This window comes from Poeciliopsis prolifica, unplaced genomic scaffold, assembly GCF_027474105.1.
Source record: "Poeciliopsis prolifica strain line A6 unplaced genomic scaffold, Auburn_PproV2 SCAFFOLD024, whole genome shotgun sequence".
NCBI classification, from domain to species: Eukaryota; Metazoa; Chordata; class Actinopteri; order Cyprinodontiformes; family Poeciliidae; genus Poeciliopsis; species Poeciliopsis prolifica.
The window spans coordinates 7,036,835-7,180,532 of record NW_026562399.1 but is presented as its reverse complement, the minus strand read 5'-3'; the positions used below and the strand labels follow the sequence as shown (position 1 = coordinate 7,180,532).

At 42.3% G+C, this 143,698-nt stretch overlaps 6 protein-coding genes across 18 annotated transcripts in view; 3 read left to right on the top strand and 3 right to left on the bottom strand.

Moving 5' to 3' along the window:
* The window catches only part of wscd1b (WSC domain containing 1b), a 29,108-nt gene extending 11,779 nt beyond the window's left edge, over positions 1–17,329 (bottom strand). For 4 of the 10 annotated variants that reach the window (XM_055046482.1, XM_055046486.1, XM_055046488.1 and 1 more), the window contains exons 1-5: positions 17,016–17,320; positions 14,843–15,439; positions 4,052–4,166; positions 2,649–2,833; positions 1–83 (exon numbers count right to left, since the gene is read on the bottom strand). The exon at positions 1–83 is cut by the window's left edge and continues 39 nt beyond it. In XM_055046482.1, coding sequence (XP_054902457.1) covers positions 1–83; positions 2,649–2,833; positions 4,052–4,166; positions 14,843–15,233 — 774 coding nt within the window. In that variant the 5' untranslated portion in view covers positions 15,234–15,439; positions 17,016–17,320. The other 6 variants (XM_055046484.1, XM_055046489.1, XM_055046485.1 and 3 more) reach the window with 6 other exon arrangements.
* Positions 17,330–66,026: 48,697 nt separating this feature from the next.
* On the bottom strand, positions 66,027–67,411 carry bhlha9 (basic helix-loop-helix family, member a9). Its single transcript, XM_055046748.1, has one exon. It carries the CDS (start codon positions 67,242–67,244, stop codon positions 66,441–66,443), a length of 804 nt encoding a protein of 267 aa, XP_054902723.1. The 5' UTR covers positions 67,245–67,411; the 3' UTR covers positions 66,027–66,440.
* A 15,311-nt stretch (positions 67,412–82,722) lies between these two features.
* Positions 82,723–110,371, top strand: sptbn4a (spectrin, beta, non-erythrocytic 4a). Of its 3 annotated transcripts, none has more exons than XM_055046533.1 (20): positions 82,723–82,930; positions 83,051–83,807; positions 93,920–94,180; positions 96,610–96,843; positions 97,378–97,467; positions 97,554–97,832; positions 97,909–98,039; positions 98,927–99,131; positions 100,415–100,660; positions 100,789–100,923; positions 101,034–101,275; positions 102,260–102,398; positions 102,495–102,579; positions 102,826–103,037; positions 104,835–106,288; positions 106,381–106,441; positions 106,538–106,806; positions 107,554–107,724; positions 107,882–107,924; positions 109,493–110,371. In XM_055046533.1, the coding sequence occupies exons 2-20, from the start codon at positions 83,685–83,687 to the stop codon at positions 109,775–109,777; spliced, it is 4,665 nt and encodes a 1,554-aa protein (XP_054902508.1). In that variant the 5' UTR covers positions 82,723–82,930; positions 83,051–83,684; the 3' UTR covers positions 109,778–110,371. The 3 variants fall into 3 exon arrangements, with proteins under 3 accessions (XP_054902508.1, XP_054902509.1, XP_054902510.1); XM_055046534.1 differs by having other exon boundaries at positions 82,723–83,435; positions 83,653–83,807; XM_055046535.1 differs by lacking the exon at positions 82,723–82,930 and having other exon boundaries at positions 83,479–83,519; positions 83,653–83,807.
* A 4,430-nt stretch (positions 110,372–114,801) lies between these two features.
* On the top strand, positions 114,802–120,620 carry micu2 (mitochondrial calcium uptake 2). Its single transcript, XM_055046537.1, has 12 exons — positions 114,802–115,068; positions 115,440–115,569; positions 116,283–116,314; positions 116,401–116,476; positions 116,593–116,640; positions 117,333–117,415; positions 118,371–118,424; positions 118,507–118,604; positions 118,963–119,134; positions 119,203–119,311; positions 119,406–119,563; positions 119,881–120,620. The coding sequence occupies exons 1-12, from the start codon at positions 114,868–114,870 to the stop codon at positions 119,980–119,982; spliced, it is 1,263 nt and encodes a 420-aa protein (XP_054902512.1). The 5' UTR covers positions 114,802–114,867; the 3' UTR covers positions 119,983–120,620.
* Positions 120,621–120,667: 47 nt separating this feature from the next.
* LOC129370498 (interferon regulatory factor 2-binding protein 1-like) lies at positions 120,668–126,465 on the bottom strand. Its single transcript, XM_055046536.1, has 2 exons — positions 124,438–126,465; positions 120,668–121,529 (listed from the first exon to the last, which is right to left on the bottom strand). Exon 1 carries the CDS (start codon positions 126,242–126,244, stop codon positions 124,475–124,477), a length of 1,770 nt encoding a protein of 589 aa, XP_054902511.1. The 5' UTR covers positions 126,245–126,465; the 3' UTR covers positions 120,668–121,529; positions 124,438–124,474.
* A 4,069-nt stretch (positions 126,466–130,534) lies between these two features.
* On the top strand, positions 130,535–143,279 carry hnrnpl (heterogeneous nuclear ribonucleoprotein L). Of its 2 annotated transcripts, XM_055046621.1 has the most exons (14): positions 130,535–131,357; positions 132,976–133,094; positions 133,289–133,526; positions 134,350–134,435; positions 134,565–134,661; positions 135,168–135,240; positions 140,021–140,056; positions 140,351–140,419; positions 140,517–140,767; positions 141,555–141,676; positions 141,805–142,006; positions 142,093–142,150; positions 142,759–142,854; positions 142,945–143,279. In XM_055046621.1, exons 1-14 carry the CDS (start codon positions 131,274–131,276, stop codon positions 143,001–143,003), a joined length of 1,590 nt encoding a protein of 529 aa, XP_054902596.1. In that variant the 5' UTR covers positions 130,535–131,273; the 3' UTR covers positions 143,004–143,279. The 2 variants fall into 2 exon arrangements, with proteins under 2 accessions (XP_054902596.1, XP_054902597.1); XM_055046622.1 differs by lacking the exon at positions 140,021–140,056 and having other exon boundaries at positions 130,536–131,357.
* Positions 143,280–143,698: the final 419 nt, after the last annotated feature.

The window sequence follows — 143,698 nt, the reverse complement described above, 5'->3', positions numbered from 1 at the left end:
GTTGGGCTGAACGGAGTGGATGGGGAAGGCGCCGACGGTGCCGTTCGTCAGCTTGAAGCAGCCGCGGTGGTGAACGTTTCTGACTGGAGGGAAGCAGAAACACACGACAAGGAGGGGGAAGGAGGAATAAATAGCTGTGTGTACAAGTTGCTGAATGACAACAAGCTGAAATAGAAATTTTTATTCACAGGGTAATTTGTTTTTGGGTTGGGGTTTTTTTCGCTATGACGAGATTCCATGAGCAGACTTTCAGAAACAAGAAGTGGAGACTCTAATCTGTCGGCTGAATCTCTGCAGACTGTGTAACACATTCACAGCTCGGCTGCTGATCTCCGGAGAGAATGAAGCTTCCGATCGGGAATGCTAACGCTGTTTATGATTATGATTATTTACAGCAGTTGCCCTTGCCCGGGTCAGGAAGGAAGTGCATGTATTTATATTGCAAGATTAAATCATTAGGCATGAAGTAGCACACACCTCAAAGACTCTTCCCTATTTTGTTTCAATAAACCAACACAAGCCTTCATGTTTTCACCACAATTCTATCTGCATTTTGATAAAAGATTTATATTGGATGTTTTATTCTATGTCCTTTATGCTTTTTTCATACGTGAAAAGGATACAGTACCAAACAATTATGAAGAGGAAGAAAAACTACACACTCTTTAAAATGTTAAAGAAAGGCTCGATATTGATGTTTTCAGCCTTCACAGAAGAAAACCTGTTCCACGAAAATGAAAAATAAATAAATAAATCATGCACCATTCTGGTGTAAACAAAAAATGGCAGAGATGCTCCTGAGCAAATCGTCTCTACCATGAAAAATGGTGGCAGCAGCATCATGCTGTGGTGAACAGGCTAGCTCCTCAAAGATGGTGGCAGGATGGATGCTCTGCAGAAATAAAAAAACAAAAGAAAAAACAAAATCTTGCGAATTTTTTAGTTTTATTTGGTCTGGTTTCTAGTTCAAATATAGTTGGATAAAGAGAATGTCGGTTCAAAAACTTGAACCTCTGACTATTTCTGATCTTGTCCTCAGGTTGCGCCACACACACACACAGATGTCTCACTTTCAGGTTGTCGGCGTTTCTTGAACGTCGCCGTGAAACAGCAGTCTGCATTTACAATGACTGCGCTTGCAAACGTGGCTCAGAAAGAGACGGCAGCAGCTTGATGCTTTCTGCATTTGTAGCCGCAGCTGAGATGACAGCTCCCAGACGGCCGTCTCACTAATACGGAGAGCTTTCTGGAGCGTGGCTCTCCCAGGTGTGCATCAGACACATATAATGACGGTCAGAGCACTGATGGAGGGTCCTGTCACCCATCCGCCGTGGTAAAAAATAAAAAAAATGCAGGCATTTTCAGCCTCAGCGTAGGCTGGGATGTTAAGAGAAACTGATTCAAAATGTATACGTTTTCAAAGATTATGATTTTGAGCTGCAGAAGGCAGGTATGTTTTGAGCGTCCCGGCTCTTCTGCACTTGGCTCATGCAGACAGCTTTTGACCGTCCTTATCGGCTCACAGTAGCTGGAATCATCACTTGTTTTTTAAGATATTTCCCTTTTGTTACATTTCCTGCCTTCAAACTGTGGCTGACGTTATAAAATTGCTAATTATAAATAGGTACATTTACTTATGCAGATGACGGCATATAGTGAGTTAAGCCTCCACACTCTAAGACTTTTTAACACGTGTTTAAATGCCAGGTCAGATTATCGGTCTTTATGCTTGGCTGCCTGTGCAACAGTGACATAACTCAGGGAAATTAAATCAGATTTAATCCCGACAAACAAAATCATCATGACGTCAAAACCCTGTATCATGGTGCCAGCTCTGCATCAAAAACACACACATTAAAAAAAACACACACACACAGATCAATTTCTTGGCCCCACTGGTAAAGATGTCAGAAAGCCGTAAAATAAAGTCCTCCTTTACTGCAGCAGCAGCATAATGTCACACCGAGAAATAAAAACAAACATCCAACAATTAATGTAGGTACATTTACTTAGTGATGAAAAATGTAACATGTTGCTTAAAAGAATACATAACAGCATCACTGGTGGTGTGACAACTGGTAAATTTAAATGTTTAAAAGTTTAGTTCCAGGATCTACTCATCTATTTTAGCATCTTCTACTAGGACTGGAACTGTCTGCTCAGGCCCACTATGGAGCATGGTGGAGAACCTGTGATACTGTGGGTTTGATGCTCCTTCAAATGCAAGAACTGCTGAAGAACTGGAAATTGGTAATCACGGAGTAGAACAACAGAAAAAAATATGGCCAAATCAGAAAAGGTTTGCAGATTCAGTTCTGGTTTGTGTGAATTATGGGCTCAGGAGGAAATCATTTCTCAAACATGCATGAAAAATATATATTTTAAACTAAGCCATTTGAAATATGAGGATTGCAGTATGTAAATAAGACTCAATAGACATAAATAAAGCAATAAAACCAAATTTTGTCCTGTGCATGTCTGAGGAATTTCTAGCCAACAGAATTTCTCAGACCAGATGTGCTACGTTTGTTTTCATGTCAGCAGCTTGCATCCCTTCCAATAGCTTCAGAATGGAGCTGGTCCTGTCATTGCTCCTCTCAACCATCTTAAGAGCAGAGCGCTGTGCTCCCTGAGGGGAGCTGACTCACATTTTCTGTGACCTGGCAGCTGCTCCTCCACCTTGTAAATGGAGAGTCGGCCCACGCCGCCACAGGGAGACCCCCTCTCGCCCCGGCACACCAAACTGCAGTCCTCCTCCGGAGCCTGCGGGCTGCTGATCCGGTTCCCACAGTGACATTCAGCACCGTATTCCAGGCCTGCAAACTGGTATCCACTAACCACACACACAGACATGGAAGCACAGTTATTTCCCTAGCCGAAGGCATTTCAGAATCTCAGACTTTTCCCCTCAGGCTAAGTCATCCCGCAGGAGAACATTAGGTAAGATTTCACACTTATCATTTAATTCAGACGTCCCTGTGATAAATATATCATGTCCCCTGAGATGGTCATCTGTGTTTCTGCTCATGTTCTCGTCTGACTGCGTAATGTCCTCTTCTGCATGAGCTGCAGTCACCTCTGATCTGCGGCCCGTGACTCATCCTCCTTGGTCTACTTGGTCTACTTTTGTCCTTCCTCTTTGTGAAAGCACAGCCCTCATGAAAACTGACCTTTTCATCTGCTTTCTTTAAAGCTTCCTCATAAATTGCCTTGCCATTTTTCTTTTTACTTTAGTTCATCTCTCTAATTGGCCCGCTCAGGTACAGACAGCCTGACCGCTCCCTTCGCGAACTCCGGGTTGGTTGGCCAGGAACGTGACCACCGATTTTAAGGGAGTTTTGACACCTGATAATCGGGTAAGACTGATTACATTTGTTCAGCTGGTGCAGTTTACAACCAGGGCCTCAGAAATAACCTGCTCGCCTCCTCACATGTGGTGGCGCTGCACCCAGAGCCACTGAAGTAAACGACACAAAACCCTCTGAAGAAGACACCGAGCGCAGCTTCCTTTTTCAAATGCAAACAAAAATGGCGGCGGCTGTTAGCGGCTCTTGTGTCTTTGGTCAAATGTCATAAGCCACTTCTCCCAAAAGCGCCAGACTCTTGTTTTTGTTTTGGTTGTATTTACCCAGAATGCCCTGCTCTATAGTCCGCTTTCCTGCTTTTTGCTGTGATTTAGAAAAATAATGCTAATTCAGAAAGGTCATTCCTCGACTTTACCCTTGAAGGTGGCTCCAGGTTTGTTAGGTCATGAGGCGCCAAGCGCGCTAAACCCTTTTTCCCGCGGCTCATTTTCAAAGTAGCATAGCTTCAGAAAATCCACTTCTCAAGACCAATATGTTCTCTCTAACCGCAGCGTTCGGCTCATCAGGCTTCCCACAGTAACAGACCGAGCCACCGGCCCAACATCCCGAACCCCTCTCGTTTTTTTCTTTATTTTAATTCCCCCAGACACCTGGCTGGAGACACAGGGGCCATTCATGGTGGAGACAGGGATCTTAAAGCTTTCCTCACACAACGGGCCCTCTGTGGGCCCCTTCACAGGGATTACCTTTCCGAGCAGGTGTCCTGACACAGGGAGCTGGTCATTTTGCGCAAGTCATAAAGCATGGTTCCGCCCAGGGCTCGATCGCTGGCGTTATGCAGGAAGCAGCCCATGTAGGTTCCTGCGTGGGTCAAAAATAAAAGCAAACAAAGCTCAGTCAGTCTATTATAATCAGAAGGAATATACTCTGACTATAAGTCAGAGTATATTGTTTTTTTTGTTCTTGTTTTTTTTACTTCATTTTTATCTGGTTCTCTGCACATCCTCACAACTAAAGCCTGAATTCAACATGCGATGGAATCTAATAGCCGCTATGAAGTACAGAAATGCTCCTGCAACAACTGGCAGAGCTGAACTGAGTTGAGTTGAAATAAGCTAAAGTAATTTGTAGATTTGTTCCCAGATGTTCTGGTTCTCAAACCATAAAATGACCGCAGAGCTGACCCGTGAATCCAAATGACGGTTGATGACACAAGCAATTATTTCAGCTCAGTTACATGAAAAGTGTAAAATGTTAATACAGAAATTATCAGCACTGTAAACACAGGATAAAATGATTAGAAATGCATTCAAAACTTTTCTATATATAATTCAATTATAATCCATCATATTTACTTTAATTTAAAAAAATTACTTTCAAATCCAAGTGTGTTCAAAGACTCGGTGGATGTTGATGCTGTGGAAAGAAGGATCTCCACTAGCAGTCAGTCTTACAACGAATCTGAAGACACCTCTGACTCTTGCAGAGGCCACAAAGATGTCATGACAGCTTTGTGACTGCCATGACATGCTAAGAGCAGAGATGATATTTCACAGGAGCACATCCTGCATGACATCATCAGTTGTAGCTAGAGACCCATTTGTTTTTGCTGCTCCTCTTTGTATCGCTCTCTTCTTCCTTTGCTTTGCTCACATTCAAGATATGGTGATTTTTTTTTTCCTGCTCCAATTGGTCCACCATCTCTCTCTGTAGCCTCTGGTAACTGTGAAGTCAACCGGAGTCAGCATTCAGTTCATGTTTATGTCTTTTCATTTGAGGGTAATCTTATTCCATTTAACGGAAGACGGATGAGAACCTGAGAAGACTTAATGGTGAAAACGAGTGAGACTTCACCTTTTCATTTCTTTTTTCCAGCTGTGTTGGAAAGTGGTTTAACTCTCAATGCTTTGACTGCTCAGCAATGCCCCCTGCTGATCAAAAGCCAAAGGCAGCAGGTTGCTCAATAAATGGGTTAGTGGTACTCTCTTGCTGCATGTGTTGCTTAGCGAGGAGCTGAAATAACACACACACACCTGAGGATTTCAGTGTATTTTAAGCGTGTGTGTGACTGAAGGGAGACATGGACTGAAGGAGCATTGATTAGGAAGCATCTCTCCTCTGCTTTCACTCATTACAGGATTTATCTTTAGATCAAATGTGCTGTACCATGAGCTCAAAACCTTTACTTAAATGATGTGTATGTTTTTTTCCACTAGCTTGCTAAAATAAGGCAACGTCGCTTTAAAGTTAAACATATTTTCATGAGCAATCATGTACATGATGGCTTCTGTGCATTTTCAGGGCTGTTGCTGGAAACTAATAATGCAGAAGTTTAGAAACACGGAAAATTGTTTAGTTTGCTCATTACTGAGACTCTACTAGAGCAAACTGACACAGAGCCAGTGCAATTTAACAAGCTTAATATGGGCATGCTGAGTAAATAGAACCTAAATATAATGTGTGTAAACCCAGATGAACCAGTACTGAGTTTCTATTTGAAGCAATAATAGTTACATTATTTCTCATTTTAAAATGATCTCTTTGCTCTTGTTCAGAGCTTCAGCTCAAGTCTTCCACCACCAATGTAATATTCACTGTTACCTTGATGCACATCAGAATCTTCCAGAATGTTTTCAGAGAGAGCGGTATCCTGGACTTGATCCATTGGCAACCCAATCATTCAAGGATGGATGGCTGTGTTGGAGTTCATCCATGTTTGTCTCTGTGCGCCACCCATATCCATTAACCATGTTTATGTGTGACTGCCGCCAGTCATTCGTTAACAAACTGAACCTGATTAAGCTGCCCTTTAGCTAAACTCGCGCTGCAATCTTTGCCTCCCTTGGTTGCATCCATAAGGTGACTGTAACTGTATCTCTTCCATACATGTATGACTTGTAACATTAGATCATTTTTGGCATTAAAGCCTGTTTTTACATTACCAAATCTCATCATTTCTCAGGGTAAGAACACTCAGGGGTTCTGGTCGGGTCCTCAAACTGGTTAAATTACATTTTTCCTCCACCAGCCACAGTGGCTGGGAGAGAAATATTTTTACCAGCCACTGATTGTTTCTTTTGATTACAAACCCCACCTGTACAAGCAAATTACATAAAATATACTATTTACTCTTAACTCTTTGAAAACCGATTTACTGACAATAAGTTTACCTTACAAATATGCCGACTAATTTAACATAATAAAGCAGGAACACCTTAACAGAGGTGTAAAGCAATGAGTTCATTTGAAGTAATGACTAACAGCATATTTAACTACACAGCCCTAAAATTATTGCAGCCATTTTTTTGTTGAACATTTAGGCTACATTCTCCCAGATAGTATCAAGATGTGTCTAGTAATTTATTAAACATTTTTAAATGGTTTCAATTGCTGTTTTCTAACTATTTGTTATCCCTTACTTATTACGTTTTCTATAGACATTCACAATTCTTATTTTTACTCAAAACATCTTAGAAGGTGTTCAATATTAATTACAAGGCCGTCATTATTTCCGTGTTGTCCCAGTGTTTCTGCCTGCTAGCTTAGCGTTAGCTTTCCCCACTCACCCACACCTGCCCTCCTGCCACTTCGTGAACATTTTCACTCCTTCTCTGCTCCAGCGGTCAAACATTGTGTGGTAAACTTATCAGTTAGTTTGACTATTTTTTTCCGAATTGACTTATGCGCTTTTTTTAGCTTTTGTTATTGTAGTTTTTGTTTGCTCGGACTCCGGTTAGCAGCAGCCGTTAGCTGAAATAACGCCATTTATAACCTTAGAGGAGAGGGGCGGGCCAAGGAGAACTGAGAATTTCATTGGATAAGCCCACTGTCCGTCAATAACATCAACCAATGGCCTGTCGCGGTCGATAAAAATTGTATATCATGTACTTTTTTTAAAAATTATGACAGCATAGGGCCGCCCCATGTACTGTATATGCTGGTCTACATCCCAGACTGTCAGCCCTCCTCTGGGCAGAAGTTCAAACTGGAACTTTTTTTGTCAACCCGCCACAGTAGCGCTACTTCATACTTTTACCCGCATTTGGCCAGTGGCGGCTGCTAATTCCACCCCTGGTTACATCAGCTGCAGCACGTGATGTAAGCAGATAAAAAAAGGATAAAAGAGATAAGAGGAAAACACAGACTGGCTGGATGAGGAGCCTTGTTGCCACATCACATGAGCACAGCATGTGACTATGGCTCTGGTCTCTGCTCTTGCTGAAGGCGGAGTTTCAGAAAGAGCAGTAGCTTCTTAAAGAGAGGCCCAATTTCAAGGCGTCTTGATATACAGCTCTGGAAGAAATGAAGAGCCCACGGCACTGAACCCCAGCAAATATTGATTTTTGAATTCTTCCTGAGTTAAAAACATTAGTATTGTTGTTTCTAAATGAACATTAACTTGTTTTTTCTTTGCTTTATTTTAGGTCTGGAAGGATTGCTCCTATTTTTTATTTTGACCATTTCTCAGTTCCTGTAAATAAATACTAAATGTTTGCTTGGAATTTCATTGACATGTCGGTTGTTCACAGCATAAAAGAACAATGTTCATTTTACTCAAACATAAACATTTAAAAAGTAAAATAAGAAAAACTGATAACTTTCAGTGGTTTGTTATTTTGTTTGCCAGAGTTACACATACATTTTTGTACCAACTGAAGGCAACAGAGTTTGTTGACTGCGCTATAAAATGTTTCAATCCTAGACCCCTGAGTTAAGAGTCGAGCCCCTATGTCTGACACACACCCTGAAATACACAGTTAGCTGCACTGCAGAGCTGCGAGGCCGAAGCAGCCTTTGTGTTTCCACTCAATCATAATAACTGCCCAGCATGTACTGTCAGCCCCAATACTGGCATTATCTGTGTCTTGTATGACTGACAAGAGGTAATCATCCTCCCAGTATTCCAGTTATTCTTAATTCTAATTATTTCGACGCTGCACACTTTTCCTGGCTGCCCATGCGGAAAGAAAGAAGCAACAAATAATGTTCTTTGTCAGGCTAATACGATGCGCTGACAAGATTAAGGCAACGTATAAAACGTCGCCTGAATTTGGTCTTTGATGTTATCTTTGCTGCATCATCCGCCACTTGCCTGACACATAAAAGCACTCTTTGGAAAAAAGAAAAATCAGCTCCTGTCACCAGAGCAGCATATGCATTGCTTTTGTCTTCAGACTTCAATTACATTTTTCCCCTAGGACTACAACTGGTATATTTTTAAGTTCTGTGCTAAAAGTTATTTCACAAACCTGATATTCTGAAGGGATTTGTATTGAGTTTCTGTTGCGTAGAGTGCATGGAGACATACCCTCCAGGTGAGTTCTTTGCTTTAAATTACAATTTCTGGATGTAGCTTGCAGAGAACAACAGCTTGCAGGTTTCAGTGGAACTGAGACTTCCTGATGACGTTTTCTTCCAGTACAGACCAGAATGTCACTGAATGCTTGAAGGTGGATTTAAAGGGCAAAATTTGATAAAAATTGTCTTTTTTCAACTTTGTATCATGTTATAATGTTATTCTCTCAAAGCAACATACTTGGATCTTCGCCTTGATTCTGTCATGAATGACTGAGAAATCCTTTAATCGTCTGTGGCAACCATTCAGCTGTGGAAAACACCTGGATGGACCAAGCACTGCCTTCGACTCCCCCACTCAACTCCTTCAGACTGGCCAGAAGCAATTAGCAAACACTTGCTACTTCTCAGTTGCTACGTTGTTAAAGGGTAAATAGAGAAGCGATGTTATGATGACTTCCTGAAGGCGGAGATTCAGAAAGAGACAAAGGCCCAATTTCAAGGCGTTAAATTACAAAATCAAATTTCTTTTAAGTCACATTTGATATATACAGCATTTTTATAACAACTGAACGCAACACAGTTGGCTGATAGTGCTGTGAAATGTCACTATATGCCAGGAAAATGCATAACAGCGCTCCTTTAGAACGCGGTGGAAATGCACTACATGCAGCAGGGTTTGCAGACAAGATGGGAGGAAGCTATGGGCCGTGAAATCTCTGGCTGTCAACCGTCGGCGCATCGAATAAGTGATTCAATCAGGGCCCGACATTCTTTAAAGCCCATCCTGCCGGGGGGCTGCTGGAGCAAAGCTGAATCACTGGCCGCCTGCGGGCCCTGGAGAGTACCAGTGGAGACCGTCAGGAAGCGCTGTGTGACGACATTAAACGGAAGGAGCTACCAGAATCAGTGTTTTGAGGCATTGCCCAAGGTGAGACCCCCCCTCCTCTCCCCGTCAGCCGCCCAGAAGGGAAGGCTAGTTCTTTAATCAAAGTGAGGGAGAAGCCCCACGTGTAGCGGGCTCAGGGCTAATGAAAGGAAGCAGCCTGAATTTATGGACATGACAGAAATGACTGCATGGAGGACTGACATTGCTCGGCCTTTTTGAACACTCAGACAGATGGCTATGCTGAGTCGGCCCCTGCAGGACTGGATGGAGGGAGCTAATGATGGGAGGACAGAGGAAAAAGACACATGCCTCTGCCAACTGTGAGAGGTCATCAAATCGAATGAGACAGGAGCCGATTGTTAAGTAGCTGCTATGTCACCCAAGAACTAAACAATTTGAGGTAGCTTTGCTAAGATGCGATCATACTGATGCACGTGTACGCTTAGCTGCATTAAAACTCGTAGCCGTTATATGTTTATTTTTATTTTATTTGCATTTTATTTTTAGAAAATGCCATTTTGAAAACGAATGTTTTACTGCTTCTAAAAATCATGCATGATCAACATAATTTGACTTCTTTGAAAAAGGAATTACAGAAAAAAGAAAAACTTTAATGAGACTTACAATTAAAGCTGCACAGAAATTGTTTGAAGACGACAAGGTGAATGCTTTGGAGAGGTCCAGTCAAAGCCCGGACCTCAAACACAGAGAGAATTTGCCGCAGGACCTGAAAAGAACTGTTCTAAGCTGATCCCCATAAAACCTCGGCCACAGTTCTCTCCCAAAAGAGACTTTTAATCTCAATATGTTGAAAAGATAGAAAACTTTCTCATCATTCCATCTAGTAGGTATGATGAACAGGAGTAAGTAAAACAGGCAGTGTTTGGCTAGTACTTTTAGGTTAAATGTCATTGTCATGGAGTCAAATCAAGCTTTTGGACAACTTGGTCCAACTGGATTTTTGTTTTAAAGCGCCTGAAAAATCTATGCAGCTCAAACATTTGGGCTTTTGTCCAGAGTCCCAAGATGTGAGATTTGGAAAACAAGATTTGTGGATGAGGGCTGTTAAGTGACAGCTAAGGCTTGGCTGGGTGCCTCATAAACCTCCTGGTTTTGCATCTAATTATCTCTGAGAATTATGAGCACTACGTGAGGAAAAGCTTAATTACACAACTTTGATGCTGCAACACAAACACAAACGTAACACTGGAAGTCATTCTTGTCATTTTGTGTTTTAGATCGAGCGAGTCGTCCTTAACGTCAAATATTAGCTGTCAAAGCCCAAAGCTACATATCTTAACATTTAACAAACTGGGAGGAGGTTTTCGTTTTTGCTTGTGGTTTTGCCTGATTGGCATTTGAAACACTGAGAACTAATGGAAAATCTGCAGTGTTCACATAGCAATGCCTCCATTTTACCTAGACTGTACATAAGATTTTTAATCACTACATTTTCAGACACTTTTTGACTTCAAGATTAAATATTTGGGGAAAAAAAAGTTTTCTCAGAAACATTTTAATCTATTTTGAATAATTAATATTGTCCCGTTTGATGACTGGGATCAACTGGAATATATGTATGATAGAATTATTTTTTTTCGTAAACTGCCTCTGAGGCAACACTTTTGCGACTTGGCGCTATACAAATAAACTGAACTGAATTAAATTGTTCAAGCGCTCAGACTGTTTTAGTCTCCTTCAAAACAACCCAAAAAATAATAATAATCATCATTTCGCAAAACTACAGTATGTTGCTATTTCGCGTCGAACAGAAAAGGGTCTGCAAGCCTCAGGGCAGAGCTCACTTGGTAGAGACAAGTTACAATTTAATCTGCAGCATGTGGGAGACGGTCTGCAGTTTTTAAGTTTATGTCGGTTTGCAAATGACTTGTGAATCGGTTTCTCGTGATCTACCCTGGCGGATTCAAATGCAGCGGGACAGATTTATGAACCGCTGCTCACACCTGCTCATAAGAGTTGTCCCAAACAATCTTATCTCACGTATTCACCTCACTGCGTGTCCTTACAGCATGTCCCACAGCCTTTTAGGGAGCCGTAGGTGAGATTGTGCTAACATTGTGTACAAGGTTTAATCATGAAGATGAGCAAAGCCAGCTTCCATTTGTTAGGTGATCTGGAATTGCGCCGCTCGTCATGGCAGTATGTTGCAGCAGTTGCCATGTTGCCCGCTTTGGTGGAGACATTGCTTGTCGCTGTATGAAAAGAAACGTGGAAGTAAAGCAAAGGCTGTAATGGCAGAAAGTAAAAATTGACTTCTATCATGAGTGGAAAGAAGTGACAAAAATATCCCGTAGAGTAGCTTTACATGTTGAACAGCAAAGCATAAACACTACTTCATGTGTTTAATATAAGCTATAATATATCATCAATTATTAGCTGAGATTGTGGACTTATGAAGCTACACAGCAGCTACACTATCTGCAGCATGATGAATAGGCAACTTTACCCTCTTTTAATTAAGCTAGCCAAAGAAAATCAGACCCTCAATATAAAACAAGAGCAGAGCTGCACCATTTTCATCCATTAAGCACAAATAACCTGACAAAGAGGGAGATGCTCCTGCCAAACAACACATAGAGCAGCTTTGTTCTTCGCCAGCAATGAAGGCGAGGTCCAATTATTTAATCTGCTAAATTTTCTAAAGAATGAAAGGAGCTGATTGGGGAAAAGAAACGGTTCTTCCCTATTTAAGGCTAACAGTACTAAGCTTTATTCTGTTAGCTCTGAGAACGTAGCAAACGATCAAAGCGGGTACAGTGAACATAACAGATATATATGCAAAACGTTGTTTATTTTGATCAGAGACTGTTGAAACTGCAGGTAACCGAGGAGGATTGATGTCATTTCATCGTATAAAATGGATGTGAGTGCATGTGCCGTATTGAGAAAGGGCACACAAAAGTTATGCTAACAAACAACACCTCGACTGTCAGGTTTGCTGACTCACTGATCCACAGTTCATGTGCATGAACTGTACTTGCTGTGTTTCATTCTCACTGAGGCTTCCAGACGTTGTCCGGCATGTGAAGGTCCGTTGTTTCTGAAACCTTACAGGGCCGCTGGCATCACAGACCGTCATTATCTCCTCCTCTGCTCACCAGAGGCGTGCGATACTGCAGATATTGATTGCTTGCAAGTTTTATGGGATGTATTTGTTGCTGCCTCTTAGCGAGGACTCCCTTGAAAAGAAATGGGTGTTTATGCTGGTAAAATAAACGTTAAATAACAAAATAAAATTTGTCTGACACCAGCTGTAAAGTGGGCCAGTATCGTCGATACCAATACCAATACCAATACTTTTTATTATTGAAGTTTGATCAGAATTCTAACCTTCAGGTGGTTTTCCCTTTGAATTGTTTAATTAAAACCCAGGACAGAATTTGAACAAAATTGCTAGATGTCTTAAAAAAAAAAAATACTTTGATTACATATCAGCGAGATAAACAATAGAAAATCATAATCAGTTAGTGTGTTTTGCATTTTTTCCGTAATAAACCAAATCAAAACATCTTGTAGAAATATTAGAGAAACTGCAATACAATTATAAAATATATTTCCAAAGGGAATCTGAAACTTAAGCATCAATTTCACCACACTAATATTGATTTGATTCTGGTACCGACTCGGGATCGATATTATCGACATTTTGTATCGACTCACCCACATCTACTGTTGTCTATGCTTTCAAAACCGGGCCTGTGCCAGACAGCCGCTCTTGAAACTGATACAACTCCCGCCTGCGACATTTTTCCATCAGTATTAACTCGCTGAGCGATCGAGCAATCACATTCGGTTTCCGTTTTAAGAAAGGATTAAGTGCGCCTCTTTGAAAGAACGAGACAGAAAGGCAATGTTGAACAAAATGGTACAAGCAGTGATAAGCACTGTAATGGGTTGGAGGAAATCTGAAAGAGCATGCCAAAATATTCTAAGTCTACTTAGCAAAGAGCACATGCTTGGATTCTATTGCTTTAATCCATTTTTTTTTTTTTTTTCTGTGTACTGCTTTGGCTCGCCGAGGCTTTTCCTCCTCTGGTTCTGAGAGGGCCGTTGAGCTCTTTCTGTCGTCTACGAGATCTGGGGCAGCACACGTAAAATGTCACATGAATCTATAATGAGGCTCTTCTGACTGTTCTGGGGTCACGCTCATCTCTTTCATACATGTTGAATGAAATCTGCTGCGAGTGCTCTGTGAGCATTGTACTGAGTATAATTCCTCGGCTCCTGGCTATCTGAGATAAGAAGGTACATTACCGAATATATAAAACACTTGTTTGTGTCCCTTCAGTCGTACATAATTCACCGGCGGAAACACCGACCCGGATCGTCGGCCTTCTGCAGCTGCGTGCCAGGCAGCAGACGTGCTGCGCTTTCTGTCTGTGTGATTTTAAACGGAAAAACAAAAACAAAAAGAAAGAAAGAAACGCGCTTGACTTGACTCACACAAAAGGTACTGAAAGCCACACAGACAACGGGGCAGGATTTAAGAACAGAGGAGGATCAGAAAATAACTGAATTGGCAAAATATATTTACATTCTGATCTAGAACTGACCAGATTAGTTTTTTTTTTTCTTCATTCACTTTCCTCTGCATTCGTGTGAAGCTGGTCAGTCAGTTAAGCGCTTTGGAGACAGTATGTTATTTCCCCCCCCCCCCCGTTGAACGCTTGATGTCTGCTTCTGTTGCAAAATTGGGTCAGCTCTTCACTCATTTTGCTCTAAACACATAGTGTGTAGAGAGGGGCGGGGTCTCATTCATGCCTTCAAGAGACGGGAATGCGCCTGAGAAATGAACCGGTGACCAGAATGAGACGAAACGAAACCGTTCTCTAAGTGTCTCAAATTGCCCGTGGCTTCAAGTTTGCATGTGTGTGCGCGTGTGTAAGTAGTTGTTTGTCATGTGGGTCTCTGTGTTGTCCTATCAATCAATCAATCAATCAAATTTTATTTGTATAGCACATTTCAGCAGCAAGGCATTTCAAAGTGCTTTACTTCATAAACACAAAAACACAAAGTCATGCAACATAGAATAAACAATATATTGTTACATATTACGTTTTAAAAACATTTCTAAACAGGTCTGTTTTTAGTTGAGATTTAAAGGAAGTCAGGGTTTCTGCTGTTTTACAGTTTCCTGGAAGTTTGTTCCAAATTTTTGGTGCATAGATGCTGAAAGCTGCTTCTCCTCTCTTGGTTCTGGTTCTGGGGATGCAGAGCAGAACCAGAACCAGAAGACAGAAGACAGTGACATTTAATCACACACCAGAAAAAAATACGTAAAGGACAGTTTTTATACGGAGACGTGTCGTTTTCAGGCATAACTCCCTCTTACCTTTGTGTCTGCTGCTCCTGTGCTGAGACACTTTCTGTTCCGGACTCTCTGGCAGCAGACTGTGGAACCAGCGGCGGTGCAAGTGTTGGATCCCCAGGCCGCGGGAGCCGGGCCAGCTTCGCGAGGCCTTGACTCCCCCGCCGGACACGGCCTGAACGGCGGCCCATCTGGAGCGCGCCCTCATGCCCACGCCGGCCGTCCCGAGGGCGGCGGGAGGCGCGACGAGAGACAGCAGGGGCGGAAGGCTGGGGGCGTTAGGCTGAGCCGCCCGGATGGTGGAGCGCTGCAGGAGGAGGATGCTGCCTGCCATCAGGTAGGCGATGCCCAGGCAGAGCAGCAGCATCTGCGCTCTCTTCAAGAGGCAGTGCAGCTTGCCGAGGGGCACCGCCATACCGGCTCAGTTCACTGCCTCCCACTTCAGTTAAAGGCCATTGAATGGTTGACCGAGAAGATCTGGAGGAGGACTCCAAAATTTTGCAGAGCGTTGGCGCTTGTGTGTCTATGTTGGTCCATGTTGTTGCCAACAGAGGCAGCAGCAGTGGGAGAATGGATGTGTTGAAATAACAAAAAGGTGTGATTTATGAATCCAGAAAGATCCTGAAAATGATGGGGAGAAAGACACAAATTAGGCTGACAGACTGAAAATGGGGAAAACACAAGTGAAGGATGACATTCTGAACATTTCAGGTGATGCGACTATCTCTTCAGTGAGGCACGTAAGAGCAGGAAGTCAATGTTATGATAGAAGCACAAAGCTTAGCAAGTAGAGGGATTTGCAGCAGCCAAACTGCGATGATTCGACTGCTGGGTTTCCAAAGCTGCAGCTCTTTCTGGGGTTTCTTGTCTGCACTGGTCAGCATCACGGCAGATTCACATGAACATGAAATACTCCTAAAATATATTTTTTAATATAAACATTTATGGCATGTTTGAGACTATAGAATTGGTTTAAAATGGTAGGGCTCCACTTCGGTCTCGGAGCACATCGACATAAACAAGCAAGCGACTCTTTCCAAAAGGTCGCGCGACATCCTAAATGGAGTCGATGCAGCTGGACTGAGGGCAGGAACGGTCATCTACTGTCATCTACTGTCATCTATGCAGGTAACGGTAGTTCTAACAGAACCTCGGCTCAGTTTCAGCGAAGCGTCCCTTCAAAGGATGCTACAAATATTGGTACCCGACACCACAGTGCACCGTCAGGGGTCACAGAGCTACGCCTGACCCCGGTATATCAGTGTTGTCGACACATTTGCCAACATCCAGATGATTTAGATTTCTCCATTTGTTCTTGAAACAGAAAAGAAGAAGAAGAAAATGAAATCAATCTGTGCTGCATGACTATTCGGCTTCAAATATGCGTTTCTGCAGTGAGAGATGTCACTTTCCTACCCTGGCTGCAAGAATATATGCGTGATGTTCCCCGCAACAACAAAAATAAAAAATAAAAAAAACACAACATCAGGACCCCTGCAGTGATGAAAGCTGCGGGCATTACGGACGCTTATGAGAGGGGGGGGGATTATCATAGCAGCGCGCAGATCAACTCTCATCCTGACAGCGATAAATATAAATGCGATGAGCGACACACACACACACACACAAAGAAAAAAAAACCCACACACACATGGAGACGCGGCGCCGAGGCTGGATCAGAACCGGTGCATCCTAACGCTGTGAGGAGGGGAGCGGTGAGGTGACGCCCCCCCGCTGGTTGGGCTGGTGGCCGTCACACGTCGTCATGTCCTTCACATCCACTTTTCCTAAACCGGGGTCTCCCAACTCCCAGAGAGGGGGGAGGAGGAGGAGGAGGCGGCACAGGGAGGTGCGGCGGTGCGCCCCAGAATAACAGCCCCTATCAGAAGCAACAGTTTGCACGACGATCGAGTCCGGATGTCCAAGTTGTGCTCAACTCTTGTTTGTATTCGCTGATAAAAACGGGCCCAACTCATGCAGGAAAAAATAAATAAATGAACAAATAAATTTAAAAAAATGAGAGAGAGAATTAGATTAAGGTTTGATGGCACATGGCGCAGGAGGACAGACGGATCAGTCGAGGGAGTGAGAGCACGCATCAGTCGTTGAAGAAGCCAAGGTCTTCCATCTTAAGCCTCTCTCTCTCTCTCTCTCTCTCTCTCTCTCTTTCTCCCTCCACCATTAAGGCTCTGCTTACCTTCCGATCGCTCCACCGCTTTGTTGTCCGGCATGTGAAGGTCCGCCGGGCTGTTTAGTATTTCCCACAGCTGCTGTTATGTAAGGTCTCCATCTCTCTCTCTCTCTCTCTCTCTCTCTCTCTCTCTCTCTCTCTCTCTCTCTCACGCACATAAACACACAGGGACTCTGAGAGCGGACGAGCCAGCGCTGCTCTCTGTCACCCTGAAAAGGCTGCCGCGGCAGGCAGAATGCGAGGGGGAGAGAGAGAGAGAAAGAGAGAGAGAGAGAGAGAGAGAGAGTGTGTGTGTGTGTGTGTGTGTGTGTGTGTGTGTGTGTGTGTGTGTGTGTGTGTGTGTGTGTGTGTGTGTGTGTTTGCCGTGGAGGAGGAGGAACAGGAGGGGTGGGTGAGGGAGGGAGGTTGGAGCTCAGGCTCATTTACATTGGTGATGTAAACGCGTCGCAGCTCCTCCACCGTGCAGACAGGAGAACCGAGTCCTGCAGCCTGCAACCTGCTGAGCCTCCTTATTCCTGCAAATAAAGTTTTTTTGTTGTTGTTGTTGTTTGTTTGTTTTGTTGGTCGCCTGATTTATGGTCTATGATCACATATGGTCGTCTTCACTAAATTGCGCTTCATACATTTATTATTATTATTATTATTATTATTATTATTATTATTATTATTATTACTATGCGTGACGTCCGGGTTGCGTTGGAAGCGCGTTTCAGCACCAAGAACAGCGCCAACATGACAGGACTCCTTACCGGGACACGCACAGGCGTCTGCGCCACGCTGATGAAGAACAGAGATGTTCCACCGAGTCACCGGGAACCTGCTTTCATTTGGTGCACTGCACCTTTAAGGATCATTGGCGCCGCTGGAACTTTTCGCATTTGTGTCGCATGTGCAGAGGAGCAAACACGTGGCTATGATGAGTTGGAAAAATGTGCGCGACGCAGGTTTTTCAGCTTTTGACTGGTCCATCAAGCCCGAGTCAAATGATGGTTGAGCTGCGGGTGCAGCTTCTATGAGAGAGCACACTCAACAGCACATAATGCAAAGTGGAGGGCAGTGGAAGAAGAGTGGGGTCAGGTAGCCATCTCTGTAGCCTGTAGAGATAACTGCAGAGATACTGTAGCACATAGCTACAGAGATAGCCTATGGCTGCAGAGGTAGCTCAGAAAGAGGCATGAGAGAAGAGAGGCTGACTGCAAATAGATGGGTTAGGGTTAGGGTTGTTTGCCCCGTTGGTCAACGCTGTGGAGCTGCAACCTTTTCTAACGCGACCTCTTTGCACGAACAGCTGCAAGAGGAGCTTATCTGCCAGAGTTCATTGTAATAGGATGAAGCAAAAAATCCCCAACAGTTTGCCTAGTTCTTTTTTTTTTCTTCTTCTTCCCCCTATTATATTTTCCTCATGCGTCTCTCCTCTCTACCCCATGCAGGCTTCTCCAGAGGACAGGGCCATCTGTCCCCTGGGTGGGAATCAATTTAACCCCATTCAGCCCTTGAGATCGGCCGGCGCTCAGACCCTTTTTGCTCAGACAGGAGGCCTGAACTGTCAGTCTGCAGTCTAGACAATAGAGCTCCAGCCTTCTCTGTTTCTCTCTCTGTTTCTCTCTCTCTCAGCCTTTCCGTGCCAGCTCACAGACATTGATCACCTCTGACAAGACAGAAACACTTGCTGTTGCCTGTCTGCAGCGCAGCCACCTCACCGACTCCTCCGCCCTGTCTTCCTTCTCCTCTGCTCTGCCTCCAGAAACGGTGAGTTGTCCTTTGAAGAGGAAGCTCAGTGGACTTGGAGAGCCACGCTGTGTTCATTTCAAGCCGAGCGTGTGCAGATTTTTGCAAAACAACAGAAATCTATTTGTTGTTGTTGTTGTGTTGCGTCACGCTGCAACTTAAAGCTTCACAGGTCTTTTTCTTTAAATTTTTTTAGGCAATATACAAAAAACAAAGAGATGGACAAGTGTGAAGTGAAAGGAAGATTTTTTTTTTGTTTTGTTTTGTTTTTATAAGTAAAAACCCCCCAAAAGTGTGGAGTGCACACTCAGCCTCGTTATGGTTCACGCTGATTTTCAAACCTGAGAGATTCGCACACGTCAGCAAAAAACAAAACAAATCTTAGTCATAACAGTCAAACAGACTGAGTTCACTCATCAACATTCACACTGCAGACAGAAAATCTCAAATAACCTGAGTTGATGGCCGACTGGGGAACAAATGTCACGTTCATGTTTCCACCAGTTTTGCACATCTAAAGACGGACAGACGCCCGTCTTTGCTAAATACCTCCAAGTCCATCAGACAGAATAGCAGGCATCAGTTTGAACATCAGCTTTCAACATTCTCAATTTTGCTCAGCCTTGGACTTTGACTGGGCCATTCTGACGCATGAACAAGGCGAGATTTGTTTTGCCACAACCAGAACAGTCCACTGTCTTTGGAGTTAAATATGATAAACTTTTTTACTTTTACAGCAGATGAATATGAAGCTACTTTTTCGGTTTCATAAATGACACCAGCATCACAAAAGGTTTCATAATGATCAGAGTTTATGTGTCTTGGTTGGGCATTATGCAGCTGCTTGTTTCGCTTCTCCTTACTTTACCCAGGTGTACATTTAAAGAGCCATAATCCTCACTTAGACCGAGAAGTTATCGTTTCCTCCTTTTTTATGCTAACGTTTCGATTTGTCTCCATTTCTCCATCTTCTCTTAATGAGACATTATAGATCCATAACAGATTCCGCTTATTGCTCTAGTATTTCTCCATAACCTGCGGAAATATTATGTATGAGCTTTGCTCTGTTTTTCTTTTGATATTTTCTATTACTGTAGGATTTCCGTGCTAAAGCTCTGCAAAATGTGTGCAACCCACCCTGCTGCTGCTGACAGATAGTGTTTAGGGAGAAAACGCAATCCTCAGCTGAAAACTCAAGACACACACACACCACACACACACACACACACACACACACACACACACACACACACACGCATCTGAAATCAATTTGCTTTTGAAAAACGTACATTCTCTCCCTTTTTCCAAAGCTATAATAAACCTTAGACATAAGGTCAGTGCTTTGCAAATGCATTCACATCCTTTGAACCTTTTTTTTTTTTACTTTACAATCAAAAACTTCAATGTGTTTTATAGAGCCTTTATGTGACCAACACAAAGCAGTGCTCAGGCGTGAAGCGGAACCGAAATACGGAAATAAAAGGAAAAGAAAATTAAACATGAGTTTTTTTCACCAGTTTTTTTTCTTTTTTTACACAAAAAGGAAACAATTATGTGCAGGATGCTGTCCAGACGTTCAGTTTTATTATTTTTTTTACGCCTTTGAAAACAATGCACTTTTCCCCTTTGGCTTCAGAGCTATGCACGTCTGTGTGCATGAAACCCCAATGAAATACGTCAGGGTTTCTGTAACGTCATGTGAAAATGAATACAAGAGTGAACGCATTTTCAGCGATCAGAGGTGATGGAACACCAAAAAGAAGTCTCACCTCTATGAAAACAACTGCCTGTTAGTGAGCAACGTTTCCAGCGACGGCCTCATCTCAATCTGAGGCTCCCGTCACCGAAGACTCCCCATGACACACGTCCTCACCGAAACACGGTCCTGTACTCACTGGGATCTCTGCTGTCGTTGCCCCGGGCTGCAGTGCCACCGCTGCTTCTCTTTTCCTCGGCTCTGCTGTCACATGAGTGCACCGTTTGTTGGCGCTGGCGGCGTGAAACTCGCCTCCCCTGGACTCACTCTGCCTCTGCTGACAGATTCCTTTTCTTCCCGTTTCTTCTTTTGGAGAGAGTTCCCATTGAAACTCCTCCTCTGGCTTTGTGCTGACACACGGCTGAACTCGGAGTCTCTCCCGGCTCCGTTCCGAGCTGCAGCCGCTGTGGTGGTACGTCTCTCTCCCGGTCGGGCTCTGACCCACCTTTCCTGCGTGATCTTCCAGGCTCCGAGTGCAGCCTGAACTCTCATTTCTCACTTGCTTTGGAGCTCTTCATACGGTATTCATAGCCTCCGCTCTGTCGCCAGTCGTACAATGACCTCTGACCCCCTCCCGACAGACTGCACACCTGCACCATGTCTCCAGTGTGAAACGTGAAAATTCTGCCCAGCTGAGACATTTTCTGCCCTCTTTCCCGTCCTCCATCCCTGCACACTTTGACCTTCCTTAAGTGATACATGGAGGGAAAATTTAATTTTCCTCACGTTTCCAAACAAACTTATTGTGAGGCAATGGGGATATGTTGAGAGAAGAGGATTCTACGTGAGAGTCTCATGGCTATCATGACGCACTGACAGCTCAGCTTCCAGGCAGCAGAAAAGATGTGCCATGCTAACGTCAGTTAGCATGTTGCTGATTCACCTCGTTTGCTTTTGCCACTCCTCTCTCAGTCTCTGTGTGGCTGGAGAACAGCTCCAGCCATCATCAGACTGAATTACAAACAGATGGGCTCTGTTTAACTTCGATTGGTTTGGACTGGGTTTCAATGTCAAAGTAAAAGTGGTGGAAGCCATCTCTCCCGTCTTCCTTCCCCCTTTTCCACTTTACTTTCACGAGCCACTCGTATAAAACACGATAAAGTTTGCGGTTGTGTCGTGGAAAAAGGCTGTAAAATCCCATCAAAGACCCTTTTTTTCTTTTTTTTTTTTTTAATCAATCCCATATCGGACAGTTTCCACCAACGTCGACGTTCACCCCGATGAGGCCAATGGGGATGCGGCCGCCATTGGTGACATGTTACTGGGCGCTGCCGCGCCATCGGTTATCGCCGGCGCCGTTGTGCCTCGTGATCCGAAGGGAGATTGAAGATTCATCTCGTCTGATCCTAATTTTCTGTTCTCCGTTTTTAAATGATGAGCTCAGCAGGAGCATCCGGATACATGAAACACGGCGCCGGATGCAGTTTAAGCTGCCCGGCTCCCCCGCCGCTGGAAGCCGAATCAATTATTGACTTGCCAATGGATTCAGCGCACTCTACCCTGCAGAAGAGCTGCCACCGCCGAGGCGGATCGTGGCCTAAAGCGAGACGAGGTATGCGAAGAAGGAGCAAAAGAAGTCAAACTCGACGCGACTGCAGGAGTCAATGTTTTAACGCACAAATCATCACATCAAACTCTCCCACATAAGGAACTGATACAAAGCTTTCGCACAGAAAAGCTGCAGTATTTTTAGACACATTATAAGGAGTGTGCACATTAGGTATGCATCTGGGGCACTAATAGATACAGTGCTGCACGCAGGTAGGTAAAGTGAGTGCTTCAGCTCAAACAAGTAGCACCGAAGACAGCTGCTTCCTTTTTTTTCTTTAACCCATCGAGGTTCCTGCTGTTCTCTGTGTTTTTTTTTTCCTTCTTCTTCTTGCTTTCCTTTTTCTATTTTCTTCCTGTTTACCAAACATCGGGTCAGAAACTGCAACTCACTTTGCCGGTCAGAGAACAGACCAGAAGTCAATTATTTGAATTTCTTTCTTAGACAGGAAGAAACTCCTGTCTAAGAAAGACAGGATATAATAATAATCCTCCATTATTATTATTATTATTATGATTATTATGATTATTATTATCATCATCGTCACAGTTCTGATTACAGACACTCTCAGTGAGTGCCGGTTGGACCTGTTCAGGACCTACCGTCCCTTTCACCGACCGCTGAAGCAAATTGGCTCTGGATTTATTTCTTTTTCATCTCAAATATCGCTTTGAGATCCGGGTTACGGGATTTTATCCACAGCCCGCTCTTTGTTGACCTTCGCATTAGACATCAGTCGTGTTGGTGTCACGTCGGGGAGGGAAAACCAAATCCAGCATGCTGGGTTTGACCCATAACCCAATTCTGTCTGGGTAAAACTTTGGCAAAGATCAGTCCAACAGTCCAAATCAGATGACCCGATCACGAACACAAAGGATTTACTATTTTACTCTAAAGCAAGAAAAATAACTGTTCAGTATAAAGTTAGAGTGCAAATTTAAGTAGCGCCACCATAACTGATGCTGTTTTTGAAACCTTTGCTGTTGTCCATGAAATGTTATCAATGAGATTTAGTTGCACGGATGTGCAGTTAGCATCAGTTATCGGACCTTAGCCGTAGTCAAGGTTCTGCCTGTTTCAAGTCCTTCCAGGTTTTTCGAGAAACGAACTAACGCATCTAAAATGACGGGGCTACCGGATCCAGTCAGAGCAGAGGCTGCAAGGCGCCTCGTTTCTGCAAGCCTGGCTCGTTTCAAGACAAATAAACCTTTCTTCCTAGAGTTTGAATTTTTGAGGCTGAAAGTTCGAAACGCTTGATGAGCTGACAGCCTGTTTGAGCTGAAACACAGTTTTCAATAATTTACCTCCTGGTTATTTTGATTCTCGCTCATGCTTCTTCTTCTTTTTTTCATTTTTTTTATTTGGCATTTAGAAGCTCAAGTAACTGCCTTGTGAAAACATAGACTATGAATGCCTGTAATTTCTTTCCTGATCCCAAGACGTCGTTCCGAGGTGTACCTGACGGCAGGATCAAACTAAAAGCCCAAAGCACTGCTTGTGATGTTTCTTCTGCTTTGCGTCGTGAGCTCTACCCAACCTGAGAGACTGTCGTTGCCTCATTGTCTGCCGTCTGTACGAAAGGACGGATATTCCCTCACACAATGTAATTTTCTCGGAAGAACTTTGAACTCGTCTTTGAAGGAACAATCCCGCGCCTATAATGTGCAGCGAGACAGCATCGGCCTTTCGTCGTGCCTACGTGTTACCTTGCTTTGCGTCATTCACACTGCCGCAGGTGGTATTGCTGTGCTGCAGCGAAATGAGATTCATTTAATTGGCAGCAAGATTAGACATTCTCAACATTGTGTGTCCAACGTGTCCAGTATCCCTTCTTTATACTTGTCCAAACTATCTCAGCCTATCGTCTCTATCTTTGTGACTTTGTAACTTTCCAATCTTACTCGTTACAGTCGCTCCAGCTAAATAACGTCTTCTGTCCATCTTTAAACTGCACATCATGTCGGTTCTCACATTCACCTTCCACTCCTGCAGCTACACTTCTCTTACAAATCCCCCCCTTCTACACCCAGCTCTCTCTGGTCTGTGGTGCTCTGCCAGGAGATCGCGGGTCCTTGAACTCGTTCAAAAGTATGATTCTCATATCTGCTGTAACTCTGCCCACTTTGGGCCAAAAACCCGTGAAGCACACGGTTGAAGGTTCGACCCTGAAAGTGCTCACAAGGAAAACATGTCAACCCCAGAAGTGGACGTCATGAAATCAAACAGAGGAACAGAGAAACGGCTCGGATCTAAACTCAGGACTCGGAGAAAGGTTTGCAAACTGCCCCAGCGTTAGCCCAATAGTCCAAAGGTTTATAATGTTTGAAAGATTGTTTTTATTTTTGTATGTGCTTTGTTTTTTATTTCAGAGTGTGTGGAAAGTGTCTGGAAAGAGTACAGATTTAAAAAACAAACAATAATAACAATAAAAATCCCTCTAAGTTATTTCGACCCATTTCCTTTGCTCTGAGCTGCTTATGGCTGAAAATGTGAGACAGTGGTTTAGATTCGGAGGGGATTGCAACGTCCCAAGTCAAAGCACCATTATCCAACACCCATGACTTAATCTCTGCCCAGTACTTGACCTCTGCTTTCAGAAGCCTGGGTCACAGTCTCAGCTAACTCCATTACACTTAAACCAAGAGGTGGGAGCAGAAATCTTTTTACGGATGGAGAAGAACGGGGTTGTGCTAAGTATGTTCAGTTCTTTAACCAGAGACTGTTGCAGATAGTAGATTCCCTGTCTCGTTTTATGTCAATGATATCACTCAGTTTGGTGTTATTTACGATTCCACACCAAGAAAAGTTTTTAAAAATTATAATTTTGTCATGCCTAAGGAGAAAACGACAAGCTTGCAAAGTCAGTACGTCAGTATGTCTTGATAAGGAATAAATCTGAAGTGAAGATAACTTTAAGGCCAAGTCAATGGTCAGACTTTGTTCAATCCCGTTTGACACAATTCTGTAAAACAGCAATAAGAACTAAGATTGTCATTTATTCAGTGAGTTACAAATGTATTTCAGTAAATTTGTTTTTGGTTTCATAAATGTGATAATTGTAAGAAAACACAAAGCAGTGCAGAATCGTTGTCACATTTAGGTCTGGATTGTCAACTGGGCCTTTCAAGCACATGACCCAAACGGCATGATGTCATTCCCATGCTTCAGCACTGGGCGCTTTGTTTTGGGTCATATTCAGTATTGGTCTTCTAACGTAAACTGTTTTTATTTAGCACGTGGGCCAAAGAGTCAAATCTTCACCTCGTCTGATACTAAAACCTTCTGCCTCTTGTTTGCTGTGTCTTCTACATGTGGAATCTGAACCCTGCATGGCTTCTTTCAAATCGCTGCTTTCATCTGACCATTTTTCCACAATAACGGATGCTCTCTTTGGCAAGCCGGTCAGTGCAGGTGGGCGGCCACGTCTTTGTAGGTCTGCAGTTGCTCCGTCCTCTTTCCACGGCGATCGGCGCTCTGTGGGACGTTCAAAGCCGTGGATGTTGTTTCCTAAGCTGGCGCCGTTAAAACTTTCTCCCTCACCCGTCTGCTGTGTTTATTTTTGTCTCTGTGACGCTGTTTGTTCTCTCAGATTCTCCCGCAGACCTCTGAGGCTTTCACAGCACAGCTGCATTCATGCTGAGATGAAACTATGCAGGCATGTACACTAATTATGTGACTTCTGGGAACGTTCATTGAGCTGGTGGAACGTGCTGCGTTGAAGTGTCATGTTGGATCCCACCGAAATACACGCGGTGGTAAGTTAAAAGGTTCAGAAGACACAGAGATGTTTTCAAGCAGCGAGAGATTGGTTTCTTGTTTTCTCGCGGCTCAGTTTACCTCGCACGATAATCTGACTCCAATTATTTGCTCTGAGGATTCAGTGGCTATAAAAAGTATTCTCCCCTTTGAAACTCAAACAGGCTGTCAGCTCGTCATTACATTGGTCAAAATATGGCTTTCTTTTTGTTTTGTTGTACTCAAAACCCTTTCATGACAAAATGACAATGATCTCGACAAAAACGATGACAAATATGACTGGATTCCTGGCGGCGGTGACATCATACCGTGAGTCACGCAAAGCGCTGCTCCTCCGACACAACGAGCCACTTTGCTCTCGTTGTTCTGTCCATCCTTTCCGTCCGCCCAGGATTTAATCTGAGATAAGCTGCAATATCTGTTGAAGGCACCTGATTATTATTGGCCTTTATGAAAGATCCCAGTCAGCGGTGAGCAGAAATGAGCCTCTGGGCTGAAAACGAAGCTCATCGTTAGTTTTTTTGAAAACTCTGGGACTGGTATTTATAGATTTTATTAGTTCGTGTGCTTCAAACGACATAAGATGTGAATTTATATCTCAAAAAAGTACATAATTACTCTGTGTGCTCAGGCAGATCGTCATCTTGGAAGAAATATTCTCATGTCACATCGTAAAACGTTTAGATATCAGATGAACCCGTTCTTTGTTGTGAGAAAATCAGAAGCAAGTACATTGCGGGGCCTTTTCAGTTTCTGTGGGAATTAAATATTGGTAATATCAAATACAATTTGACCACAATATTTATGTTAAAGCATATTGACAGCAGATTCGGTCATGAAAAAAAATTGAATTTTAAACAGTAATAATAAGACGCGCAATAATTATTCATACTTGGATAACATTTAGCAGTTTGACTAACACGCGGTAGTTTGGACATTTTCAGTTATGCGGGTAAGCCAAGGCATTTTTAGATCTTTGAACATATTGCATCAGACTGTATTTACAGAGGACTGAATGTTAAGGCATACTTCCAGTCCTCATGCCCAACTTGGGAGACAAGCCTGATAAAAGGGGGGGAGGAAAAAGAGAAGAAGAAACTTATCAAGTTCCTTCCTGTGGAACCAAATCCCATTTTGTGTCTGTGAGCCAGACGTCCTGTTGGATCTCAGCCCCGCCACACAATCCTGACCAAAGTAAAGATTGGAATCAGCGTGTCCTCCAAGAGCTTCTTCCTCCAGCGATGAAATCACCGTTCGGTAATGAGCTGTAACATTTTTTTTTTTTGCATGAATGAGCAAAAAAAAAAAAAAAAAAAAAAAAAACAAGCCAGGAGCTTTTGTATTGAGAACCTGCGGGTAGTTTTCAAAAAGCAAACGGAGAAACGAAAGCCAACGAGCCGGGATGGACGCCAAACACAGAGGAGACTCCATGAGTTGAGATGAGGTGGAACATCATGTCGGAGAGTTTTGAGAAGCAGGCATAAACACTGGAGACATTAACTCATAATTTGGACGTATTTCTTAAGATTTTAAAGACATATCCTCGACGTCCCACCTACTGAGCTGGACGGGATCTTCTGCCACTAACAAATCAACGTTTTCCTCCTGCAGTATATAGACTCATCTGTCTTTCCGTGTTTAACCCTAAACTAAAGATGCTTTTCCTGCCAATTACTGGTTTCTGGATTCTACTGCTGGCCCAGAGTTTACATGGGTTTGTGGACCTGGGCCTTCGATGGAGGTTTGCTGATTCAATCAACCACTGTGACATTACAATTAAACAAGCCATCGAGCATTACTATCACCCAACATAACACTTCCTGGCATGACAGAGGTCCTGCTCCGGCCGGACATCAGCTTCAGTGTGCAGCATTCGGGTTAGTGAGATCTTGATCTCACTCTGCTGTCTGCAAATAAAGACGTAAATAAAGAAGACTGCCAGCAGGCTTTCTACTGGAGGTTTCCCTCTGATATTCTTTTAATAAATATAATCATCATTATGCAGCAGCAGGATGTTTATGAGGCATGCAGAGAGAGGGAGGGAGGTGAGGGCGTGAGGTGCGCAGCACTGTTTATTCACAACAAGGCTGCTGATAATTAATCTTGAGGGGCGTTTCGCCTATTGCGAGCAAATCCTATTGCTATTAAAACAAGAAGGCAATCCCAAACTTCTCCAACATTCGCTCCCAAATCCATCTTCCTGTCTTTACACAGAAAGACTTTGTTGACTCTGTCAGAGAGCTGATCTCTTTGTTTCATTTCAAGGCCTCAAGTCGCCCCTGTCCTGCCGTGTTCCTGACATGTTTTCATGCGTTTGCTGGCAGAGATCCTCTTCTTGACTGTAGCAGTGGATGTAGAAGTAGTCATGACCAGAGATGGAGCTCATCTCTGGCTTCTGCAAATGTTCTCAAACCTGGAAGAGATAAAATGCAAGTTGGCAAACCTTCTGTTACCCCAAACACCAGGGTGATGACCCCTCCACTGCATAACCCTGAGAGGCACAAAGCCAGTGGTATGGCTCGTAGTCACTGGACAAAGGTACACCGACAGAGACCAGCTTCTCTTTAAGTTGCTCAGTTCTTTACTGACAGTCAGTTAGAGGTTTTGGATTAATATAATTTTAATAGCAGACAAATATAATGTGAGTGAAGACAAGAAACTGTTTTCAAATAGAAAACTATCCATCCATCCATTTTCTGTACACCCCTGTCCCTAGACAGGTTGGTAAGTAGAGAACTACAAAAAAACCCAAAAAACTTTGCTCTGGATCACAGCAACGCAAAACCAGTATGGAAACAGTGACAAAACCACTTCTGAGGCTTCAAAAGAGTCAAGAAAACCAGATGAAGAAAACCAACGGAGGAAACATGGACAGTGGCAAACTCTCGCAAATCTCTTCAACAGCTGAGTGGACTCGCTCAGAAGGTTAGAAAGAAACAAGGATGATATAAGGATAATATGTTCAATACCAACAAAGACTCTTTGGAAAAATGGCAGAGGTCCAAAACCGTTGCTGAGCTGATTTGTGGTGCTGGCCTTCATGTTGGAATTGACAGAACCCGGAGTTCTGCTCGCTACTGTAAAATCTGGAAGGACGGTGATCTGAAGCACAAGAGCATGTAAACTAAATAAACTAAATGAAGGTTTTGACAACAGCCTTGTCAAAGTCCGAACATGCTGTCCTGCTGTGAAAACTCTCCAGTATCGACTGAATGAAAAACAGTTTTGTAAGAAGAAGGGCCTGAGAGTCTCGGTGAACGTAAAACATTCATTTCCACACATTGCAAATGCTTGTCTAAATTGGTTAAGAGTTCAGGTGATTTCTTATTTAAAGGACATAATCACTGTAATGCTGATGCTAAAATGTGTTTTGTGATCTGAAACATTTCAGGGAGTTTTGGTGGAACCACGAAGACGCCGGCGATATGTTTCCACCAGGCTGTATCTGAACGTGCAGGTTTTCCTGAAAAGTGTCAAACTGTCAAAGTGGACTCCTTAAAATCAGTCAATGGGTTCTGGTGAAGCAGTGAGAGCAGAACAGGAAGTGGCACAGCTTAGACCGTGGCAAGGAGATAAAAGTTTGCGACGCTTGGATTGTTAACAGAATCAAAATGATGCTTCACTAATGACTAATTGGACCGTTACTGTCCTCAGCAGAACCGCAGCATGCAAAATACATGCAGTCAGATGAAGTACAAAAAAAATTCAAGAAAAGATTTCAGGACGCCAAATGGTGCAGAGTTTGAGGCAGAAACTCTTGGCATCGCCGCTGGTTTTATGTTCCTACCTTTTTGTTTTCGCCGGTGCCAGCAGCTCACTGTGAGCCTTCCTGACCCGTCTCGGATTGACGTTCCAGTTTGTGGGCAGAGTTAAAACCGTCACTGGCAAGATCGCCCCGCAGATGGCTGCTCTATCTCTCCGCTGTTCAGCGAGTCAATAACTGCCAAGAACCGTCCTTTCTTTAGACCAAAAAGCACATGAAGGACGAGCAAAATGGTTTCGATCTGTGCTTCCACAGTCGCCACATTTTCTTCCCACTGTTTCAGCGTCCTGATTTCAGTTCTGGGTTTTACTCCCTCATCCTAAATTAAAGCTTCTGAAGCGTTTTTCACTCTTTTTCCATTTGGTGGCAGTTTTCTTTTAACTATGTGAGATTTAATTCATCCTCTGTCTATCTTCTTGAAACGGAGTTGCATTAGTTTGAAAAATTTTCACATACAATATTTGCAACATTAGAAATATAAGCAGGCCTTTAAGCTTCGGGAAAAATCATTTTAAAACAAATACAATTAATAAAACCTGTTTATGCTGAATTTCCGAATGAATCAATTGCGCGTTTTGACTCAGTTTTCGTATCGTTCACTTATTCATTACATACTCTTAAAAATGTGTCTCGTAAAATAACCACAGCTTGGTGTTGCTGATGCGAGGAGCGGCCATATTGAAAGGCAAAGTCGACCTTATTTCTCCTTTCATATGGGCAACATGATGAACAGACGAACTGGACCCATTAACATTCATAATCCCTCTAAATCACTGGCTAATAATAAAACGTTGTGATTGAATTGTCACAAAACACAAAAAGTGGGGTGTAAATACTTCCTGGTTTGTCAGCCAGCTACAGCACTGTTGAAATACTTTATCTGCTAATATAATCTCCTCACACCATCACGCCCTGCTGCCTTGTTAACATGGTTTCCACTCACCAGCTCTAAACTCCCGTGGTCCTGACAGGGCTGAGCTCGTCTTAATAAGCTTTACTCTAATTGGCCTTAAACTCTCGCTGACAGTGAAATCAATACTCCACCTTTGGGCGGCATCTGAACTGTTTTCTGCATGCAAAAGTAACGATTTACTTTTTGTCTTTTGATTCCTTCCTGAGCTCTGGAGCGCCAAGAGGTCTAGAGCATGGAGGAAATCTCTCAGTTTTTCCTCTGTATTCAGAAGATTAAAAAAAAAAAAGTAAATAAAACGTGAGGTTTCATCAGGAGCAGTTGTCGCCTCCTCCTGAAGTCGCAGCCTTGTAAATGCGCTCAGCGATCATGTTTGCCCTTTATTGTGGTTATTCTAATTTCGCTTTTGTCACCCGAAGTTTGACCACACTTTTCCAATTCAAACTGTGCAACGAGATGAAAACCAAACAGGTCAGAATATTTTGAACACCCGGTGATTCTGTTTCATCCAACTTTGTCACGTTTACATTATGTGGGGAGGTAGAGGTGGCGCTCCAGTCAGGTAAGACAAAACTGCACTAAGTGGACATGGAGGATGAAAGAAAAAACACCCATCTCCCTGAGCAGACCATCGAATCTGTAAAATACGCTGGTGGCAGCTATATGCCGCAGGGATGCTTTACAGCAGGAACAGGGAGGCTGATTGGGGTTGATGGAAAGGTAAATACAAGGCAATCCGGAGCGAATTCCCGCTAGAGGAAGCTAAAGATCGATCAGAAGTTCATCTTACGAAAAAGATCAAAGGACCCCAACAAGGCAGAGCTCAGATCAAAGCTTCCTCGTTGGATTGACCTTCCCTAAAAAGCCCCAGCCCCGGATGTTGCTCATGTTCTGTAGTTAAAACCTGAACGCTGACAGCAGCTACTCTGCAAATAGATAGACATGTTTCAGCCTCCAGCTGGTCAAAGACAGTAACGCTACTCCCGAAACTTTCAGCTGCAAATGAAGACAGAAGGTTTTGATTTGGCGTGCCAGATTTGCGAATCACGTTTAAATCATGCATCCTTTGAATTGAGTTACATGTTGCTTGTTGTTTGTCTGTCACTGGAATTCAGGATGAAATCCACTGGAATTCAGGATGAAATCCAACGAAGTGAAATGTTTCAAGGGTGTAAATAAACACACTATTTAACGTATAATCTAAAACGGGTCAAGTGGAACAATCTAATGTGATCAGAATAGATGTTGAATAGAAAAGAATAAAGAATGTATTTTTTCTTTGTTGTTTAGTGTATAAATTAAGCTATAAAATAATCTCGCTATGCCCAAAAGCTATTAATTGTTACCATAAATTGATCAAATAAAAATAAAAAAATGGACTGCATTTTCTTTTGGACATGTTTTGCTGACAATTAACCATATCACCAAAAACGCCTGAAAAAGTGTAGCCAAATTAACTAATAATAAACAAAAATAATCTAAAAATGAGATCTTTCTGCTACTTTGGATCTCTAATCCCCCGGGTCTTTTCCGCCTTCAGCTGCCCAGGCTTGTGCTCAGTGATGCAATCAGAAGGTTTTACTTTTAATGAGGTTTTTTATTTATTTTTTTTAGGTGTCCGTCTTGTCGATGTAGCTCCGTAGCAGGATAGCCAGTGTAACCCAGGCAATCTCATTATTTGCCAGCTCAAGGTCACTGAACAATCAAGAGATTGACGATGAGCAGGCTCGCTGTTTTTGCCTCAAAGGGATAAACTGGATTAAAGTATTGGGGAGAGCTGGACTGTTAAGGCTTTAGAGATTGCAAACTCAATCAGCATGTCTCTACATGCCACCCGTCTTTCAATCTTCCACATGGCAGGATAGGTGCAGCCTTTACTTATATATACCCTAACCCCCTAACCCTAATGCTTTTATACACCTGTATAAAAGTATTCAATCAGTTTTTACATTTTGATGTGTAAATGTTTCAGATCATCAAACAAATTTAATATCAGAGTAAGAGTAACGAAGTCTTCCAACCGTGATTTAATTCATTCAATGAAAAAAGCCAGTCGAAATCAACTGGCCTTATGTGAGAAAGTTGTCGTCCCATAAACCTATTTTCTGAGCAAGCGTTTGTAATTGTCGGCAATAAGTTTGTTTGTACATCTCTGCGGAGAAATGTTGCTTTGTTGGAGAATTGTTTTAACTAGGCCACATTGGAGGGTTTTTGAGCACGAGCGCCATGTTTAAGGTCCCGCAGCAGCATCCCAGTACGCAGGTGGACTTGTTCATTACCTTGCAACGTAACCCGAGTGAACTTGAGCTTGAATTGACGGCCCAACATTCCTCTACGAGATTTTCTTCAAGAAAGCAATCCATAGTTTCATCCACTACCTCTTCTGCTAGTCATCTGAGCCCTGGAGCAGCTGGAGCAGTTACATTCCATGTAATGTTGATCTACTTTGGGAATCCATTGTCGTTTTTAAAACAATCAGCGTTTCATTTCTATTTTGGATTTAAAATGAATAAGGAACATAAAACTTGTATGTAAAACAAAGAGTGCATGGGGTTTTGTCTTTGGGATGTAGATACATGTCGAAAAGAAAGTTAAAAGAAAAGCATATGCATTTCAACTCAATTACAAGAAAAATAGATAAATAAAAATAGACTATTCGTATTTCTGTTACGATTCTGTTGAGGAGATTCATTATAATTCTTCAGCTAAATGATCAACTGTACCTCTGTAATGATATTTACATTAAAAAACTCTAGTTAGTTCGTCAGCATTTTTAGCCATTTAGCACTTTGTTTTCCAGAAACCTGCAGAAACCTCTGCCTGATGAAGGTCGGTGAGCGTATTCGGGTCGTTTTTACTTTACGTCGACGTTTTCTTCATTTCTATGTTCCTTTGTAACTGCGCCAGCACCGCGGGATCAGAGAGACAACAATCTCCTCTTTCCAACCAGCTTCACTTATTCAGCTCCTCTCAGTGTCATTACTTTGTGCTCCATCCTGTGTCCCTAAGCGCAAGTGTTTGCATCTTTGCCCGCCAACTCATCAAACGAGCAGAGGCATGCTCGTGCAAACAGCAGACACTCCCGTGGCTCATTCATCCATCTTCGTGTGTGCTAAGAGCTTTTTTATTATTATTATTTATTGTACCGTTGAGCTGTACCACTGTACCTCTCTGTTGCTCTCGAATCTCTGGGCATTTCAACCATGTTTCAGACTCAAGGTCATGTGCGGCGTCAATGCATCGGCACTCTGAAGGTCAATGCGACGGCTGCTAGAGGCAGACTGGAGTACGAATGAGAACTGACGCCACGATGTGTTTATGCAAAACTCATTTTTAACCATGAAAACTCTCACAAGTGGAGTGACGAGGCACATCAGCCCCCACTGGGGACAAGGCTGTTAGAAAATGGATGGATGGATGGATGGATGGATGGATGGATGGATGGATGGATGGATGGATGGATGGATGGATGGATGGATGGATGGATGGATGGATGGATGGATGGATGGATGGATGGATGGATGGATGGATGGATGGATGGATGGATGGATGGATGGATGGATGGATGGATGGATGGATGGATGGATGGATGGATGGATGGATGGATGGATGGATGGATGGATGGATACAATTCACACAAAATCACCAGATCCCCACATTTTTCTGATTTTATTGAAATTTCTTTCTTCTTTATTTCTCCATTCATCCCAAACTGTCATGTGCAGGACGGCTCTGAGACGCCGCCTGATTTGTTCGATCCCCGAAACGGGCTATTACTTTTATTCAGAAAGAATAAAAAACGGACAAAAGTTGAACGCGAACCTCGTGACACCAATATGTTCTAATATTCATATGAAAATATTGAAGACTTTGTGGTTTGAAACGGTTTGGTGATTTGGTGTCTCATAAAGTTTGGCCCAACTAGTAGATTTTGATTGGCTTCCTCAAGTCCATGAAGTTAGCGACTGATTAGAAATGGTCTCCCAAAACATTAGCATGCACTGCAAGGCATATGAATTTGAATAACATATATATCCAAACCCCTCTTAGAGAAAGGAAACATTTACGTTTATGAGATTCTTATCATTTCTGACCAGCGATTTGTGTTTCTGCTGCCATGTCTGACCGTTTGTCTTCTGCTGCATTTATGAGATTTATAATTAAGATCCATGTTTCTCATTCATGTTCTCTTCTTGGTTCCAGATCTGCGCTGCTCATGGCGGCAGCGTCCTGGAGTAACTGAGTTTCGTCAGTTTTGACTAACACGTGCTGGCGATCCTCTAAAGGGGCAGTATGATGTAAAATCGACTTTTTCTAGCTTTAGAATGTTATTCCCTCATCATAAACATACCTGGAATGTTGCCTTGACTCTTTCCACTCAGCTATGCAAAACTCCTGGGTGGATCTAGCGTCGCCTTTCAGACGATTCCAAGCGTCTACCTCACAGATCACCCCTCTGCCGTGACTTCTCCACTCAGTTCCTTCAGACTAGCCAGCAGCAATTAGCAGACACCTGGTGAACGCTGGTGAAAATGCTGCTAAAAGGTGGATTTATGTCAGAAAATGGCGCCATGTGCCTGGAAGTAGTAATAAGAGGCTGCGATTACTTCAGATGTTTGTTCACGTTAAACGATCTGCTGCGTTTCCTTAGACGGAAAAACGGTTTTGACCGATTTGAATAACAAACCGGACTTGACTGAACTGTTTGACATCTAAGTTCAGTCAGAATGCATGAATGACTGGACTGCGATAACGTTTTGTAAACCTCCATTAGATGATGCGTGTTGTGAACTGACGCCTCAGCAATCCTTTCAGAAAACACATAAACATGGGAGACAAAACGCTTCCCCTCAGTTATTTTGTCAAAGAAGCTGAGGCCTGACGAGAGAAAAGAAATCCAACTTAAAAGTAGTCTTTAAACTAAAAAGAGATGACTATCTTACTTAAATATCTGAAACCCTGTTTCAGACCGCGCTGCCCAGGCGTTGCAGCTCTGCTTCTCCCCTCTGTCAGATTGATTTCACTGCGTCATCCTTCGACAGACTGTGTTCTGTCTCACCCGCCTCCTGCGGAGGACGCTTCAGACAATTTATGAGGAGTGCATTTAGAAAATTATCCGCCACAAGGATCATTAAGAGGATCCATTTTTCAGATCAACAATTCATTACGTAGATTCCAATCTAATCTCACACGGCGGCATCTTTGTATGCTAACCGGATCTGTATCACGCCTCTGAGAGATTTCATCTGACTTGGCCTTCCTTTCGAAGAGAGGGCAGCCAGAACTCGGTTCGTTCATGTTTACGGTGCGCTTTCACGCCGTAAACATGGAGTCCACGGTGGAAAACTCCACATTTCCCACCTTAAAACATGGTTTTTCACCGTGTTTTATGGTTTTCCATCATAAAAAAAAAACGTGTTTTACAGTAAAACTCCACCGAAAAACATGGCATCCGTTTTCTTAAACGTAGAAGTGTGTGTGTTTTGAGTCAGTTTTGCTGGTGTTTTTGTAGAATTAAAGTGGCAGGAAAATGTTTTAGCAAAGAAACTCTTTGTCTTTCTGTATCTAAGATAAACGTCAAGGTTGTTCAGAGAAAAATCATCTCATTAGAATTTGTACTTATCCAACAAAACACAGAGAGGCAATTATGGAACATGGCATCAGAATCTGGAGCTAATTTCAACAGATACGCCACATTTATGCAATTCTCAGGATGACAAAAAGGCAAGATAATAGTTATCAATCTTTTTTGGGGGGATGTGAGGATGCAGATCTGCACAATCTGACATATTTGTTTACCAGAAACACGCTGTGATTAATTGCGGACCGCCTTGCAAAGAGTTTAATGAGTCCTCCGATGGGAAAAAAATTACCAATGCTCCGCAGGAGACATCAGTCTTTTAACTCCCATGTGTTACCAAAAAAATGTATTTAATTATCGTAATAATCGATTTCAAATGGTTTAACGTTTCCGAATCAGATGCTGTTCGTATTCGTTACAGACGGGGAGGGACGGCCGGGAAGACGAAGCACCGAGAGGGAAATCACCCGGGTCAAATCTCCGCCATCCAGCGGCTCCGTCTGCCTCCTTCCAACCTGTCACTCGCGGAGGCTTGAGAGTAACTCTCGCTGCTCTCGTAGGAAAATACCAGGCACAATACAAGGCCGTCACTATAGTGAAGGAGCACAGCTCTGGGTTTTCACCAGCCATGTCAGCTAAAGAGACACTCACAAAGCAATTAGTCTTCCGTTTCTCAGCGCTCCCCAGCACATTGTTACTCTGCTCCTAATGGCATCATAACCTCCATTAAATAGACTGTGGAGGTGTGAAAAGATGCAAGCGTTTTAAAGCTGGGTATGACATCAGCGAGGTCATGAGTCTATAACTGGATCATTTTAACACCAGAAGAGAGGGAAAAGTATTTGCAAAGATCAATCCGCCACACATTAAGAGGGAGCCTCAAGAAAACGTGAAAAACATAAAAAACTAAAACTGCAGCAGAGCTGGACCAAACACTCACCACTGGCTGTGGACTAAGAATCGAAAACTCCGTGGTCCTGTCAAAGCCCGGGCAACGAACATTAAGTACTGATTTGCTTTGCTTTGAAAAGCATTGATTCAGAAAAGTGTTTCTTCTGACTCAATGCTGCCTTGTGTTTTTGTTATGAATTTGGGTTGCTTTTTTTTTCCATATTAGTCCTTGAAATACAAACATTTACTTCTAATTTGATATTTTCTGTCTGTCAGACTGCATCATTTTCAAATATCGAATGAGACGTAACGATCCGTTTCTCACTTCTCAACCAGCCTTTTTCACCAGATACTTTGTTTTTAAACCCTTCCTTCTGCAGCGTCTCGGCTTCTTCTTACTTTCACTCGGGTGAAAACATGTTGTAGTTGTTTTTTTGAGTTTTCCTCAAAAGGTAAAACCGGGTTTCATTCATGCTGTTTCAGTGCAATGTTGTCACTTTTGTCCAGGATTCAACTTCCAGTATGTTAATTCGTCTTAGTGGAGGAATGAAAGTTTTTTGCGGTGTCCTATGTTTTTTTCCCCCACATGACTGTATTGTTTACAACTCAAAACTAGATTTACTTGTGCCGTTCCAGAAGCAGCAGCAGCAGCAGTGAGTTGCGTTTGATGAAGCTTTAGAACCAAAAGCTGAGCCCATCAGTTGCGGGGAGGAATATTTGTTCCAGCGTCTCATTTCCTGAGCATTTTCAGATAAACCCACCGCCCGGCAAGATCTGCTTCTCTCAGTCTGGTGACGGCCTCGGACGATTCTGCCGAGAAATAAAACAAGTCCAAAATTTCCCCAGACGTCCCACAGAAGCAGAGCTTGGAACGCGTTTCATTTTCCTCTCGCTTTCATCACTGCTTTCCCATTATGTGGCCACACACAAGCCGCTTCCCGTGTGTGTGTGTGTGTGGGTGTGTGTGTGTGGCTCTGGCGTCGGATCAAAGATTTATTGTTTTTGTGCCTGCAGGTTGCCTGATGGGGCGGCTGCAGAAGACAAACCTGGACGGAGACGCAGCCGGAGGTCGCCGGGGTCGCCTGGCTCAGCGCCTTCATTCGTGGTCAGAAGCGCGCAGAGAGCAACATGCAGATTCAGCCGATCGAAAACAGGAGGTTCGTTTTTCAGCCTCCTGAAAACAAATGAGCTTCAAGTTCATCTGTGTCCGGTTCTGATCTAAACGGATGTGATCATAAAAAAAACCCGGCAGCAAAAAGAGAAGCTGCAAAAATACCTGCTTTTCATTTATGTTATTCACATTAAAGGGTCAGATGAGTGTATTTTTTGTTGGTTTATTTCAAATCTAAATTTGCAAGTTTCAGATTATGAAGCTGATTTTTCGTTGTTTTTTTTTAACCAGCTAATTACTGATAAAGTAAAATATCAGCCAAATCTGGTCTCCAGCACATTTCTGATTAAATCCATATCTTCCTGAAAGACAAACTGTAATCCACTGATATTCAGAAATGCAGTGAAGTTACTGAATGCTCACAGATTGCCCCAACCGACACAGGCCTGGATGTGGAATCACATTTGCCCCCAAAGCTAATACATGGTTTTCCCTCAGCTCTTCTTGGTTTGTTTGTTTTTTTCTCTCTTTGTCATTGTTCATCATGAACTCTGACCTTAAATGAGGCGACTGAGGCCTGCAACAAGTAATTTTGGTGCATCTGCCAGTCCTGCTCCACGTTTTCTTCATTTTCTGGACAATGGCTCTCTGTGCTTCACTGGAGTCCCAAGAAATTCTCATTTTACTTCATAATCTTTTATTGCTGGTTTGTTTTTTTTTTTTTTTTTTTTTTTTGGCCTACTTCAGCTGCCATTTTATCTTGTCAGTGAACAGAATATTTTTCCCAGAAGCTGGAAACCCGAGTTTGGCCTTCCTGCTTTCTTTCTCCCGCTGTGTTCTTCCAGAGTTCCTTACGGCTCCCGTTTAAGAAACGTGTTGATTTTACGAGACACACAGTAATCTGCTTTAGGTGTGACCAGTGAAACTGCTATTAATCACATTTGTTTTGAGGATCAGTAAAAGAAGGCAGTTACGATATATTTTTCCAAAAGGCCAACTTGGTTTGAATAGATTTTTTTTTTGTTCCCCACTGAAAAAGTGTCTTTCTTTTATTTTGTTCTAATGTGACAAAAAAATCAAAAATCAAAGGAGCTCCACATCCATCAGAAACGATATTTTTATTGACTACAGTAAAACAGTGAGAGATTCAATCAGAGACGCTCAGAGATTTTGGCCGGCGGCCGAGTCTTTCCTCGTGATTAGACTAGATTCTGTCAAAGCTGATTCAATCATGTTTCGTATACATGCTTGTATTTATGAAAAATAGTCTTCCTGTTCCCTTAAAGAAAGACCCGGCTTACTGTGACATGTGCTGTACGATTTCGCCGTATCTGTTTCTCTAGTTGTGGTAAATGATTTGTAGATTTTTTTAGTTTTACTGAGAAACATCCTTTGCCTCATTACACCTTCAACTAAGGATAAATACAATTTATACCTTGAATTGGTGATGAGATCAATTGTTTTTGTATTTATTAGTTAATAAATGCCAAGAGGCATATTTGCTTTACATGTTGGATGTTACCAGATTTCTTGTCTATTTTCAAGTCATTGTATCGTTTTCATTTTGGAACGGTTCTGTATCTTTTCAAGGTATTAGTTGTTTTTTGCTAGAGAGCCACGCCTGTAAGATACAGCGATTTATTTATTTTTTCTCTCGTGGGCATTTGCAGGGCTGATCAAAGCAATACTTCTGATTGGTCGTAAATGATGGAACCGGTGATTTACGAGCGACGGATTTACTGTTTGGATTAAAGTGATGCCTGCGAGGCGTCTTGATAGCCGAGCTTCACGTCTGAGTCGAAAATCTTCACCTGTAAATGGATTTACACCAAAACAAACAAAAGGTGCTTTAAACCTTTTTTGTTCTGGCTTCATTTCAACAGGAAATGTGGCCCGAAAAGTTGTGACTTCTATATGCGTTCCAGGTCTAAGTAGGAGTAATGAATGCCTCCTACCTAAAAAGGCAGTGGTCCTTTAATCTAGCAAGAAAACTGCCTGAAGGACAAACTCCTTCCCTATCCACTGAAGGATCGTTATTTTATGTAATCATAAAAAGAGAAAGGCTGCAGAGAGGTCAGGTAGGACTGAAGGACCAATCAGATGCAGACCTGTGGAACTACGAGCATGAGTCATAACTTTGACTTTTCATTTTGATTTTATTTATTTTATTTCTATTAACATTTCTGTCAAAACGCCTGAATCAGCCCGAGGGCTCTTTTTTTCCTTGACAGATAATAAAAGTCACCGTGTCCCACAGTCTTCAGGTTTGTGTGCTTTACGCCAGATAATTCCCCTTTGCGGATTCACGCGTCACGGCTATTAAAGAATTAATTGAAAGATCCCTGGTGTACTTAATTTGCAAACATTTGTGGATAGCCGCTTCCTTCCTTCGTCACACGGTGTAAACAGAAATGGAGTGGCATCAGATCCTCAGCTAGATCTGCGCGGAGTCGGATCCGTGTGCTGGGTGGCGGCGAGGCCAGCGATGGCGATTGGTTTCGAGACAATAACAAGGAGAGAGGAGGAAGAGCCGGAGACGCCTCGGCAAACAAACTGCGATCCCTAGATGAAAGGTTTTGTTCTGGACTTTCATAATATGGTCTGAATTTGATCAGACCTTGCAATCTTAAACCACGGCAGTTTTCCACCTCCATGGGCATTTCAATTAATCCGTCAGGCTCCAGAGCACAGACAGCCCAACAAATACAAAGGAAAGAGGCTTTCTATTACACTTTCCTTTTTTTCTCAGGAGGTGAGGAAAAAAAGAGAGATGGACGTGTTTGTGAAGGTTTGCTCTCCGAAAGTGGCGGCTGATAGGTTCCATTTCCAATACCATCTCTTGTTGGGCCTCAAGAAGGAGACTCGCTGTCCTTTCATCTTTTGATGGAATGCTTTCTGTCTTCTGCCTTGGGTTGAAGCCGTCCTTGCACGCTCAGTGGATTAGTCGTCATTCACCAGCATAATGCCTCACCATCCTCTGCTCCTCCATCGAAGGTCGTCCCTTTGACAGCGTCGCCCTCAAGCCGCAGAATACAAAGGCCGTGGAGAAATACGGCATGGCCGCTTCTCACAGGTGCCTTTAAAGAGATATGGTAATTTTTTTGTCATTTGCCGCACGTGCTCGAGAAAAGCGTCGTGTCTCGCTCAAGGACGCGTTTGAGGATCCCATTTCACTCCGAGTGTGAGCAGACGGCAGCTGAAGTTCATCTTCGCAGTCAGTCCAGCGGGATGGAAACGTGCTTGTCGGTCCAGTGAAAGATGCCACATCACTGGGCGTGAAAGCTGTTAAACAGGACCGACGGCTGATCAGGCTGATGGGAGGGCAGCTGTTGCGTTCAAGCTTTTATTTTGAAAAGCACACAAAAGCAGTTCATTTCCATTTGGCCATTTTTTTTTTTTTGCTTCTGTATGGCCATTGATGAAGAATGTTGCTCTAACTCAAGTTGAGTCTCGACACACACAATGAAATATTTATGATTTTATTGACATTTTCTGCTGCATGGATTTGTGAGATATTGCAGATATGGGAAGCATGCGTCTAAGATAATTATTTAGATCTAAATGTTTTTCAGAAAGCTGTCCCTTCAGTGGCAATTAATGATGGTAAATTTAAGCAGATCTTTGCCGTTTCAATGTGAGGGAAGGAAGCAACCAGGCGCTGCTTGATTAATTGGTCATCAGTGGCGGTCAACAAAGAAATCAGCAGTTTGATTTAATCAGCGGTGACCTCAAAGCCTTGAACTCTGTGCGAATTATCGTTCTGGAGTGCAAAACCTTTGAGATGCTAACCCCAGAAAAAAAAAAGACTCAAATTCAGACATTGTAAAGCACTGAAAAATAAGCACTCCATCCCTGACACAATCCTCAATGCATGTTTGATGTAAAGTTTGTAAATTTGCAGTTGGAAAACAACTGACAGAATCTGACTTGTTTTGCTGGATTGGACGCAAGAAGGGGGCCGACGTCTCGTCTCATAAAAGATTACTGCAGCGTGGGGGGAGGCGTGTAAAGTTTCCTCTCAGTGAACTCCAGGACTTTGTTTGATTGTTAGGCTTTGTAGGGTTATGGCTGGAATATCTTTAATAAAATAATATCTCCCAGGTCTACATAAAGGCAATAGGATGGCAGGGAAACCAGTGAGAAATGATTTTTTTAAAAACAAACAGAGCGATGTCCACGGACGATTGAACATAGGTGGGGACTTGGGAGAGGACTTAATAGGCCAAAGTTCACCAAAATTTGACTTCTCAGCCTCCCAGATGGCTAATCTTCTCACAAATCCCCTCATCATCACACCTTTTGGTAACTTTTGAGCAAGGTGGTGGAAACATGATGCTGTGGGCTTCCTCTGCAACCTCAGGACCTGAACACTTTGCTGTCACTCAGTCGGCCATGATTCACCGACAGCAAGGTCAAAAAGTGTATATAATAGCATATATTTGAATAAAATCACACGTTTTTGGAAATAAACGGTGGCGTCAACAAGGCATAGCACTTTGTGAAATCTCAAACTTATTTCTACGGCGATTCGGTTTGCCTTCAGTGAGCCGACGTTCCGCCTGTGAGGTTCAACGGCGGGTTGCTTGTCCCAGAGAAACTCTTCTGGAAACACGCTGCTATCTGCTTGGCTGCTTTCACTCCCAAATCCCACAATTAGCTCATTTCTCCCTCTGTCTCTCTGTCTCTCTCTGCCGTCTGTGCTCTACTAGGAGACAGCCAAAGGAGTCTGTGTTGTATTTCTTTGTACTCTCACATGAGAAACACAAACATTTTTCTCATTTGGACGAGCTTAGGTTCAGTCCGTTCTCTTCGTTTTCCCCCTTTTCGAACATTTTGTCTGATTCCGGCATCAATCACTCGCTGGTTGTCGAGTTTGGTCATTGGCTCCGGATTGATCACTTTTCAGGGGCTCAACGAAATGACAGGAGGCCAAGCTCATTTGCGAGGTGATAAATGGCGAGCGAAGTGACGGCAATCTACCGGGAGGCAAATAACCGCGGCGACGTTCAGCGAGTTAAGTCCGACAGTCAAGTACACGAGAAGACAAATTTAGCTGTTGTGCAAACGTTTGAAGGTAGAGCAGAATCAAAAGCGCAAATTTATGGCTTCAGGGCTCAACTTGCAATGACAGTGATCTGAACCCAAGCGAAACGACGTCACAGGAACTACTTTTGTGGTATAAAACAAGTGAAAGGTGCAAGGTGAAAATTTAATACAACTTAACAGCAGATATAAGGAGGTCATTTTCACAAAATATAGAAATATGGGTGAGAGTTGGCGTAATGCGTGTGAGTAAATTGAGGATAATGCATACAAGAGTGGATGTATGGATGCACATATTTAGACATGTGAACCCAGATAACATAAAAAATTAATTAACCTATGTTTTTTTTTTATTTAGTTATGGGGTAGGAGTTCATAAGTTTCTTACTTCTTCCCGCTCCTTTTCAATCGTGTTGAGACCATAGTGGTACGACAATGTGTGTTTGTTGCGTTCCTTGTTCATGTGTGTGATTTTACAGCTGTCGTGTTCGAAATGCATGAATGAAACATAAACTGTCGTAGTGCATGAAGGCGACTTCTTGCTGCAGCAACTTGAAACGATCAATGAAGACGAATAAAATATCGTCTATTAAATGGTTTCCGCCATGTTAGCATATAAATACAGAGGTGATGAGGCAGAAAGTAAAACACAACTGTTCCAGTTGCGTATTTTTTGTTTGTTTGTTTTTTTCATATGTTTCGTCCAAAATGCATCAATTTCACTGTTTTCAAAAGTGTATGTAAGCGGGTTCTGCTTCACTCCACTGTTATGTAGTATGTGTTGCTAAGACTTTTCCACCGTGTGCTGAAGAACGCACCTCAGACTGGCACTGAGTGCAGCCTGTGGCCAGCCACACAGAGAGGGGGCGCTACATCCCCATTGCAGTGATACATATAAAGCAAGTGGGATTCTACAACCTAAACACTGTTACATTTATCCGTCCACGTGAATCGAAACCTGGCTAGAAGGCAGCAAAAGCAGCTTTGCACCTTTCAGAAAGGAAAACGCTTTTCAAGAGGGAACATCTCAGACAACTCTCTCCACAGCCGACCTTCAGGGAACAGTTCCGGATCCCTGAAGTGAGGCCGCGTTCAAAGATCACATAATAACGTCTACCTGCAGTCAGTGGCTCCATGCTGATATTGAGCCGTTTTCCACACAGGAATTGGCGTTTATTTCTGCAGGAAATGGATGCAAGAACGTGGCAGCGGAACAGAACGCGGAAACTGTTTGAGGTGTAACAGTTGCATTCATGTTTAGAAAGCCGTAGGACATTTGCACAGAAATGTTACTTCACACCAATTCGCTTACAGTTGCGTCTTTGTGACACGTGGACGTGAAATATCTGGCTCGAATAAAAGAGATATTTATGGAAAGTATTCGTTGACGATGCACAACAGGCCCGTGGAAGAGTAAGTGGGCTTGGAGACAAATGAAATAGATTAGAGATGAGTTTCCTCCCCAGGATGCCTCCGACCTGCTTCTCCTCCACGATAAGAATCTGGTAGATAGCATAACAAAAGAGAGCCGGCTTTCAATTTCAAAACCTATCTTCTAATGAGGGTTCTTGTTGGAACCGAGCTTACATTCTGCTAATGGATATGCTTTCAGGCCGTCTCATCTGTTGACCCGCAGCCATGGCGGCCTCTCGGTCTCGTCAAGCCCACGGAAGAAGAAAACTCGGTTCTGTTTGTCGTTTTCTCTTGGACAAATGTAATGGATCCGAGGCCGGGCTTCAGTGACACGCGTCTCGTTTTCCTGGGAACTAAAATTTATTAAAGGCCTGGAGTCGAGACAAAAAGTTGTGGCCGCAGAATGTTTATTGCGAACTTTGTTTCACTTGACAAAATTATGTACATGTCTTCTTAATTTCTCTTCACAGCCATTAAGGACGACATGCAGGGATGGTGCTGTTACGTATCATCTCTGCATTGTTCTGAATGTGAGCCTCGATGTCCTTGCATTCAAAAACGTGTATTAAACCAGACGTGGTTAAAAAAAACTTATTTTTGACATAGGGCCTATCTACTTCTAAACTTTATTAATTAACCTTTAAATTGTGCCTCATACCAGAAGGATCACCCCCCCACACACACACACACACACACAATCTTTTTTTTTCTTCTCTTTCTTTTTTCGAGCACATTGCAACTTCTGAAACTAAAAATGACTAACTCCACGTAACACTAATTTCCACAACAAATTAACTTGGCGGGAGCACAGAAACGGGGAAATTATCATTGGCTTTACATAAATAAAACGCAATAATTGCAAGCTTCCACAGCGAACCGGAATTCATTCTTGTGCAATTCCTCTCTCATAATTGCATCCAAAAGCTCAGAAGAAAAGGGAAATCTTGGGTGATTAAATCCTAAATGGTGATAGACTTTCCCATTAGTGTGTAAAGAGAGGCAGAACCAGTGCAGAACACTCCAGTCAATCGTTCTTCATTACAGCACGCAGAAATGTGATATTAGTGTGAGGGCTCACACTGCATATTAACGTGAAAACATTATCCGATCAGGGATGGTTTTTTCGGGGAGGAGGGTTTTTGTTTGCCTCATGAATCCAATTAATGCTTTTAATGAAAGAGTGCTTGTTTCTTTGTCTCGGCTGCTGAGTCCTGGAACATTTCAATCTAATAACGTTCGCTAAAATTCCTGAGCGAAAGCGAAAAGCTTTCCCGCAGACAAAGCAACGACGAGAAACGCAGCATGCGACTCAAAAGAGCTCAAACGAAACGCCCTCCTTCGAAAACACCTCGACGATATCGGATCGCCGAACGCGAGCCGTTTTGTACCGTGGCGAGTGCTCGGCTTTTCGTCAAACCTACTTTTCTGCTGCTCGGTACGGCCGAGCCCGTGAAAGATGAGTGCGGTTTCCGTGGCTACACACACGACTGACGGAAAATTTAGCAGTTGAATGACGACGCAACTTAAACACAACCTGTCTGACGGCCTGAAGTCAGATAAAAGCAAGTCACTGAAAGAAATTCAAGACCAGATGACCTAAAATATTGAATATCACCAGTTTGGATAACTTTTAATCCTCTCCAGGCAGATGTTGCAGATTTGCAACAGCTAAATGCTACTTAGCTAGTCTTTGCAAGTAATTTGAGCCTGAGAGGGTTAATGGGTCCATATGGAATTTATGGTTAGTCCCTAGTTTTATCTTTCACAAGACATTTAAGCTACTTTTAATCAGTTGTAATCTGTTTTCTTTTCTTTTTTTATTCATGGAGTGGATCATTTGGCCTCATACATAAAGAATGAAGGCCATTATAGTCCATCTTCCTCTGCTCTTTAATGTGCAATATTTTATAATAGATGGTGCAATTATTAAGCAATCTTAAAATTTAATGATGGCAAACACAAAAGTTTGGGCTACATCATAAACCTCCGCTCTCTTAGGACAACAACAGACGATTCATTTCACATTCTTGTAATACTTCTTTTTTTTTTTCTTTCTTTTTTTTGGACAAAAACTCTCGATTGCTCATAAATTTATGCAAGTTGCTTGCAGCGTCTACAGCAAACAGAAAAGCTCCAGGAGCCTCGCAGGATCGACCAACTCCCCAAACGGCCCCCGGTTTTTATTGGTTTCCAGACCGTCGTCTGAAATGCGTTCGAGTGGCGTGTCTGGAGGACATCCGTCAGACATTCGCGCCGTCCCTCAAGGGACAGAGAAACTTTCCCGAAACTTAATGTCAGGCTGTGATGCTAAAAGGTACAGTTCGTCCAAAAAGGTTCGTTCAGAGTTCTGCACTCGAAGTCTGAATCTTGTCGTGCTGCGACAGACACATCCGCCTGATGTTTAATATGAAACGACACGTGGATTTTATGTAACCTTTTTCTTCTTGCGTTGATTCGAAATGTCACTCGGACATGTTACAAAAATAACCAGGTTAAGGGGGGACGCTCCTTTCTGCAGCAAGACGTAATTTCGGGGGTTCCTCAGGAATCTCTTTCGGGTTAATTGGAAAATGTTTTGCATTTGTTGCATTTCATGTAATGGTTCATCTGCCGGCACTGGTGTACTTAAGCTAAGACAGAAATGTCAAAATCTCAGGGACATTCAATAGAGAGAGAGGATTATTGACTTCTTCATGAACATGCATGTGATTCTTGGCAGTTCCCTTAAAGTTGGACAAACTAATAAAAATAAATAAATAAATCACTGATCCTTGTGTCATTGTCAACGCTGTGAAATGATATTTATATTTAAGCTGCAATGTCCGTTGGCAAGCTGAGTCGCATTTCCTGTGTTTGGACTGGAACAGCTGAGACCAGAGAAAAGGTCCAAACAGCCAAAACCACATCCGGGTCCATCCTGGCCTTTTTTGGATTTCATTTCTGAACTAAATGTAACATTTTATTTCTTAAACCCCGGCCACATTAGAGTGCCTACAAAAAGCATTCATGCCTCTTGGATGTGTTGCCTTTTTTTCTCACTGCTTTCACAAATCCATCATGAACATCGAAATTATTTCAACAAAAATCCCAGCAAAACAAAAAAAAAACTTCAATTCAAACATAAAAACTGATTCTTCAAAAAGAATATTTTTTATTAGATAAAAATTTAACAATGAGACATAAAATATGACTGCATATCCATTCTTCCGTAACACACCCACTATTCTAATGTGAAGGGACACACACACATATTGACTCAATTATTTAGATTATTGAAAAATTCAATTATTTCAGCAGCTTAACTTGATAACTTGAAACACATTACATAAATTAGTCACTAATAGTGTCTTCAAAAGGTACTTTTAATCTGACAAAAGAGCGTCACTGGATTGCATTTTCTAACTTATTTGCAAAGACAAATGTCGTGATAAGTCATCCCAGTTTATAGTATCTTAAAGATTTTCATTGTAATGTGAGAATCTTTGAGGCAAACATAATTAGCATATGCTAATTTATCAAATATGACCAAACTTCAGAGTGTGGCAGGAGTGTTTGGTGAAATTTGCTTCCATTCTTCTGTCTCAGTGCAATGCATGTTCCTCCACATGTTAACATGATGTCTTGAGATAGCAGCAGCTTTAAAATACCACCTTATTTATGCAACTTTTCTTTCTCTCTTTTTTTGTTTTTTGGTTTAAACCTCAGCTTGTTACAATCCAGCGACAAAAAAGGACGCTAAACCCCCAAAAAAAACAAGCACAAAACACTTGTAATGGTTTCTCTGTGGCTTTTAATCAGAAGCGCCCAGTAGGCAAACTTTTGGCAGGCGTGTCACCCCGCAGGTTTTCTGTCTTCATTTCAGGCAGCAGTCGGTGGAGTTTGGATGAACAACAGTCCTTTTAGACGTCACCTGCTGTGTTTTGGGGTTTTCTTTGTCCCTGCTGCTATTCTGGAGCAGCCCCTCTAAGATCCGCGGATCGGCTGTCACCAGGCTGCCGCGGCCCGCTGCGGGGAGCCGATGGAGGCCGGCGTCTCCCTCTGGCAGCCCTCGTCCGCCAGATGGCTGAATCTTAGCTGCCCAAAATGACAACAGCTTCTTTTTTCCTCCTCTGGAGGATTTATCCGTCGAATGGAGCCTGAATAGTAAACGTGACCTCTCTGAAACCGCTGCATTGTGAGAGGCGTTCATAGTTTGAAGGTAAAACTGCAGCTCTAATGCATACAAGCAGAAACGCTTTCATGTGTCAAACCAGAGGACACTCTTCCATTCGAGAACGATATTTAATTATTTATTCATAACGCTTTAGCTGATTGTAAACTAAAGGGAGGAAAATAAAAAGAGAAACTACATCTAATTGTTAAATTACAGTGCCCTGCTTCCACTTCACCTTGAGCTTTGTGCTGAGAATAAACAGAAATTGTTTTCAAATTTGCAGTTCCCACACGCAGAACTCGTGTGCTCGTTTCACCTGGAAGAAAACGTCTGAAAAATGAGACTCGCCTTGTAGAGGAAACAGATGCAGGGAATGTCCAGTACGCATTTGATGTGTAGAGTCTGGAAAACCGTTAAAAACTCCTCAGGGTCTCTCTGTTATCGAGTGAGCGTTTCAGATCTGCAGGGCGGATAAATCACACGCCTAACTTGATCTTGATCTCTCCCTGATTAAACGTCCAATATCGCTGCATTCACAGGACGTTAGGAAAGGGAATTAAAAGCCTCCATCTTGCTTTCTGCTGTGCAGTTGGCAACAAATCGTTAAGCCCTTTAGTGCGACAGCATGAAGAGTCCAAAAGAGGAACATTTACATGTTGTTATTTTTGGCACACCTGTTAATACAAATGTTTAATCATCCAATCACATTATGTATGTTCCACACATTCATTTTGCTTCCAACTTGCAAACCTCAAAAAACTTTTGCAAGGTTTGATTTTATAGACATACACTTTTATATCACTTTTATAACGCTGAGGAGACATTTTGTTTGGCGACTTCTTTTAGTTTTTTAAGGTCTGCGCTCAGGGCGACTTTGCTTTGGCTGCGCATGTCGGTTGATGTTTTTTAACGTTCTCTTGCGGGATTTCAAACTCTTGAGAGTCACTTTTTTTTTTCTTTTGAGAGTCTTCTTGGTACAAGCCTCGCTCGGCTTTCTGAATCTCACCGTGACGTTCACTCTCACTTCTTCGGGTCAGTGGGGTCACTGTTGTTGGAGGGCTTCCACCCGTCACACGCCGGCGCCGCTTTGCGTTTATCTGCTTTCTTGTTGGTCTGCAACATAAAATTCCAGTAAAAATGCTAAGTGAGGAAAATGTGGAAGAGTTCATGGGTTCAAACACGCAGTTCTAAGCACAACATGGCATAGCAAGACAAGATGGAGGACGAGAGATGAAGAGTCTCGACATTCTCTCACAGGCGCATTTAACTCCTGTGAGCGTTTGCATAGAAATGGCCTCTAATGCACGCTGAAATATTCATTGTCGTCTCATATCAATTCTGAGCTCCCTCGACGCCGGCTGAACCCATTTGGCTAAACAAAATAATTTCCTGTATGATCTCGGTCACACTCCACAACCCTCCAACCCCCAACGAATCATTTAAGAGCCTGTCTCGTTCCAGATCATCGGCCTGTTCGCAGCCGAATCCCGACGTCGTTCCTTTCTTCTTCTTCTTCCTTTTTTTCCAAACTCCGGTAATTTGACAGGCTTTTTGATAAATACCTCAGGCTGTCAGGTGACCTTCCCCACACCATCCTGTCTCGGTGCGTTTTCGCTCGCCCGTCTAAGAAATGTATCAAAGCGCTTTACTTGGCTGACATGAGTTAATGTGCTATTTTAAGCTTGCTGTGGCTGATAACGCGGTAAATTGTCCTTGTCTTAATGAGCCAGTTTTGCACTATATTGTCACGGATAATCTATTATCTGCAGAGGCTGCAGCATCCTCATTAGTGCCTTGTGCTTTGCTTAGTATAATTCGCCAAGAAAAGGAATTTGCCGGGGGTGATCTTGGCGTTAAATAGGCAACTGTAATCAATTAAAGGAGCAACACCGGTGAAAAGCTCTCTTGATTTTCTATTGCATTTCAACTTAACTTTTTAAATTGTGTTCATATTGTTTAAAACACTAAAAGGACGCCCAATAAGAATCTGTCTATGGCATTTTTCTCTGTTAGAAACAGATTGTTGCTCTGCTTTCTAATACTTTCATTACTGTTTCCATCATTGCCTCGATTGATGGAGCTATTGTTCTAATTATGTATGTCAGTTCTGGCAGTCGGGTTCCAGAACAGCATTTGAGGAGTGAAAGATTGAGCTGATCCCACTTTTTTCAGATTTTCTCTAAAATCACGTGAGACAGGGTTTGCTCCAGACAAAGCAGTACGTGTTTCTCGACTAATTTATTGTAAACTGAAACGGACAGTCAATATAAAATCTACTCCGACCAAACAAGCTGAAACATGCACATAATTCTGCCCAGGGGTGCCGCCAGGAATCTCGGCCCCCTGGCCCGAGATTCCTGTTGATCCAAAACACCAAGGGACCAAAAACTGGTGTAGAAATAATAGCAGAGATCCCACAGTCAGCTGTTGAGCAAACAGAGACCAAACCTTGCCAAGTTTCAGGAGACATAACAGGTAAGGCTCCTGTGGTTTCCACACAAGGGGAGAGTAATCTAATGGAAAACAGAGAACATCCCCTCCACAGATAAAGGTTTCATTCAACAAAGATCATCCAAACAACACCTCAGGAACCAGAAACTCCAGCAGCTGAAGAGTTTCAGCAGAACAATGTCTCTGAACAGGAAGAGAGCCCCAAGAAAAAGATCTCACTGTGGAAGCGCTTCTGAAAGGCTTTATCTCCATCATGCCTGTTCAGAGACAGATGTAGAGTCCATCCAGCGTAGACATCAATTTATGTCTCCAGTATGTTAGATTTGAAAGGGGAATGGGGCCACGTGTGTGTTGATTGGCGGTAATTGAAAAAAGATCTATTGGTGTTGTTCATTGGACATTTGAATATTAAAAAGCAAGACTGCACGGTGGGAAATGTCTCCCCGTGTAGGTGTGGGTTCACTCCGGGTGCTCCGGCGTCCCCCATGTTCAACAACATCAGTACTCAAGTTCATCCATTGTAAGATTTTCATTTCTAATTCTAAACACAAAATAAGAACCACATTTATTAATTATAGGGAGATAAAGAAAATGTAAACAATGTGGGAGAAAAACAGCCTTTTGGAAGACAATACCTAAACAAATTAGAAAAAATTTTTGAAAACTATTTAACTTTCTGGCCAAAATATAAATATCTAAATTTATCAATAGATATAATTATCTATCTATCTATCTATCTATCTATCTATCTATCTATCTATCTATCTATCTATCTATCTATCTATCTATCTATCTATCTATCTATCTATCTATCTATCTATCTATCTATCTATCTATCTATCTATCTATCTATCTATCTATCTATCTATCTATCTATCTATCTATCTATCTATCTATCTATCTATCTATCTATCTATCTATCTATCTATCTATCTATCTATCTATCTACCTACCTACCTACCTATCTATCTATCTATCTATCTATCTATCTATCTATCTATCTATCTATCTATCTATCTATCTATCTATCTATCTATCTATCTATCTATCTATCTATCTATCTATCTATCTATCTATCTATCTATCTATCTATCTATCTATCTATCTATCTATCTATCTAGCTATATCTATCAAAATATCGGTATCAATCTCTATATTTTACCTCTCTATATGTCTACTTCTCTCATATATATTTCATTTATATGTGTCCTAAGTGATGATTAAAGTTTGATGTAAACTCCAGTGTTTCTCACAATGAACGCTGCAGAATTGTAAACTTTGCTTGTCACCACATGCTTTCTTCCAGATCAAATCAAAATCACATCAAATTTTATTTGTATAGCACATTTCAGCAGCAAGGCATTTCAAAGTGCTTTACATCATAAACACAAAAACGCAAAGTCATGCATCATGGAATAAACAATACATTGTTACATATTACATGTCAAATACAATTCTGAACAGATGTGTTTTTAGTTGAGATGTTGTTTTACGAATCTACAACGTTACGTCTGAGAAATTAAACAACTGTTTAGCGTCCTTTTAAGTTCTGGCTGGTACTTATCTAATGTTTTCCATCTTTATGGGTATATTTGTTTCTGTTATCATGACACATTTTTAACCAGCAACCAAAAAAAAAAAAAAATACAAACGTCAGAAATAACTTCAAAATGTTAATAACCTCCTCCACACAAAAAAAGGTTGGTGGGTGCAGCTCTAAGATCAGCATTGACACTCCCAGATCGTGTTCAGCCCCCTGCCTTACATCTGTGTCCTCGCCAACCCGAACATCAACCAGGGAAAACAAAACATATTGACGCACATCAAGAGGATACCAAGCAGTCACTGGGTGTTCAGGTCAAGGGTGATCAGACGTGGCCCGTCGAGAGCACAGACACGACAGAGAAGCTGGAGTGAAGCCTCTGCTTTCCATCGCTCTTCGGGAAGCAGCGGCCATCCGAGAAGCTGCTCCCGGCTGGTAAGCAGCCGCGGTGTGGAGGGTGTTTTCACACACTGCGAGTGTGTTTAATTTGAGCGCCAGCTTCACCGGTGCAGAGAAAAAGGCACTCGAGGGGGTTATCGCCACTGCCCGGAAAATTATTGGCTGCCCCCCTTCCCAACCTGGTTGAACTCCATCGCTCCTGCTGTCGCAGTAAAGCAACAAAACGGCTTAATGAAAGACTGATGCGTGGTCTGCCTCAGCCTCAGCTGCAGAAGAATGGAAACAAGAACAAACAGGTTTAAATGCAGTTCATACCCAAAGGCAGTTTGTGCACCGAGGAAGCGGCACAAACGACTGTCTGCAGAACTTGTGCAACAAGCAAAAACTGTACTTTAGATTTTTGCTTCACTGGAAGTGATATTTCCGTAACTTGTCTGTATTTAGATGAAGTTTTGTTTTGCAGAGTGCCCTTCCATTTGCACTGTTACTAAAATGACAGTGATAATAAAGTGCTGTTTCGTATTGCACTGCATCTTCAAGCTGTTCTCCGTGACTCCAGGACAGAAAAGGCAAACTGGACAGAATCAGAATCGGAATCGTTATAGTGCTGATGTGTTATTGTCGCTCAGCACAGATCTGACCGAATACAGGGGAAAAGTTTGCGCAGGCATTCGGCTCAGACCTGCAATCAGTCTGCACCACAGCGGGGTGCCGAGGACAGCTGCTCATGTCTGTAAAAGCAGCATCCCGGTGACTATAAATCCAGCGGTAGACTCTTTGAATGTGGAACATTAACCAGCACAGATCCACCAAGGTAAGAAACTTCACTGAGGCTCGATCCAAAAATAACGGTTCTTGCATGATTGCATCGTAAGACTCATATTCCCTGTTGTCAGTCAGGGTTAGGTATGTTGATCTGCCATTAAAATTAAGAACTTAAATTTTAGTGCTTTATATATATGATGCTTGTATCCACTGAGCAGAATAACATAATTGATTGGATTATTATTGTTTTGTGGTTGTTTTTTTCAGGCCAGATGTATCCATGGTAGCTTGATCTGTTCCAGAGGGATGCTTTGAAATTTTTGCTGAAATTGTGATGTTTCCTGTTTCAAAATTTGCCACAAGTATTTTGTTTGTTTTTTTTGTTTGTTTGTTTGTTTGTTTGTTTTTTTTTTCATATCATTTTCCAAAGCTCGTTTCAGGACTGACTCTTGGGGATTCGTGATGTCATCAACCCCAAGTACGATAAAAACCCGAGTCACAATCCGAGTCAACGTGAAACATGGAAAAAAAAAACCCCAACTCAGATTGCTAGGCAAAATCCAGATGGACAGAATGCGTGTGTGAACGGCACGCCGTGCGCAGCAGGCACTGATTTTTTTGCAGTTGCAGATCTCAGCGGCAGACAGCAGGAGCTGTTGGTGAAGTTGATACTTATGGATAGACGGTGAGATTACTAATCAAAGGGCCTCATTCATGAGGGATTGCAGTCAGTCGTCCACGTTCCAAAGCCTGCGTGTCGGATTGGACTGGGTAGGAGGATAGCGGGATGGATGGATGTTTTGTTTTAAACGTCTTTTAGGCGTGAAGTCCATACGCATCTTCCACTTTCTTATCTTACGTTTATGCAGGCCTCGAGAGTTTTCAATTGTCTCTCAATTGTTTCTTAATGAAGCTGAAAACATATCAAAACATTTAACATCCTGGAAGGGGTGCTTGCTGGGTAATAGTTTCTGACAAGGGGTTTCACTTTTCCTCACAAAGAATTGTGCTTCAGCGCACAACGCCCGCGGCTACTCTTTTAATCAGCAATTCTTTAGAATCGTCTTTCGGGATCATTGACCGGCACGCTCCGTCCAATAAAAATGTTTGACGTTTCAATAGATTCGGCCGAGCAAAGCGCATCAGTTCTGCGGCCTTCCTGCTTTCAGACGCAATTACTGAGCAACGGGGGTGGGAAGTAAATTGACAGGGCAGGAAATCACTCATTTGAAAGGTTAAGTGTAGCATGTACAGTGTAGCTGGAGCCTGTCTGAAGCGCGTCGGCTAAAAGCTCCTGGAGAGTTTCCACGTCGGCCGGCTGTTCTCTGTTCTAAAAGTGAGCAATCGAAAACAAAACTACATCTCTCCGGGATAGGTTGCAATTTATAACGTCATCGTCAGCCCTGTTGTATTCATTTAGTTATTTGTTTTTATTTTTTTTTCCCAGCGAACCGTGAACGGCACAAGCTGAAAGGAAGCCGGCCATTATCTACATTAGGACGCTGCTTTATTTAATTAGGCAAGATGTTCGCTGGGAAGGAAGTGCCTGAGCAGACTTTCACGATGCGGCTCTGAGAAATAATTAACTTAATCTGGGTCAGAGACAACACATTATCATCAGCTTTTGGGTTTTTTTGTTTGTTTGGTTGGTTTTTTTTGTCCAAAGTGCAACACCATTAATTTTCCCCACTTGTTCACAGACAGCAGAACAGAGCCTGAAACATTTGGAAACCCCAATGTTCATGAAAAATGAACATTGCAGTGTTCATGTTTCATGAACCCTAACCCTAACCCACAACTTCAGACCCCTTTATTTACTCTCCAGCGAATCCACAAAATTGACAGGAGAGGTTTTAATAAAACTATTTAGCATTTTTGTTGTCCACAAATGTTATCAAACTGTCCTTGATTAAGAATGCAAATATCCCTGAGGGCGTATAATGTATGTAGTTATTCATCTTTGCGAATAGAAATGCAGCTAAAGACGTGTGGGAATATTGCAGTCGTGTAGCTACTGTCAATTTTTTTTGTCACAACAGGAAAAAAAAAAAAAAAAACACAAAATATAAGGAAACGATATTCTCGATCAGAAGATATTGACCAACATTACCAGAAAGTCTTGGACTGAGCATCCACTTAATTGGAAGAAACATATCAAAAATAATTGAAGATGTTCTCTAATCATGTGTTTTACTCAACTGCTTGCTTCTGAAAGTTGAACTTTTGATTCCTGGGGATCGTTTTCTTGAAGCACAGAGTAAATAAAACAAACCTGTCAAACTTACCAAAGCAAAGCAAACCAATCTATCTTCTTTTGACACTCGGGGTCAAAGTCTTTACCCTTATTATATTTTCTCCTCCAGTAATTGTCTTTTCTTCCTATTTCTCAGGCTCTGTAAAGGGAATTGATTAAATTGTGAGTCTCGGTGGCCCTGCAGGAAAAGAAGAAAGGGCTGAACCTCAGTCAAGGAAAACTAGAGTAAAGCCCCAGGGGCCAAGTAAGTCTGGCATATAATGCATCTTTATCCATGACTAATAACACCATGTCTGTCGCACTCACATTGCAGCTCAGCCCTGTTGCTAGGTGTTGCTGAGCACTAAAGTAAATCAATGCAGCCTCAAATCAGCTGATGTGTTTCTCGCATGATGCGAAGATGCCAGGCTTTAATTTCCAACCCCAATTTTCCCCTCTAGCTATTGGCTTTAATTGAATGCCAGGAGAAATTTCCCCAACGTGGATTTCAACACATTTTCTACCCTCAACAAATCTTTGCTCCCTCTCCGTCTGCACAATTATTTTCTGCCTTCTGCTCCTACAAAAGTTTTTCGACCAATTCCCTTTTAAGAGAAATCAATCAGTCAGAGTTGGATTCCTAGAGGAGAAGAAAATTAAATAATGTAAGTGGGAGCTGAAGGGATGAGCCTGTCCAATCGCTTAACAAGGTGTCGTTTTATATTCCTGTGAGGTGGCTGTGTGTCAGGGTACAGATAACCTTTTCAAATACCAATTTACTTTTCCCAATTACTTAGACACACTCAATTAGCTGAATTACCAACTTTACGTCACCCAGTTTCTCCGACACGCAGCGCGTCAATGATCCCACTAAGATGTAGCAGAGACTTTGGAAAAATACCAGGGGCCTTGTGTAAAAAAGTGTGCACAAACAGCTGGTGTTTATTTTTAATTTTTTTAGTTCAGATGCATCAATAACCTCAGAGATTAACTGAGTCCCAACCTCAACGCTTAGCGTGTGGGAAATGGTTGATGTGCGAGAACATCTGCTGTTCTAGCAACATTTCAGGAGGACCTTGGCAGAAATTTGTCTGAAGGGATTCTCGTCTCTGTAGACGGGTTCCTCTCACAGATATGTCATTTTTAGATTTGCCAGTGGTGACCCAGTGAATCAGGGAGAGAACCACTGGGAGAGATCGTCATCTCCGATTCGGCTCAGGACTAGAGCCTGGAGTTCAACGCGTCAATTAAACGCCAGAAAAGACTGTTGTTGTGTTCGAGTTGTGCTAACAGAAGTTAGCCTATCACCAAAGCCGGTCAGGCCTCGAATAGCGTCTCAGTGCTAAACACGCTGCAGCAGCGCAGACGCCCGCAACGCTGATGTCGGCGTCCACAGTTCACATGTCTCAAGAGGTGTTGTTTTCAAAGAAGCTAGATGAGTGATCAGACTGAAACACTGACAGGCTGAATGCCCTTCTTTGACTTTTTTAAGCACTATTGATTTTAGTCAGCTTTGTATTACGCCTTCAAACGATTCGAGTTGTGACGCCTCCTCTGACCTCCAGCTCATGTCTTTTACAGAAAACGTGTTTCTCCAAGGAACGTAATCCAAGAACATTGAATGTGTTTTTAAACCCTTCTTCTTCCTAATCCTCACGCTTGAAACAGACATTGTCAGAGGATTTTCTCATCAGAACAGGCAGCTGTTGCGTCATGTAATCATCTCAGATCCACTTAAACCGCGGTCCAGACTGGGAGGTGATTCTTTTACCCGGTTCTCTATTACATCTGATACTCATTCACACCGCGTGCACAGCTATTATGCAAGTCTTATTTCAGAGGATTATTGTTATTAATCACCAGGTCTAATGCTCTTGTTTAATCCAAAATGTTAATGAATGTTTAAGGAGGCAGTACTTTATATTACGTCATGTTATTCCTTCATCAAAAACGTAGCTGGACTGTTGTCTTGAGAAATTCCTAAATCTCCCATGGCAAATGTTCAACTGTGCTAAACGCCTAGATGGATGGAGCATAGTCTTGGAGATGCAGGCTCCCACCGCTGCAGTTTCTTTTGCCTTCCAATCAGCTCCTTCAGACTAGCCAGCAGCAATTGGCAAACACCTGTTGGAACTGCGCATCTGCCGAGTTCATTGGACGAGCCACTTCTCAGTGAAACGCTGGCGAAAAATGAAAAAAAGAAAGTTGTTAAAGGATTAATAGATGTCATGATATTGAGTGTGAAGTGCTGGAAAGAGCAGGACTTTCTTAAAGAGACAGAGGCCCAACTTTAACCCAGACAGATCACCAGTCCATCCGACGGATGGAAACGTAAAGTTTTTCTTCTGTTTATTCAGGCATGAAAAGCCAGTTTTTTTTCATTAAGCTTCCATGGTCAGGATATTACGGTTTCAGTTTACTGTCACGCTCTCGTTTCTTATTAATCCTGTTGATTCAGACTAACACAGTTTCGTTATCGTGCTCTACATGCAGAGGCTGCTTTTTGCTGACAGGGCTCAGCAGTCAGATCTAAGCAGCAGAGCCTTTGAAAGATGACCCAGTTGTTTTTCTTTCTTTTGTCAGATTTTCTTTATGCATTTTTGATGCAGGTTTAATAAAATGAAACAAAAAAAAAAAAAACAAGCTGTCAAAGCTGAACGTGTAACAGAGTTACTGAAGTAAGCAAACAGTGAAACGGGGGCAGCGGATGACGATGCAAAAAAAAAACTTTCTTTTTTATTTTGTGAAAAAATAAATAAATAAATAAAACAGCGCGCAATGTATAAATAGAGTATATACGGCGCAGCAGCTCTGTGTAAGTGTGAGCGTGAGTGTTACATTCGGAATGAATAAAGTACATGCAGCCATTTTCTGCTCCACATCAACTGAAAGCTGAACAGGTTCCTTCTTCCTCACAGAAGATAAGGAACTCGTACAGCCCAGGCGAAGGCAGACGGGTTTTAATGAAAAGCCAAAGACGAGGGTCATGGGCCCGGAACTCCAATAACAAGGTGGCTTCGTATTTCATATTCATAAAGCTGGAGCTTTTAAAGCCGGGTGCTGAATACCGGCTGCCCTCCTGCCGAGCCTCTGTTCTCAGATTATCCCAGTGTCTCTGTAACCCGGGCGTCAGCCAAGCAATTTATCCATGGAGGATTGTGAGATGTGTCGCCTTGTCAGAATGTCACCTCTCTCTCTTTTTTTTTTTTTTTCGCTCTCGTGGCTCAGTCTGCGAAGCTCGACTTCACACTCCCCACAACTCTCTGTTCATGCATTTCGAGTGCTTTTATTTTCCTCTTATTCACATTGTCCTCCCTTTTCACGGCTCTGAGATCAGACGATCCTCGTTTGCTCCTGTGACTCCTTGGCGTGTTCTTCACTTTCAGTGCATACCAATAATATTTTCTTCCTTTCTTGTTTTTTTTTTCTTTCCCGTCCTAAGAAGTTTATCTCACTCAAAGGCGTCAGTCGTCCTCATCCTCTGAGAGTCTGCTCCGAGCTCAGAGAGAGTTACTCAGACCCAACCTTCCACCGACTGCAGCTTTTCCTCCTTTGACACATATTGTTGGAACTGAAACCCACTTCTTTTGTCAGGAAGATCTGAATCTCTTTTTCTGCCACCCACCCATGATTTTTTAATGAATCTGTCTCCTAATGGTAGCTGATGTGGGCGTTGGAGATTTTGATGTATTTTGCCCAAACTGAGACTGACAGATTTCGCAACTTTGAAAGTTTTAAAGTTTGGCGCTCAAGTTTTTGGCTAAGTTCCAAATTGCAATGTAAGACATTTAACGTAGTGGGCAATTTGAAAGTGTTGTCATCTGCCAATCAATATCGTCAACAGTAATTTTGTAAAGATGTTGTCTGCATACATTTTCTGTCCTTTTGCCCCGCAGTCTTCTTGGCAGATCTGGATGGACGGCCGTTTTTAGGTCTGTGCAGAGACACTGGATCAGACTTATGTCCAGGGGGCTGGTGCATTTAAAACTGTTCCTGAAGCCACTCGTTTGTTATCCTACCTTTGTACTTGAAGGAGATCATGTCTGCCAGCAGGGACAGTGTTGATCAGGTCATCTTGACCAGTGTTCAGAGCAAATTATGAAATGTCACGTTTTGATTTCACCCGTCCAGAGAAAGCCCTCGGGATCTCTAATGTCTGGTTCGCACAGCAAGATTGCAAGGAGATCTCAAATCAACGCAGCAAATCCTCATCCAAGCTCACTGCAATTTACAGCACAAGGCCTTCTACCGGGGTCCGAGCGCCAAGAACTTTAATTCATCTTCTAGTCTATAAAACCTTTCAGTCGATGAGTCTCTCCAGATTTAATTCATATTATATGGTTGGTTTTTTTTCCCTTTTTGTTTTGTTTTGTTGTTTTTTTCTTTTTCAAATAGTGTTAAAGAGTTTTGTGTCTCTCTTATAGAGTCGGATTACACACCTCATCCCACCTAGCCTTATTTTTTATTTTTTTTAGATGAACTGCACAGACCCATTCAATGAATTCCAGTACAGCTTTATTGAAAAGTCCATTCACCACAAAGTGAAACACACTAAATGGATTAATTACACAGAGACCTAGCTGCATGGTTTTATTTGTGTGAATTGTAATGGCTTTCCATTTCCAGCTAATAAAAATGTGATACTTAAAATTGGACCAATAAAAAAAAACACACAAAAAAACATTTTCAATACACAAATGTGGGCTTGATGAAAGAATGCCTGACACCAGCTTTTAAGATGCTGTTTTCAAAAGACGCCTCATCAGAGCGTCTATTCTAATTTATTGAATACGACGGCATGGCTTTGCTGAGTAGCATTAAAATTTCACAGTGCTTCTTTCATTTGATCCCGTTCGTTTGTGTTTGCGCTTTTGGGGGGAGAAACAGGTGAGAGAAGGTGTTTCAAAATGAATTGCAGAAGCAAGCGAATACAAGCCCACGGTCATTTGTTTTCAATTTTTTCCCCTCACATAAGAAGACATTCAAACTGTGCAAAACTCCTGGTGAGACGCGGAGTCTCAGGAAGCTCCATTTTCAGCTGAACCACCATTGTTTGCAAAGACACCATTGTCTGCTTCACATTTGAAACCGTGCACACGCATTATGTAATGTCTCAGCGGTGGAGGAGGTGAAAGATGAGAAGAATTAAGAACCAAGAACACACTTTCCTGACCTTCAGTCTTTTTTTTTGTTGTTGTTATTTCAGTTTTGCTCTTTTTCCACTATAGACTCTATGAACTGGATTTGGACTCCTGCATATTAGTTTTATTTATTTATTTAATCTGTTTTGCCTCAAGATCACAAGCCACTGGAGAAAACATCAGAAACAAAGTTGATAACAAATATAGATTTTTCTCTGACCCTGCTCCCGTTTTGTGAAGGACTAAAGTCAATTTGGGACAACAAGCTCTTCATCGCCTGCTTTTGCTTTTTTGTCTTTTCTTTTCTTTTTTTTTTATAAATGCCTTTTGTTTCACAGCAAACCAACTGTTCTTTGGCATCACATCGGTGTTTGTTGAGTTTTAAAAGCCCGCTGTATCCTGTTGGGCTGTGCGTGTGGCTGAAGGCCTGCTTCACCTGCTGCAGACTAAACGCAGCCCTTTCAGGTTGCAGCAAAAGCTAGTCAGTCATCAATAGAGGAGACGAGTGAAATGATGCCGCGTAGCACAGCGTTCTCAAAAGGTTCAGTCCTAATGGAGAGATGAAAATGTCAACAGCCCTTACGTCGCCCGTTCAAGCATGAAACAGCCAACTGCCTGTGCAGATGTTTTAAATTACACGTTTATACTTCAGTCTGAGCCAGACCTTTTTTATACGTGATTAAAAGTGGACTTGATGGGACATTTTCATCATTATTTTGTTATTCTCCCTGAGAGTTATTTCCAGCCCTTCAACCCGTCTATGAAATGTGGTGCCCTGTGTGTTCGCCAGAAAACAGGAGGACGGTGGACAAGTGAAGGACAAAACAAGAGGTGTCGCACTATCCATAGCAAAAACACACATATGTATATCTAAAAGGAGTGCCTTTTGAAAACACTGGACTTGAGGACCAAATTATTCTTCCATTTCTCATCTAATAAATGTAAGGTTTTCAGCAGCCCTCATTTTTAAAGACAGGGAATCTCTTGTCTTTAAAGAGACATTTCATGTGCAATGTTTCAGCAAGCAGACGTTTATGGCGATGTGACAATTCTTTACTATTACCTTTATACTTACACGGAAATCTTTGCATTTGATTGCGAAATAAACAGGTGATCATTAGATTAATGTTTACTGCAGCAAGCTGTTGACTTCTGAATATGTGCAGAAGGCTTCCATCTAGTGGTGAAACTCTGTAGATACAAAAAGAAAGGAAGGGGAAAAAATAAATAAATCTCTGAATCTACTGTCTATACAATTAGCTAGGATTCAGCGTTTCTGAATCCTGGCCCTCAGGATCCACTGTTTTGTACGATTTAGGTGCTTTACTTCCTGCGCATGCCTGACTTAGACAAAGCGGGATCATCAGGCCTCTGGTGCATTCGATGGCATCCTGAGGGTCACTGTGTCACCTGACCAGAACTCACTTACCAAGCAGCTGGCTTATCGCTTTCATAACAAACTGTCAAATAAAAACCGCATGCTGTCCTCATAGTATTTCCTCTACATTGGTTTGACAATCAGTCAAAGCCCTTCTTGACATCAGAGATGACTCCTCTACCAGTTTGTTGACGTTGCAATGAAGGCGAAATTGAAATAAAGTGCAATTACTCAGCTTGCCTCAAGGAAACACAGTAAAAGGGGAATGAATCACTTTTTATTGACGACGCGTGAACTTATTTTATTCATTTATTTTTTTTGTACCGTCTTTTAAATGCTTTAAATGTACTTGTCTGTTCAGTTGTCTATCTGAAGTGGTTCAGCACATGACATATACTGACACTCTCAATTAACCAGCAGTGAGCATTTTTTCACAAAATAGCATTTCTTTAAAGGTTATCAGTAAAATGACTAAGAACATGATAAAAATCTGAATATCGTGCACATTTACTGCCTGATACATATACATATATATATAGATTTATATATATATCAGGTCGCATTGCTTGTGGTTGCAATGTGTCAAAATGTGCGCACTGCAAATGAAATGAGTACTTTGGTGAGGCTCTGCAGAGCAACCACATGACAGACAGCAGTTAGACAGTCTCAGACCTTTAAAAACAAGGACCGGTTCTGTGCGTCATCAGAACAAGATAAAAACAAAACCGCCACTTTTGGCATCCTCAAAGGAATCTCAAAGTTTGGAGAAATCTCGTCATAGTGTGTGTGTTTGTACTGCAGCTGTCCGCGAGAAGAACATGAAGCAGCAGGCGCTCGGCTATATATGTGTAAAAAAACAACAACAAAAAATCACTCTGAAGACTGACTCATCGTCATATATCATGCAAACACATGCTGCATGTTACATCATTTCTCGTATTTCTGCTTGTTTTCTTTTCCATATGGCAGCCTGAGTGTTATAGGAGGCGGGGCAGGTTGAGAAAACGATGCATCGCTGACAGGCTCGCAAGCTGGAGAAGTGAGGTAAGGCCTCAGATGAGTCACGAGTCATCGTAAAAGAGCTGACCTGTTAAAGCACTTCTCTGCACACCAGCAGCAACACAGTCCAGGCCAGGCGCCAAATGCACACATTTTGATGAATCCGGCTCAACAAGATGGCCTGAAAGTTGAGATCTGACAACTGATTTTCGTTTCTCAGAAGTCTTTCTGGTTCACACTTATTTCTTGAATCGCAACATGTCCCAATTTTCTTTCTTTTTCTTTTTTTTTTTTAAATTAGTCAATTCCCATCATCTTCTAACTAAGCCCTTCCTCGTGTAATATAAAAATTCTGCTTTAATGAGACTGGTAACTGAACAGCACAGTGAAAAATGTGCACATCCCTTGAAGTGTTTCATATTGCGCTACACTACAAACAGTAACTTGTTTGGTTTGTAGTTGATGTGATAAACCAACACGCAGTGTAGAATGACACAACAGAGGGGAAACTATACATCTGCTTTTCAAAGGTTTTTCAAAGTAAAACTCTTCATAGTACAGTGAGCTTCTGCATTCAGATTGCTATTTTTTATTTTTTTGCAAAGTAGTTCAAGTTCCGTCGAACCGGATGAACAGTGTCTATAAATACCACTTTTTAAGTCCTGACTTCCAGATGGATTTACTAGCTTGGACTTGTAAACCACCCCGGCACATAAACCCACTTCGATCTAAACCCGTCCATCGCAGTTCTGGCCGTTTAGTGACATCATCCTGCTGGAGGTGGATCGCCGACCCAGACAAGTGCTTTCCGGGATTTCCCTGCATTCCTGTATCTTACTTGTCCGTGCTACAGAAAACCGTCCCCACATCACCATCCTGCCACCACTGTGTTTTGTTTTGAGGATTGTGTGCAGATTTTTTTTAACACAGTTCGTTGCGCTATTCGTTTGCAACAACAACAAAAAATTGTTTATTGTTTAAAGACATTGAATGTAGGAAGATGCATTATTGCAGTGGTTCCCAAAGTAGGAACCACTCCATTCTTGTAAGCTCGAATTACTAATAATAAGTCACACAATTGCTGGATACAACATTAAATTGGGTGGAATGCGGCATGAAGCTGGGACTCTGGTCAGTTATTGCATTTTGTTGCCAAATGAAAACGTCATCAGAGAAACAACAAAACAGTTTTTGTTTTCCACCACAAACTCTCGACTCTTCAGCCAAGCTCTGTTGAATAAGATAAGACCAAGACAAGCAGTTTAAAAGACTTTGGAAATAAAATATCATTCACAGAGCATTATATCAGCTCACTGTCACTCTGCACCGCTCAAGTGAGTAAATAAAACTGGCAAAGGAGTGAATGCAGATCGACCTCTGAGCCAAAGAGGGAGGAGAAAGAGACATGCCGTCACTGAGCGCTCTCAGCCATCGCTGTCTCTCACTGGTGATTCAAGCTTTCCCAGTGATTCACGTCTGCGCAGAAACTAAACAACAGGCCCAGAGTGTTGTCACTCTTCTTTTTCTCACCACCGACATCCTCCTCCTCTCCATTCATCTCTGTGTTCGTCTCCCCACTGCTTCCTGCTTGCTAATTGTGGCTGTGCCCATACCCGGTTATTTTTCCACCGAGCACGCACCGGCTCTCTCTGTCTCAAGGTCCTTGTTGTTAGACCTCCAGGATGTTCAAAAAAAGAAAAAAAGAAGAAGAAAAAAACTCCTAACACACCCAAATCCACCTGCGGGCCGGTGCAGCCCAGCAGGGGATTTCACTGCGCTGATGACGGGGCGCACTCTTCCTTCCTGAACCCACATAAATCTGTCGATGGCTTCTGTCTTGGAGTCTAACATTAAAGCTGTTTTCCATCATGCCGAACTGCAAGGAAGGGAAAGCTATTGTGAATTGGCATGGCCTGGTGTAGCTGCAAGCACTGGCCACGGCTGGGACTCACTCCTTGTTTTTACACAACCTCCATCATGACAAGGCCGATTACTGCCATTGAAGAGGCTTATTGGTAATAACCTACCCACTCGCGACGCATTCGTTCTTCTTGAAAAGCACTGTTCACACTCTTCTACTGCGCGCTGATTTATAGTTTGAACCTCTGCCACAGTTGTACTCTTGCCTCTGTTGAACTGCGTGTAAATTCCACCTTGACTTCTCTTCTCAGAGAAATGACAAGAATGGACTTGCAAGGACATTTCCACTGAGCAAAGGACCTCTGTCATCTCACAGAGTACGAGAAACTACCATCCTGAGGCTATAATCAAACACACACGCACACACACACCTCCAAGCATTCTTGCACACTTTGCAGGATTTGTGTTGGTTCAATCGTGAAACTGCAAAAAAATAAATGGAGGCAATAGTCATTTAGATTAGACATTTAATTTCAGAGTTCAAAGAAGGATGCATGAGTTATTTTGCAAAAGCAAAATACATTTTAATGTTTCTTCAACACGAAATAACAAAATAAATACATTGACAGGTGCTGCAGTTTTGAAGATGAGGTTTCTACAAAATAAAACGCTCACAAAGCAGTTCTCTTCACAGTTCTCTTCATTTTTCAAGGTCTTACATCAAGAAATGTAACAAACTTTAACAACTGCAAGGAATGACATTGATCTGACACTGTGTCATCCTTTTCGACAAGCATGCTTTCCAGTGGTTTAGATTAAACCTTTAGAAATGCTGGCTCATAATACGTTCCCCCCTGCAGTCCACAGAGTCCAGTTAGCTGGTTCTGAGTCCAGTAGTTTCATTTATGGAAGTCTGTTGCTGCTGTCCGGTTCTCTGGGCTCACAGTAGAACCTGAGCCTGTTACAGTATATCAGAGCACAGAGGGAAGCTGTGCTCCTGCATGTAGTTCACCTGCCATATGGAAGCCCCAGAGTAGGAGGTGGCTCCACTAAACTGTCCACGTATCCTTGAGGACACTGGGTCCACATTCCCGACTGATACCCCAACCCTTCACCCATTTGAGGGTATCGCAGCGGACTGGGCGGGTAATAGTCAGGGCTGTTGCAGTGTCCAGGAGAGGTGTAAAAATGCCCCTCGGTCGGATAACAAGGGTAGTGTGGTGAAGGTGGACATGATGTCACTGCGTTATCCATGTATGCATGTAGCTCCGCAGCCAGCCTGTGGAGGTGAGGCCCCTGTTGCGGCTGCAGCTGCTGAGAGATGGATGCGTGCCAGGGGACGTAGCTTTGATGCTCCAGGCGAGGAACTGCAACTCTGGTCTGCTCCAGTCGAGACCCTCCCACCACAGCTGGTCCTGCAGGTGACCTGTGGCATTCCCGGTGACTGCATGGCTTGTTGGGAGGATTTGAACTCAGGAATATCGAGAGGGCAGAGATGCGGTTGATGGCCCTCTGCAGGGTGGCGATCTTAGACAACCGTTTGCCACTCAGGTCATGATTCAGGGCAACTCGGAGAGCATTGAACGCTTGGTTGTAGTCCATAATGCGCTTTCTCTCTCGTACATTAGCAGCCATTCTCCGAGCCTTCGAACGGACCGGTCTGTTGCGCTTCTTGTTCTGGCCTTCCTCAGGGTCGCTAGGACTGCCTTGGAAAGGGGGTTTGACACCTCCATCGTCATCGCCTTGTCCCAGCGCGCTGATCTCGAGCTCTTCCTCAGAAAACTCTGAACCAGTGACACTGCTGCAGCTCATTGTGTCAGTAATGTGAACACCAGACAAGTCCGAGCAAAGTCTGAGAGCGGAATTCGTTGGCTAGAAGTTGTCTGCCTCATCAACGCGCTTCCTTGGTGTGTTCAGTGAGTGGGGCTGTCGGTGTTTGCTGCTGCCCGAGTATTCTCTCTGTCTTATTCCTCTGGTGCACCGTGGTTACCTTTACCTCAAGAAGACAGGTTGGTCTGCTTTTTAAAAGATCTTGGAGTCACATGGTACAATCATTTGAGAGGAAAGATATACTCTCTCTCCCCTTCCAAGTTTATGGGTGCCCTGCAGGCAAATGGCACTGTCACCTCCTCCTCCTGCGCTGACTCTCCCTCACATCTCTCATCGTATCATCCAGAAGAGCTGCAACTACTAGATATTTACACACGCTGCATGAAAAGAAATATAGCCTTCCTTAACTGTCTGACATTACATCAGACCAACCTTTTCCTGTTTTAGGTCAGTTAGAATTACCAAAACTATTTAAAATATTCTTATATTTAACAACTTATTGATGTGAATTATTAAACTAGCTTTTTATTACATTATATCATTACCTCTATTCATACTCTTTCCCTAAAGACTTTCAGTATAGCTGAGCAGTTTTTATGGTTCCCAAATATTGGGATTTGTTTTTCCAACTCTTTCAGTTTGAAATGAAACAATCACAGTAAATCATATTCTTTGTTTCCTGCACTAAATATTGTTTACCATACATATGCTAAACGGGAGGTCCTCAACTCCAAGTCTTGGGGGTTGGTGTTCTGAAACATTCAGATGTGTCTCTGCTCCAACAAGTCAAATAATGAGGCCATTAGCAGAACTCTGGAGGACTTGACATCATGCTGAGGAAGTAATTCAACCATTTGATTTTGCTGTGTTGGACCAGGGACACATCTAAAAGTTCTAGAACACTGGCTCTTGAAGCCTGGATTTGAAGACCCCTGTCCAACTCAAGAGTTGGGGTTTAGATGCGTTCCTGCTTCAACGCACCTTATTCAAATGCTTCAGCTACCTCTTCTACATGCCAAAGATCTGCAGAGGGTCGCCAATGAGGCATCATTTGATTCCATGGAAAGCACTGAAAGTTAACGGATACCAGCCTTGAGGACTGGCTTCGGACATCACTGTCCTATACGATTGAACATTTATCAAAGTGACCTAATCTGGTGTATGTTTCCTTTCCAATCGAGTCTAGGTGAAGCAGAACCTTCTTTTCTCCAGCAGGTAGGCTTCATCCTGCCAATTAGCTGTCTCTACAGTGGCGATTCTCGCTCTCCCTGTCTCTCTGTTTGCTCAGCTTTAAGGGCCGTGTAATTTAAAGTGGCTGCCCTGAAACCCATTCCCATAAATCAGGTCTGGGCAGCACCTGAGGACCAAAGACCAAAGTGAGGCCTCCACTTCAAAGAGAGAGAAAACCAAGGGTAAATATTTCACAATTAGAACCTGTGATTGCTACTGGCCTCAACAATCGATCTTTCATCGTCTTTTGCTTGTGAGGAAAGGGTGCCACTTTGGTGGAAGTGGAGCATTCGCACAGTTTCATATATTGTAGTTTGTGTAGATAATTGCTTGTGACTTTTCAGAAGGAATGTTGGGTTAAGGCAGACAACAATCACAATAATGCACCATGTGATCTGCTTCTGACAATACATGAAGACTGGCTTATTTTGATTGTTACTGTGTCTTTAAATGAATCCTTTGACCTTTACCACAGTGTATGGTCAACGATGGGTAGATTAAAAGGAGCCTCTCAGGCACTGAACTGGGGGTCATTGAGAAACATTGCTTCCTTCCTGCTCTCTCTTTTTATTATGTGTCCAACTCTTTGAGACACCAGCCCAGTTTCAGTCCAGACCTTCACCTCTGGAAGTCCAACTTTTGAATACCAAATATTTCTCCAGTCTTTTCACTAGTATGGATAATCCAGCCAGTCATTGCTGAAGTCCTGTGTGGTCTGACCCAGCTGGTTGTATTTATCTAAACCACTAAGTGTAGCTGATTTTACACCTCTACAAGCATACAGGGCACCTTCTGAATGTCATTCTGACCTACAGGTTTTTAAACTGCTGAACACCCTCAGAGAACCCAACATGCAAACTCTATTTAGATAATCCTCGAACCCAAGACCTTCTTGGTGCATGGTGCTTCATCTTCCCCAGTGAGTTATTGCTATTGATCCATTCTTATATTTATCATTACATAATTATGTAACACCTGCATTGTGTGTAAGATAAAGTCAAACATCCATTTCTATACAATACAACCGTGAAGATAGTTGACACTTCACCAGATATTATCCTAAAATTGTGCAAGAAGTCAACTGAACAACATTCAGTCTAAGCATTTCAATATTTTTTTTGTTTATGATGTTCCATGCCTGGAAGGTTGTAAAACCCCTCTGCACCACACCTTTCTCTTTCTGATATCCCAAATATCTTCATAGCCAAAACAGTTTAAAATGTTCTGCACATGTCACTCAGCCGCAAGTGGAGCAAAGGCTTTATCGCCTGGAGTGATTTATGGCTTTACAAACATGTCAGATTTACTGCTCTGCTAGAACAGAGCATGGGGAGAATATTGCCTCGGACTCTCCCTGTCCATTCATTTCTGACAGGTGACAAGACACCAGTAATTATCAGCCGCCGGGAATAAATCAGGCAGATTTTATCACGCTGCTCGCTGTGCCCTTGATGGAATAACCATTTTCAAGCAAGGGGGAACCAGTCCAATGCCACCGAACCTAGGATTTGTAAATCTCCTGCTCAAGCCCCCATAATGACTGGTTGTTAGCCGTTTGTTATTAGAGGTCTGTGTGCCAAAAGTTATAGATGTGTATTTCCAAAGGGGTACTTACAGGTAATAAGTGAGTAAGTCCGGGTTTTCTAACCTAACCTTTGCAGAGGTATGTTAATGCATGTTATTGCTGTCTGCTATGGAATTTCTCACCTCAATAAAATCTGACCTGATAAATACAAATAGTTTCAAAAAGTTGCATTAATTGAACAATCCATAGTTGTGAGCTTTCCTAAAGCACACTTTGATTTTTGTTACCAAACGCTTTCTCTTTTTCAAAGAAAGCTTCTTATTCACATAAATAGCTAGTGTCTCGTCTTCATCATCTTATTGCGCCATTGTACTTGAGTTTCAGTCTGAATTCCTTGAAAGTCACTTTCTAGATGCCAACCATATCTATACCTTATGTGTTTTCCGTCTTTCAGAATAATACGACACACATGAAGTTATTATGCACATACGATTACATGAAGCAGCCTAGATTTGAGGTGAAATAGGAAAAAGGCACACATTTAAAGGTCAGAGGTCAAATGGTGAAGCCGAATAGTCAGGCTGAACAGTTCAAAAAAGTTCAAAGTCAGTCTCAGCCCCCTAAAAAAAGCATTAATGTGCCTTTACTTTGAAATGTCAATTTTGGGGAGTGTTCTGATGTATCATAACCTGCAAGCCAGTCAGATATCCCAAACCAGGAAAAGTCCACACAGTGAATATTGACTGGCTTAGACAGAAAACCTCTCTCCAAGGTTTTCTATCCTTAGATGGAGAAGCTTTTAAACTAATTACAATAATAAACTGAGCTAAATCCACCGTTTCATAACCAGGATCGATTGGACTTCATGGGTAATTAAATTGGGATTACGTTTTTCAGTGAAATGGTGCAATATAAATAAACTGAATTGAATTGAAGAAAAAGTCTTATTCTTATAGTGAAAAGTTCTTATAACCTGTCGACCGGAACCTTGACAGTTGTAGTTTTTACCTGGATTCCTAGAGACTTTTCTCCTTGCAGGAAGAAAAGTCCTGCAAGGTCCGTTTTGTTTGTGTACAAACAAAACAGACACAAACGTCACTACTTCTACTTCTCTTGCTGAGAATGTGTACATATATTTAATCGGTTGAATCAGTGACTTCTTTTTTGTGTTTCCATTGTGTTCTTATCAATACTTGAATGTATTCATCTGCCAACAAAGACCTGGAGTAAAACTGCCATGACTTTACAGTATAAATGTGTGAATTAATGAACGATTCAATGTATGAAAACTGCAATAATCCTCAAGTGGGTAGTTAAATACACTGTGGCGACTAATTATCTCCCTCCCATTTAGGATAATCGATAAATTATTAATGCAAAAATCTGCAAAGGGCACTGAAAGAAACTGAAACAGGCACATTTAGTTTAATCCCATGTCTCCACCAATTTGCTATTGTTAATATTTTTTATAGCCGGCGAGAACTGATCAGTCCCAAGGAGAACGCACTGAGCGGCACACTGAAAGTACCCAGGTAAAATCCAGTCAGGATTTGAACCGCAGACCTTCTTGCTGCATCACTTTTCCCACACTCCATTGAATACTCAGGACATACGGCGAAGTCGCACTTGAAAAGAAAACACACGTCTGTGTCTGGTTTGCAGAGTTTTTCAAGGACACAACAAACAAACTGTGACGACACCGCGTGAACTGACACAACGGTTATGAATCACTCTGTCTGAGATTTACCGGCAGTTGGGTGCAGTTGGCTGCTGAACTCCCTTTTGACGGCGCATGGCAGCTATAAAATCCCTGCTGTCGGGTTGAAACAATGGCCTGCATATTTAAGCAGTCTTATTCACAACATAGACTGTCATGCATCCATCAGCTATTAATCATAGAGGTGTGTTAAAGATTATTCTGGAACATTACAGAGGTTTCCAGTTGATTTGTCCGTGAGCTCAAAAGTGTTTTGATTCTAGTTGTTAAAAAAAAGAGAGAAAACTTTAATATAGAAGTTTGCGGCTTTGAAGAAAAGTTGCTCTTAAGATTTGTTGAGATTTGGACTTTTAGATTCAGTTATTTTCTTTTTTTTATTGTTTTCCTAATAGTTGCTAATTTTATCCTGTCATTTTGGTTTATTCCTTGTGTTAGTTCAATTATTCTCGTTTTTTTTTTTTTTGTCTTTTGATTTGTTTCGTTGGATTAATATTTATTTCCACCTATTGTTCAAGTTTTTTTCTCCTTTCATTCTCTTTGTTAGTTTTCACCTCACCCACCATTCTGCTCCCCATCCCAGCTGTTAATTATTTTCTCGTTTGCCTGTACCTGCGCTCCCTTGGCCAGCTGCATCCACTCTCCTGTAATTAGCTTTTCCAGTCCCTTTTGTCATTTCCGCCTTTCCCTCAGTGTTTAATTTCCTTTCTCTCTCCTTCCACACTTGTTGGATCCTTCCTTTGCTTTGGTCTCCTGTCATTTTTCATCAATTTGTGTATTTTATTATTTTTTTTTTTTTACCAATTATCTTTGTATGTTGTCTCTTCAGTTTCATTGTCAGATATTTATTTTCATCAGACCTCCGGCGTGAACAGTTTGGCACAAAAGTACCTCCTATGACTCAGCTGCTTCAAACCACAGCAGCTTGAAGTAGTCACTTTCTCTCAGACTGTATAAATCTTTCTCATAGTTCTGGAGACATAGTGAGCCAATCTTATTTACAACATTACTTAAATCCATTAAAGCTCACAGGTCTCTGACTTTGTGCGACTCTCAACGCAACACAGCATCTCAATCAGCTTCCGTTGTGAACTTTGACTGAGCCATTGCAGCAGCTTGAGTCTGTCCTTTTTATCAAATAGTTTCGCCCAAGCTTCCTTATACACATAACTTCATTATGAACTCAGTGGCTGCAAGGTGCCTAAGTGCATTGGTTCCGAAACAAACCCAATTCGTAAGGCCTACGCAATGCATCAAAGCTGGTCTGGAGTGAAATAAATAAATGTATGATATCAATGTCTATGCCCAACATACTGTTCATGGTTTGATTTCATTTCTTTAATTGACATTATTCCAGAGGTTCATTCAGATGCAGTTTTGCATTCATGATTATGTCATATATGTGGAGAGGTTTTCTGCTGGCAACATTTCCTGACTTGTTAGATATGATCATGCTGACCGAGTCCAGTGAAGTCTAAGATGGAGCTCTTTGGTTTTGTTTCATTTTTCTCTGAGCATGTCACTCTCTGACCTAAGGGTGGATTTCCATCTCTATTTGGCAGATTGGCAGAAACCACAAATGTTTTCTATTTACAATGATCAAAATTGTTTCATTTTTGTAGAAAATGGCCTTGTAACCCTTTCACAATTGATGGGCAGCGATATTGGCTTATATTAGATCATTTCTGATTTCTTTCCTTGTTGTATCCAGAACAGATGGGTGTTAAAAGATCACTTAATGCATTTTGTTGAGTTTATTTCTACTCTTAGGCCCATAAGCAACAACAAATTTAGTTTTCTGACACAACTTTTCTTTTCTTGTTGGCTTCATTTTTGCTGAAGAAATAATTATGTGGAATCTGTTTGATGTTTGTCTAGACTATAGTCTCTTCAGCTTTGCGTGAGGAAAAAAAAAAATCAGATAATTCAGATGGGATTTGCTTGCAAGGTTTCCAGGCTAAATATCTGATAACTTTGTTATAGCTTCTGTTATTGAACTGTGTTAATTCTGATGAAAGAAGCTGCCATAAGTTCAAGTTCAAAGAGTGGACACCTGATTATTGGGGTATTTTTTTACAAGGTCAGGTCATGAAGGCAGGCCAGTTGCCAGGCAGACAGAAACAGCACACTTTTGTTTTGGGCCACTAAAAATTCTGCAGTCTCTAATTTAGCCATAAGCAGAACATTACTATAACCCATGCTCTCAGTGATTTATATTGTGCGGCACAACCATGCAAATCTGTCAGCACTGATGTCATGACATGTCTAACAGTTTCCTCCCCAGAGGAATGTCAGTACATTTCCTCCCCTGTCTTAAATACTTGAATCATGATATGAATCACTCATTTTTATTTGGCTGCCATGTGCAAAGAGATCACAGCAGAAAAGTCATGCGTTGCAGTAAGTAAAGAACATTTGTTGAAGAAAGGAAAAGTGCAGGAGACTCAGCTGTTCATTTCACTCCAATTTGAGTTGATTCAGCGTTGGGCCATGCAGCTTTTCGCATTGAACAAAAATGCGCAGAAAAGGCGAGCGCTGTGTTTTCCACGGAGCATTCTTTCCGAAGAAGACAGTCATTACACCAGGTTATCATTAAAGGGCCCGTTTGGTGTGCTGGAACATGTGGTCAAGGTTAACTGTCAGGGGCCAGTTCCCACACAACCACAAGCAGTTAAAATGATGCCTTCTGACCACTTAAGATGTTACAAAGCATCACAGCAACCCTGTGGTTAAATGGGTCGAAAAGGTTTACAACGGCCTATTTAAAGGATCTGTGCGTGAAGTGTTAAGTCAAGGAAACAGTACATGTTTGACGTGCGTTAAAAGTGTTGATGAAGCGAGGGGTCACATTGTAGCTCAAGTCTGCAAAAGAAATTGTGTGCAGATTGAGGTAAATGTCCACAAAATTGTTTGTTTAAGAGTGAGGAAAGTTATTTTTGTTATTACATGGCTGCCGATAATTGCAGCTTTGTTCTTCAGGTCAGCGGGTCATAACCCTGTTTTCCCTCTGGCCAGTAGCAGCTGAAAGGGAAGAGCATCGATGCACAACATTTTCTAAGATCTAAAAAATGGAAAAGTTTTCCAGTGCTAGGCATATCTAACCAAAAAGTTAAGTTCACTAACCACTAATGTGCTAAGCAAGAATCTTAGCTCCGCTAACGTTGAACAACTAAACACATTAAAATTTGTGGAAGCTAATGCTAAATTACAAGACACATTTACAAAACTAGCACAAGCTAACACCAGACTCCTATTCTCCCAACCCAGAAAAGGATTTCGACCAGAGGATACTTACTTACTTGTCTACCAACCCTGAATAGGAGCATCTAGTTTATTTACTTTGGATCAACATTATTAGCTTTTTCTTCTTTTACTCTTTCCTTTGGTTTGGTTCATAACTCTAAAAAATAACTGTCAACATTTTAACACTACAGTTAACTATTTAACTTGCTTTGATGTGTTCTTGTGGCATTTAGCCAGTACACATTTCTGTATGTTCATGTTTGCAAAATATCTCAAGCTTAGTCAAATAGGATGCACAACATACATTTTTAAGTCATCTTGGGGATTCTCGATCCACATAGTCAGAGCCCGTTTTAGGTCAATATCCCAGAAGGTGAATCTCCACTCCAATCTCAAGTCTCTAACATACAGGATTCTCCTGAATGTTTCATCTACTCTCACCAGCTTCTGTGTTCTTTCAAGAGAAGTGTTTTTTTCCCCCTTGTTTCCATGTTTGTATCTTAATTTTTTTTTATTTTCATTTTATTTCTAGAAATGGTGCCCTCTAGTGGAAAACAGACAGCACACCACGCTTGACATATAAAACGGCAAGAAACTAATGAAAAATTACAATAACAGTGAAACATTCTTATTTGACGTCCTCTTTAAACCTTTTTGATTGTTTTTCCTGTTATATGATGCTCCTTAAAGTATTTTTTTATGTAAACATCTCTAAACATGAATTCAGTGACTCTTAAAATATAAGAAATGAAAATATGTCTGCTGACATATAATTTTTGCCCTGTCTACTTAGTGCATGTAGTCTTCATATTGGCTTACTCTGTAAGGTCCACACCTCACAAAGATCAGAATCGTTCAAGGTTAGGCTCTGAGGTAATAGGCCCTCTCTTGGTCATTCTTACGAGCATTTTAATTTTGTTTATGTTTTGTCTCATCAACATACAAAAATGATAAAGGGGAGATAAGAATGAACCCCAGGCTTGCTAAGACCATGATGTGTTCTTAAATAAACAGACATAAGTACGATTTGACAAGAATGTTTCTGATCTGAACAGGGCAAGAATTTGCTGTTGTTTTCCATAATTTGCTAGAAATATGGATACATTTAAATAATGTTGAATAACATAAATTATTGTCAAAAGTCTAAACTATTGAATTATATATATATTTTTTCCCGTAGTTAAGTGGTAAAAGGCAGGTCACATCCAACAAAATTCATTCCTGTCAAAAGTTTAAAAAAAATTTTTTACATGAAAATGTATGGTAACCATATTCAACCTTTTTGAAGCTCATGACATTGAAACATCATATATGATACCTGATATACAGAGGGGTTTAAAGTGAATATATAAGTGAGAGAGAAAATACTCACTTCCCCCTGTAGATGGTGTAAGCAGGTTGTGTTGGGTTTGGGTAACATAAAAGATGGACCTGCTCTATATTATGTTTGGGATGGGTTTTTTTTGTGTGTCATTTTGTTTGCACAAAATTAAAGTTGTCAAAAAAGAAACTACATTCAAGACAATACTGATATGATTGTATTTAATAAACACAGTTATTTAAAGACACTTTATTCCCCCAGCAAAATAAATTTTTGGATTTTGCCAAAAAGTTATTGTGTGATATTGCAATAAAATAACTTATTTGAAGGCTTTTTGCACTTGTTTAAAAGAATTTCAAACAAATGCATCTCCATCTGCATGTCTGTTAAATAAATGATACATAAACAAAAAACCAGAAAGCCTGGCCACTTCTTTGCTCCTCTACAATATGGTGTGACATGTATACTATATTGTGAGATATATATATATATATATATATATATATATATATATATATATATATATATATATATATATAGAGAGAGAGAGAGAGAGAGAGAGAGAGAGAGAGAGAGAGAGAGAGAGAGAGAGAGAGTCATAGGCTATATATATATATATATATATATATATATATATATATATATATATATATATATATATATATATATAGCGCCTATGACTCAATGCCGCATACTTGGATCATTGAATGCCTAGAGATGTATAACATCAACAAGATTCTGAGAGCCTTCATGGCAAACTCGATGAAGCTGTGGAAAACCACCCTTGAAGCCAACTGCAAACCACTTGCACAAGTGTCCATCAAATGTGGCATATACCAAGGAGATGCTCTGTCCCCGCTACTGTTCTGCATAGACCTGAACCCCCTCAGCCAAATTATCAACAAGACTGGCTACGGATACCGATTCAAAAATGGGGCCAACATCAGTCACCTCCTCTACATGGATGACATCAAGCTGTATGCCAAGAGTGAGCGAGACATCGACTCACTGATCCACACCACCAGGATCTACAGCACTGACATTGGGATGTCATTCGGACTAGAGAAGTGTGGTCGGCTGATCACAAAGAGGGGGAAGGTGATCCGCACAGAAGGAGTCTCACTCCCACAAGGAACAATAGCAGACATAGAGGACAGTTACAAATACCTAGGTATACCACAAGCAAATGGCAACCTCGATGAGGCCACAAGGAAAGGAGCCACAGCTAAATACCTTCAACGAATAAGGCAAGTCCTGAGAAGCCAGCTCAATGGCAAGAACAAAATCCGTGCGATAAACAGCTACGCCCTGCCAGTAATCAGATACCCTGCTGGAATAATCAGCTGGCCAAAGGAGGAGATAAAAGCCACAGATATTAAGACTAGAAAGCTACTAACCATGCATGGAGGGTTCCATCCCAAATCCAGCACCCTGAGACTGTACACGAGCCGCAAGGACGGAGGCAGAGGACTAGTGAGTGTGAGAACCACTGTCCAGGACGAAACATCTAAGATCCATAGATACATCAGGGACAAAGCCTCAACAGACAATGTGCTCAGTGAATGTCTCAGAGAACAGGGAACGGAGGTTGAGGTGCCAGAGATACCATCATGGGAGGACAAGCCCCTACATGGGATGTACCACCAGCAAATAACCCAAGTGGCTGATATCAGTAAATCCTACCAATGGCTGGAAAAAGCTGGACTCAAGGACAGCACAAAGGCCCTCATCCTGGCCGCCCAGGAACAGGCCCTAAACACCAGAGCAATAGAGGCCCAGATCTACCACACCAGACAAGACCCAAGGTGTAGGTTGTGCAAGGAGGCCCCTGAGACAGTCCAGCACATCACAGCAGGGTGCAAGATACTGGCAGGGAAAGCGTACATGTCTGTCTGCCATTACCAGACAGACAAAATGGTAATGGCGAACCAACCAGACATTGTCGTAGTGGATAAACATCAGAGGAAAGCCGTTGTGGTAGATGTAGCAATACCAAGTGATTGCAACATCAGGAAAAAGGAGCACGAGAAACTGGAGAAATACCAGGGCCTCAGGGAAGAACTGGAGAGGGCCTGGAAGGTGAAGACCACAGTGGTGCCTGTGGTCATCGGGGCCCTCGGGGCAGTAACCCCCAAACTGGAGCAGTGGCTACAACAGATCCCAGGAACAACATCAGACATCTCAGTCCAGAAATGTGCAGTCCTTGGCACAGCCAAGATACTGCAGAACCCTCAAGCTCCTAGGCCTCTGGTAGAGGACCCGAGCTCAGAGGATAAGAACCACCCGCGGTGGGTGAGAAGGGATTTTTTTTTATTTTTTTTTTTATCAGATAACATCTCATTCACACACACTCACACAACAAGTTCTCATGGGAACGATGCCAACAAGAATCAGATAGGATTTATTTTCTAAGATGGAAAAAAAAGCTACTGTTTCAGTTTTGGTAATTATTTGCATGTGTTTGCTAATGTACATGGTATGTTAAGTTATACCTTACCCGGTAGAGCCTGCAGCTGTACCCTCGAGATGTTCTTTTAAGTAAAAGAAATATGTATATATTTGATTTTTTTTTAATATCCAACCCTCTTTGCTATTAACAAAATTGTGGAGAGAGAAAATGTTAGCTAAACATCTTGTATCTGTGCGAGTCTGTGTTGGCGCACGCGCGTCCGGCCCAAACAAATGCTATTGGTCGGTTTACTTTTTGTTCATTTGGCGGCTTGGCACGTTTATTGTAAGCTAAAAATGAAAAGTTTGAACCCTTCCGTAGCTCTAAAATGGGTCGGGTGAACCCCGCCTGAGCTTTGTACCGTGTGCACGGTTCTGGCAGGTTCGCCAAGTTGAACAGCTGTTTTTGTGTGTGTGGTTTGGCTAACGGTTCACCCGGTTGTTCGAACGTGACCTCTGCTGGAGGGCTAACGGTTAATTCCAGCTGAAACTTCGCCGAGAGAGTAGAAATCGACCAAACACTGTGGCTTCGCCTCCTTCTCGTCCGGAAGTCTCAGACACGTGACCTGAACCTTGGGATCTCCATCACATGGGTAGGCTTTTCTTTCCTGTTTTTATTACTTAGTACAATTTGTGTATTTAAAAAAGTGTTTGTATTTGTGTGGTTCAGGTTTGCCCTTGTTTTTTGCGCATGATAAGCTGTTAATGTGATTGTGCTCTTGTGGGTCAAATGCAGTGATAGCATAATAATATCGTGCACCTGTACAGTACGAGTCAGTGCACTAAAATCTACCTTAAAAGTTTTTTGGAGAGATTGCAAATTTTTAACGGATTTACCTTTATTTATTTTTACATAAGTTATTGCTAGTTAGTAAGACACTAAATTCGATGTTGATAAATTGTCTTTCCCCAGAAAAAGCTTAATCCAACAATATTCTTGTACCACTGCTTGTCTATGATGCGCCCAGAAAACCAGTGGAGACAATGGATGATTAGTTGATACCTTTCAGAATGGCTCGGTTTGCCTAATAGACTCTGCGGTGAAGATCTGTATAATGAGACGAAAAACCAGCAACATTTTAACAGCATTGCAAAGGAGTACACGGTTACCAATATCGGAGAATGTTTCTGCAGCTGGCATCAACCAACTTCCCAAAGTTGGAAGCAGACCATAGGAAGATCCTGGTTGGGCATTTCTAACAATACCACAAGACTATAGGAAGACTGAATGTAAAGAGAGACCAGAGGAGGAAGGTGGTCATACTATGTGTCTCGGAGACCAGGTGGAGAAATAGTAGGAATTGAATCTTAGGAGAATAATTCAAGTTGTTCTATAATGGTGTAAATGTAAAGAAAAACGGAGAATGAGTTATACTGAAGGTAATCTGGTATAAACCAACCTACCCTTTGCTTCGCACAAAGGCTCTCAGCTATTAATGATTGCTTGGTGGAAACAGACTCTTGATGCTCAGGAGGTCCCAGGTGATTGAACAGCAACATCTAATGCAATGAAGGAGACAGGTCAGCGGGTACTTGATGTGCCATCACAAAGGAGGTTCACTCACACACACTCACACACCCTTAAGAAGGTTCTGGGTGGCGTTCCCCAGGTGGTATAGTGTAAACTAGCTCACTCAGTGAAAGGTTTATGGATAGGTGGTGTACTCTCAACAGAGTCCCTTTCCATATGAGGGAGAACCGATAGAGGTATCTATTGTGTACGTCAGTGTGTCTTAGTTTACAAGGAAACATACTAAGTGTTGAGGGTCCATCTAGTGTACATTTGGGAGGCATAATGTATTCAGATTTACCCATTGAAGGTTACTTGTACTCTTTTTAGTCTCTCCAGTGACACGTTGTCTGTGGAAGGGACACCAAAGCCAGGAGTTGTGTTTGCATGTCAGAATTCTTAGCAAACTTTTCAGTCTAACTTCCCAACAAAGCACGTGGAGACTTTAAAGTAACAGTATCCACCAAGCACCTACAGAGGAATGCGTGCATCAACTTTTTGTCCTATGTGGGACCTCATCTCTCCTTGAAGCCCAGGCTGCATGTTGATAGTAGCTCCTGTTGTGGCAGTTTGAACCTCTGTAGGCAATCAGGGTTCCTAGTAGGAAGATTGTAAGGGCCAAGACTACGTGATATTTGATCATTGCAGGACCATTGCCTTGCCATTGCAGCATGCTGTGTGATGGGTAGTGGAATGCTGCAGGGGGTGCTTGGAGTGTGGGCTGTGCTGTGTGCAGAGCTTGCGGAAGTGGCCTCATTGGCTGTTTAGGGTTAAAGCTCTCCTAGGGGTGGGAGGTTTGTGGCGTCTGTGCCTGGGGGCACGTGTTCAGTGTTTTTGTGCTGGTTGGACATGACCCAGTGTCTGAGCTTTTGTGTGGGTGAGGGAAAGGGAGCTGTATGCACTTCTCCCCCCCAGAAAGAAGGAAACCATCTCCTCGGACCAGGAACTGGTTGCCCCTCGGGGGATGATGATACCTGGAACTGGGAGTGTAGAGTGTGTGCTCGTGGCTCTGGTCTTTTTCGTGTCATCCTCATGTCCTGGAGGGTGAGTCTGTGGGTTCCAACACCCACTATATAGAGTTTTTTCATGGACAAATCTTAGAGACACAAGCACACTCACGCACACCCATTCACCTGAGCTTCTTATACGCTGACTAGAAGAAGTCAGTCAGCATAGAAGCCAAGACTAGCTAACCAGACTGATTAGCTAGTCTTGTTTCTTTCATACTTCCACTTCTCTGCCAGTAGTTTAGCTTTTTGGTTAATGTCATACATAACAAACTCCTCATTAATATCTTTGATCCTGCTGTATCTCCATTATTCTTGATGATTTACCCTGCTGTTGCCTGCCTGCTTCAGTTTTTATAAGTTTTTCAGTTATTGTTAATAAATTCTCTGCAGTTTTTTTTTTTCAACCTTTAAACCGCAGAACATGACAAACTTGGAATGATCCAATTGTAATTCCATAAATAATTATGTGCTAAATTTAACCTGGCCACATCTTTCAAGACACCTGCAGCACTTTTTATGTTTAATAGGCATTTCATTGGTGAAGTCATGTAATTTGTCACGGTTTTTTTGTATGTATTGTTTGTTTTCCACTTCAAAAACTTTTATGTTCATCTTGTGCTTAATTGAAACGCCGTGTTGTGAATTGCAAAGTGAGATTATTTTGGAGATCTTATCAATCTCCAAAAGAAAAGAACACAGATAAAGCCAGACTGAGCAGCAAAACTCGGTGCTTCAGGATGGTGCTCCACTTTAACCTCATAAAACTTTAATCCCTAGTTTGCTATAGTGATTTGTCTTTATTCTATAACTGGTATTTAAAAAAAAAAGGTATGTAGAAATGCTTCAAATGCTTCAACATTAGTGCAGCCCTAAACTAAAGTCACGTTTTAATTCTTAGTTTTGTTGACAACATGTGAGTGTCCTATTGAGTAGAAAAGATTGCAGAGGAAGCTGTATTAGCCTCAGAGCAGAGTATAACACGTGCCCCTTCTGTTCCAAGCAACATGCTGACAGCAGAAGAAACGCATGCGGGGTTTCTTAAAGCAGGCGAGTGATTAGTGATCCGAATCAGCCAGCTATATCTTGGACCACGGACGCACTTGTTCTCCTTCCCTTTCATTCAGCTGTTTCAGAATCGACACCTCCCCCTCTTTCTTTCCCAATTCTCATCCAGCTCCGAGTGCAGTCATTTCTAGTGCAGAGAAATGTCCCCAGTGACAGTAAGGGATGACGCAGGCTCTCTATCTGTTTCACTAACCCTCACCATCCCACCCTCCATCTCCTTGTAGCTCCAACACCATGTTTTCCCTTTTCTGACTTGCTCTCCCCTTCTTTTTTTCCTGCTTTGGTACTACCCTTTTCTCCATTTCCTCGCCCAGTCTCCCCGTCCCCCTCTCCTCTCACTGCCTCCCCCTCTCTCCCCTCCTTCTCACTCTGCTCCGGCACTGCAGTGCTGATTGTGATTGAACACACACACACGCACGCACGCACACACACACGCAGGCTAGCACACCCGATCACACGCACACAGGAGTGTAGCTGAGTAGCAAGTACTGCAGCAGCGTGCAGCATCTGCGGCTCAGCCATTTAGGGAATGAAGGAAGCAGATCGCAGGAGGGGAAATAGTTTGCTACCTTCGACCAGCCTGCTTGTGCACCTTAGCAGAGGTGAGGATAATGCATTTCAAGAGCGGATGGCTTATGCTATTCTGTCTCTTCTGCACTGCCTCTGCATCCCGCTCACCCTGCTCCTCCCACTCCAACTCTTTCTCCTCCTCCTCTCTACAGCATCATTAGACAGGACTACAGATTGACCGGGACTGGCAAGCGGTGGATGGTCAGGGTTTTTTTTTTTTTTTACCCCCCAGCTGAAGGATTCTTCTGTGGCTATGCTACATCTGCACCTGGCTGGATTGTAACTGACTTCCGGAGCTTGAAAATAGCACCGAAGCGTACGAGGAATCTTGGATGTGTGTGTGGCATTCTATACCAGTGTTGTCACTGGTGCATTTCCTTTTTTTTTTTTCCCCTGCTGGTTGTTTTTGCCTTCTCAGAGACTGGCTAGCAGGCACTGCAGCATCAGGACCGCAAGATCCATGAAGGGGTAGGGCATGAGGACCCAGGGGCAACCCTAAGGAAGGGCTTGAGTACTTCCATTGGTACCACTGCTGAGGTGCTCATCTTGATTTTTTTATGATTTTTTTTTCCCCAGAAAGGGGTGTCTGGTGGGGGGTTGGTGTAGGTGGTGACAGCACAGGTAACTAGGCCCCTACAGAGCAGAGCGGGTGGCTCTTGCGTAGAGGAGCCAGGCAGGACGTCCTGTGGGAAGGGGGAAGAAGGGCTGACTGGAACGTTGGACTCCTGATGGTGGCTATTTTTGTCTCCCCTAGCTGAGCGTTTGGGACAGCAGGTGGAAGAGAAGATGCTTATGGCCCGAGACTCGGCCCGGGATGAGGCTCAAAAGCTACACAGGAAGTGGCTGAAGCACCAGGCCTTTATGGCAGAGCTGGCCCGCAATAAGGAATGGCTGGCCAAGATAGAACAGGTGAGTGGAGGGGACCAGTAGGGGGAGAGCAGAAAGGCAGAACACGCTAAAGGGGAGCACACGAGTTCGCGGTGGGTGTGGTGAAAGTTGGAAGTGAAAAGGTGAAGCTGAGTGAGGTGTCATCACTCGGCTGTTCTATCTTGACCATGCTCAGGAACGTCCTGTTACCTTCTCAAGGTTACATAGAAAGAACAGTGGTGTCATTTTTGCTTTCACGTTTAGTCGGCTCTTCATGCCTCTTTTAGGCCTTTTTCCACTAATCAGACTTGGACTTGCAGGCTGAAGAGAATCAAAATGAGAAAGCTCTAACTTTACAGCAGAAACACAATGTGTGCTACAGAGTCTGATATCAGTCAGTGTGAAGCATTTATTGCTCTCTCTTGTTTGGTTTTTGGTCCTGCATTGGGTACAACCCATCAATGCCCATCACTGGGCATTGATGGGTTCTCCCCAATTCACTGGGGAGAGCCCCAGTGAATTGAATCCCACATGGGCCTCTAAAGAGATCTGTTGCCATCAATTTAGTTTCCTTAGACTACAAGTTGAGCTTGTTGGGTAGAAATATATCACAGTTTCTGAACATGGTACAACATCTTCAACTCAGGACCAGCACTGATCTTCATTTAAAGCAGAACAAGACATCAATCTTCCAGCTGCAGCTGAAATAAAAGCACATACTGGTCATAGTGGTCACCGGAGCTATAATGGCACAAAAATATAGACTCAACACCAACTCGGTGGTTGTTTCAGTCACTTATTCAACTGAATGTTTTTTGACGTTCTCCTCTTTGCAGAGAAACTTCAAGCTTAACAAGTTGAGATTTTCTGGTTATGTGGTCGTCTCTGCTCACACCATGAATGTCTGGATTTCTTTTTGTAATAAATATTTCAAATTTATTCTATTTGTCCATCTTGGAAGCCATCTATCAGTCAGCTTAGCATCAGTGTGCAGCGAAATCTGTGTTGCTCTTTGCTCCCCACAGCTGGAGAAAATTTCAATCACTCCTGCACAACCAGAGAGCTTTATGGTGGATGCTGTTAGATTTAAACCACAGCCCTTTTGAACCCTAGTAGAACTTGATGCTGGTAATCAGGGCCCACGTATTGAAAAGTTATCGTACTAAGTCGACAATAGACTTACTACGATATCCACAAGAAACCTTTTCTTTCTTGAAAACGCAGAAAACTTTTGTAGACTTTGACCAACATGGTATGTATTTACATCCATTATAATATCAGAAGAGTGTTTGTTGATATTTCCATGTGTCTTAATTATTTATTTCCTTTGAATATATTAAAAAATTGATTAGACTTCATAGATTTTTGCACATCATTGTGGTAGTAAGCTGTGTGATAAAATATTCATTAGATACCAGGGAAACTAATTATAACCACAGCCTTGGAATCAACACTACTAAAGTTTGTCTCATGAGGAAAAGCTTTGGTGGTCCATGTGTGAAGTGTGCTCTTCTTAGTTTTGGGACAAGAAAAGACTTGAATTTGCTTTGTGTCTTTAGTTCTTCAGTACTGTGTTAGAATACTGGCAGAGCTACTCATTTGGATTTTCAGAGTTTTGTGAGCTGAAGTTCAGAGATACAATCTCTCTTCAGCTGTTTGGGGTGGCCCAAACCTGAACAAAACAAATACACACTAATTGGACTTTTTTTTTTTATGAAAGTTAATTTGCTGTAGCATCTGCAACTCTGGTCTTTTCTTTTTAATAACTAAGAAAAAATTAATTTCTTTGTGATATTTTCATGAACACTTGGGGAAAATTGAGATCTTTTGCACTTGAATCGACATGGTAGGAGTTCTACCACACTCATCTTACTTTGACTGGATATTGTTGATTTATTCAGGAAAACACAGACTACATTTATTTACCAGATTTTTTATCTCAGCACTGCTTTGGCCATGCTCAATAAGTCCAAATAGCTAGTTACACTACACCATTTACACACTAACAGATTACATATTGTTCTTACTTATCAAATGAATCTTGAAGCCGAAATGTAAAATTCATGTCTAAGAACCAGCACAGGGCTGGGTTTTAACTGAGCCATTACGAAACCCTGATACTTTTCTAATTCAGCCATTGTGTGGGTTTGTTGCTGTGTTTGGAATCAAACCCTGTTCGTACTCACATATTACCCTGATACCATTCTCGTTGGCCTGTAGCGTTGTTACTGCTATACACTGTTTAGTTTTAATCGTCGTGGCTGAGTGACTTCTGCCTCAGGCCCATCTTTCCAATGGATATTGTGATTCCACCAGAAGCAACTTTAACATATTCTTTTCTCGACTCAATCTTGCGGGGCGTCAACATTTTCATTTACAGTTGTGAAGAAATCCTTTCCACAGTAGAATGATGGAATTCAGTGTTTTGGATGTGACCTTGTCAGCGTTCCAACATTGAACTACAGCAACAATTCATTTGCAAAGACGGTTAACACCCACCGGTAACCTCCAGTCAAGCAAAGTACCAAAACTCCTGCCTCTATTGAGGGAGTTCATCATCACCTGCTGATGATCAAACAATCAAGCTAGCTGCGACTTTAAAATTCTTTGTGGCGTATATGTAGCTTTTCCACACGTAGATTTTCCCTTCTTTGGGTTCAGCTTTGTTCGTAGATAATGAAACTATGGAATCTGCTGCGTACTTTTGCAGACTTGAGCCAGTATTTAAATCATTTTCAAACCAAGTGAAAACACCAATTAAAGGAATTGGTGTTTTCAAATTGTTGATGTCCAATAATTTGGATGTCCAACAAGATGGACTTTTCTTCTGAAACAGTCGATCGCGATATTGTGTTTTGAGAATCAAGGTTGACATAATTTATAATAACCGTGTTTCCATTTGCCATAAAATAGCGTAAAATAAAATTCCAAAAATAAATTGTCTTAATTTGAAAAAAAAGAAAAGAACTCAATGTCTTGCACTAATATGAGGGGTTGTTTTCAGCCAAATGAAAATAGATGTAATTCGCAAAACTGCAATAGAAACACTTTATTCACATCATACAAATTATGTGATCAGCATACTGGTGAAAACGTTGAAGAAGATGACAGGAAGTAGTAGGAGGATGATGGTTTGGAGGAGGTTTTTTGGACAATGAGCAGCCGGCTCTCAAAGCGTCGCACAGTTCATTGAAAGTTCTGTCCCATTCAAACATGTTTAATCCATAAGACTACAAATTATAATTTCCCCAAAACGCAGCATACGCTCCGCTCCCAATTATAAGGGGTCGTTCCAGTGCCTGACCAAGATGCCGACGTCTCCACTGATGGCTGATAGATGGTGAATGCTAGCAACATGACTGAATTATGAATATATCTCATCTAGTTGTTATACATCCAACACTGCCATGATTTTTAACAGCTTATTGCATGAACTAGATTATTCAAGTGTGATTTTCATTTAATTTCGTATGTAACGGAACACCTCATTAGCAAAAAAAATTTTTTTTCGACATTAGCGAAATATTGACAGAGATTTGTGCACATATTTGTACTAGAAAAAGCTATTGTTATTCCACTTTTGTACTTTTTTTTTTTTTACCTTTTAAATATTTCATCCTATTTCAGCTGCAGACATAAACAAAGTAAAGAATAATGCAATTTTATTGCTTATTTATTAGGACATCTGGATAAACTTTTTGATGCAAAATAAAAAATAAAAAAAACAGGAACATAAAGTGAGGCCTTACACTGAGTGCAGAAGATGGCTGCCTCTTAGACTGTCTCTTCAGTGTCGGCTGCCGTGAGTTTTCCTGTGTCATGTCCAAACAGACAGCTACGGAGCCCATCATGTCACTCAGGCCCTGCTAGCCTTACCTAATCCAGCCATCCGTCTCTGTCGCTACCCGAGAGACGGCGAGAGGAGGACGCCCCTTCCTGTTGTGTTCAGAGAACTCGTCGTCCTCTCGGAGCGTTCCTGTTGCGGCCTGCGCCTCTGTTCTCTCGCAGCACTTACTCAGCACATGAAGCAAGCCGCGCAGCTCCGGGCCGACGCGTGCATGTGGGTCTGTGGGTGCTTCTCTGTTACAGTGAGAAGACTCACAGTTGACCTTGTGCCAAGTCTCGGCACGAGCTCCAAGCTCAGCAATTTAACACATAAACAAGGATGGGGCTTGAGCAAATTCTGTCTGTTAGCTATAGATTAACTAATAAAATGTCATGTGAATAAAATATAACGTTCACGGGGAAGTCCCGTTTCTCTTTAAACACATCGATATCATTCATGTGCTACTAAAAACCACATTTCTGTGCCTTCTGTGTATGTACTGTAATTGTGAAATCTCACACTCACACATAAAACTTCAAAATTTGGCAACTGAGTAAATAAATACATGTACAGAAGGAGCTTCTTCAGATACTTCAACGTCTTAAAAAGAAGTTGAAGAATACAAAACGTCTTCTATTCCTTGATTTTATGTTCTTTTAAAAGATTTCCGACCTAGTGGTCTTTATCTTTGCTTCATATAGAAAATGGTCAAAAGAGAACAGGAGGAAAACCAGAGCATCAGAAAAGTGTGGCATGCATTTGTATTCACCTCTCTGAGTTAGTTCTTTGTAGAACCACCTTTCATTGTGATTCATTTATCAAGTCTTGAATTGATGTAAGTCTGGACTTGGACTGGGCCATTCTAGTACATCATTGTGGGGTCACCTAACCATTCAGCTGTTGCTATGACTTTATGCTGTATGGTCTTGGTCCTGCTGCACGGTGAACTTCAACTCTTGTGTTAAATCGTTTGCAGCTTCTATGTTTCTCTGTGGGAATGGAACATTTAGATTGATGTGAGCCACCACTACCTCCTTATGATAGCTTTAGTTTTCCATCACACACACAGCATCTTCGAAAGTCCTACAAGGACAGATGGATTTATGCTACATTTATGGTTATTATGTGACCAACTGTGGTTTAAGAGGTATTTAAGAGTTTTGCAGTAATTTTTCTATAAAATTTTTGCCACTCCTTGGAAAACCTTTCCAAAACCTTTCGTCATAAGAGTTTTGAGTTGAACTGACTGTTGAACTGTCTCTCTGAACTACTGCAGACAGCTGATTGATGCTCACAACAAAAAATGACTCACCATTTCTTCCTGACAAAAAGATTTCGTCGTTGACTTCTAAGACTTAACTACAAATTATGAAGTATCTGATGCAGTGTCTTCAATGCCTCTTTGCCATCCTCCTAATCTTCAGCTTCTTCTCTATCACAATCAAATGTAGGAACTCTGGCTGAGCTACTTCAAAATGTTTCTTCCAGTCAGAAAAAAGAAAACAAAAATACAGCCTCTTTCCGTCTTTTACATGTTACTTTTACTTGTGTTCAGATTTAGAAGATCCTAAGATTCATAGCGAAGTATCTCCTGGAAGGCATTTACGTATCATGTTATCATAAATCAGTTCAGAGCTTTTATTTCCTGCTTCAGCTATAAGACACGTCTGCTTACTGTCAGTGTTTGTCTCTAAATGGAGTGTAGCTTCTTTCTCGGGTGTTTAGTTTGCACCCCGATCTTCACCCTGTGACTCCAAAAGGCTTTGGTGTTATAACTGTATTGGATGAATTCATGTCATTTATTTAGTTTTGATGAACAAGTTTTTCCCCCCCACTTTCCTACTTATTGCTAGTTCTGTTGCATGAACTCTGACTTACTAATCCAGGAAAAGCGTAAATCCGTAGCTCAGATTCACAGATCATATTTGAACCTGTTACATATACATATTTTCACATTTTGTGTTTGTGCTTCATATAGTTTTTGACATTTTTTATGAGCTTTGATTTTTTTTTTTTTTGGTTTTGTTTTGTTTTTCTTCTGAAAATGGTCAGCAGCAAAGACAAGATGGAAATTGCCAATAAGGTAGCAAATGAGCTCAGAAACACTACAGACGTGCTACAAAGCAGACTGGTTCCTTGCAATTTTATGAATATGTATCAGAAATAGAACGTGAACAAAGTTAGAGTTTCATTTCAAGTGAATGTAAAAACTTAACTGCGTCTTTATTCTCATTCTCAGTCATTCAGGTGTAAAGTTTCTGAACCCAGAATAATTTTCCAAGCTTCACAATACAACCACATAAATCTATTGTTGTATCTTTAAAAAAAATGGCTAAGAAATGTAAATGAAACTATTGCAATCTGTATTTAATGATTATTGTAAAGGAAAATGTTACATAGACCACAAATAAATAAGCCTTTTAATCTGAGGTTTAATATCAGATGTTTTTGCTCAACAAAATCATTTATTTCACAAACAAGCCCCAACATTTGTTATATCTGTGCCATATTTAATTCCTATTTGATTCAACTAAGACGTTTCTTTTAGAAAATGAAAAGGGATCTCTATAAAAATAACAAGACAATGAAAAAAGAGCAACATTTTGAAAAAAAAACCCCAAAAACTATGTATTCCAGTATAGACATGTTGATCTGAGAGTATATTGCATTGGCAGGATACTCAGAGATGTTTTGTTGAAGGGATCCATCTAAACGTTGGTGGATAGTCGTTTTATAGAGCTGAACTTGGGCACCCTGGACTTTCATCCCCAGATTATCATTTGGAACGGAAAAGAAAGAAATAGAGATGTTGACTTCACTGCCAAAGTATTTCAGTCCATCCTGATGACGGAGCAGATTGTAATGTCTTGTCCTTAATCCCCATAAGCACACAATATGCTACAGGGTTGCATCACAGTCAGTCATGGCAGTTTCAGTGAAAGGAGCTTATTTTCATAAAGTTTACTCCTGCCTTACCCAGGTTTTTAGGTAGTGTGATTCCATCTTTATGATTTGGGACATTTCACTTCCTACCAACCGCAAACTTGCATCTGTCACTCTTTTGCTCCGAAGTCCAGACCATTGGAGGGAACTCCAACTCTCCATTACACTTAATTATAATAAACACCAAGGCATCCAGAACATGTCTAGAAGTTGGCTTGAAAGTGTCTTCTAAATTCTGCTTCTCACTGACAAGTGCAACACACTCTGACATATGGGTTGGTTATATTGTGGAAACTTATGGGATTTTCGCAGCTGATAGTCTGGTGGATTCAGTTCAATTATTGGGAAACAAATTGACACCGTTTGTTACATTTTCAGCTGTTGGGTTTTGCTTTTACACTTCACTGTGCCAAACAAGCCTTACCTCTGAAAAACCTTTTTACCTCCTCATCTTGAGGGCATGTTGCACCAAGAACCACTGGAGAAAATGACACCAAAAACGCTTAAGAAAACACTGAGCACAACTTCATCGCAAAATGCAAAACAAAAATGGAGTTGCATCAGATTTTAGCGGTTGCAGGATTTTTCATTCATCTTTTGCAAACTACCATGAGCCATGTCTCCCTCAGCTCTAGACACAGAATACTCTGCGTGATAAACCCTTTTCTGCTTTTGGAGCGGTCTCTACTCCACTTGCCGTTCACATATGTATTCACACCGCTCCAGAGGTCACTTCAACCAATACCTAGGTTTGTTGGCAGACCAGAGTTTTCATTTCATGTATTCACACCTCCCTAAATGGGCCAGGCTCTTTAGACAAACAAATTAGCGTTTGATTGATTTGGACTGCACCTCAGTCACCAAGGAAACATTTTGTACTTTGCATCAACATGGTTCACAACCAGAATTAGTTGAGGGTCCACCTCCAGTTAAGCCACAGTATCACAGTCTCTGCTTAACTTGGGTTTAAGTAACTGTGCCAAATTGTTTTTTTTTTAATTTTACTAAATCTTGCTAAAACAATTTGTAGGTAATATTTTGGGGAAAACGGAAATAAAAGTCCATTGGAAACCTTCAAGAACCCAAAGTCTGAGCAGAATTGGGATTGAATTCCTCCTAGGATGATTGCTACCCAGCTCAAAAAAAATCAAACATTGGTTAAAAAAGTGCACAGTGAAACGCACGGTAGAATATTTTAGTCCCATTCGATTTTGGAAGATATGTTTAAACACGTCGGAAGAGAGAAATTACAAAATGAAACGCTGTAAATGTGCTGATAACAGCGCAAACGAGTATATTTGGTGGGCAGTCATTGTTGTTTGTATAAAATAAGCCCTTTCATCCCACCTACTGTTCAGCTATGCTGCGTCAGCATTGCAAGAAAGCCAGCAGAATTTGGCTGCACGCTGCTGCCATGAGACCGTGATTTATGTGTGCTGGCCTTTAAAATATCCCACTATGTTTGCCATAAGCGCCTTGAAGATTCGTTTCACAAATGCCCATTGGATCACACTGCTCTCCAGGAGTGCAGCACTACAACAGCCTCATTCCTGTTCTATAAACCTTTGATTCTTTCGCCTTTCGCTCGCCTTCTTCCCCCCCTTCCTCCTCCCTCCCTCCTCTCCCCCCTCCCCCCCTCTCCTTCTCCTTCTGCCTCACCTCGTGTGTCCGTAAAGCCGAGAGACGGAGGAGAGAGGAGAGGAGAGGAGAGGAGAGGAGAGGAGAGGAGAGGAGAGGAGAGGAGAGGAGAGGAGAGGAGAGGAGAGGAGAGGAGAGGAGAGGAGAGGAGAGGAGAGGAGAGGAGAGGAGAGGAGAGGAGAGGAGAGGAGAGGGAGCCGCTTGCTTTCTGCTGGCTCTGCATTATGGGAGGGAAAGCGAGGCTGAGGACAGATAGGAGCAAGAGAGGGATGTTTGAGAGTGTGAGTGCTAGCAGCAGTTAAGCAGAGAGCCTGTGCCAAGAGAGGGAATGCAGCACTGCATTATGAAAGCCATAGGATATACCTCAGGTTCAGCTGTGCAAGAGATTACAGAGCAAAGCGGCAATCGGGGCGCGCGTTTCATCGCATGTAACTCCCGCCATCTTTTAACATAGAGAAAATGCGCCTTTTACTTGACGTTGCACTGCACACGGGGCTTCCTTCCCTCAAAAGTCAATTCCACAAGCTTCTATCATCTCATCCAAATCACATTATTCACAGAGCCTGATATTTCGGGGAGGAAAAAGGAGCGGAGAAGAACAATGGGAGGATATAACAGGAGTTTGTTAGAAATACCATGGATGATTTTTAGGTCAGCTCAAGGCCAAGTAACGCTTTTTTTTTCTACACCTACTTGTGAGCATGTAGGGGGGCCTCCTGCCTCAGGATGGAGATCTGTTATGCCCAGCTATTTTAGGCATCCACTCTGTTTCTGGCATCATCTGTTATTTGCTCAGGTCGTTCCTGGTAGGCAGAATCCTGTGATACTGTAACAAAGATCCACAGGTTTTTGCTTTGTTATGTGGTGCCTGGAAGAAATATTCATGCATCCACAAATTACTTAAAGTCATGATTATAAAGTAAATGAACTGAACTTTTGCCATTATTTTGACCATTCAAACCGGTGAGCAATTTGGGGTTAAGTGCCCTGCCCAAGGGCTTATTAACATGTGTCAGGAGGAAGCTGGAATAGAACCTACAACCTTCTGACCACAAGAACACTACAAGACAGTCCTCTACCCACAGAGCCACCGTGGAAGTGGAAGTAAATGTGTGGTTTTCAATCATTTTTGTAAGAATCAGTCAAATGTGGTATTTGAATTTAACACCCTTCACTCCGATACCCCTAAATTAAAAGTCAACTATTATTCAAAATTCACTTTTTGTGTGTTTCTGTTTTTTCATTTGGGTTTCCCTTTGTCCCAATAAAATAAGTTAAAGTTTGAGGTTGGAACCTGACAAAATGTGAAACATTTCAAGGGATGTGGATACTTTCCCTCTCAGTAGGCACTGTTGCATCCTGGGAAAGTGGGCTGAATTCCTTTGGTAGCCAAAAAGTGATCAATTCCAGTAATATAAAAATTCTATTGATGGCCTTTATTGAATGTGATTGTGAGCTGGATATACCATACAAAATGGCTGACAGTGAACATGGATTTCTAGAGTGGTACAAATTGGGGCAACAGTCTCTTCAGAGCATAAGAACCTTCCCTCGAAGCAAAGCCTGACATTAAAGACAGTCTGTGTGCAGAGTGAGGAGGAATCAGTCAGCCAAAGCAGGCTTTTCCCGCCGATAACGTTTTATAAACTCAACGCTTTGTGGCTCACAGTAGAATAATGCAGCGGCTTTTGATCAAGCTGGAACGCATTTTAATCACTGCTTGTTCATTTTGACTTTCTCCCTGCAGGAGGGTCAGGAGCTGATCCAGGAGAAGCCGGAGCTGCGTCCGGTTGTGCAGCAGAAACTAGAGGAGATCAGAGAGTGCTGGTCGGACCTGGAGACCACCACCAAGGCCAAGGCCCGCCAGCTCTTTGAGAACAACAAGCCCGAGCCAGCGGTGAAGAGCTACTCGGACCTCGACAGCCAGCTCTCCCACCTGGAGCAGCCCCCCCAGCTGGAACAGGCACACCACCTGCCCACCTTCAATGAGCAGCTCCAGAAATTCCAGGCAAGCACCAGCTTACTGGGTCGCCCTGAGGAGACATTTACAGCACCTATACGTCTGTTAATGAGCAGCAACAAAACATCAGATGATCCAAACCTTCTCCTTAGCAGCAGCGTGTCAAACAGGCAACTGTCATCCTCCATGTATTAAGTTAAATTGAGTTAATATGAAATTTAATTTTACTGTAAAATTACAACCAGTCCCATTCAATAAATTGAAATATTTTAAAAAGTCAGTTTATATTAGGAACTTTAACTCTAAACAGGGTGGGCCATAAGTTTCCATACATAGAAAAATAAATATTTTTATTTTTGTGTAATCGCTGCACGTCTTGGACCACTTCATGGTTGACCTGCAACATTTCCAGTTTTCTAAAACTGCCACAGTGTCATGTGTGATGCTCGTTCCATGATTTCTTTGCTCTTTTGTCAAACACATCTTCTTGGGTATCTGAAATATAAAAGACATTTTATATTCTCCTATGTATGGAAACTTATGGCCCATCCTGTAGATTAACTACATACAGATGGGCTGTTTATCCGCCATCATCGGTGCCCATGCTAACTAGCCTCAGCATTTGCGTCAGGCTACGTTGTGGTGAACCAGCTGAGAGCGAGGGAAGTGGGGGGATAACATAAGTAGCGTGTACAACTGGGTGATTGTCAGCACTAATACAGTCCTCCTGTCTCTGATTGGTTGCTTCTGGCTGAGTGTATTTCTGCAGTTGGAACTGGGAACAGCGTTCACATTTTATCTGTCTGATAGTGTCACAACATTATTTTAACAAAAAAAAAGATTAATAAAATTCACATGCTGCAACTTTAAAGGCTGTTATTTTGAAAAGTATTCTAATTTTGTGAATGTGACTGTGTGTCTCACTTAGACTGCTGTCTGTGCACACTGCCTTACTAAAATTTACTTGCCAGCCTTTACGCATTTCATCACATTACAGCAAGCAGCTACAAAGATCTGTGTGCTTTGTTGGAATTTTAAGCGATACGCCAACATAAAGGCGTACTTATTGTGGCATGGAGGACAAAGGATGAATGATCATTTTAATAATTTTCTTTAAAATGTTAAAATTTGAAAAGTGTGGCTCGTTAAATTCTAATGCAACCAACTGCATTCAGAAGTCACCTGTGGTAGTGAGGTTCTAAAAATATTTTCCAATTGAACATCTCACAGAGCTCTGTTTCAGTCCATCATCTGAAAATGGGAAGCGGATGAACAGACATGACCGTTCACCTAAGCTGAAAGTAGAGCATTAGTCAGAGAAGCACAAATCCTAACCCAAAATGGAACCTTTGGTCCAAAATGTAAAGCATTAGTTGTAATTGCTGAAAGAAATAACACTGGCTATTAGGGGTGCACTGATACATTTTCCTATGGCTTTCCACAATCAGTTCTGATCTTATCAATCAAGTTTGGCCTGAAAATCAGTCACTATCTCCTTTTCCCTTTTGCTCTGCTGAGAGAAAGCTGGCCGACAAACCTGCCCACCAGGTCACATCTGCACGTGCACGGTTAACAGTAGTCACACCACTGTTGCCAACTAAGCAACTTTGACCTTATATTTCAGGTCATTGCTATGGGCCAAAATCAGAATAGAGAAATCAGACAAAGACAGACTAAACAGACTAATCATAAAGATCGGCCGAGTAATCACAGCAATCAATGAACCTTTGATGGACATCAGTTTGGACAAATTGTCCTCAGTGTGTAGCATGATGGTAGCTGCATGCTTTAATCAGCCGGGACAAAGAAGTTAGTCAGAGTTTGTGGGATTAAACCCGGGACATCACAGAGAAGAAAGGAGATGTAACACTGGAGTGGTGGTTCACCTGCCAGCAGGACAACAACCCTTAACATACATCCAGTGCTATAATGGAATGCTTTGGATGGAATCATATTGATATGGTAGAATGGCCAAGTCAGTGTTTTGATCTAAATTCAATTGAGAATCTGTGGCGAAACTTGACTAAGATATTTCACGATAAAAGACACACCTTTCAGCCTTTAGATGTGCAACGCTGGTAGAAGTTGAAGTTGAAGCTGCACAAGCAGTGACAGTGGGCTCTGCAAGGTGTTTATTTTTGGGTGTCTGTATAGAAACGCAGCTCGCACTTGTCAGATTTTGAAATGGTATGCATCATTTTGTGCTACTTTACAGTTATGCGCTTGTTCAACAGGTATTCTCAAGGCACTGTACAGCTCCATCTGGAACATTTCAGTTTGCTCCGTGGTGGCATGTTCTCAAACATAATGTTCAGTGGCATTAAAAAAACAAAGCCTCATCTGCTTTTTTTATTTTTCAAGTGAGGCAAACAATTACATAACACTGATATATTCTGACAGGAAAAAAAGCTGATGTGCTCTGTCCACTTTTCATATACAGTGGCTGCAACATGACCTTCCTCTTCCCTTCTCTGCAGGCGATGGAGTCTCAGATCGGGGACTTCTACAAGGACATGGGGGAGCTGGGAGGCCTGCAGGGCCTCAGCCTTCCCCAGCGAGGCCTGGTGGCGGGCGACAAGGAGAGCGCTGAGCAGTCGGGCGAGGTGGAGACCCGCATCGTTCGCCTTATCGAGCCTCTGAAGGAGCGGCGCCGCATCCTGCTGGCTTCCAAGGAAATGCACCAGGTTGCCCAGGATCTGGAGGATGAAATTGTGAGTTTCCTCTTGCTTAATGAAACTCCATCACTCAGCCGCTGGCAGTAATACACACATGCATTATGGTTTTAGTCAGAAGCTACATCCACTCATCCTGGACCTGAATGCCATCTTGATTTGGGCTTTTAAATAATGCATTTCAACCTGGATACAATTTTACAAAGAATAAGAAACTTCAAATAATTTCTTAAACAGAAAGTAGGTGCACAGTTTTTTATTCTTTCATTTTCAAATTAAAAAAACCTTCAGATGTTTTAGTGTGTGCGAATCAGAGAAACTCCATGATAAATTCAAACTTCAGCACTGTTTGTGTTTTGAATAGTCACTGAAACTGTTTGTTGTATCCAAGTTCATCATCAAAAGCCCAAAATTAATGTGACTTGATTCTCGATTCTTACAGCGAGTCTAAAACAACATGCTACGAAAAGGTTTTAAAAAACAATTCAAAACATTCATGCTTCATACTGTGGCTGAAATTCTTGAAAAATTCTTAAAAAACAAAACTAAACGACTCGCTTATCTTTGTTTAAGATGTGGATCCAAGAAAGGCTTCCTTTAGCATCGTGTAAGGATTATGGGAATAACCTCCAGAGTGTGCAGCAGCATGTCAAAAAACACCAGGTACGTTTCATGGCTAACCTTTGACTGCGGCTTCCTGACAGGTAGACATTGTTACCCTAAGAGCTCGTTTGCGATTGGTATTGCAGACGCTTCAGAGAGAGCTGACGGGGCGGCGGGCTCGGATCGAGGAGGTCTTGGATCGGGCCGCCATCATCGCCTCACTAAGAACTCCAGAGGTTGACTTTGTCCGTGAGGGAGCGGGGCACGTGCGCCAGCTGTGGGAGGTGTTGCAGCTGGAGACGGAGAGGCGCTCGGTGATGCTGGACGCCGCCCTGCAGTCTCAGCAGTACTACAGCGAGGCCGCTAAGGTGGAGTCGTGGCTGTCGGGGCAGAAGCTCCACGTCGCCAATGAAGAGAAAGGCACGGTACGTTCGAACAAGTGGGCATCGCAGCGAACATGCTACGTCTGTTATAGCTTGACATTACGGTGACCTTTTACAGGATGAGGCGAGCACCCTGCAGCTGCTGAAGGCTCACCTGGCTCTGGAGCAAACAGTGGAAACGTATGCAGAGACCGTGGGCATGCTCTCCCAGCAATGCCAGCATTTACTGGAACTGGGACACCCAGAGAGGTGTGCTTAGGACTCATTTGGGCTGTGAAAAAGTATTTGAACTCCTTACAGATTTCTTTTGTGTGTGTGTTTTCTTATTTTTTATTTGACTAACTTAAATGTTTCAGATCATCATATACGTTTAATATCAAAAACAAGACAAAAGAAATCCAAATCACTTTTTGATGATAGCTGAAACAAAGCTACCCATATCAATTTGGCCCTACCTGAAAAGCTATTTGCCTCACTTAAAATAGAAAAATAAACAGTTATCCATTTGTTTGTTTATTTTGTTTTGTCACACTTAATTTATGTGTGACACATAATTAGAAATTGCTTTGGGTCTCAACTCCCTAGAAGTCTGCCTCTGAACCTGCAGGAAACAAAACAAAAAAACTACTGAAACAGCGTTTATATGTAATAATAGAAATGATAACGTCACTGCATTATACAAAGTGTTTTGTTTTTTCAGTTTCTCTCACCACACCCAGGCACAATTACAAGCCCAAATCTGGACAACTTTTTTTCTTAAAAACAAAAGTCAGATTCTAATTTAAACCTAATGGAGATTCTGTTGCATAATCTCAAAATGCCTGTTTATCTTTGCAAACCTTTCAATAGAAGTGGGCCAACATTTTTTAACAGGAACTTAAAACTCTGTCAGTGATGTAAGGCTCTTTGACAGTTACCTCAAATGCTCCATGGTAATTCTTGCCACATAACGTGGAATTTTGGGTCTAAATTTGTCTGAAACTGTATTTGATGATCCAAAAACATTTCAGTGTTGCACAAGAAAAGGAAAAGCAAGAATTGTGTGAGGAGGAGGCAAGTGCTTCTTTATGGCACACTCGGGTCGATTATTTGTCTGTTTGTGGCTGCGTCATTGTAGTTTTCTTTCCTTTCCACAGTGAGCACATCACTAAGCAGCAGTCCCACATCGACCGACTGTATGTGTCCCTGAAAGACATGGTGGAGCACAGGAAAACCAAACTGGAGCAGCAGTACTGGCTCTACCAGCTCAACAAGGAGGTTGAGGAGTTAGAGAAATGGATCACCGAGCGTGAGGCCGTGGCGAGTTCCACTGAGCTGGGCCACGACCTTGAGGAAGTGACGGTTAGTTCACCAGCATGGTTTCCATGTCTGCTTTACCTCAGGAAATATGTCTCAGGATAGAATATGGGCAACGATCTGAGGGCACAGAAATAGAAAAGAGGAACCAAAACAACACCTGCATTGTATTTTGACTTTGACTTGTACTTAACTGAATTTGTGAATATTCAGTTAAGCACTGAATGAGGTAAAAGTGTTTATTGTTTTTGGTCTTTGTCTTAATTTCACTCATTCACTCATGAGCATTCAGAAACAGCGAGGGTTAAAAACTGGAACGATTTCAGAAAAATGCCTCACTCTGTCCACTGGTCAGGACTCCAGTAGGAACTCCCTCATGCTCCTCAGCCATGTCTGAGGAATGTGTGCAAAGTGCGGTTTTACTTTGTCCTGTTGAAATATTTATGGAGGAGATCCGGTGTTCGCAGCAGTGGCTGCTGCATGTCTCTAGCAGTCATTCTGCCGGAGGTAGGACACGCCCTGGACAGGTCGCCTGTCCGTCACATGACAGAGCTCACAATCAAAGATAAATCACCAAAACATCAGTGGAGACATGCAAAGGCTTCTCAGCAATTACTGGAAGAGTTTGAGGCCATAGGGAATCTAATAACGACTATTAAGGAAGGCATAGATCTTTTTCAACACTGTATTTGTTATTAAAATGAATATAAAAACAGCTACGTTTCAAATATGAATACTCTTTCTGTTACTTTTGCTCTTGAGAAATGCCTGTAAGTTAAAAGATCATTTAAATCTGAATCTGCCAGCATGAATATGAATTGCTTTGCATACCAGGGGCACGACTGGCATTTAAAACCAGTTTGAATAATTTTGAGCTTAACTATAAACCCACAATCTGTGCTGTGTTTCTGTTACACATACAGACAACAATATAAATTATCGTCAACTTCGTAAAATACGGACCGCAACAATTTTTTTTATCAAAAAAGATTGTGGCCAAAAAAAAAATAAATCGCTGCCTTCTTTTTGCCAAAGTTTAGGCAAAGAAAAAAAATCACTTTTGGCGAAAAATAATTAAATTTTATTTTAGGAAGGTGGCGTCACATGATATAAGTTAATCCACATTTGTCTCACTCATTTCCGTCTTTGCCATCAACATTTTGTCCCATTGATGGGTCACATCTATATCAGGTGTAGCAGTGAAAGCCAGCATTTTGTGCAGCTTAATGTAACAGCTAAATGTAGAAATTTAGCTTATTACATTTTATTATGTACCAAGATGTTTTTGGTCTTTACAGGGCATATATGTGTGTGTGTGTGTTATTCAGGTGCTTCAGGAGAGGTTCACCAAGTTTGCCTCTGAAACCAACAGCGTCGGCGAGCAGCGCATGGAGCAGGTGAACAAAATGGTGAACGAGATGATCGACTGCGGCCACTCCGACGCAGCCACCATCGCCGAGTGGAAGGACGGCCTGAACGAGTCGTGGGCCGACCTCCTGGAGCTCATGGAGACGCGCAGGCAGATGCTGGCCGCGTCCCAACAGCTGCACAAGTTCTTCACTGACTGCAAAGAGGTAGAGTCAAAACAAATGACGTGTACCGTGACCCGTCCTTTTCCTGCACGTCAGGTAGACGGTCTGAGCGCGGTGCGAGGGCTCTATTTTTAAAGCGCTCGTGATGACAACGCTTTCCCGTGCGGTAGGTCTTGGCTCAGATCACAGGGAAGATGAAGCAGCTGCCAGAGGTGAGGGCGTGCCAAGCCAACATCACCAATCCAGCCACCCTGCAGAGACTCATGCACTCCTTTGAGCATGCCCTTCAACTGCTAGTAGCACAGGCAAGCGATACAACTTCTCTCTGCAAACCAGATATAACTGGATTTATAAAAGCGTCTTTTGACTTGGGACAGCGACGCCACTTTTCACGTCTCTTCCGTATCTTCGAAAGGTGAGACAACTCCAGGAGAATGCTGCCCAGCTCAGGACCATCTACGCTGGCGAAAAGGCAGAGGCCATCATGGTGAAAGAGCAGGAAGTAATGGACGCTTGGAAGGAACTGCTGAGCTCCTGCGAGGCCAGTCGCATCCAGGTGACCTCCGTGACCGACAAGGTGCAGTTCTTCTCGGTGGTGCGTGAAAACCTAATGTGGATGGAAGGCATCATGGGACAAATAAGATGGGATGAGCCAAGGTGAGACATTGTTTCTTCGCTGCCGCTAGTTTGTGTTGAAGTTGTTGAAAGCGCGGGAGCATCGAGTTGCACCAAATAACTCCGGGTTCTCGTGTGGACGCGGTGGACCGGAACATCTTTATGTTCTGTATGAAATTAGGCAACCTTGACCTGGTTTAGTGCTCTGTTCGTTTTATCATGACATAACACGGAGAGAAGAAATTCCCGTTGTGGTCTAGTTCCCAAACCACCTGCATTTCACATTTGTCATACAAACACACTTTATTTGAAATCTTGAAATGTGCAGCGGCTCTTAAAGATCTCCATCTGAGTATTATTTACACCGAAAACGAAGGTTTGGAGGTTGTGCACAGCCAAGGCTTTTTCTGTGTGAAATATGTACTGAGAACATCTGATCAGACTAATAAATATGAAAGTAAAAAAGGTTGCAAGAGAAAGTTATTTTTAAATAGGTTTAGAAGTTTCTTACATTTTTTTTATAAGACATGAACTCTGACCAGAAATGTTGTCCATGTTCTGTGTCCACTACATGTTTTACACAGAAATATAATCATCTCAAAGGACAACGTATAGCCATCAAAAATATAATAATGTCTATGTATCAGATTTTATAAACCTACAAGCGTAGAAGTGACTGGATCTGACGAATCCAAAGATCTAGACAGGTGGTTCAATACGTTTGTCAAAATAGTGTTATGAGGTTAGAGAACAACGGTGCCCCGTGTTTTTGTCCCCTTAACAATGCCTAAGATGATGGTGTTTTCACCAAGAGGTAAAAGTTTAATTTTTTAAGCATCTTAAAACCCCTTTTTAACTAGTTGGAGTTGCAAAATAATAGAAATCGCTGGTTGCTATGATTCATCATGAGCCATTTAGCACATATTTAATCCTTTATCTTCCACAGCTTCTATCACTATCATTATTATTATTAACTTCCAGTATTCAATCAGTCTTTTCTGAACAATCTGACCTGTTTGTTCACAGGGATCTGACGGCTCTGGAAGTGATGATGAAACATCACCAGGATCTAAAAGCCAAAGTAGACGGCCGCAGCAAGACCATCCAACAGTGTGCAGACCTCGGCAAGATTTTGATAGCTGCAGGCAACCCGGCGTCAGAGGAGGTTGGGAAGGCAAACCACACAGCTTTACTGGCACACATAAAACAGCATTGCAAAAACTCATGATCCTGTCTAAACTACCCAAACATGTCGCAACAGATACAAGAGAAGTTGGACAGTCTACTCACAAAACAGAAGGATCTGGTTGAGAAATGGGACAAACACCAGGAAAGGTTACTACGCAGTAAGTACACAGACGCATAGCTGCAATAGAAAACGACCATAAACAAGGAGGCACTCAAATGTGCAAACACTACTTTAGCTTTCGGACTGTTATTTGAGCTACAAGCCATATTGGAATCACTTGAATCGCAATGCGCACACACACTCAAACATGTAAATACCAGCTTTACAGTTGAGTGGGCATTAATTATAAAACACAACATGATTATGTAAGGTAAGTGTGCTGTTTGTGTACGGTCACTTCCAGAGCAAGAACACTTCCAGTTTGCCCAGGAGACGGTAAAGGCAGAAGCCTGGCTGAAAGCCAAGGAGCCACTGATGAGCTCCAAGCAGCAAGAGGGAGAAGAGGCCCAGGCCCAAACAGACGAGGTTGAGCAGCTCATACTTCGCCACGAGGCCTTCCGCAAGGCCGCTGTAACCTGGAGAGAACGCTTCAGCTCCCTCCGCCAGCTTTCCGCAGTAAGCTTTACTGTAGATGAAAGTTTAATGGTGTTTGCTGTAGCCGCAGTTTAACACTGCTAAAAAAAAAAAGAAGAAAAAAGGGGAAAAAAATAGAACCACAGGATGCTGTGTTTGCTTAGCAGACATTTGCACATGCCAGCAGTTGCATCATTGAACGCATTTCATGAGCCCTCACTCGGTCGGCCTTCCATGCTACTTTGATTTGTGTTTAGAGCGACAAGCTAAAAACGCAAACAGGTGCGTCTCAGTGAACGACAAAATCACAAAACAGTTTGTTTCAGTGGTTTAATTTAAAAGTGATACTCCATTGCATACAGAAATATTTATTTTAAAATTTATTACTTTGAAATAATGATTTATTTTAAAATTAATTTCTGTAAATTTACAGCTTACAGCTGATGAAAACCCAAAAATTGGTTAATACAACCTCATCATACAGGATCTGCTCACTCACTAGCTGTTAAAACGTGGTTAATTATTGTTTGTATTTAATTTCTGTGCGTCCTTAGCTGACAGACTAGGAAACAATATTGTGTGTTTAGTTTCCAAATTGTTTTTTATTTAAACCATTTGCCCATACAAAGCTAGTTAGCCTGGACATTGCCTCCCTTTGCTATTCCGCTCAATTAAAATCTGTCTTCACTGTGAGTCTGGGTTTTCTCCCATTCACTTGGATTCCCCCAGTAGAATTTGTTCTGGGCCAGTCAGTGAACAGAAGGAGAAGTTGAGAAGAATGACCTCGATTTTCTGCGCTGGTTTAGAAGTGTGGGCTGCTTGTAGTTTCAGCAATGGCGTTGGCAAAAGTGAACGAGTTTGCTTCAGCTCTGCTACCAGATATCGAATTAACATTAACAGCCATCTTGTCTGGCTTGACTGTATATCACAGGTAATTTCCAGTAAGCTTCATATTGATGAACTGACGCATTGTATACGTCATGGACATTATGTAGTGATTGTCTAAAATTGAAACATTTAACAATGTCAGTGCCTCCAGGAAACAATTTGTTTCTCAATCGCTCAGAGTCCAGATTTTCTGTACAAAGAATGGGCTGTTTTCAACCAGGCTCATGGTCTTTGTTCTATAGAAAATGGACAGGAAATAGGGAGCATGGCCAGAGACCAGGAATTCAACCCAAGACAATGATATCAAAAACTACAGTTATGTGCAAAACACTGGACATGTTGCTATGACATCAAAAATGAGGCTGCTATTCTGCACCATTAGCCCTTCTGACTACCACCAGCAGGCAACGTGGGTGAAGTGTCTTGTCCAAGGACACACCAACAGCAGCTATCCACCAACAGCAGCGCGAACTCCTGCCACCATCGACAGCATCACTCCAACTAATATACACCTGGTACACAATATTTTGCTTGTCAGGATAGGAAAATTGCCTTGCTGACTTAATTCAATAAAAGGAATGACAACCCAAATTTGAAGACAACCAAGTGGGGTTGGAAGAATAAACATAGAAAACAATAAAAGGTCAGGGAGGAGGATAAAGGGGTTCTAGAGAGATGGGCCAATGTATTTTTGCTTTGAAAATTCTTGGCATTGTTGTAACTTTTCAATTTCCTGATGAGCAGAATTTTGGGTTTTCATTAGTTTTTAGCACTAATCATTCAAAAGTAGCAGTAAACCTTTACAATATATCGGTTCAGCCTTTTGATTTGAATTACTGAATTAAATCAGATTTGAAGTGATTTTCTACTTTAATGAGGTGCACCTGTACGTCACAGTTGTCATACAGACACTTGATTGGAGCATCACAACATATACGTTTGTTTCTATAGGCCGAGAAGAAAAAAGAGGAGGAAAAAAAGACAACCCCACTCTCCAGTCGAAGAATGTTCCCGTTATCATGTCTGACTCCCAGTGTCCCTTCAACCAGTGCTACTTCTTCTTACTTGAGGCAGACAATACAGGCTCAAATAGAACCCAAACCCTTCCAGACCAGTTTTGACCTGGGTACCAGCTCTGCAACCCAGAGATTGTCTACAACACTCGCCAGCTATAATCCAGTTATTAACGGTTCAGGCTACCATGGACTGGAGCAACAGTGCGTTGGAAAAGTAGGACACAACTCATACCTTGGAATGAACCAACAGGTGGCTGGAGCTGGAAGTGACTCTGGCTTATCAGCATCCCAGAGTGGAGGGGCAGACAGCTCTACTTACCATGGAATAAACCACCAAACACCCGGCAGTGCAGAGAGTTCTGGATACTTTGGAGTGACCACAGGGTGTTTGGGTAGTTTGCAAAATCATCTAGGTGCTGGTAAGTTAGGCAGTTCAGGGAACATAGCTCAGCAGCCAAGCAGTGGCGGTATGGTAAGCCCTAGCTTTTTGCCTCAACAAAATATGGGCAGTTCTGGATATTTGGCCCAACCACAGAATTTGGGAAGTTCAGGATATCTTGGACAACAATCTAATATGGGAAGCTCCGGATATTTGGCACAGCAGCCTAATCTGGGGAGCACTGGGTATTTGGCCCAACAGTCGAATTTGGGTAGTTCTGGGTATTTGGCACAGCAGCCTAATCTAGGGAGTTCTGGATATTTGGCACAACAGCCTAATCTGGGTAGTTCTGGGTATTTGGCACAACAGCCTAATCTGGGTAGTTCTGGGTATTTGGCACAACAGGCTAATTTGGGGAGTTCAGGATATCTACCGCAGAATTACCAGGGCAGTGGTGGAACGGGAAGCTCGGGCTTTTTGGCACAAAATCATTACAGCAGCGGTAGTCTGGGCAGCTCTGGTTTCCTGGCCCAGAGTGGAGGCATCATGGACCCTAAAATGGCATACGCATGGCAGCACCTGAAAGCTGACTTCATGCAGCCCAGGATCAACCACATCCACAAAGCTATAAATCCTCTCTTAGAGGCCAGTAGACTGCAGCGAGAACAGTTCGGAGACATCCCAATGGCAGATATGGTGGGACCAGAATCAGGACTGGAGCTTCTCCACGGCCGTCTCCAGAGGGATCCCCGCGGCAGTCGCTCAGATCCACAGATGGATCATCTGAGGCGGGAAAGGGAGTACAAGCTGGGCAGACAGACCTCTAGTGAACAGGAAATCCAGGCCAGGCTGAATGAGCTACCGCTGATAGTGCGGCAAGAACGCTACAGGAGGCGCATAGAGCGGCAGTCGTCCAGTGAACAAGAGGGGAGCAACAAGCAGAGGATACAGAGACAGGACTCCAGTGACATGGAGGGCTCTGTGAAGGACGGCTCTGACAAACGCTCAGGGTACGCAAACTTGTGCAACTGCAGGCAGTAAATTCCAGCACTGAACAATCCCAAAAGATTGTTGAGATTCTTCAATAATTGTGTCCCTACAGGGAGAAGAGATCTACGATGGCAGAAATTGTGGAACAAGTCCAGGAAAGAGAGGCGGCACATGTATGTCGGCATGCAAGCATTTTTAAACGACGACTTGTTGGGCCATTCCTTCTCATAATTTGGTGGAACTATTTTTCTTTCAATTGGCTCTCTCAGGCACGTGGCGAGCCTTATCGTCCTCCTAGCAGCCTCTCAGCACCTGTAACTCGTTTTGATGGACGCCCCCGCGCCCGAGACCGTCCCAAGCCAAGGAGGCGGCCCCGTCCAAAAGAGCCTGAGACTACTCGTCGTTCTCGTTCGGCCCCGGCAACAGGTGCCCCAACCACACCTCAGCCTCCATCACACACTGCCCAAAATGAAGGCTTCCTCTACCGTAAAAAGGCCACCAGCACTGACCTTGAAGCTCAGCAGAGGAGCCCTAACAGGTACAACCATCTAAACTACTAGATTATCAATGACTGTTTGATAAAAATTTTTAAAAAAACTCCCAGTATTCAGTACTAATGCTATCCATTAGTAATAATAATCTATTTGTCACAGTAGAAAGTGTCTTAGCACTACTGCAGAAGCTAACCTCCTTTGTCTTCCTTATGTCCTCCCTTGAGGGCACAACCAATCAGTGCCAAGGAAAATAAATGCTGCTCCTGGATTGGCTGTTTTGCAAACACCAGACACTTTTGTGTCATGTTGAAAATTATCCCTCGGTGTTTTAACTTCCCAAACTGCATTTTCATTTGAATATTTAGAATATATCCTACAAACCCCCCCCCAAAAAAAACTAGTAAATAAAATAAATGAATAGGTGAATATTTTTGCAAATAATGTTCAGAAAGGTTCCACAGAAGAATCTGCGAATACTGAACTGGATATATGAGGGGCTCCACTGTAATTACAAGATTACAGTAGTTTTAGTAGTACTCTGGACTCCCACTCCTTACTGTCTCAAACTGGAGATAGCTTAAGTCTCTGTCTATCAATGATCTTTCACTGTGAGCCACATTGTAAAGGTGTGAAAACTCTTTGCTTCACATTCATGTCTGCAAATATGATTAATCTGTTTTACAGAAACAAAGCCTTTGAGAATTGTCTTCTTTTTTTTCCAGCTAGCTCCTGTTCTCCAAACAGACATGGAGTTTGAACCTTTGAAAATGCATTGTTTATGATTTTTGCAGCAAATCATGGGTGAACGTATACTGTGTGCTGAAGGAGGGAAAGTTGACTTTCTACAAGGACACTAAGAATCTGACTGCAACATACAACGGGGAGCCTTCTGTTGACATGAGTGACTGCAAATTTGATCCTTCAATGGGCTACAAGAAGAAGAAAAATGTCTTCATACTTCAGTAAGACCTATATCAGAAGTTATTGTCTCTATAAAACTGAACGTTAACATTTCAAACTTTATTTAAAGCACAGTGTTATCTGAAACACAGCTTTGAAAATACATAGTGAAATATATATGAAACTGACACGAACTCTTTTTGTCTTTTCTATTCAAAGAGTAAACGATGGAACCAACTTTGTATTCCATGCTAAAGATGAGGTAAGAACCTTTAATACATCCATATTATGTATTTTAGATATGTTTTACATATACGCTGACCTAGCACAGATGTTTGGTGTAAAATAAGAAACACTGAAATTAATAAAATCTATCTGGAGAGTGGGTGATGATTGACTTTATTACAAACAATTTATGTTTTTCTCTCTTATTGAAGAGAACTCCCATGATTGGCCTGGATGAATGTTTTACTCTCTTAGTTGAGAGAGAAAAACATTCTCCACAAAGGTTTTTTTTGTGGGGTATTCCTATGATTTACCATGACAAATTACCCTCCGGTAACTTCCAGAGGGTAAGTTACCAGATTAGATCAAAAGGTGATTCTAAAATTAGATCAAAAGGTGATTCTAAGGTCATTAGGTTTCAGCCAATTAAACTTCTACCTTCACATTGCCAAAGTAATAGTGGTCTCATGTAATTCAACCTGGGTGGCAGATACAGAAAGTGGCTTGGGCATACAGATTTTTGGCTGTAGATACATGGAATGTCTCTTCAGTGGACAACAAAAGTATCAAATGATGTAGGAGGCTGAGTGATGGCAAGTATTTGACCTCAACTAGAAAAAAACAATTTCTGAGCTTCTCTTCAATGGCTGAGTGTGTCTTTGATAGGCTGGTGAAAGCCAGTCCATAGTTCTACAGTTTGCTTTGTACAGAGGGTCTATTTAGTAACAATTGGACGCTAAAGGAAGTTTGAAATGACAGGATCTGATCATACTCAATCACTAACATATGGCCGTGACATACCAGCATGATTGTGAAGGAAGCTGCGCTATGAAGCTCACCAGAAATTCTCTCTCTGTGGTGCTGAATACACCAATACAAAAGAAATTGACATCATCATTCACAACTCCTCCTTCTGCTTGCTGATTGGCCTGGATGAAATTCACCTTGAGAAATCAGGCTCAAAGGGCAAACTGCAGAATTGTGTAGGAAGGCAGTGATCAGGCTACCTCATGGTAGGAGTTTTTTCTGTTAACAAAATGGTCAATGCTGAATGGTCTCAAGGAAAAGTTCTGATGCTCGGCACTGCACTACATCATAGGTTGTCCAGTTCTCTTGGAGCCTCTTAGAACATCTGGACATGACAAATGGTAAATGGCCTGGACTTGTAAAACGTTTTTATCAAGTCCAGAGAAGCAAGTCTTCCCCAAGGACACAATGACAGAGACAGGTGGAGCGAGAATCAAACTCTCAACACCGTTGCTGCTATTGTCCCATCAGCTTTATAACTTCCCTCAGGAATTTTAAAACAAATGAGGCATTGAAGAGAATTACATTTTATGGCGTGGTTTGGAGAAACCTTTGTCCGGAAGTAAATCTGGATGAATGGATAAAGGGTTGAGGTTCGTAGTTTGTCATGTCTACTGTTTCCTCAGTTTCTTGATCCAAGCCTCAACCAGTTGTTCCCAGTTACAAAATAGCCAGGTACAAAACATTTTAGAAAGAACCCTCACTAAACCTTCCGGGTTTACAGGATCCCATCAATCTTGCGTTACAGCCTCCCTTTCCTTTCCAGACCTCAGAAATACATTCAGTTGTCTTCTGCAGGAGGACCTGAAGGCGTGGACCTCAAGTATCTCCACAAGTATTGCTGAGCATGACGACCTGGCCAAGTGGGACAAACCTGGCACCTCGTCCATGGACCCCGATCGCTCGGAGAGGAAGGAGAAGTCAGAGGGGGACGCGGATGCCAGGTCAGAGAGGTCCGAGCTGGTGGAGGGGGAGGAGAGGTCCGAGAAAGGCGAGGGCTCCGAAAAGCTAGACACATCTGAAATTGCTGACAAGCTGGAGGGTGGGGCGGGGGGCTCCAGCACATCTGGCAGGAGCAAATGATCAATCCCTTTGTGTTATCATGTTATTGTTAAATGTCACCAACAAAAGGCAAAGGAAGCAGGGGGTGGGAGGGAGGGATAGGTGGAGAGCATGTTTGCAGACCCTCTGTCACAGAGGCTAAAAACCCTCTGAGGCCTCGGTTCCTGGACTGACTGCTGTAACTGTGACCAGACTAATCTCTCAGCCCCTCCCCTTCACCCGGGCAATACATCCGTGCTTGCATAGTGCCACCTGCTGGTTGATAACGGAGATCAAGTCCAGACAGACAGACAGACAGTCTCCAACAAATTGTCCCAGGAATTAGTCACTGTCACTTTCCATTGCTGATTGTTTGATCTAATGAATTCACAGCATCTTTCTGTATGTATCTCTGAAAATGTAATGCTCTGTCTAACGAGACAAATCCGAGAAGCGGTGAATGAAATGTTTCACGTCAATATGGAGGAGAAAAAAAATGGGTTTTTTTGGGGGGGTTTTTGTTTGTTTTTTGAAGCAATATACTTTGTTTTTATTTTTCCTCTTTGCCAATGAAACAAAGAGGGGATGAAACAAAAAGTCATTTAAAAAAAAAAAAGCTACGATTTGTCTCTTAAACTTCCTCAAGGCGGTTGTGCACCTTACCACTTGACACATCTGTACAGTAGACATGACATTTATCCCCATCACATGGCTAGCTTTGGATCATGTTAATATATTGGAATGCTGGTGTCACCACCTTACTTCAGTGGAGTCAGTGAAAACACATTTCTACCGTTTCATTTTGGTTTATATTACGGCAATTATTAAACTTATTTGTCCACAATGTTTTATGTGTCAAGAAAAGAGATTCCAACAAAATTCCAGCCCATTAACCCGAGGTGTGTAACACTAAGCCTATGAGACACAATGCCTTTGTATACATGACAAAACTTGGAACATTGCATGAAATGGTCTGTTACTGCACCTGTTAAACTTGCCTTTATTTTTCTGATCTTGTCACAGAACAGGCGACGAGGGAGTTGCAATAATTTAACGTGAGCTCGGGTCAAGAAGGGGGCGGAGTCGAGAGGGACGTTTCAAAAGCAGGGTTCGTCTTTTGCCTACTGAGCAACAACAATAAAAAAATGAAAAAACAACAACAAAAAACCCGGAGGGGCGCGCTGTTTGGAACGCGGACACAGCAGCGATCCGAAGCCCAAACGGCCCCTCTGCTGTCTGTAATTTGTTAGTGCAAATTTAGTTTCCACAGAATGTACTGATATCAGCTGTGAAATGTTCAATCGCCTCCAGACGAGAGTCGGTGGCGCCCTAAATTGTAAACGCCCTTAAGTCGTGCTCTTTGCCCCGTGTGCTTTCATTCAGTGTTTAAACCGATTGAAGCCTCTCCACCAAAAGGCAAGTTCATTGGAAAAACTGTCATGAATTGTATATACCTAACTTTGTATGTATACCAGTAAAACCTGTGCTCTAAATAAAACAACTCTGAGCTCATAACTGAAGTGGGTAAAACCTAAGCATTTATTTTAAGCCACAAAGAGAACCATGTATTGATGTTTATCACATTTAAATGACAAATATGCAAATTAGGACTCACTATTAATTCTCATAGAGTGTATATATAAATACACCAGTACAGTATCTAGTTCTATTTAAAAAGAGAAAAAAAAATCACCAGGGAGGAGCAGCAGGACATCCTGTTGGTATGCTTCTGGTATTTTTCTAAGCCTATATTTATTCATGTCAGATTCAGGTTTTGGTCATGTCAGATTTTGACCCTAAGAAGATCTGGTTGATGTAGCTGATTGAGTGTGTCTGTGACAGAAGAGCTAAATGTGTGTGTTACAAACCTACCCAGCCTGCTGCAGGTGGTCCAAGGTATGGTATACTGTGAATGCTGAGACGAATAGGCATCGGTCCACTTCTTGTTTGTCGTGTGAGATTTATTTTTCTTTCTTTCCTTCCTTTATTTATTTATTTTTACACACGTGAGTACAAATAAACTTTCTGTAACGTTGATATGACGATGTGGTTTGAATTGCAGTATCACAGGAGCGCCACAGCCATTGTGCAGAAATGGGGCGGCAGCAGCTCTGATCTTTTTCTCTTGTTATGCTGTGTCCCATCCAACCCATCCTGCACCTCTCCTGCGTAAAAAAAAGAAAAAAACACACAAGGAAAAACAAGAAGAAAAAAAAAGGCTTCTAAAATAAATGTCTTCCTTTCAAAGATGGAACACCAAAAGTACATGCGAGATGCAGCACCGTTTGAACACGCTGACATGAGGATCGTGGTGCATCTCTCTACACTGCTGTCATTTTCGACGAGGATTAGAATCCATTGCTTTTATTTGTGAGCTATTGTTTAGGGTTTTTACATAAGTGCCATGTCATGCAGTCTGCTCTAACCGTGCTTCACAAGGAGGTCGTTCTAATCCACTGGAAACGCGACCGGCAGCCATTGTGAAACGTATTTTTTAACAGAATTAGGAGCATTTTCCTGTGGCTGTGATTGTCCTGGTTTTTTGTGGCAGATATTAAGGCCACACCAACATGTGCATTTGAAGTGTTTGCTTCCCGCCACTTTTATGAAACACACTTTTATTTACCACTATGTTAAAACAGAGAGCCAGAATTAGTTAGGCAGCATAAACCATGACTGAAGACAGAAATATTGTGCAAACTTTGTTGACTTTATTGATGGTCTTACAAGTGTGTATGTCTTTGTTACTTTACAATACAACTTGCTGCTATGACATTAAATAAACCTACAAACTTGCTGAGACAAACTTGATGTGGAATTGATGTGGATGAACCTGCAGGTCTCTCTCTCCCTCTTTCTTTCTTTCTCTCTCTCTCTCTTTCTGTCTCGCACACACAAGTTTGCATTTCTCCCCATGTTAAAACTTTGCATTCACTTCCATTCGTTTTAGTATGCATTTATGCCTAACCCAGGCAGTTTCCCCTTATCATTACCAGTCTATTCCTAACCCCTAAATCAAGGGATGCGACCGGACTTTGGTTCCTATAAGGCCCATCAGTCTTCAGAAGCTTAGTAAATATGTCAGAAATAGAAACAAGTACACACACACACACACACTAAGTGACCCCCAGACTTCCAGCGCCTGCCACACCACATGGTATAAGCGCGTTTCTGTGGCCAGCTCCCTCAATAGGCCTGCATCCGTCTGGTGATCACATCTTGGGGCCTCACAAGACATTCCCAAAGAAACCAGGAGGAGATTACATAGGAAGTTCAGAAGTGGTCTGATAGCACCGGGACCAATCAAGCAAAGTTAGGCCGCCACTAGCAGAGGAAGACTCCAAAGACCCATCAGACCAGCTATGACTCCCAAGCAGAAGTCACTAAACCCGCAATGGGATAACCCAAATCCCTTAACTCCCTATTGTCCCCCACCGCAGGGCAGAACCCAAAAGCCCAAGTACCCCTACGGTCAGGACCACCTCTGTGCCAGCATCTCCACACCCCTCAAGCTCCTGATGTCATGGTGACAAAGTCTATACCTGCTACACCACTGAGTGGTGTTTTATTTATTAACCAATTCAGACATTCTCTCCACCGAAACATTATACAAAATAAACCACATTTGTGTCTTTTTGTTTTTTGAGTCTTTTTTTCTTGTTTTTATTTTATTTTTAATTTCTTGCAAACTGTTGTTTTCCAAATCCAGCTTTATGAGGTTACAAAGTAACCAGAATGAGGGGTAGCCTGTCAAAGGGATGACGGGTTTTCAAAGCCCAGAGACAGACAAACGGTCCCAGAGAGCACGTCGATGGCGCTCAGGTAAATCTCACTTCCTGTGTGTTTCACTGGGAGCTTTTCATTGAGTGTCTATCTGTTCCCAGATTTCAGACTTTTCCACAGTTAACTTTGGTTACTATATATTGCAGATACTCAACTGTTTGCATCTTTCTGAATACATGACCCCATCTGTAAGACGTGATTCTGGTATCATCATGGCAAAGCTCATATAGGCATGATACTTGAAGCTATAACTGCAGCCAAGGCTGGTTTTATAAAAACTAAGGGGAGTGAAATACAAATGCAAACCATGTTTTCTGGGTTCTGATTTAAAGATATTTTTGTCAAAACATGAAAAACAAATATATATAAAAATAAAAGAGTTGTCATCATCACGTTCTGGGACTATGTTGCCTTGCTATTCTTTGTCTGCGTAAAACATTTTCTGGTTTTATGCAGGATATGTGTTTTTTGGATGCAGCATTCTGAGTTTTTCCCGTGCAGCTGCTACCGAAAGATCACCAATTCGGCATTCATGCTGTGCCGCAGAAACAAAATGCGAAGAGCCATGTAAATAATTCATGTGAATAAAAATAAAGGTTCATGCTCTAAACTGAAGCAGCAGCAGTGATGCAGGGTTCCTCCACTGAACAGAAATATTCATCTGCAGCCCAAATGCCAAACAATCTGAGCTAAGTTCTGGGAACGTCTATTTTTAATTTTTGATCTTTGGATTTAGACATTCAAACATTTGTGTATGGAAAGAATAAAAAAGTTGGAAAAAAAATTGTTTTCCTCCTTACACCCAGTTTGCAGTAAAACATTATTAAAACCTGTAAGAGGCTGACGGATTTGAGACGGAGCAGGAGGTTCACTGCAGTAGGATGATGATCAGAACATTATTGTTAAAATGGCCCAGTCAAACCCCAGACTTGAATCTAATTGGGTATTTTTACTCCACGTGCATCATCTCCAAGGCCACAGCCGATGCTGCCGGAGCAGAGTTCACAGAGATCGGTCCCTCGGACCGATCTTTCAAACATCCATCTGTGTGTAATCATTCACTACAATGTGTTTAGTTATGATAAATTGATTTTTTAACAACATCCTGGCTCTTGTAATGATGGATCTCTAATTGTTAGAGCTGATCACCATAAACAAACACAGAGCTCAAACAGAAACCTTTCCTGACTCCTAACTACTTTCAGAACTACTTAACCTGGTGAGCATCATGCGAGTTGTTTACTCTGCTGACGTCAAAGTGGGCGTTCCGTGACTCGGTCGCCCGCTGACGGCGCAGCTACGGAAGCCGCCGCGTTTGCGCAACAGGGCAGCCAGCGAGCTTCCTGAAAATGGCCAGCTGGGGAAAGTTCGCCGTCGCCTTCCGGAGCCTGGCCCGGAGCGCCCGGGTTCCGAAGACCAACGCCGCGTTCCGCGCGGTCGGTCCCGCTGTTCTGGGCTCCGTCGTCGGAACCGGGGCTCTCTGCTACTACCTGTGCCACCATGAAGACGTCAGGACTTCACCCTTCGCTGTTCTTGCAGAGGGAGAAAAGGTGAGTGCGTTTGTTTGGACAGAAAACACTTCTCCGCTTCATTCGTTTTCCGCTCCGAAAGACGAACACCAGCTGCGTAAAAGAAGAGGGCTTCGCTTTTACAGAAGGCGTAAACACCAAGCGATGTCACCTGGCGCCCCCTAGCGGCGCCTGTAGAACACAGCGTGTGAAAACCACCAGCTTGTCTTCATTTAGAGTTTATGGGCAGAATATCAGCCTAAGATTAAAAAGGAACACACTTTGGTTAAAGTTTATTTTAAATCTACTTGTAGCTTGATGTTCCTGTGTCGTTCAGGTAAAAACTGCGCGCCTGGTGGGGGCCACAGAGTTTGGTGTTTAGATCAGAAACTCTCAGGTCATTTTGTTTGCAGGAACCTGCAGCTCCTCAGCTGTCTGCCAGAAAGGTACGTTTCATCCAGTTTGCCTCAGTGACGTACGACATGGAGCCCTACATGACCCCCAGGGACTTCCTGTTCTCTGTCATGCTGGAACAAGTAGATCGTAAGCTGCACACGTTTACCACACACACACACACACACACACACCTTGTCCCTGCTCACAAGCTGCACTTCAGTCTCATCTTTTTGAATCTCTCTCAAGATAATTCATCTTTCAAGATGCAGTTTGCTGTCAGCGTTTGAAAAACAACGCGGTACTTATCGAAGAGCAGATGGGATTTCCAAACAAAGCAAATAAATTTGCTTCGTAATCAGTCGTCATGAATGTTGCAGGTTGCCATTGTTCAACTTGGATTCAGAAAAATAAAACTAAAATCATTCCTACCTCCATAATTCTTATTTTTTAGAGTATCACCATGTGTTGACCAGGGCTGCTACTATATAATTATTCTACTATCAGAATAATTGATTAGTTGGATCACTAGATTATTTGATTACTCTGTCAATTAATCTGATGAGTAATTGATTAGTTGGATAAAAGAAAATAAAAAAAAACATTGGAACATTTTGCAGAATTTTCATTTGCCCACCTAAGCCTTTTTTATACAATATTAGAAATGTGCTAAAAGATGAAAAGCATATTTTTATTTTTAATAATAATAACAAAATAAATTTTCAGTGTATCATTTGTAGTAAAAGATGCATCGGCAACAAAAGAAACACTTCTAACATCCACAGTTGAAAAGCAACTTATTGTTATTATCATTTTTTGCTTCATTAGCATCAACACTCAGTTTGGCCTGTTTCTGTTTTTAGGGAAGCTCCAAAAGAGAATCTTAACAACCGAGGTATGTTAACAGTGTCACTGTGTGAAAACGCTGCATGCGGAGCCCAGTGTGGTGACGCCGTCTGTCTCCCGCTGCGCTCTCGGCAGGACGTGAACAAGATGCTGGCGGTTGCCTCTAGAGCTCGTCCCAGCAGCGAGTTGTTCAGAAACCTGGGAGACAACGGTGAGCCTCCTGCCGCACACCTGAACCTTTCTGTGGTGATGTTTTGTTTTTGCTTCTGTCGGCTAGTTTCTGTTTAACTAAAGACTGTAAAGTGTGTGTGTGTGTGTGCCTTGCAGGTTTAATATCCTACACAGAGTATCTCTTCCTGCTGACCATCCTGACCAGTAAGTTGACTTTGCCGTGTTTATGATGGTTTTATTTGAAGCAGGACAATCTGTCAGCAGCTTTGCTTCCATTGACTATGTGCATATTGGACTTCGGGAGATAAATTATCTAATGGAAACACTCCAGTTACAAAAAAAACAAAAACACATTTTTCTTTTTCTTTTTTGCCAAAACAATTTTTACACTTGATGATGTACTGACTTCCTGATGACAGAGTTTCAGAAAGAAAAAGGTCTTTAATAGAGACAGAGGGACAATTTCAAAGCATTAAATTACAAAGTCAGGTTTCTTTAGTCGTATTTGATGTCTGTAGCATTTTTACATCGACCGAAGATGACCAAACAATGTCAGTTTTTATTTTTAAAAAACTTGAAAATTGAAAAAAGACCTCAGAAATTTTGAGATCAATCTCGGAAATTTTCTAGGAAGGAATTTGGAAATGTCTGCGTTTCAAAAATCCAAAGTTTTCCTTTCTAGAAAATTTATCTCAGAATTTCCAAGTTTTCTCCAGCAAATATTTTGACTTTTTACACTGAAATTTCCAGGTTTTCTTTCTATAATAAATGTAAATTTCTTCAGAGGAGATGTCCTCCTCTCCATTTTCTATCCACAACGGTCCCAATAGGCCGTCGTAGGCAACAAATTCCTGACTGAGACGACCGTCTCCTTTCTCTCTCTCTCTCTCTCTCAGAGCCGCTGACCGGCTTTCACATCGCTTTCCAGATGCTGGATGTGGACGGCAACGAGCAAGTGGACAGAAAAGAGTTTCTCACGGTGAGGCTTTGCTTTTCTTTTCAGACGTCAAACTCTGAGTCACGATATCAGTATTTCAAATGTTTGTGTGCACTCAAATGTGAATATATTGCCACTTTAATGCTGCCGAGAGCTCTGCCGACGTTGCCGCAGCCGTAAGTATGACCCAGGCTCCACGCGAAGGTGAGGGAGAGCTGCATCCCGGTCGCTCGGCCGTTCTTCGTCTGCTTTGTCTCAGGAAGCTTTTCGGTTTTATCCGTCTGTTTGAAGCCACCTGACGTGTTTCGTGTTCCAAGCAGACTTCTCCGCCCTGCCGCTTAAGCTCAGGCCTCGGCCGCCTGCTGTCTCGTCCGAAGGCATGTTGGCCTGTGTTGCAACTTGTGTCTCGTGTTGCAACGTGGCGCAGAAAGAGCAAAACATCCAGCAGGAAGCAGCAGTGCATGGATTTTTGCTTTGACTTTTTATTTATTTATTTTTTAGTTAAATGCAACCTCAGTGAAACTTTATTATCCATTCTATTTTTGGTTCTGGTTCTGTGTGTGATTTCCAGTTGCTTTTTATGTGTTATTTTGGATATTCAATATAATTTTCAGTTCCAGTGTTAAGTGTCCTAAATAAAGTAAATTTCATTGGTATTCGAGAGAGCAGACGTGCATCGTTATGCCGGTATCGTTATAACACGTCGACATTTATGGCAAAAGTGTTAAAAGTCCAAAGGGTGTGAATACTTCTGCAAGAAAAAGTCTTGCTAGGTAGATTTAGCAAATGTAATGTTGGTATCGAGCTGGATGAAATGTGTGTGTGTGTGTGTGTGTGTGTGTGTGGGTGTGTGTGTGTGTGTGTGTGTGTGTGTGTGTGTGTGTGTGTGTGTGTGTGTGCGGGGGGGGGGGTGAGAACACATGAAGTTTCTATATGTTTCAAGTTCTTGACAAAACTGAATTGAATGAATGAAAAATGTTTTCATTGTCTGCCAAAGCTCAAGAACATCATCGGCAAGAGCAAACCGAAGCGTCTGAAGGACGTGGCAGAGGTGTGTGCGAACATCTTACCAGTTTTTCTCGTGCGTCGTCATCCGTTGCTGTAGTAACAGGACGATTCGTGGATGATTGCAGAAATCGGCAGAGGAAGCGGCGGTGGTGAACACGTCCCTTCAGGCGTACTTCTTTGGAAAGAGAGGAGACAACAAGCTGAAGTACCAGGAGTTCCGCAGGTAGGAGAAGCTGTCATGGTTCTGATTCTGCCGGGATCTCGTCAAGTCGCCCGACATTTTGGACGGAGATGGTAATGGCACAAAATTCCTTGCAATCATTTCTGAAGTTGTGCCTCAGAGTAAGTGACCTTGATTTCAAAAACTTACAAAACAATGGCAGAATCCCAGAGGGACAGATTCTTGAATGCATAAATATCACCAGATTTTTTTTTATGTTCTCATCCGTTTAAACGTCAATCTGAGAGATTTCTGGGTTTTGGCTGGGCTTTTTTTCCCACCATCACCAACTGTGTTTCCACTACATACGTGCACAAAACGTTGTTTCTATTCTAATGTGGAAACGATCTCTGTTGCTCAGATTCATGGAGGACCTGCAAGCTGAGGTCCAGGAGATGGAGTTCCTGCAGTTCTCCAGAGGCATGGACACCATGAGGAGGGAGGACTTCGCCGAGTGGCTGCTGCACTACACCAACGAAGAAGACAACGAAGTCTACTGGGAGAACATGAGGAAGAAGATCCCTGCCGGTCAGGTACGGAAACGTCGTCCGGATGAGACTCCTGCGTGGATCAACAGTCAACAGGCGCGTTTCCCTTCCAGAGCATCACATTCGAGGAATTCAAAGCCTTCTGCCTGTTCACCAACAACCTGGAGGACTTCGCCTTCTCGATGAAGATGGTCTCCGAGGCCAACCGTCCTGTGGGGATGGGTAAGGCCTCGCCGTCGGATCGAAACGGGCAGACACGGTTCATCCAGCGCATGAGGGCGACCTCCCCGTTCTCTTGATCACATCTTGATTACAGACCAGTTCAAGCGAGCCGTGAAGATCGCCACGGGCCACGAGCTGTCGGAGAACGTCCTGGACACGGTGTTCAAACTCTTCGACATGGACGGAGACAACCGCCTGAGTCACAAGGAGTTCATGGGAGTCATGACGGACAGAATGCTGCGGGGTCTGAAGGTGAGCTTCCACTTTCGTTTTCCTTCATTTATACGAAGTAGCTTTTTAACGCCAGCTCTGATTAGTGCGGTTTTCTGGCGGATCAACCAGACTTTGAAAAGCCTCACCTTTTTTGTCTGCAAAAGTCACTAAGTCAACACCAGTGGGTCGACTATTGTAATCCAAATCAAATGTTACTTTTTTTTTATATGTGTGTGCAACTTTTCTGGTTTTTAAATGCCATTGGATTTTTATTCCAGGATACATCGGAATTAAAAGTAAGTAGTTGAGAGGCGACACGTTCAGCTTCACCTCCTCCCTCTGTGCCCTGACTGCAGGTGCAGCACCAAACCGGCATCTCTGGCTACTGGAAGTGCGTGAAGAGAGAGACCCTGAAAGGGGCCAAGGAGGCCCTGGGAGACAACAGCTGCCCCATCTGACACGTCCGCCACTGCATATAGTTATGTTTTATATTATTAAACAAACGGTGTGAGTGGGAGTCTACATCTATGCACATAAAAATATAGGATAATACCACTGCCTTATCTGGACTCTGTGGAGCTCGTTTCTGTCATCACAGAGAAAAATCAATGCCCAAGAAAAAAAGAAAATGACAAGAACTCATAGTTTTGACTTTCATGATTATGAGAATCAGTCATATAAAGACAATTATGAGATGTAAAGTCATAATTATGTGATACTGGAGCAAGCCTCCTTTGAGAAACAGCACGACTATCGAGCTCACAATTTGAACGTCTTATTTTGAAAGTTGAAACTCTTAACTTTGACTCATAATTATGAAGTTGAAAGTAGAAACTCCGATTTTTCGACTTCCTGTTGGGCTTTGAAATTTCTTTCATGGCAGGAATGAGCTTCCGTAGGAAAAAACGCCTTCACGCTCCAGCTAAAGTGTAACATTTTGTCATTTACAAGCGTTTCCACTGATCACTTTTGCATTCAGGATATATACATATATATACGTTTGTACTCTCTGTATTTGAAACGAGTGCATGTTTACAGGGCCGGGGGATTTTCATGTTTCTCATCGACGTTCAAATAAAGCTTCCCCAGAAATCCACCCGGAGTTTTAACCCTTTGAAATCAGCAGCAGAGGAGTAAAGCAGCTGTGACTATTTAGTCCTTTATTGTAGAATTGACCTGTTCAGATCACATAAGTGTGGGTTAACCATTCGATGTGATGCTAATTATCTTACCATACATAATTCAAAAAGTAAATAGACAAAACAAGCATACATCTGTGATAGATGGACTAATTAGTGACTGATGCCAAAGGTTATCAGTGAATACAGCATACACAGCTACAATAAAATTACACTGAGCATGAAGCCATCTTTGGTCTTCTTATCACTATAAACAAATACATAGAAATTTGTATTGTATCAAAAATAGAAATTACATAGCCATATTGAAAGGAAGTTCACATTTGAAACATACAACAGAAGAATACCTACGAGACATAATGTGGGATTACATTTTTTTTTTTTTTTGCACTCCTTGGCTTTAAGGACCAAATGGGGTTTTTTGTGTTCGACATTCGATTTTTGTTTTTTTTTCCTTCCTTTTTTTTCTCTCCAAAGAAGTGCATCGCTTTAGCCAAGTCATCGATCAATAGCGCTGTTCCGCATCGGTTTAATACACAACGCGACAAACCAAGAAGGAAAACAAAAACAGACACAAAAACAAACAGGAGAAAAAATTTAAAAAAATAAAAACACAAATCAGATTGTCAGACAAACGTGTGCTTTCTGTCCTGGGCTGTTCGAGCCACGCGGCGAGAGGAAGAACGGCCGATCTGAGCCTCTTCCTCACCGGTGACTTTCCTTGTCTTTACGAACTGATCCTGGTTTAGTTTGTCCTCCCGGAGCTTCGGACTTACTCTGCTTGTAGAGGCACGCTTGATGAAATGCAGCCAAAGTGGACCTCTGCTTGAGATAAAAAGGGAAGTGCTTTCAAAGTGTTTGATCCCCTGGAGAGAAAGAAAGGACAGATGGAAAACTTAATCATTTGGAAAATAAAAAACAAAAACAAAACAGGCTATTTAGTTTCACAGGTCGGTTTCAGGACAAATGCTTCATTTCACTATGATTTCCTGGCAGCCATTCTCATGATAAAACAAAGCCAAGTGAAAGCCTGCATGGAGGGAGGCAACGGAAGAAGAAAGAAGAACGGACGGACCGATTTAGTTTTTATGTTTTCTGGTTTTCGACGTGTGGCACTTTGTGTTGCCCGAATGTCAAACTGAGGCCCGACAGACAAACTTACACGAGCCGCAAGTAAGTCACTTGATACACAAATGTAGAACTTTGAAATTTGGGGGGATTTATTTCCAATGTAATGGACACAGAGAGGAAAAAGAGGAGAAATGGTGGAAGCGGGAAGGTTTTAAAAGGAGATTGGAGTCGAGGAGGGAAATATACATAAAATATTGGTAAATACCATCACTGATCAGTTTTGTTTCTCTGACTTTGAAGATTTGAATGCCAGAATGTAAAAGTGCTTCATAAATAGAGTGTACCTTTATCAATCGACACCTGACAAGGGCATTGATAGAACATTTAAATGACTGGACATCAGTCAATTAAAAATAACTCAATTTACATTCTGATTAATTTTTGTTTTGAAGGAAAATTTGTTTACAGGCACTTCATAATCAATTTTGCTTATGGTTTTGATTGTGTGCTTCTCATTTCTGTTTTACTTTTTTTGTGTGTTTTGCTTTATACAATATGTTCCCGTTCTAGTGTTGCTTGTTCTTTATAGAGTTAAAAGTTGTTGGTTTTTCTCAGGGCAAATTTCCATTATTATCTCAGCAGTATTTGTCTTGCAAAAATGCAATATTATTGCGATTAGCAATGATATTGCTAATCGCAATACTTGCAGGGACAATTTGTTGTCCATCAAAATTTGCTATTGTGGCAGATCCAACCCTGAATAAAGAAAAAATAAAAACTAGTCATGAACCATCTTCATATTTGAATGGATGCATATTTCTCCAATTATTCAAACAAATCATTGATGAAAATTTGTGATGTTTAAAATCAAAACTAAATGCCACTGAAATCCATAAAATCAATTAATTCATCCGTTCAAGCCATTTTTTTATTTTAAAACGACTCCAGAAGTAAAAACTGCCGAAAGAGAATCCCAGATTATTTTTTTATTTATATTATTTACTTCCAGCAAGCCGCTCTGTCTTTAAAGATGGAGCGACTGTCCGGCCGCATGAGGATCTCAGAAAGCTTTTTTTCCACTTGGTCTTTGAATGCACCGCGGCAAAGCTCTACAGGATGTTTTTAATGCGGAGGTTTACACAAAATCAGGAAGAGACGACGGTATTCCCGATGTCTGGATGCTGTTCAAAAATATAAAAAAAATAAAAATATTTCCAATGAAACAATCATTGTGCTGAAAGAAAACTAAAACTGCTCAGCAGTGTATGATCCTCGACAGCGCCATCTACTGGGATGCATTTTAATTTTTAAAACTGGAAAAATTGAAAATGGTTGGGAGTCTTTTTTGACTAAATATTTGTACCATTTACAGGTTCTGATAAATGTTCTGTTAAACACCGTCAACACTGAAATATAATTCTCTAAAGCCTCATGCAAGACAAGCGGTTCATCGAGTTCAACTATTTTATTTTTGTAACTATCTGCAAAGTATCGATGGACATTTATCGTATCGTTTCTCATTTGTGGTTATAAACGCATAAATGATTAATTAGTGTCATGATAAATTATAATTATTGATGTTTAAAGCCCCAAAACTGTCCATATCGTAAGGACTGTTAGTTTTACTACCCTCTCCATTTTATCAATGAGTGTGTCAATAAATAATACATTTAAAAATGTGATTAAAAGCGGTTACTGGGTGCAGTCGAGTTCTTCAAAACTGAGGCCATTTTTCGGGGTCTTTGTTTCGACTGTGCTGAACTCTGATAGTTACAGTAGAGGTATTGTATTGTGTCACCATTACAATGGTTAGGGTGATGGAAGATGTCTGAGTTTGGCATAAATTAAGTTACTAAAATAATAGTAGAGGTACAAGGATGTTTGTGTGTATTGAGTCTTACAGCTCCTGGTTTTCTGGATAGTTGAAATGTTGTTGCAATGTGCAGGTGATGCACGACTGAGTACTAACATGGAGCCCATTTGTAATATTTTTGAGTTTTCTAATAAAAAATAAATAAATAAATTCAAGGAAGAACATAAATATTTGAATTATATGATTGAAACGGAGAATCTCCAGACATGTTTGGTTTGAGTCGATAGAGCATTTTCTTTCAATTCTTTGAAAATGTGCACAGAAATGTGCAGTCTTCGATATCGGCTTTAAGGGCATTTTCCCAGGGTGGCATCAGAAAGGGGCGTGGGACCAAAACCACTCAAACATAAACTATAGCTCATCTGTCAGTTGTCCCCGTAGCATTTTTGTTAGTGTATGCATATGTAGTGGAGTAAGTTTACCTTAGTTACTGTTGATTAGTGGGAAAATAAATAACCTAACCTGTACTGTGATAATTTCTTGTATTTGAATTGATTGCAGTGCGGCAGAAGGAGGCGGACGCCCAGAGCGCCATTCCTGCAGAAACCACAACTGCTTGCACATTTATTTCAAGTTTACAAAGTTAATCATGATGATTAATCACAGATCTTGAGTGGGATTAATCTGATTAAGTACTGATGTTTTTATAAATAATGACCTTTAAGTCATTTAGGCTACAATAAAACCAAATTAGGTAGGTTAAATTTTATTTGTACTTTCCGTCTAAATATCTAAGCCTCCCAGACCTAACTGGGTTCAACCTCATAACTTAGTGGTTTGAGACCAGACTTTAAGGTGGCACAGGCTTCCTGCTCCATCTTAGCATTTACCGTGACAGGTCGGAGATGTCGGGAGGTCAGCGGGGGGTCACTCCTCCTTCTTTACCGTCACGTCTCCATCTCCGGCCAGGATGGTGGAGATTTCCCCCTGCATGAAGGCCCAAGGCACGTTGGAACCGGCCAGAGGGCAGCGCTCCCCGCTCGGGCAGTACACCTCCCCTCCCTGCCCCTGGCTGCGGATGAACGCTCGGGTGCAGGGGAAGCAGAACTTGTGGTGAGGGACGGAGGGACACTGGACAAAGTGTGTGTCCTCCAGGCGCTCTCTGCAGAGCGTGCAGCACAGCAGGGTGCCCTGCGTGCTGCTCGTGCTCTCCCCGGTGCTGGCGTTGCCGCTCGGCCCCACCGCGCTCATGCTCTGGCCCATGGCCGCCTGGGAGGCCGAGGTGGAGGCGGTGGACGGGCTGCTGCTGGTGGAGCGACCGGCTGTCGAGGAGTGGGCTGCGGACATGCCTGGGCTGTCTCTGGGCATCTGGCTGGAGCTCAGGCTGTCCGTGACGCCCATCAGGGCCGAGATGGGCGACGGCTGGCTGTGGAGGCGCGGCGGTCCTTCCTGAGGGGCCGCCATGCCGGGCAGAGGCTCTGTGTAGGCGCTCCGAGGCCAGGACTCCCTGGCAGGGTGGTCGGGTCTCCCGTCACTCTCTCCGTTTTCCGAGCCGGGAGAAGGTTTCCGGCGTCTGCTCGTGCTTTTCGCCGGACCCGGGCGGCCTGTCGCCGCCAACGACAGCACCGGATCCGGCTGGGGCAGGACCTCTGGGATGGGCGGCTCCTTGAACATCCTCACGGCGTCGTTCAGGAGCTCGGACAGCCCACGCCAGTCCCCGGTACCCTGCCGCTTCTCGTACTCCACGTATCGCAGGCCGGAATTCACAGCTTTGCCTGCGTCTTTCGCCGAATCCCGGAACATCTGTCGGACCAGGTCCGGGATCCCTGAGAAGATGATCCCGGAGCCCACGGGATACTCGACGAAGACCCTCAGCTCAAACTCGGGAGTTGTGCTGGCATCGAACGCCAGGACGCGGCCCTGCAGGTTGTGGTCTTTCCTGAAGCGGACGTTGAAGGGGATGGAGTTGCTCAGAGCCACCAGCACGTCTCGCACCGCTTTGGGTCGGTTCGGCCAGCCTTCCACCCGGTTTCTGGCCACTTCGTTCAGTTCGGCCATCACCTCATTGTTCCTCCACACCGCTGGATCTATACCCACCAGGGCAGAGGTGCTGGCGCCCACCCCCAGAGACACTGCCTGCCTCCTGCCTCCCTCACCCATGATGGGCCCGGCAGAGACTGCGATGGGTGTGCTGGCAGTTCGGGAGCCCGACAACGGGGCTAAAAGCCCGTGAGGAGCCGCCACCAGCCCCTGAGCTATCAAGGCGTGAGAGATGGTGCTGTGGAGCCCGGGCACCGTACCGGTCACAACCCGGCGGGTGTTCGGGCTCTGGCGGCTCCCCTCCGACAAAGCCACGTCCTCAGCCCGGTGCAACCCGTTCGGAAGCCGGGAAGACACCCCGTACTCCCCCCTGCCCCTGTCTACGCGCTCACTATGCTGCCGCCCCGTCTCGAGGGTCCCCACCGAGCCGGGCTTGCTCTGCTGGGGACCGGGAGACCTGCCGTCTAACACCCCGTGCGTGCTCTTCAGCTGCCGCGCCGTTTCGATCAGGAGCTCGATCCGGTCCGCGCCGTCGTAGTTGACACATCCCCGGCACACCGCCTCGCTGAACTCCCACAGCATGGCCCACGGCATCTTGGGCAGATCGCAGAGGTAGCACCACTGCCGTCTGGAGGAAGGCTGCGAGGCGGAGGACATGTTGTTTACAGGCCCGACGCTAAACTTTCTTCCCTCGGAGGCCTACGCGACACAGTCTGCGGTTCTCGGCTAAATCTCAGGCTGCGGACACCGACGGCCACATGCCACGTTTCATCCGACGAAAATACGACGAACGCTGAGCTCGGAAGGCGGTTTTTGGCGACAATACTTAACGTAAGCGACGTCTTCTTTCTCGGTTTGTTCGTGTCGGTCTGTGTGGAAGGAAGTAAAATGTTACTAGACACCGGAAACACCTACGCGCCTGGAGCGCGGGGCATTTTGGGAAGTGGTGTTTTCAGAGCGAAGCTGAACTCGCCGCTAGAAAAATGGAGAATCTTCGCAACACGAGGAGAGAAAATGAACTTAATTAAGTTAATCCCACGAAATAAATCGTGGCCACTATATATATATATATATATATATATATAATATATATATATATATATATATATATATATATATATATATATATATATATATATATATATATATATATATATATATATATATATATATATCAGAAATCCGTAAGACAAGCCCGCTCTGAATATCGAACCAAACTGTGACATCACAATGTGACATCACAATGTAACTCCAAAGGCAGAACTCTGACATCACCAGCAGCAATGATATAAGCTCGTCACATGGATCTACTGTCATCACAACCTGTTAGCAGCCGTTGTTGATACTTTCCTCTTGAGAGTTTTTTTAGCAGTTCACTGTAAGATTTTTTCATCTTAGTTTGGTTCACATTTCGTTGACATCAAGCTTAACGTGAAATCTTTACTGAGTTTACAGATAAGTGATTTTAGCTTACAACCTGAAACAAGCAAAGGTTACAATGCAGTCCAACCAGCCTGGAGTCGAGGAGGTTCCAGCCGATAACATTGTCGCAATGGAATTACAGCCACCCAAGCCACCCAAGCGCAAGAAGAAGAAGTTGTCGTTTGCAGTTTGGTGGGCGCTGCACGCACCTGAGGAGCTTAAGACTTCTGCTGAAAATATTGAACAGCAGGACGCTTCACTGGCGACTGAAAATGAATCGATCGCCAAAGTACTGGAGACAGTGGATCAGAAAGGGGACAGACAGCCACCTGAGAGTGATTCCACTGAGAAGAACCAGGTATCATTTAAAACCCTGTCGGAGGAACACGTCCCTGATGATCAAGAGATTTCTGCAGGAAATATTGAAAAGCAGAATGATCCACTGGTCAGAGAAGAAGTGACCATCGCTGGAGTGCAGGAGACGATTGATTTAGCAGAAAAGGAACAGCCTTCCACGTCGAAGCAACAGCCACCAACAAGGAGACGCAACAAGATCAAAATGATTCCATTTCAACTCTGGTTGGAGAAACATGCCCCTGCTAATACAACGAGTTCAAATGAAAGTGCTGGAATGGAAGAAGAAGACGTTTCAGCGGTTAGCAAAAAAGAATCGATCACCGTAATACAGGAGACATCAGAGAAGGAACTCCCCATTAAGTCTGGTTAAAAAACAGGACACTTCTCTGCCTGAAGATCAGGAAGATTGCTTAAAGGAGATTGCAAACACATTTGTGTTTGATGAATCTGAAGACTAAGAAAAGTTAGACGTTGTTTAAAGTAAATTTGATGTTCACTGTTCAACCTAATGAGTGCTACTAGAGCAGGGGTAGGCAACTCCAGGCCTCGAGAGACGGTCTCCTGCAACTATTAGATGTGTTTCTACTTCAACACACCTGAGTCAAATAATGGGGTCATTATCAGAACTCTGGAGAACTTAACTGTATTTAGGAGGTGATTCAGCTATTTGAACCAGCTCTGTTGGACCAGGGAGACATCTAAAAGTTGCAGGAGACCGGCTCTCGAGGCCTGGAGTTGCCTACCCCTGCTCTAGCAGCATTCATTCTACTTAGGTTGAACAGTGAACATCAAATTTACTTCAAACAACGTCTAACTTTTCCTCGCAATAATCAGTGAGATGGCCGGAGCAAGTTATTTCACCAAGTTGGATGCATCACAAGGATTCTGGCAAGTAAAGCTGGATGAAAGGCCATTGTACCTTTAACACACCTTTTGGAAGATACTGTTTTCTAAGGCTTCCTTTTGGGATAAAATCTGCACCAGAAATATTTCATAGAGCAATGGAGCGGATCACAGAAGCCTTGAATGGAATCTACATTGATGACATCATCATCTGGGGATCAACAGTTCAAGAACACAATGACAGATTGAGACGTGTCATGGAGCGCATACGGAAAAATGGACTGAAGCTTAATAAAAATAAATGTGAGTTTTGTGTCGAAGAAATTATGTTTCTGGGAGACAAACTATCTGGCCAAGGTGTTCAACCAGATGAAGATAAAATAAAAGTCATCTCAAAGATGCCACCGCCTGTTGACAAAACGGGTGTCCTGCGCATCATGGGGATGATCAATTTTACAGAAAAATTCATTCCCAATTTGAGTGCAAGGATGACTAACATTCACAGACTCCTGTACAATGATAGTCAATTCCAGTGGACAGAAGTTTATGAACAAGAGTGAACCCTACTAAAAAAATAAAACTGTCTACAGATGCCTCAAAAGATGGACTTGGAGCAGTTCTTCAAGCTGAGAATGACCAATGGAAACCAGTAGCTTATGCATCCAGACCCATGACAAAAGCTGAACGTAGATATGCTCAGATAGAAAAAGAATGCTTGGCGCTGGCTTATGGGCTAGAACTGTTTCATAACTACACTCAACAAAAATATAAACACAACACTTTTGTTTTTGCTCCCATTTTTTATGAGATGGACTCAAAGATCTAAAATTCATTCCAGATAAACAATATTACCATTTCTTTCAAACTGTTGTCCACAAATCTGTCTAAAGGCCACTCTGAAATGTGCAGGTTTATCACACAGCAAATGCCACAGATACCGCAAGCATTGAGGGAGTGTGCAATTGGCATGCTGGCCAGCATACTCACCGGACATGTCACCCATTGAGCATGTTTGGGATGTGCTTGACCGGCGTATCCGAAAGTGTGTACCAGTTCCCACTAATATCCAGCAACTTCGCACAGCCATTGAAGAGGATTGGACCAACATTCCACAGGCCACAATTGAAAATCTGATAAACTCTATGCGAAGACGATGTGTTGCACTGCATGAGGCAAATGGTGGTCACACCAGCTACTGACTGGTTCTGAGTCCCCAGACCCCCAATAAAGCAAAAACAAAAATGCACATTTCAGAGTGGCCTTTTATTGTGGGCTGTATAAGGTACACCTGTGCACTAATCATGATGTCAGATCAGCATCTTGATGTGGCACACCTATGAGGTGGGATGGATTATCTCAGCAAAGCAGAAGTGCTCACTATCAAACATTTAGGCAGATTTGTGGACAACATTTGAAAGAAATGGTAATATTGTTTATCTGGAATGAATTTTAGATGTTTGAGTCCATCTCATGAAAAATGGGAGCAAAAACAAAAGTGTTGCGTTTATATTTTTGTTGAGTGTATGTGTGTGGTCTACCATCTTTTGTAGCTAAGACAGATCACCGACACTTGGTTGCCATCATTAAAAAACATCTGAATGAGATGTCACCCAGGATTCAGAGGCTTATGATGAAGATGCAGAGGTATGAATTTACACTGATCTGCACTCCAGGAAAACATCTGCTTCTTGTTGATGCTCTGTCTAGAGCCCCTACACAATAGTGTGAGTTCAACTGAAGAGGATATTCAGTGTCATGTGAATTTGATATCTAATGTGTTGCCTGTGTCAGATGGAAAGTTACAGCAAATAGTTGAGGCAACAGCTAAGAATACAGAGTTACAGTTGGTCATACAGAATATGGATGAAGGATGGCCAGTGGGCTCATGTTCACAGTTTTTCAATGTCAAAGCTGACCTAAGTGTTGTGAATGGACTGTTACTGAAAAACAACAGAATTGTGATTCCACAAGAGTTAAGACGGGACATTCTACAGCGGATTCCTGAGGGTCACCGAAGCATTGAGAAATGCAAAAGAAGAGCTAGAGAATCAGTTTTCTGGCCTGGACTAAATAAGGACATTGAGGAGCTGATCAGTAAATGTGAAACATGTCTGACATTTAGAAACAAACAGAGCAAAGAACCTATGATAAAAAGCTGACATTCCAACACCACCATGGCTAAAAGTGGGAATGGATTTGTTTCATCTTAAAGGTAAAGATTATTTAGTGATCATTGATTACTATTCAAACTATCCTGAGATGGATCTGTTGGCTAATATGTCATCAAATTGTGTCATAACACATGCTGAATCAATCTTTGCAAGGCATGGCATTCCACATGTTGTGGTGAGTGATAATGGTCCATGTTTTAGTAGCAGAGAATGGCAAAGGTTTACAGAACTGTATGATTTTAAGCATGTAACATCAAGTCCACATTATGCACAGTCGAATGGAAAAGCGGAGAAAGAAGTTCATATTCTGAAGAAAGCTGCAGATAATAACTCTGACCCGTATTTAGCTTTATTAAGCTCCAGATCATCACCATTGCAATGCGGATTTTGACCTGCTGAACTTTTGATGAATCGGAAGATCTGTACAACTTTGCCAAATTATGACAGTAATGAACAAGGTGCAAAGAAATCGTCAAAGTATGTTTATGGCAGTGACGTAGTAAGAGAACGGGTACGTTACTCCTGATAGTACATTTGAAGACGCACCGTTTGAAAGCGTCCCGATCGCCTCGCCGGTTGACAAATGGTGCACACCCTTCTGGTGGTAGCCAATAGGAATTCAGCACTCATCGTAACACAGTTCCTGTTGCGTTCACTGATCAGTATGAGCTTTTTAACTTACACCTTATAGAAGTGCCAACATAATTTACAGTGCTGCTAAGATGAATACAAACGTTCTCTGATAAAGGTGGAATTTAAACCCATGAGAACACATAGTCTTATTATTCCAGGATCAATTCAGGTTGGAGAATAAAACGTAACGTTTGGTAGAACGTTTGTTTTCGTAACACCACTGAAATGCAGCACCAGCCCGGTAAAGTGGACAGGACAACATGGCTGCTGCTGCGTCCCGATACTACGGCGAAGGCGGCAGAGCGACAAAAAGACAGAAAACTGAAGAAGGCGGAATGACAACGGTGGGTTTTCATCGTTGCCTTTGAAGCGAATGCACCAGTGAGCTGAACTATCATAGTTTTGCTTTGTCTCAGAAAGTATTGGAGCATTAAAAACGTTATATATCGGGCGCTAGCTAGAACGAATATGCTAGCAGGCGTTAGCTTGCTCAGCTACTTCACGCATAGGAATGGAGTTTACGTCGGCGCGTGTCCGAAAAGCTGCTCAGCTGGTTCATTTAAACGTCATGTTGAAGCAGGACAGCTTAAATGTTACATTTGTGGGCAAAGAAAGGCTCGTCTAAGGCATGGCTAACGTCAGTGCTCATGAAAATAAAAGCTTGTCAGATGTTGACAGATGTCGGCCAAATTAGGACAAGCTTCAGAACCAAACAAATGGGAAATATTATCCCTCTGGACCCAAAACAAAACAACTATTTCTATATCCAATGCATAATATATGAATTAATTCATTCCCTACTTAATTTAAATACAAAAAACCTCCAGCATTAATAATTTAAAACATCCGCTGGATGCATTTTTAATCGTCCTTTGCATAGATTCAGTTGTTGGTTGCAAAGGGATTTCCGTCCTAAAGACATAATTTTGTATCGTGAGCTTACATGCTTTTAACATGAATGGATTCTGACAATTTCTTGGAAAGCGAGACTGAATCTGTAGCATAGTTCAAAATCATTCTTAAATATAAATTGTTGGCTGGAAGTTACTAGGGCTTTGAAAATATAATGCTGATCAAGTGTCTGAAATGGTCCAGCGGATGTTTCCTTCTTGTTCTCAGCTGACTGATTTGTCTCCGGTTGGACCATCTTTGGCTCCGTTGGACAGGCTTGTTCCTCTTCTGGAGTAAACCATGAGGAATTTGTTTCCCAAGTCAGACTTGATTGTTTTAGACTAGAAAGAGCAATAAAATAACTGCCAAATGATACCAAGTTAATGTGTGTGGATTACTGTCTTGAAAAGTTGCCATTGTGGTGTAGTTTGTAGTAAAAGGGGCATAACTTCAAAATAAAAATATCGGGTATTGTCTTGAAATGTTTTGTTTTTTAAAATAAATTCTCCACTTTTTAAGTTGCTAGAGTAAATGTTGCGTATTGACTAGCTTTTAGTCAATCTTCTGCTCAGTTTTGCGACTTTGCTTTATATTTTCACAAATGGAAACAGCAACAGAGAATGTTCTTATAAACAAAGATCTTCTTTTTCGGCATAAACATCAGAATTTCATTCTGAAATTTTAAATCAAGCTTTGTGTGGCTAAATAAGCACATGTTCACACATTCAATCATTTCAGTGAAAACTATTGTTGACATAAAACAAAATCTGCTCCTCTTGTCTTCAGTAGATTCTCAAAGCTTCAGCAGCATGCTAAGGATTTGTTGCTGACATGAATGTGAGGGGAAAAAACTGTTGATATTTTGCATCTGTGTATATCACAAAACTACATTGTTTTTGTGACATTTAATTACATTTTCTAAATAAAATTGTCAGAAAAACAAACAATAGAAACAATTCTCCACACTGATTGCAGCTTTCTGGCTTATTACCAGTCTGTAAAAATCCTGACCTGCTGATTCCATATTTTGGCTGCTGGTTGGTTCTCATCAGTATTATTTTCCTTTCTTAGGAAAATTATGAAGACCCTCACAAGCCACTACCGTCTTCTGTGGTGCACATCAGGGGTCTGGTGGATGGTGTGATGGAGGCTGACCTGGTGGAGGCGCTACAGGAGTTTGGAACAATTAGGTAACAACAGACGTTCCTACATGTTAACTGGAGCCACAGATGTATAAGAAAAAAAACAAGATTTGACCCCGAGTTAACAAAGAATGTCTTTATCTATCCTTATCTTTATGGGATGTTTGAAGCTTTAACATCTTGACGAAACAAAACTCCCACAGAGATTGTAAGTGCCTTTTTATTATTATTATTTTTTTCAGCTATGTTGTGATGATGCCCAAGAAGCGGCAGGCGCTGGTGGAGTATGAGGACATGAACGGCTCCTGTAATGCTGTGACTTACGCAGCTGAAAACCAGGTTTACATCGCGGGCCACCCCGCCTTCATCAACTACTCCACCAGTCAGAAAATTTCCCGGCCGGGCGACTCGGACGACACCCGGAGCGTCAACAATGTGCTGCTGCTCACAATCTTGAACCCCATCTATCCCATCACCACGGTAACCTGCACCCAAATCAGTATCTTTAGTAGGGTCAGTAGTATTTAGTTCAAACTTTATTTAACTTTACAAATTCAGTCAGTCACAAACTTGCTTTTACTTGTAATCGATAATTAAAACATAGTTAAAAGAATTATGTTCTATTGTTCCTTTTATGTTTGAAACATTCCTTTGGTTTTCCACAGCAGTTTGTTGTAGTTATATGTTTGAATGCCACGCCACTGTTATGGATGGAGATATTTGTTTCCTAAAACTTTCTGAACTGGCAGAATGAAAGTGAATATCTGGGTTTCTTTTTTAATTTGAAATAGTTCAGTTTGACTTTTTACATTCCTCAATAGAGTGAGTTGAACTATAGATCATTTGTATGTACATTTTGGTAAACTGTAGAAATTCATGCATGAATTTTATGTCCATATATAGAAAATCCATTTGCATTTACTAAATAAATACATTGCAGCTTTTCCCTTCAACAAAGTGAAAATAGTTCATGTAGTAAATAACTTTTGGGCTTTGTGATGGATTTCTTTAACTTCTTCCTACTTGTTGTTCTATTTCTACTAAATGCTTGACTTAATATTCAGGGATTGAAAAACACTGTGTGCATCAGAAAATGGCAAAGAAATTCTACAACTACCCCTAAAACTATTCACACTCCCGGGTTCCAAGTGTTTCAACCAAAAGGTTTGGTTCTGATGGGAAATGAGACGATACCAAAACATGTTTTCATGCCAACAATGATTTCTTACTTACGGTTATATAACATTTTTTTTTTTTCTAATCATGAGAGCCTTACTACCTAAACATGTTTGGTGTCCTACAGGATGTCCTCTACACTATTTGCAACAACTGCGGGCCTGTACAGAGGATCGTGATCTTCAGAAAGAATGGTGTTCAGGCAATGGTTGAATATCCTTTACAAACAGCAACTTTCTTTTTATTTGGCAACATTCTTTTATAAACCTTCCACAGCAGGGTAACATCATGTTGTTACTTCATATTGGAACGTCTCTTTAGGCCTTAACTTGAAGGTTCCACGTTTGATTCTGTTCAGAGTGCCCAGAGGGCCAAAGCCTCTTTGAATGGAGCGGACATCTACTCTGGCTGTTGCACTCTGAAAATTGAATATGCAAAGGTATGTATGTGTTACAAACTGCGTTTCCATTCACCATATAACAGTGCAGTTTGACATTTTGCAAATAAATTTGCTGAATGGAAACAGCAATTTTGAAAAATGATCTTGTTTGTTGGTAAAAAGTCTTGCCGATAGCATAAGGTGGTATTTTGGCCACATTGAACATGGTACAGTACGCAAAACATGAAACACTTTCTTTGCGTCACGCGACTAGCAGGCGCATGTCACTGCTGCCCCAAACCACAAAGAGGAAGAAAGAATGTAGTAAGAGAATCATGTTTTTTAACAACTTATCGCGTGAATCAAACTTATTCACGCAAGATTTTAATGGAAGCACCGCAATGGCTACTTGTATTTTTTTCGACATTGGCAGCATTTAGCCAAAGTTTTGTGCACATTTGTACTGAAAACACAGTTACTGCCTCTTGCAACTGGCGAATACCCAGTCGCTAACCCAAAGTCTGGTACTCTAATGTCCATGTTTGTTTTTCCTTCCTGTCCAACAGCCCGCACGCCTTAACGTCTTCAAGAACGACCAGGACACATGGGATTACACCAACCCCAACCTAAGTGGCCAAGGTAACGTGTGTTCCCCAAACAATCCCTCTCCATTATTTTCTTCCTATTCTTCTCTGATGTCACTACATAGGATGTTTGGGGGTTCTTCGCCTCGAGGGGGTATTGCCTTCGTTCGCAAAGGATTGTCTCACCATGCAGTTCAGCTTAGCGCTCAAAGGCAGTATTCCCACGATGCCGTCAGTCCTTATGTATTTTCTCACCACACAGCAGGTGCAAAGTAAGGGCATGAGGAGCTGCCTGGGAGCAGCGTGCATTATAGACTCATGCATGTGAAAAATATGGAGCACCCACTCTAGCAGTAGGAAGATGCACCACAAGTCACACAGGATCACCGTCCCTGAAGAGCATGTCACAGCTGCACTGTCTCACGTCCTTGCTTATTTAAATCCAGGTAACATAATGTAGCGTCACAATTAATAGCATTCTTTCAAGCATAGTGGAGATTTTGTAAAAAGTGAAAGTAAGATTTATTAATAAAGGCCCCATGAGATGATACTGCAGCTCTCAAGTTTTAGCAAGAATTAGAAGGTTCATCTTGGTTTGATACAGTGTTGAAATAAAATGAAATTTTCACTCAAATAACTCTTAGTGACTCTAATTGCCAGAATCCAAGGCCACATATTTCATGGGACCTTTAAAGGAAAATTTACAGTTTGTACAAGATATGAGAAAGAAAAACTTTTGTAGGAGATGGAGATCAGTTTTGTGGACATATTGGCTGCCCTGTCATGAAAATTTTTCTGGGATGATAAATTGTCCCAAACAACAAATTATAATGTTGTTTTGAGACCATTTTCAAGTAATGTACTCATAAAGGCTTGATAATGAAAGTTCTCCCTCTCAGAAACTAACAAAAGTTTAACTTTGTACAGAATACCTCACACCAGAAAGGAAAAAGTATCCAGAAGAAAACCCAAAACAATAAAGATGAAAATAAAAAAAACACAAACCACAAATAAAATGGGTTGAAAATTGCCCTTCAAAAAAGATTAATGGAAATTAATTGACTTCATTTTAATTTTTCATATGATTAATTGCATATCTTGCTTTTTTTTTTTAATTCTTAGGACAAAAAGTTCCAAAAAAGTATCAGTTTTTCAGATCACCAGCTTTGACTCAAACAGGAACATAGCGAGGCTCATGTTTCTTACTGTGTCCTATTTTTTGTGCTTCCTAACAACCCAGAGGTACTCCTTGTGTCCTTACTCCATAACCTTACACAGGCTTTCCATGACTTTGCAAGCAGACACAGCGACCTTCACAGCTCCGACATATCAACAACAACAGATATGCTCTATGGCACACATGGGGCACAGTGGGGCATCAAATACTGGAACACAACCTCAACTCAGTACTCCATCATCATCCACATCTCCACCAGCCGACCTGGGAGTCATGTCATGGTTTGTTTTTTTTTTTTCTTCTTCGGTGGCGAAAAGTCGCCACGCGTTCAGTTTAGAGGGACAGAAATAACTCCCCAGGTCGTCAAACAAAACACCTCGCATATCCACCACAGTCCGACGCTGGTAGACTGATGAGCGCCTCTGGCGGCTCCGTTACCGGCGCAGCACATTTCATCTCCAGAAACCCCCTGAGGAGTCACAACACATTGGTGATTGGGGGCAGGAGTCACACTCTTGGATTTTTTTTTTTTTCTTTTTGGCTCCCCGCCCCCAAATAAAACAAAAACAAAACACAAGCACAGGGAGCAACAGAGGATTTCAGACACACTCAGTCCGGCCAGGGAACAGACAACTACACATACTGGGGCGGTTTGCTCTCTCAAATGACACTACACCTCATCTCTACCTCCCTCCGCCGAACACACGACTGCACATCGAGCTGAGTATCCGAGGAACACGCAGCCGAGCCGCCGCGACAGCACATCTTCACATTCCAGACGACTCATTATCAAGCAGTAAATGCTTTCACTTTGCAAGAGGTGACAGCTTTCAAAGCAGATAAATAAAGCAAGTATCCATTTTTACATGAGAAGAAATACCCACAGTGGGGCCCTAACGAAGACACAACATCAGACACCTGTCAAGCATACAAGCACTGAGGCAAACAGATTCCAAATCCTTTTCCAAAGCTTTCCACAGTTATGGACTCTGGTGTTCTGTTTTCCCCTGTTCCTTATTCCCCTTTTTTCCCCTCCTCTCTGTGCTGTTCTTGTGTTGTTTCTGCGTTTATTTAGTTTTTTTTTTTTAGTTTTTTTTTTTTTTTTTTTGCACTGGCCCATAGTGATGCCTCTAATGCCTCCCGTGTGATGCAGGTTTGGCTCAGTGTGTCTGTGGACTGACAGCCTACTCTGAAAATATGCCCTGCTTTGTGATCAGAGCACGGTAAGATGGAAATGAGCCTCTAATGGTAACTTTGAATACGCAGCGGCACCGATTGTAAAGTCAACACTGGAACCCCGTGGATGCACTTTTTGGTCTGGAGGTGGGATGCAAGGATGGAAAGAAGCAACTAAAGACTGAGGAGGAGGATTGAGTTGAGGCTGGAGTCAGAGGTTGGAGGGTAGCATCCTTGCTGAAGACTGCCCCCTACCTGCCCACTGTGTCCTATGCTCCCTGTGTGGTGCTGTAAGTACTTAATGAATGAATGATCTAATGGTTCAATGTTTGTGATCTACTACATGAATTCTGCTTCTGACTCTAGTTTAACATTCGATGATCTCTGGTATTCATGAACCATCTGTTACTTCTCACGACGTTCCTTTGGTAAAAGGAAGTGATGCATTTATTTCTCACATCTGAACTTCTGTGTTTTAGCTTTTCAGTCTGTTCAGTGGGATCCTGGGACCTAACAATAAGTCATTAGCTGCTGTGTAGTTGAAACGGTTGACATTGACTTAGAAGCATGCTGTAACTGATAAAGCTGAACTTTTATTTTGTAGTTGGGGAATTTTGAATACGCTATTTTGCCACTAACGTTTTAACCCTTATAATGTAATTTGTAAAGTCTTTAATTTTAGTTATTTTTATCTTTATAAATTGGAATATTGTTGAAATCTCAACGGTGAAAAATCAAAAAAATTCATTTCTCATAAAGTGATACATTTCAAGTGTTTATTTCTGTTTGTGTTGTGATTTCTAGCAAATGGAAACCCGACTCTCTGAAAAAGCCACAGAAGAATATGGCTGTTTTGAGAGTTTCATTAAAACATATCAAGAGGGAAAGTGAGCTGAACAAGCAACAGGGATAACTTGAAATTTGGGAGAAAGTGTGACGCAAAGCCCATTGAAGAGGTTTGGGGAAATTCACTGGAGGCATTATTCAACAAGTCATAACATCAGAAGAGTTTATCAGGGTTGAAAAGGAGAAGAACGGAATCGTTGCTCAGTGGTCCAGACGAAAATACTATTTTTTGGATTTAGTTCAGAAGTCATTATCGCAGAGTGAAGAGGCATGGAAGCCAAGCTGCTTGAAGTTTCCACAGTCAGAGGTGGTTTGAGGTTTCACATCGTCTGTGGTGGTGGTCCACTGGCGTTCATCAAGTCCACGGTCAACACAGTCATCCACCAGGAAATGCTGCCGACCAGCTTTATAGAACAATGGCATTTCCCAGCAGAACATGGCACTGGCTCACATATATCTATACCTGTCATAATCACCCAGGTGTCACATTTGCTGACTAGCCAGAAAACTGTCCGGACCTGAACAGGGACAGCGGAGTATTGACGAGTGGAAGATATAAGACCAGAACCGAAAATGACGAAAGCAAACTGGGCTTCCTCAGCACCTCATCACAACCACAGGCCGGTCACTGCACTGAGGCAAAACAAGGACTGACCAAGTATCGAGTGCATATACCATGCAGTTTTCAGTAGGCCCACTTCTTCGTTGGCACCTTGTTATTGCAGTCAAACCCACTTCAGAACTGTCTTTTTTTCTAATTCTCTCTGAGATCGTGGTCCATATCGGCATCATAGTTTTGTGTCCCATTTCACTCCAGATTTGTGAACTCTCAGCAGCAATTAGCAAACACCCATCAAACGAGCTCCTTCTCATCGTGATGGAGGGTTAATAGGTCAATTCTGAAGGTGGAGTTTTGGAGGAAGAGTTGTTAAAGAGTCAGAGGCCCAATTTCAAGTCTAGTGTGGCGCTGTGTGGTTAGCAGAAGGCGTCCTGAACCGTTGATGTAAGCAGCACATCCGTAATCTCCTCATGTTTTGCAACCAAATCAGAACCTGGCTTCCCAATCATTTTTGTTTAAATCAATTTGTAATGATATACAGTTTTGTTTCTGTTAGTTTTTGGGATGAAAAGTTACTCTGTACAGTGGGTTGAAAATAGTGCAGCTAAATTTAAATGTGTCTAATTAGCTCCTCTTAATACAAAAGACTACAAATTTTTGTTAAAGAAATTTTCATGAACATAATGATGAATAAACTTAAACATAATGCGGCAGCCATTCCTCCACTGCGCAAAATGTTCAAGTCAGAGCTCAAGTCCAAATGAAGTCACAAGTTTTTAGAGATTTTTATTTATTTATTTTAAACCAGACTAAATGTCAAGGTTTGATTTTGAATGTGATGCTTTTTTATTTTCTACTCTCGTGTGTTTTACTTCTGTCTCATCCGGGTTTGTAAAAGCTGTTTTGATCTCTAATAAAATGGCAGGAGCCGCTTGTGGCACTGAGCCGTACGATCTCTTTCTGATCCGTTACATTCACGCGCCTGCGCTGCTCTGATGTCGTTTTCTGGTGTGTTTAGTGTTACCAATTGAGGACGCTGTGTATTTGGATTTGACATGTGTATGTGTACTTGTACAGATGCAGATGGTGAAGGCAATTGGAACATATCACAAGGTGTGTTTGTGTTTATATCGGGATGATTAGGGACTCCGTTTAGTGAATGCTTTGAAAGCTACGGCCACTTCTAAATAAATTATTTCTAAAAATCTCCATTATGTTCAGCCTAAATGAACAGACGAAGCCTGCCGAACCTTTTGTTATATTTCATTTGATTTTTTTTTTAAGAGGCCAGCTTCCTCTGTTGCATGCACTTCACTAAGTTGTCTCATAGCATGCGATAGGCCAAGTAAAGCATCTGCGCTGCATGCAGCACAAGTTGTTTGATGGGAACATTTTGACCGTTTTCAGATCCTAACGCCAACCCCAACAAGCGCCAGAGGCAGCCCGCTCTCCTGGGAGACCACCCACCTGATTACGGTATTTGTCTCTCTGAGAAATTGATGTGAAGCGTAGAACAATGGCTCCCACTGTGAGAACCTCGCCTTTGGCGTTTCCTGTTTCGCCTGTTCTACAGGAGGTCCGCAAGGAGGATATCATAGCTATAACGACGACACGTACGGCCCCCCTCCTCCCCATCGCATGGGGATGGGCATGGGGGGCCGGGGCCGTGGGAGCCAGCGCTACGGTGCAGGCTATGGGCCGCCCCCGCCCGAGTACGGCCCCCATGCCGACTCCCCGGTGCTGATGGTGTACGGCCTGGAGCCATCCAAGATCAACGCTGACAGAGTTTTTAACATCTTTTGTCTGTATGGCAACATCGAGAGGGTGAGTATAAAGCTGCTGAGACCCTCCTGGGCTCTTAAAAAATAATTACTTCTAATGGGCAGTATTGTGTAAAATCTTTTTTTTAGCTTTTCGTCGTGTTATCCTCTCATCAAAAACGTACCTGGAGGGTTGCCCTGATTCTGTCGTGCATTATTCGAGAAATTCTTTAATTCAGCTGTGCAAAACGCCGAGGTGGACTGAGTGCCGCCTCCGAGGCACAGCTCCTCCTCGGAGCTGCAGTTCCCAAGCTTCCCACCCTCTGTGGCTCACCCCTCTCGGCTCCTACAGACTAGCCAGCAGCGATTGGCAAACAGCTGGTGGAACTGCACATCTGCTGCGTTTATTATTCGAGCTGCTTCTCAGTGCAACACTGGTATAAACATTGATGAAGGGTAAATAGAGGGGCGATGTTGCGATGACATCCTGAAGGTGGAGTGTCGTGAAGAGCAGGAGTATTTAAAGAGACAGAGGCCCAATTTCAAGGTGGTAAATTACAAAGTCACACTTCTTTAAGTTATATTTGACATATAAACATTTTTGTAACAACAGAAGCTAACAGTTACTTGATTTTGTTATAAAATGGCACAAAGGTTGCTCTAAAATACATAACACTGCCCCTCACTGAAAATGTAGGACATCTTTACAACATCACTGAAATTCAAAGTAAATCATATCTTTGTCAAACAGGACTTATTTGAAAGAGAAAGCCAAAAAATATCTTTGCTGCAACTGGCTGCTGTCTTTTTATTTTTGTTACTTCCTTTGGTTTTATTCTCCCCATCTTCAGGTGAAGTTCATGAAAAGTAAACCTGGAGCAGCGATGGTAGAGATGGGAGATTGTTACTCTGTGGACCGAGCCATCAGTCACCTCAACAACACCTTCCTGTTTGGACAGAAGCTCAATGTTTGGTAAAAGCTGCTGCCCAGACACATTTCCCCGCTGGAGTGTGGAAATTTAGAAAAACTCTGGAAGCTGAGCAAAGAGTTGAAAGAGCCGATGCTTCTCTCTCTCTCTCTCTGTCTCTGTCTCTCTGCAGCGTGTCCAAGCAGCAGGCCATTGTACCAGGACAGAGCTACCAGCTAGAGGATAACACCAGCAGCTTTAAAGACTTCCATGGATCTCGGAACAACCGCTTCGCCTCCCCAGAGCAGGCGGCTAAAAACCGAATCCAGCACCCCAGCAACGTGCTGCACTTCTTCAACGCCCAGCCGGAGATCACAGAGGAGACCTTCTTCCAAGTGAGAACAATGTCCTAACAGGAGTTCTGTCTGCTAACGTCACGACTGCAGGTATCGCACTAACCGAGTCTGCTGTCTGTTCCCAGATATGCGAGGAATTGGGAATTAAAAGTCCTACGAGTATTAAGCTTTTTACTGGAAAGAGTGAGTATTGTTGCCTCCTGTAGGTCTGGGTCAGAGTTCAGTATTTAGTGGTGAGTGCTGACAGGCCCTGCTGTGTGTGTTCCCTTTATATTACTGTACTGGTTTTTGTCATGATCCTTGACAAAAGGTTTTTTGTTGTTGTTTGGCTTCTAAATGTTAACATCTCTCCCATTTCCTCTTTTCCAAGTTATATTGAGAGACAAGAGACTAATTAGTGGTCAATTTTTGGGACATAAGTGTCCTTTTAGTGAAAAGTATTCGAGTTTTGTGAGAAAAAAAAAAAAAACTGGTACGACCAAAAACCCCACCTCAACCTAGCGCCAAAACGTTTTAGTGAAAATTGTGAATTTTTTCAAAATTACAATCTTTCCATTTTTATTAAGCAAATTTATTTTCAAAATATTAAATTGCGCAATTACATATGGTTAATGGAAACGCAGCCAAAGCTTATTTTAACCTTTAGTTTCTACAGAGACAAAAACAAAAGCACAGCGACGCTCAGAGTAAAGATTTTTATCTAGAAAATCATTTATTTGTAATGAAATTCAAACCCAGCTTGGCTTTGGAAATTCTTCCCTGATTTCAAACCATCCACATCTCATTGACAGGTGAGCGCAGTTCATCTGGGCTGCTGGAGTGGGAATCCATCAACGATGCCATGGAAGCGCTAGCTATGGTGAACCATTACCAGATGAAAAATCCCAGTCAGTTCTCTTTCCTCCTCACTCACCAAAATGCCCGGTCCAGTCCTACTCTGCAGAGAGCTTTAATGTTGTTTTCCTTCTGTCTCCTAGGTGGGCCTTATCCTTACACACTCAAGCTGTGCTTCTCAACCACACACCCTTCCAACTAATCCGCTCTCCTTCATTTCTATTGTTTTTTTTTTTTTTTGCAATAGACGTCACTCATTTTGTCTCGTTCTGTTGGAGCACTGTTGACTAAAACTAGGATTTATGTGCTTTACAAAATCTATCTTAAATTATACCTTTTCCTGTTTGTATTCATTTTTACTTCAACTGTTTTTGTTTTTTCAATGAGTTGTTAATTTTGTATATTCACAGTACTAAACTTGACCCCCAACCCCATGTGTCTGGTTTATAAATAAAGTGATGTTACCGTAATATAATGATTTCTGGTGTGTTCTTCAAATTAAAACTTTGATTTCTTTTGAACAGCCTACAGAAGGAAGTAGAAAATTCCTGAAGAAATTTAACCGGGTCCTGCCAAAGTGTGACCGCCGGTTTGGACCCAGCATTCTAAAAATCAGCATCAATCCTAAGCTTAGCAAAAAAAAATAAAAAATGTGAGTAACATGGACTTGAACCATGTTAGTAATTTTATGCTAATTTTCCAAATATATTAATTTCAGCGTGAATAGTGTGAGCAGCATGTGGACCACCACTAGCATGCTGTGTCTAATTGATTTACTCCATTCAATATACTAAACATGGCTGACAAGTAAGAGACATAGGTAATACCTTATTTAAGATGAAACCTGAGAATACTTTTTATCGTCTCACAACTGGAAATTCTGTGTATCTTATTGGT

Bases quoted from the DNA above. Each gene is read 5' to 3' on its own strand.
- bhlha9 (XM_055046748.1), bottom strand. From the start codon at position 67,244: ATGAGCTGCAGCAGTGTCACTGGTTCAGAGTTTTCTGAGGAAGAGCTC.
- sptbn4a (XM_055046533.1), top strand. From the start codon at position 83,685: ATGCTTATGGCCCGAGACTCGGCCCGGGATGAGGCTCAAAAGCTACAC. The intron at 96,844-97,377 runs GTGAGTTTCCTC...TCTTTGTTTAAG, and splicing joins AGGATCTGGAGGATGAAATT to ATGTGGATCCAAGAAAGGCT. The intron at 106,289-106,380 runs GTACGCAAACTT...GTGTCCCTACAG, and splicing joins GGCTCTGACAAACGCTCAGG to GGAGAAGAGATCTACGATGG.
- micu2 (XM_055046537.1), top strand. From the start codon at position 114,868: ATGGCCAGCTGGGGAAAGTTCGCCGTCGCCTTCCGGAGCCTGGCCCGG. The intron at 117,416-118,370 runs GTGAGGCTTTGC...TGTCTGCCAAAG, and splicing joins ACAGAAAAGAGTTTCTCACG to CTCAAGAACATCATCGGCAA. The intron at 118,605-118,962 runs GTAGGAGAAGCT...TCTGTTGCTCAG, and splicing joins AAGTACCAGGAGTTCCGCAG to ATTCATGGAGGACCTGCAAG.
- LOC129370498 (XM_055046536.1), bottom strand. From the start codon at position 126,244: ATGTCCTCCGCCTCGCAGCCTTCCTCCAGACGGCAGTGGTGCTACCTC.
- hnrnpl (XM_055046621.1), top strand. From the start codon at position 131,274: ATGGCTGCTGCTGCGTCCCGATACTACGGCGAAGGCGGCAGAGCGACA. The intron at 133,527-134,349 runs GTAACCTGCACC...GGTGTCCTACAG, and splicing joins CCATCTATCCCATCACCACG to GATGTCCTCTACACTATTTG. The intron at 140,420-140,516 runs GTATTTGTCTCT...CCTGTTCTACAG, and splicing joins AGACCACCCACCTGATTACG to GAGGTCCGCAAGGAGGATAT.